The 121,896-nt window shown below is 46.0% G+C and overlaps 1 protein-coding gene across 2 annotated transcripts; it reads left to right on the top strand.

The window, feature by feature from the left end:
• The first annotated feature begins 12,061 nt into the window (after positions 1-12,061).
• Positions 12,062-121,074, top strand: DENND10 (DENN domain containing 10). Of its 2 annotated transcripts, XM_078643911.1 has the most exons (9): positions 12,062-12,383; positions 44,703-44,899; positions 76,072-76,151; positions 76,303-76,451; positions 76,671-76,782; positions 77,263-77,363; positions 80,214-80,321; positions 96,054-96,148; positions 120,667-121,074. In XM_078643911.1, exons 1-9 carry the CDS (start codon positions 12,335-12,337, stop codon positions 120,841-120,843), a joined length of 1,068 nt encoding a protein of 355 aa, XP_078500037.1. In that variant the 5' UTR covers positions 12,062-12,334; the 3' UTR covers positions 120,844-121,074. The 2 variants fall into 2 exon arrangements, with proteins under 2 accessions (XP_078500037.1, XP_078500038.1); XM_078643912.1 differs by lacking the exon at positions 44,703-44,899 and having other exon boundaries at positions 12,076-12,383.
• The last annotated feature ends 822 nt before the right edge of the window (positions 121,075-121,896 follow it).

The following is a 121,896-nucleotide window of genomic DNA, read 5'->3' on the forward strand; positions in this document are numbered from 1 at the left end:
ATTTGTGTAGTTGCGTACCTGCGGCGGCATCCGCGGCGGCCCATTTGATGGTAGTGCTGTAGCAGGTACATCACCGGATGCATATGTAGAGCTGGGTCCATGGCGTTCATGACCGGGTGGAGAGGACCAGGTCTCTGCTATGGCGCTCTGCTGTCAAGTTTCTGCCGTCTCTGGTTGGGCGGTGTCTCCACTGCGGTGCGTCTGCCTGTTTGGGCCATCCTAATTTGTGGAGTGGGGTGGACATCATTCCACACGGCGGTGAGTCTCCACTGGCTCTCAGCGCCGCGGTGGCGGGCGCACTTTGATGGCGGTGCGCGGTGCTCTGTGGCGAACGGGAAATGACCTATGTTTTGCTATACTAATATGGCGGACGTGAGTACCACTGCTCGTGGGCGGAAAAAGGCATTTTTCCAACATCCTAATGGACCCCTTAGTCTGTTGGTCTCCGAGTATTGAGATGTGATGTCAAGCAAACGTTTTTAGTCCTATAGGTGTCCGGCTGATGAGTACCAAGTCATCTGCATATAGGAGATTGGATAGCTGACGGCCTCCTAGCTTCAGGGCATGCGAGCTGCTTCCATTGAGTTGGACTGAAAGCTCGGCCATGAAGAGATTAAAAGGTATAGGGTCAAGCACACAGCCTTGTTTTAATCATGAGGTTGTGTTTATCTTTTTCGTTAGATGGTCTCCTGCCCCCAACTTTACTTGTACCCAGGTGTTACTGTGCAAAATAATTAGTTGTAGAAGCAATGGTGGAATTCCTAGCATTTTTTGTTTTTGCCACAGAATATTTCTATTTATATGGTCAAACTCCAAGCTATAATCGATGAAGCACCAGTACAGGGGCTATTTAATTACAAGTGCAGCATCTATCCTTAGTGAAAGGGTGGAGATGTTAGTGGCAGTGCTCATGTCTCTACAGAAACCGGTTTGGTTGTAAACTATTGCTTTGATTTCTGTGGCCCATGTTGTTAATTCTTGGAGGAGTACACCAGCATAATATTTGGTTTCATTGTCCAAAAGAGCTACCAACCGATAGCTCTTTGGGTCACTCCTATTGCCTTTTTTGTAGATGGGAGAAATTATCGAGCCCCTACTCGATGATGGTACAGTTGACATTTGCAGAATTGTGTCAAAGATTGGTTTTAGAACTGAAGCCCAAAATTCTGGATTTTATTTAAATAGTATGGGCGGGCTCCCTCACGTCTGCCTTTCAAGATTCTTTTACAAACTTGTGTGTTCGTGATTATTAGGTCCCAGTTCTGCATTGGAGTTTAACTGGGGTGATTTGGTTTCCAGGATAGACGCAAGGTTAGTTAAGCAAATTTGGGGAGTCTGTTCTTTATTAATGTGTAATTCCAGGTAAGTTATCCAAGGCTCTTCTGTGACATTGGAGTTAATGCACTGGCCTTGCGGGTTGGACAGAGCGTTAATCTTCTTCCAAAATTGTGCGCTATTGTTGGTTTTAATGTCTTACAGGAGTCTAGCCCAAAGGGATTCTTTGACTTCCTTTTTATTTTGCCAAATTAGTTTTTTAGCCGCCTCAGTTCTTGCAATGCTGTGGGGTCTTTCTTCAGCCTCCGTAGTGTGTAATTTTTCAATGCTTTTCGCTTTTTTAGTTTGGCGTTATTACATAGGTTGTTGCCTGACCTTTGGTTTTGGGGGCAAGTTGTTCTCCTATTTCAAAAGCGTCCCTTTGTGTCTCTGTAGCTGTTCCGTAGGCTTTTGTAAACGCCTCCCAGCCTCCTATTATATCGGCGTTGGCTGCTTCCGCTTCTTCCAGGAGTTGTTTCGCAAAGGAAAGGAGGCCCTCGGGATCGTTGGTTCTGCATTTTACTCTTTTCTCATTATTGGTAAATTCTGAACAGAGTGTGTTTGCTGGGGCAATTTGCATGTTGATGGCTCTTCTACCGAGATTTTCTGGGGTAAGTGATCGCTAAAATCCATGCTCCCAATGCGATAGTCTTTTACTTTTTTGAACATACAGCGAGAGCAGAAAGTGTAGTCAATTGTGGACCTTGCTACTGCGTTGTTAAATGTTGTTGTCTGTGGGCGATCTCCAGGAAATCTGCTTTTTAGTGCTCAAGAACCCAGTTGCTCTAAAAACGCCAGTAGCTTTTTCAAGGCTTTTGTAGGTCTTCCATCTGTGTTGTTATCTTGAGGCGTTTCCTCCCAAGCAAATGGATCCTCTTCTGAACAGATGTCATCACCTCTTTTGCTGAGCATGTTTAGATTAAAGTCCCCTGTGATTATCCAGCTGTTTGCTTTCTCTTCTGTTATTATTTTGACCAGTTCTTCCTTCAATTGTTGACTCCCTCTGATTTTATTGCGTGGGTGCAGATAAAGGTTTACGAGTATTGTATACTCTTTATTTATCTTCCCCTGTAAGGTAATTCGAATTACTTGCATTGCATCGGTTGGAACTAGGTTGTATGACAATGATTCTGCTGCATAAATGCTACTTATGGAGCTGTATGTCGTTAGGCCTCTCTTAGTGTGGCCAAATTTAGCTCTTCTTGTTGCCGGTAGATAGAGCAAGTTAAAACCATGCAGTGCAGTTGGTGCTCCACTCCATGTTTCTTGGAGTGAAATGATGTCAAATTTCTACAGATAAGATTGCAGTTCCGGATCCGGGGTCTTATCTCCCAGGCCATTGATGTTCCAGGAACAGATTTTCAGGGAATTCTTACATGAGGATGCATTACGCTTGGAGTGTCATGGTCTTTCAGGTTTGATGTTTATTGTCCTGGAAACCCTGTTCCACTCTAGTGTGGCTTTACTTCTAGCAGAGTGTGCCTTTAGTTTATTATATTCTCAGTTTTCCCTGTACTCAGTGCTGTTGCTGCGTGCCCCTCGCAGTACTAAGAATAATCGTAGGCTCAGTTGTCCAGAGCTAGGGTTTCTTCTTGGCTCTTTAATTCGACCAATAAGGGATCAGGATACCTTGGTTTTGCAAATGGCTGTAGTTTAATGCCCCTGGCGTTAAATCTGGTTTGTTCCTTTAGGACTCTCTCGGCTAGGTCTGGTGTGGCCCAGACTGTTTTCGTTGACTCTGTTCCAGGTCGATCAGGTGATTCTTCAAACTCGAATGACTCCAGGTCGGTGGTTTTTATATTCTTTAACCACATCCCTGCTTGGTAGTTTCCCCTGCTGTGCTGGACAGCAACGAAAACGGGTGTGGTCATGACGAGCTGAGCTCCTCATGAGCACCTGAGAGGTATATGCCATGACGAGCTGAGCTTGTCATGAGCATGGAAGGGGTTAAGCTGTTGAGGGACCTTAGTAGTCGCAAAATGTTGCCCCGTTTAGTATATCGACCAGTCCCTTTGATGTATACTCTGGGGGATGTATGATGTTTCAACGCATGCTTTTACAACGCATACTTTTACACCGCAGGTATTACAACGCAAGTCGTTACGACTTGCGTTGGGAGGCGCTGGATAGTGAAATAGTTTAATTTTCTATTCCAACTCCAGTCCCCGTGGATAGTAGGGAAGGTGTTGGATAGAAAATTAAACTATTTCCTATCTAACAGCGCCCCCCAACGCAAGTCGTTGTAACGACTTGCGTTGTAATACCTGCGTTGTAAAGGTAGTTGCATTGTAAACGCTGTTCCCCACTCTGGGTGAAACATGATTATTGTTGTTGCACCTGAAAGCACTGTTTGTTGGTCCAAAATGTTCTCTGTCGCTATTGAGACATCTGTTAATGATGGTGGCCCCGTGGTGGTTTTGCAAGGCAGAGTAGCTGGTTGTCGCTTGCTGTGACTTTTTCGGTGCTTGAGGCTGATGTTATGATTATCTCCCCCTTTGAGCATATGCTACTCTGTAGGGCTATTTGTTTACTTGCTGAATCTGTAGCTTCTCTTGTTGATGATGTTGCTAAGCCTTGTGTGGCCATATTGAGTGCCCAGTCTGTTATAGTTGTTATTGATGGTTCCCCTGTGGAACGCCATCTTTTGTTCTCCAGTTTTGGCTCGGGCCATCAATTATGGGTTTATTGGGGGATATGCACTCTTTCTTTTCTAATATCTTTCCCTGGATTGGCCTCTTTTTTCTTTCCCGGCCTGGGTCTATCACTTCTTCCTCCCTACTAGAGGAGTTTTGTTGGTCGTCCTTTGGCGCATTCCGGGGGCTAAAGATCCATCCCTGCTATGTAGCAAAACCTGCATCGGTTTTTGATTTCGCCCCTTCCTCCTTTGTTTTCTACGTTGTTTGGAGGTTAATTGCGCACCTTCAGTCGAAGCCTGTTTTTCCGGGCATTTGCTGGAGTGGGAGGTGTTCCTCATTGGGGGTGCTGTGGCTCCTTGGCTCAGTGAGCTGTTATTTGTCCCTGATATGGGTGGGTCCGCAGCCTCCCAGGACCGCCTACCATCTGATGTCTGTGCTGCAATTGAAATTTGCTGGGCCTGTGCCTGGGTTCTTGGGTTTTTACTCAACTTTTTTGCTCGCCGTTGCTAGTATGAGCCAAGCCAAAAGCTGGTTTGACTAGCACTGCCTTCCTTATGTCGGCGAGGAGGTTATCCATTGCTGATGGTAGTGTGGCCAGCTTGTCCACAATTGTTATGCAGGTGCAGCTAGCCTGGGTGAGTTATGTCTCTGACTGTTCCCTCAGCTTATCGTTTACATTAGCAACGAAAATGGAGAGTGAGTTGAGGACTGACAACTGAAGGTCCATCTTGTCTGATTGGTATTGCATTGCGTTCACAGACATTTGCATTGTATGCAGCAAGGTGGACCAGATGTTGTCTTTGTCTTGTAATTTGTCCTTTTCGATGTTAGGTTTTGGGTAGCTGTTGTTTCTTCCTCTAGCTCACCTCCGGGGGCAGTAGAATATGACGCGACCGGTTCCTCCCATTCTTCAGGTGTGAGGTATGATGACTCTGGTTCGATTTCTTGAGACGTTAGTAATCGCGTTGGAGCCCGTTGCGTATTACTGTTGGGTTTAGCTGGGGCAATACCGCAACCATGTTGGGTTTTAAGTTGCACTGATGAGTGGAGTGTAGGTGGTACTTTTCTGGCTTCAATGTATGTTGTCATGTTGTGGGAGTGTTTGCGGTCTACTTTGCCCGCATTGGCCGTGATCGCCTCCTTATGCTCACATATCCCAAGTGTCTCAAGTATCTCGGGTGTCTCCTGGCCGAGAGTGCCCGAGGAGAAAGGATTGTCTTTGGGGCTATCTTCCACTTTGGCCTTTGGCAGAGTATTAGGTCGCTGTAAGGGTCCAGGGAGAGCTATACTAAGCTTATGTTCTTCTGAATCTTCCTCCTCTTCTCCCAATTGATGTGATGGTGTATTGTCCAACGATCCATCCTTGGCATGCCTAGGGGGGATGTGATTTTTGGTACTTTCCCTTCTTCCTTTCTTCCTTCTATTCCTTCCTCTCTAGTTGTTGCTGCGCGGCTCACAGCCACTCCAAGCGTGTCATGTCCACTCTCATTAAATGTGGCAGTGTTTTTGGGCAGGTCTATCTCCAGTTGACTCAAGTCGTTGTGTCTTAGGTCAGTGGTTCCCAAACTTTTTTGACCCGTGGCTCCCTTGACCTAATTGGCAGTTGGCCGTGGCTTCCCACCATTTTTTTACCCACGCACCGGGGTGCCACGGCGCACCTTTTGGGAACCACTGGTCTACGTGCAGAATCAAGCCTAGACGTGATGAAGGATTCAGAGAGTAGCCATCACTATCATAAAACTTTATTTGCAATCACAAAGATCTTACAAAGTACATCGCAAAGCATACAACACCATCATAGAGTAGTATAAAGCACTCCCACTAAAAGTAACCAGGCTAGAGAAAGGCTCAAGGAGCTCTGTGGCGTTACAAGAAGTTTACATGGGGTGGGCTCTGATCATGGGCGTCCGCAGAAATGTTTCCAGGGGGGGCACATTTTTAACTTCATCACCATCCCCCTTGCAGCCTTCTTCCCTCTGCCGTGCACCCTTCTCCCCTCTGCCTTGAAACCTTCTCCCATATGCCTTGCACCCTTCAACTCACTTTGCCTTGCACCCGTCTACCCCCTCTGCCTTGCATCATTCTCCCCTCTACCTTGCACCATTCTCCCCTCTGCTTTGTACCCTTCTCCCCTCTGCCTTGCACCCTTCTTCCCTCTGCCTTGCACCCTTCTCCTCTCTGCCTTGCACCCTTCTCCTCTCTGCCTTGTACCATTCTTCCCTCTGCCTTGCACCCTTCACCCCTCACCCTCTGCCTTGCACCCTTCTCCCCCTCCACCTTGCACCCTTCTCCCCCTCTGCCTTGCACCCTTCTCCCCTCTTCCTTGCACCCTTCTCCCCTCCGCCTTGCACCCTTCTCCCCTCCGCCTTGCACGGACGTACATATGTTTTCATGCCACTTTACCACGTTTGCCACTTGCGTTAAACTTAAATGCTACACAATAGCTTTCTTCTGAAAAATAAGGTGCAATCTATCAGTGTAGGAACACACCGAGTACAAGACAGGGGCACGCTCTTTTTTTTAATACAGATGATCGCTTTCAAGGCCGCTTTACTGCCAATGCTTGTTTTTCCTTCTTGTGCTCGCCATTGGGATTGTTTCATTGATAACCATGCGGCGGCTGTTAAAACATTTGTCTGGAGCAGGCTTCCCGGAGCCAGGCTCCGCTCTAAGAAGCTGGAGTGATAGTGAAGGGCAGAGGTGGAGCCACCGCATCACGGACGGGTCTCAGTCAGTCCACTTTCCTGCATCCACGGCGAAACTTCGTGGTCAAATCTAGTGCCCTTTTTTAGGAACTACAGAGAGGTAAAGTATTTTCTTCGGCTGAAGCCTTCCTGATAATGGCTGAAGAGTTATAGAGAGAAAAAAAAGAAATGCAAATGACTGGTCACTGTATGGCGCAAAAAGTCATATCTCTTTGTGGATTGTGGTCTTCCTAATGCATGAAATTTTAAGTCACAAACATGTTGGGTAGTTCAATGTGTCAATTTGGTGTACCACACCAATACATGTGTTCTAAAGTTAATTAAAAGTGTCACTAAAACCAATCTTTTGTGGTCGATGTATACAGAGATGCTGAGAGCTTTAGTTTATTTTTCTTTTACGAGTTTATGGTATTTTAAGGCAAACCTACATACGTACAGTAGGCACTGAGCAGAGGTTCAAGGCACTGATTGCTGTTCATAGTAGTCAAGTACAATGAACCGTGACAGCTCAGGTAAACATATGCACGTCAGACTCAAAGCAATGGTGACTCTCTCTTCAACTTGATATTCCAAGAGGGGCAGTGCTGTCTCCTGTGGTGTGTAGGCAACTGAATGTATGGCAGCACACTTTAGAAGAACCGTGGGCTCACATTAGTGCTGTGTATTGTGTTCCCTGAATGAAGTAGCGGTGAATTTAAATCAAAAGGCACTGTTTTCCTTAGTAAAGGATTTTGGTGCACAGAATGCTTCGAAGCGGTACAGTTGCTCCCCGTGGAACACTCACAACCCTTCCCAGGCAGGACCCCTGAACCCAGTACAGAAGCTTAAAAATAGTAAAGGTTAAATGAATGATCTCGAGTGAAGGTTGAATGAATGCATATTGAACTATGTGCTTAGATGCAATAGGTGTTAGTTTTGAGAAGGGTTTTTGCTGTCAATATGTCCAAACGACCATGCAGACTGAGGGAAATGGCCCCTGTGATAAGAGTGCCTTTCAGAATTGTCTTAACTCGCCTCTTTCAAAGTAATTGTTTGAGTTTATGAATAAATGTTCCCCTCAAGTTGCTGTTGTTTCATATATTAGCATAAATGGATGTGTAAAGAAAGTAGCCACATTACGGGTTTTAATTTCAACTCTGGGTTTCTTTGGATGTTAGGGATGTGCCTGTATGATGTGTGCACCGCCACGTGGTCTATTTCTTCATTTCAGTAAACGTTTTTATTAGCAGTTGCAGCTTGCGGTATTGCACCTAGACATGCAGTGCCGGTGCCTTGCTCACTAGGGAGCACTAGGAGCAGCTTGCGGTACTGCACGGAGACATACAATGCTCGTTCCTGGCTCACCATGCAATCATTTGCAATGCACTAGGTCTCGCATTACTGAAAGTATGAGCTATTGGCGTTGCATTATTATTTGCAACGCCAATACCTCAACCTATCAGTAATGCGAGACCTACTGCATTGCAAATGCTTGTTAGGACTTGTGCCCTGACAACAGCATTTTACCTGTGCTGAAAAGTGCAGGTGCTCTCCCTTTAAACTAAAAGAAGTGCAGGTAACTTCGTACCTCGCAATACCTACCCAGTTAAAGCACTAGCTGTATCCACGTATTTACACCATTAATACAGATCTAGAGAAATGTTGTGAAATCATATTTGATTGCGGTAACTATTATCGTGAATGGTTTCTGCCTTCGAAGGATAGCGTGTATAGTTACAATCTTAGTTACGGCACAAACGTTACTGAGTTTCACAAAACTCTAAATAGGGGTGATGCTGTACAGTAAGATTATTATCGCACCCTGAGTGTTACCATAAGTAAGTCTGTGTGTAGGCATTGCCCCCGTGTCCGGCAGCATTGATGACAATTTGGCAGTGAACCATGTAAGATATACCACGAAATGCAACATAAATAACCGCCTAACTCGTGAAATATTTAATTAAACAAGGGGCTCGGTCACTTACTGTTCAATTAACTCTGCGGGGGAAAGGGTAATCTTGCACTTTTCCTGTGTAAACGAAATTTGAATTTAAATAGAGGTGTTTAGTGCAACCCGCCTCGAAAGGAGTTCCTAAAACTTGTTGTCTTTGTTCTTTCAATCTAGTGATTTTTTCGTGAAAAAGCTCAGTTTCTCATTTTTAATTCCTAATAATAAGTATTGTGAAACAAAATGTGCATTTTTGTGTTTGTCTACTTGAATTGCTTAATTAAGCGCCACTTCGCAGCTAAGAGGAAAGAATGCATCTCGAAAATGTTTTTTTTTTTTTGCATGTATGCATACATTCTATTATTAGTATTGCATTTTTTAGGGCTCGGACTCCTCCCCACTGTAAGTGGGGGAGGAGTTTCGAGATCCTAATGTTATAAGAAAAAAAAGAAGAAGTATCCTTAGGGCCTTGGTGAGAGGAATTCCAGACATTCCTTAGCGTTTTCTGTCATCTGGCCAGTGATTCGTCTTCCTTGTGTTTTCGTTTTAATAGGCTTGAAGTGATAGGGTAAATGTAGTTTTGTTCCGCCATTTTGGGCATATTTCGTTCGTGCTCGAGCAAAGAAGTACATAAATTATAATTAGGAGCTGTCAGCGTGCCTCCGTTAGTGAATCCAGATGGCCGGGCGCGTTCACAATTCTGCAGCTCTCAGCGCGCAGCTTCCTGAGAGGACCGTGATAACATCCCCATGGTAAACTTGAGCTACATTTCCCAAGTTTGTCGTGGACTGCGAGAGGTAACTACGTCGAAACAAAAGGAGCCGAGCACCCTTGGCGCCCAGGCGTAGGCGCATGCCTCCTTAAGGCGCTAGCTGGCTCAGGATACGGAGCCCGACCCTTAGAGTGAAAACCTTGCCGGCGCTATTCCTCCAGACATGGGTCGACGTATCCCAGGCACGAGCAGACACCGTCGTGTGTGGACATGCCGGACGTCGTCTTTGATGCTGGTCGTGCTCTTCATCTTGCAAGAACTACCGGGTGCAAGAACAGGTAAGGAGATTTTTTTCTCATAACTCTCGCGCCGGCCTGAACCTATCCGTCACGAAATAAATGTAGCGATTGGAGAGGGGCCATTGGGAAAAGGAAGGAATGCGAGCAACTCTAGAAATGTCGATTTGCACCTATTGGGTGTCTACCAATAAGCGCTGTGAAGTGGCTGCTAGGTGATATAAAACATAAATATTAATACAATGTCGCAATCATATAAGGAATCCATCTGGGCTGAGCACCGGTAATAAACCTCATCCAAAGTTTGAAATCTTGGCGGGATTTGCTCAGCCTTTCATCCGTCCAACGTTGATAAAGTGTGTACCGCTGCCATGGGTATTTGGCACCTGTAGTTTACAGTGAATCGAAATACGATCTCAACAGTGACAGGCTCTGTGGAAACACCACCGTTTTACCAAGGTCCACACACGTTTCAGACACAAGTGCAAGGTCACTAACACACGAAATCACACACTTTCAGTGCCACAAACCATGCAATCTATACAAAAATATAAACAGTGCCAGCAACCGCTACATGTATACATACACACGTTCAGCGCTACCAACCCCACCATCTTCTCAGACAAATGCGCAGTGCCACCCACACTGGACGCACCTTTGTAGTTGCACCAACCGCGCAGGCTTGCCAGACACACACCAGCAGTGCAGCCAACCTTGGAGCTACCCAGAAACACGTGCAGCGCTACTGAGGCTGCGCGGCTTACACGAGCGCTGATACCAATCGTGCCAGTTACGTTTTACAGACACGTGTGCAGTGCCACTTACCTCTGCTGCGAGATTTACGTAGGCCCTCAATGGCACCTGTTCCACAAACTTAATAGGCCCACTTTAACCTCTGCACCAACTATGTCAGTTTTACAGCTCACATGTTGAGTGCCAACAGCCCTGTCTTACAGACTCACACCTGCAGTGGCACATATACACACAGTCGTGCAGTGCCATTAACCTGAAAGTTCCACAGTGCACACATTCAGTGCCTCGTAAGATTTACACACACAACCCAAGCCCAACAGTCTTTAGACGCACACGCAGTGCCTCTAACCTTGCAAGATGTACACAATTTAATTTACTCTGATTTTCTCGCGTTCACACCTGTGCAGCGCTAGTAACGCTTTGATTTTACGACGAACTCGTGCTTTATGAACGTGTCTTCATATTCACAGGGACGGGTGCGGTGCCACGTAGAACGTGAGCTATGCAGACATAAGTGCAGTGCCACCAACCTTGCAAGGTTTAAGACACACGTGCTTGCAGCGCCACAAGGCTTCAAACGTGCAGACTTTACAAATGCATACAGTCGCAGGGCCGCCATACACTTCCAGTTTTACAGACCCGCGTGCAGTACCACCACCACTAGCACTACCACTACCGGTACCACCACCAGTACTACCACTACCATTACCACCACCAGCAGTACTACCACTACCAGTACCACCACCAGTACCACCACTACCAGTACCACCACTACCAGTACTACCACCACCAGTACTACCACCACCAGTACTACCATTACCAGTACCACCACCTCCAGTACTACCAGTAACACCACCACCAGTACTACCACTACCAATACCACCACCACCACCACCACCACTACCAGTACTACCACTACCAGTACTACCAGTACCACTACCACCACCACCAGTACCACCATCACCAGTAGTACCACCACCAGTACTACCAGTACCACCACCACCACCAGTACTACCACCACCAGTACCACCACCAGTACTACCAGTACTACAGGCACCAGTACTACCACTACCACCACCACCAGTACTACCAGTACCACGACCACCAGTACTACCACTACCAGTACTACCACTACCAATACCACTACCACCACCAGTACCACCACCACCAGTACCACCACCACCAGTACTACCACTACCAGTACTACGGCCAGCAGTACCACCACCACCAATGCTACTGCTCACCACCAGCCATCAGTGCACAATTTCTACAGGCAGTCACGGCCATCAGTACATGCATCGATTGTTACACATCCACAATTAAGTATTGTAGCAATCTCAGTATGGTACACTTTAGTTTTAAACATATTCATGTAAAAACACAGCATGCCACCATTGCTACAATTATAATCTAACACACATAATTCCACTACACACCACATTAACACACTCCATAACACTTAGCAAAAATACATTACCATTTACAATGCCATTAGCTCAAACTCAAATAAATCCGAGCCCGATTGCATTTCTAATGCTTGTTTTAAAAAAGGTATGCAACTCGCGATTACAAATTACAACGAATTTTGCACTCAAGCGTTAACTTTCAACCTAATCATTTACAAGATTTAACAGGGGTTGGCAGTGGAGCGCTCCAGTCACGTTTATCCAGTATTCTGTAGCTTGTGTCTGTTCGTAATTTCCTGTGCCTCATCAATTAGGCAAGAGTGCATCTTTACAGAAGCGGGTGTGATCGGGGCCGAAGGGTAGACGCCTCCACGGTCATGTGCCTGTTCCGGGTCCAGCCGCCGCTCGCAGGGCAGAGAGGCAGCCTCGGCCGGTGCATCCAGCTCGAATCCAGGTCCTGAGAGCGCCGCTGTGAGCGGTAGGGAAGGGGCGGAGCGGTGTGCGTGTGGGAGGTGGCAGGGGAAGGCGGGAGCAGGAAACACCGAGGCTTCTCGAGGAGCAGCAGGCCTCGGGCTGTGCCGGACCATGGCTGCGGTCGCCGATACACAGCTGATGCGGACCGTTGGGCTTATCGGTAAGGACACTTGGCGCCCCTCCGGAGCAGCGTGAGCAGATAGCTCCCTGGTGAACTTTATGTCTGGGCATGTGTGCGTGTTCTCTGGAAACACTGTCTGCATTTTTATAGCATTGTTTGTTTATGGAGACAGTCTTGTGTTCTCGTGAAATTGATGACCTTACTGTCCAACTCACACCGTCCCATTGGGTGTCGCCCCTCATTTTCTCTGAGCAGAACTGTCACAGTGGGGCATTTTGTCACTAGATGTAGACGTTTAGTTTATCTGCCTACACATTAGCATACATGGCAATATTTTGAAACGAGAAAGTGAGATTTGGGAAAAAAAAATGAAGGAACTTAATTTTTCAAATTAATATACGTAGAAGCAAATGCAGTTTCGGGCGAGAGACTGGTAAATACAGCCATTTTTAGCTTACAAATATCACGAGTCTCTCGCCTCAATCGTATGCATTTGGGAATTCCTGGAGAGAGATGTGGGGAAAAATGTTTTCCCCGTTAACTTGCATTGGAATGGAGGATGACTAAGCTGGGAGAAAGCTACAATAGCACACATGTTACCTTTAAAAAATCGGAAATCTCTCTCCTAAATAGCGACTGGTGGCATGTATGCATTTGCGACTAATCACATTTTAAGTACCCAGCCTATATTGTATTCCCATTAACATAGTGTTTCTTACCCCTGAGGAGGTGATGAAACGTATTTGCAGATGAGTACCACACTACTCTGTGCTTTGGTAGGTGAACAGTGACCTTTCTTGAGGAATATGTAGTCATTGTTTTGATCTTGTGAGGATGACTTGAATTATACTCTTTTTGTGTTTTGTTGCTGCCCTAATGAATGCATTTGAAGAGAAAAGGAGACTGGGTACTTAATACTAAATGATAGTGTACTGATATATAGAAAATGTGATAAATCTAAAGAGTATTGACTGGTTTTGAAATGCGGGCCCATCATAAATATTCCTCTAGAAAATATTGGACAGTATGGCCTTTTTGAATGGTCAGGGAAATTGGTCATGTTTTAATTAAAAATGAATGTAAATTTAGAGTCTGAAAGAGCTGCAACATTAGTATAGTCATTGGCGGCATCTAGCATGATTAGGACATCTGTGTTCTTTAGCTGTACTGTAGATCTCTTCATTGCTTCACAATACTAATTTTGACTCCTATGCTATTTGTGGCTCAACCCAGTAACCTTCAGGGATTTACATCTCGATTTAGAAATTGTTATGTTATGTTATTGTGAGAAGTTGGCCTGATATATAATGTTCACTATTTTAGTGAGCACTTTGTATCAGTCCAAACAACCCTTATTGATGATTGGTTGTAAGTCAACCTTATAGACCAGCTATCCTAGTAGCATGGATACTAGCAGTCTAAGGCTAAGACTCTAGAGGGCGTGTTAAGCCAGCTGTTTTACCATCACATTACCCCTTGAACACCAAGTGAAAGGACACCACACAAGTTGTTATGAAAATAAATGTATATTTATTTCTAACAAGTCTACCCTGAACTCTTTATGAGTCAGGGAGCTAAGCACAATACAAAACTCTTAAGAAAATACTTTAAGTCGCACAATTTACAAAATGCCCGAGGGGCACGAAAAACCATATATTACAAAAGTGGAATGCGAATTACTAGCAGGTAAGTAACTATTCTCATAGACTTTAGAAACGCTAGTCCTACAATGCTAAACACTTAGATTAGTTGCAGGAGGCCTGTGGACGTCGTGTGCAGAGTGGGAACTCTCACGCGTAAGGCGGGAAAAAGTCTATGGAAGCTAGTAAAGACAAAGTTACTGTTCTCGGGCGAACCCGACTAGGTGGGTCGAAAACGGGAGTGGATCCGAACACTTAGGGTGTTGGACTATGCTGGAGCACCGGAGTACTCAGGTTACCTAGCCCAGGGGCTGCGGCTGCATAGGGTTGAAGTTGCGTCGGAAACCCACGTTGAAGATCCAGGAGCCTGAAGAAAGAGTTGCTGGCAGGCGGCCAGTGAAGAAAGTTCGTGGTGATCCAAGCCTGGATCAGGGAAGAAGAAAACCTGAAAGCAGAGGGGACCAAGTTCTGAATCACTAGCCAGTGATTAAGTGGGCACCAGGATGGCACCGGGTGAAGTCACCGCAGTCAGGTGAGTGGGCGCTGCTGGGCTCTGCAGTCTCTCGGACTAGGAGGCGTTGTCGGCGACCAGGATGGAGGTGCGAGCTGTCCCACGAAGGTTCTTGCTGTCGACGTCGCTGGACCCAGGATTGGGGCAACAAGTCTTGGCAAATGCAAGGCCCACGCGGTGGACCTAAAATGGCGTCTTGAGTGGACCAGGAGGGTCCAGGGTACTCCTCTTTTGGAGGGGAGCACGAGCTAATCTGGAGCAACCAGACCAGCAGTGTTAGTTGTCGTGGAGCGTCGTGAGGGGGCCACTAGCCAACGGGCAAGCGACCTGGACAACGCGGTGAGCAGCAAAAAGCAGAAGGGCCCCACGCCGATCTCGTGGATGCAGGGGGGCTGGACTTCGGTGCTGGAGCTGCTCAGGGTCGGGGCTTCTCTTACCCCAAGGCACTCAGTCGAGGGTCACTCAGGCGTCATGCTGGACAAGCGTCGTGCAGTTCTGAAGATGGCGGTCCCTCGAGGTCGCGTCACACCCACTGATCACAGCTGGGCTGATGATGTAGGTTGAGGTCAGAGGTGCCAGGGAAGCCGGTTCTCGTCGTGCTGGAGCAGTCTTGATCCGAAGGAGAGACTGGCAACAAACCGCGATGCTTGGTTGGTGCCTGCTGCTGCAGGGTGACTACTCCTTAGTCACAAGGGAGAAATCTTGAGAAGAGTCTTGAGTTCCTTTCGTGGAAAGTTGGTTCAGGATTCAAAGATGATCTGATTTGGAAGGGGGCCAGTTCCTACCTTTATCCTGCAAAAAGGGGCTGGCACGCGACTAAGTCCTGCCCTATGGGTGGGACTAGGAGGGGGGTGGTTACACCCCTCTCCTTTGGCGGGCTTTCCCCAGGCCAGGGGCTGGAGTGCCCCTGGAACTGGTTTCAGCCGGCCTATGCACAGTGAGCACCGGGGTGCCACTTGCAGTCACCTTCCTCTAAAGCCCTGCCTACCTAGGATACACAAAATCCTGTCTGGGACGGTGCTGGCACCGCCCCTGACAGGAAACCCTTTGTCCTTGCCTCCTGCTCTGGGAGGACTCCCAGCAGCAGGAGGGCAGACTTGTGTCTCGGTGGCAGCATCCATTTTGTGGAGCTAAGGCTGTGTCTGACTGTAACCGGGGTTACAGGTTACATACATGTCGTGTCCCTCTAGAAGGGTGGAATGCTAACCCCGTCGCCAGAATTGGCGAGGGGTTAGTATTCCAATTCGTATGACACCTTACTCGACATGTTTTGATAAAGCGATACCAGAGTTGGCATATAATCGCGAGGATTATAATGCACTTAAGAGTATATGGTATGCGATATCATGGAAACGGCTAAGGGATGGATCCCAAAAGCCGCAGACAGGCTCAGCTCATGCCAGAGCACTATCTCACACGATTCCAAGCACTCTGCCTTCAGGATTGTTAAGGCCTGCCATAGGAGTGACTGATAGGAGATCTGTGTGTCCATTTAGGTTTAGATATAGGAATACTATATCTACAACAGAGGGTGGGTACACCACTCTGCCCCAGCTGTCAAGCAGCCAGTTGTGTCTGATTTAGTTAGTCAGCCCAGGGGTGGCATAATACATGCTGCAGCCCCTGGGAGACTTCTGGGTGCACCTCAGCCCTGGGTACAGGGACTTGAGAGGGCCCAGTGCCAATTCAGTACCTGCGTACAATTTGGATTAGAGAGAACAGCTAGGCTGTGGGTCTGATTAGCAGGCCCACAGCCAGGGAAAGTCGTAAACCAGTGAAGCAAAAAGCAAAAATCTGGGTGATCATAGGATTGCAGACCCTACTCTCCTACAGTTATGTTATTTGGATTTCTTGAGCGCACAGCTGCCCCAGCTAAGGGGCGTCCCGGCGCTATATAAAAAAGGTAACATAACTAACAACGCAAAAGGAAGCAGGGGTGATTAATAAGGTAAAGGAAAGAGATGTGTCTTGACAGCTTTCCTAAAAGCAAAGAGATCGTCCAGAGAACGGACAAAGGCAGGAAGAGCATTCCATAACTTAAGAGGCCAAGACCGTAAACGATCGACCACCTTGTCTGCATTTCTGAAAATGAGGAACAAGTGCCAGGTTTTGGCCGGCAGAGCGAAGACTGCGCGAATGGGTGTACAGGGATAAAAGATGCTGAAGGATAGCAGGAGTGTCAGATCTGAGAATTTTAAAAGCAAAACAGAGGGCCTTAAACTCTATGCGCCTAATTACTGGCAGCCAGTGCAGGTCGAAGATTGTACTACGGGCAGAGCAGAAGCGCGGCAGGCCCACCAGGACCCTAGCTGCCGCATTCTGCACCCGTTGAAGCCGCAGGACCTCGGCCTGGTTGGCGCCCAAGAGTAGTGAGCTCGCGTAATCTAGCCGCGACAGAATGCTAGCTTGGATCACCATCTGACGGGTGGGGGCATCGAAGAATTTAAGGATGGGCCTCAAACCACGAAATATTCCAAAGCACATAGATGCCACCTTCTTAGTATGGAATGAAAAGGTAAGTTTGGAATCCACCCAGACGCCAAGATTTTTAAGTTCAGAGACGGGTTTTGGGGGAGGTCCCAACTCTTCAGGTCACCAGCTAGCACCCCACAGCTCAGGATGTTTCCCTAGCACCATCACCTCAGTTTTGAGGGCGTTGAGTTGTAAACAGTTGGTCGTAAGCCAACTAGCAACAGCCCTCAAACCATCCGCAAAGTTCGACGCCAGTTGGTCAGAGTCCCCATTGAGAGTTACCGCCAGCTGGGTATCATCGGCGTATGATACCATAGTGAGACCCCCATCTCTTCGCAACCTCCGCCAAAGGTTGAACATATAAGTTGAAGAGAGTGGGGCTCAACGCCGAACCCTGCGGGACACCTTGCGCGATAGCATGGGGCTTAGATGTAAACGGTGGAGCCACAACCTGAAAAGATCGTTCCGAGAGGAACGATTGAAACCAATCTAGCGCCCTGCCTGAAATACCTGCCTCACTGAGCCTTCTAATGAGAATGGTGTGAGATACAGTGTCAAAGGCGGCACTAAGGTCCAAAAGGACCAGTGCCGCCGTTTGACCTGCATCTAGTACAGAGCGGAGATGTTCAACCATATATAAAAGTGCCGTCTCTGTACTATGTCCAGATCTAAAACCATTCTGTGTAGGATCTAACAGGTGTGCGGAGGCCAGATGGTGTGTTAAGATGTTATTCACATGGGCCTCTGATCTTTGCCACCCAAGGGAGAAGGGAGATAGGTCGATAACTCTCCGGCTTCAACGGATCCAATCCAGGCTTCTTTATAATGGGCATGACACAGGCAGCCTTCCAACTAGGTGGAACTGAACCGATGGTAAGGGATTGCTCCACCAGTTGGCGAATAGGAGGGAGGCAGAAGGGCGCCGAGTCCAAAAACTGGGCAGGTCTCAAAGGGTCATCCGGAGAACCAGACTTGACCTTAGCCGCTAGGAGATTGAACTCCTGCTCCGATGGTATAGGGAGAGAGGCTAGGCACAGAGAAGTGCGCACTGTTAGAGTTGTAATGTCAAGGTCAGCTTTAGGAAAAGAGCGATAGATGGCATTTACTTTCTCCACAAAAAAGCTGGCTAACGACTCACAGTGGGCAAGAGAACAAATCTCCGTAGTGGGAAGTCTGTTCACTGTGAGCTCCTTCAAGACTTTAAAAACCAGTTTGGACGGGTTAGGGCTCGCCTGGAATTCTCGTGCATAGTAATCAGCACGGGCCCGGCAGACAGCTCTATGATATGTCTTTACCTTGGCCAGATAGCATGTCTTCAGGTCTTTATCATAGTTCTTCCTCCAAGCTCTTTCAGCCTGTCGGCAAATAGCTTTAATACTCCTGAGTGCCTCCGTGTACCAGGCATTGGGCTGAGAATGACGATTTCTACTCCAACCAGCTGGAATTAATGCGTCAAGGACTTTAACAATCCAAGCGTAAAAGGTGGTATAACCAGTTGCTACATCATCCGCAAGGACCAGGGGTGTAGTGATCAGTAAACGATGGAAATCCTCCAGTTTGAGCTTTTTCCAGGGCCGCCTGAAAGATGTTTTATCAGGCTTCCCAATAGGTTGTGTCACCAATGTGACAGAAAGCTCAATGAGATAGTGATCACTCCATCCCATGGGTCTAGGGGGTAAAACCTCGACCAGTTGAAGGTTAGTAAAAACTGGATCGAGGATATGACCTCCCTCGTGGGTAGGGTGGCGGACCAGTTGGAGTAGCTGTACTGCTTCAAGATCGTCCAGCAGACCTCTTACCGCTGGTATCTCTATGACATCAAGGTGTATATTGAGATCGCCGATGATGGTAATATTGGAGGAGAACAGAGAGAGAGAGCTTACTAGCTCAGGAAGAGCTTTCCTAAAGGCGCTATCACTCCCTGGGGGGCGATAGATCAGAAGACCTGATAGTGTTTGGTGCTGACTAAGGCCAATAGAAAAGTGGGCACACTCTGCGCCAGCCAGGTTCGTAGGCTTCCAGATACAAGTATAACAGGTTTTGAAAGCCACGGCTATGCCTCCACCTCTCCCCTTCCGATTTAATGTATGAATTGCATAGCCCGGGGGAAGGGCCAGATTAATAATAGCCGTATCTTCATCACCTAGCCAGGTCTCCGTCATAAAAAAAACATCAGGGCTTTCTAAGGAGATAAGTTCAAAAATATCTCGATGATGTTTCGACAGAGATCTGACATTATGGTGCCACAATTTAGCGGCACTAGGAGACGAAGACTCCTTCTTGCGATACAATATTGTCTGGCTAGGGGCCATCGTCGGTGCCGATAGCTCCCACCAGCCACATGGGCAGGCATGAGGGCCGCACAAGGGATGCTGAGCTGAGTGCAAACATGAGGGCAACCCTCGTCTGATCCGATGGAGAGCCTGACTGGAGTACTGATAGGTCATACTTACAGCACGATGGAGTCCTGCCACGTCCTGCGTCCTCCTTGCGCGGATGAGCGCAGACGGGCAGGACTCTGGCACGACTCCGGCACAGCGAAGGCGTCACAACTGCGCGTCCCGCTGCGCGGGAGGGGACGACTTTAAATAGGCGCTCCCCGGAAGAAGAGGAGCGTGAGGACGCTCCAAGATGGCGCCCGCCGGTCTTGCCAGAGCCCAAAGCAAGATGGCGCTGGTAATCGGACCCCGACCCTTCCAAGGGACCCAGGACCCACCAAAACGGTGGTGCTAAACTCGTTTTATGTGCGGTGAGTGGAGGGGGGAGATAGAACCCAGCCCGGTCCGCTAAAAACAGGGGAAACGCAAAAATCAAATAAACATAAATATTATAACAGGAAAGTTTAAAAAATATCAAAGCGCCAGCAGCAGCGCGCTATCAGTAATGAAATACCTGTTTCAGGTAGAAAGGGAACAGCATAACTTGCTATGCAAACGTGGCTACACTGTTTTGTTCATTTGTACCTGTTAGGATGGCCACCTCACTTCATGTCAACATTGACACTCTTTCAGTGTCTGAGCTTTCAAACTGCAATTCATTTTTATCAAGTGAGTTAGTTTAATTACTTCTTAGGTTAGGGAAGTAACACTGAATCCAAAATGCATTTGTTTGTTATACAAAAGCCTAGCCACATTGTGATGAAATGCATGTACCACCAGCCTTTTGCACATTCAAGGCAAGGAAGCCCAGTTTGTCGGTCCAACTGATGTCTGATCCCGGGTTGTTGTTTTCCCACTTTCCTTCCCTGAGCAGGACACAGCTCAGTTTTTTATTCCTTGTCAGTCGTTCTCTTTAACTTGGTATTCTTGCCTTAACGTGCGTGCGGGCGGACGGAATGCGTGCGGGCGGAATTCCGCTTGTACGCTGACTTTTGCGAAACCGCATGTTACGTGACGAGCTGGGCTCGTCATCAGCGTAGCAGGAGGCTACCTCATGACGAGCCCAGCTCGTCATCAGCGTGCAAGGGGTTACGAGCTACTCCGTGTACCCAGTATCTTGTCAGTGTATTTCAGTGCTGTGTTTTCGCTCTCCATGAGGGCATGATTGCCATCAAAATTCCTATAGTTGCTCTACGGCTAATCCAGGTATGTTGCCTTCCATCTTTTATCGAACCCCAAGGCTTTTATTCAACTCAGTAAGTCATTTGAAAAGCCCATGATGCTGGGCATTACTTTGATAACCTGATGACAATAGGATTATGATAGCTAAGGTCAGGGTGTCGGATATTCAATTATCACTCACAATAATTAATAAATGACCGCTGCACCCAAATGTCTTGTCATCCCCCCACACTCCAACCCCACTCCGTTCTACCACAGGGGACTAATTCTGATATTCGTTCAAGGATTAGCCCAGAGAAGTAGAAAATGTTTAATAAAGTGGTCTGTTGAATCTCAAGTCATTTCCAACATCTGTTATCATCTTTCGCTTTGTTGTTTGCTCAGCTTCATGAGGATATGGAATCCTAGTTGATTTATGAAGAAAACTTCCAGAGTGCCTTATGCTGCTGTGCCTGGCTCATTTAGAAGAGTCATATACGGAGTAGATGAGGCTTTGTGATTATGTTTGGAATGTGTAAAACGGGTTGATGGTCACTTTCATCATGAGGAATTAAATGAGGACATGGGCTCCTCTACGTGTCCTACATCTGCAGCCATCATCACAGCTGGTAACAGAAAAGCCACCAATTCTCCCCTCTGCCACTATCTCAGCTGTCTCTGCCACCAATCCTACTACCACCACCAAGGTAATGGCCACCACTGTTAGCGAGGTGTTCTTGTAGCAGGACAGCATTCTACCCATTATCTAGCTGCTGGATAATGGGGATGTCCTGGAATCTTCTGGCAAATCAGAGCCTGAGAATCCTGCATCACCAGTGACCCAGGCGAACACAACCGCTGCTGCACCTGTTGTATTAAGTGCATCATAGTGTAGTGAAGGATCATGTTATCTGAGGTGACTCAGGAGCTGACACAGCAGAAGATCTTCTTGGAGGCATGGCAGGTGTCTCTCGTACAGATGTAGAAACAACGTGTGTGCACAAACAACGTGAGTGCATCCCTGTAGTTAGGCACACCTTTGGGTTCTTCAAAGAAGACTCATTTTTACCATGGGATGGTTGTACGATTCTTTATTGATCAATTTAATAAATGTTCATCAACGTTTTTTATCAAAATGATTCCTATTTCATATCAACAAAAAGTTTCTTTTTCTCCACATTGTATTCAGTGAAAGTATTAGCATCGTAATTAGACAATACTCCAATGCATTTCGGGCTTCTGTGCCCTTTATCAAGGAGCTCTGTGAACAAAAGGTACAATGTCAGATATGTGAAAACTGCTATAGCCCATCATGTCATAGAGATCATAAACATCATAAATACTGCTTTAGTTGTAAAACATACATAGTGTACGTGTCAATACCTTCATCGTTTCAAGTGGTGTGATTTGCATGCATAAATGTGCCCAACGTGCGCGTTATCGTACTAACGTGCCGAGGTGAAAAGAGTGTTCATCATAACACTTTCATTAACAAAACGCTTACGTGAAAGCGGCTTCGCTGAGGCCGAATCACTGTCTGTAAAAAAAGTAAAAGGGAACCATAAAGGTTAGGGTTGTTTCTCCTGCAGGAGATGCCAGTTATATGACTTGCAGGTTATCGGCAGAAAGAAACGCCGACTTACCAGTGTAGATATTATGTCTTCTCAATGCTCTATTGGCGGTTCATGCGGATCGGGGTATCTTCACGAGGAAAATCAGCACACCCGTGGCGTGGTGTGTGAGAGATAAGCGGAAGGTGAATGCGGTGTGTATTTAACTTGAACGCGAGAGGGCTAGGCTCTGATTGGTGCGTGATGCGATCACGTGATCGCTAGTGTCGATAAAAACGGACTAAATGCAATGTGTGCATGCAATCAAATTGAAATTGAAAAAGAACTTGAGGAATCCATTCAAAGTGATGAATTATCAAAAATACTAGAGGACATTAACATACAACTTGAGAAACACACAAAGGAAATAAACGAAAGAAAGATTTGCAAGTTCAGACGTGACACCCTGGACTACAAATTAGGGGAGGTCTACACTTGGGCCGATATATACGCCCAAAGACGGCGTAACAAACCTTACAGCCAACAAACTGACACCTCCTCATCTGGAAGTGAAACCGCCAGTCAACCATCGAGAAAACCAGGAGTTGCAACCAACGTCAACAAAGGCAATAAAAACGTGCACGCAAGCCACAACGTTGAAGACAATTCATCATCAGCAGGGCCTTTTTTAGAATTAGGCCATTGCGAAACAGAAGACCCCGGAGGGGTAAGAGAAAAGGGAAAAGGTCATCCCAACACTAGGAGTTTCACAAAGAAGAACACCTAGTGATTAACATATCAGACACCATGCTAACACCACATGAGATGAAGTTGCTACAAAAAGGTACATCTTTTATCCCTACAACGTCTACTAATTTACTGGAATTGGAAATTGCCACCTTTAAACTGACACGGAAACTCCGACTACGCCACTTTTTTGATATAGTGTTACCACCTATGACTGAAAAGAAACCGGATCAACTGATGGGCTTACGCCCGCCCAGTTCATACATGCCTCCGAGCAGTCATAAATGTATCGATACGTTTGAAACTTAAGTGAAACAAGACCTCACCAAATTAAACTTCCACAAAAAAAATCAAGCAAAACATTACACAGAAGGACAAGGACACTCTAATAAAAAAATCGCGAATAACAAAGAGATAAAATGCATCAAAGCAGACAAAGGAGGGGCGCTGGTTATAATCAATACAAACATGTACATAAATAAGATCAATGAACACATTTCAGACCAGGACACATACATGCCCCTTGAATCTAATCCAACTAATCAATTCAAATTGATTCTAACTGAAATAGTAACAAAAGCTTACGATGCTAAAGTAATTGATGAAAGAACAAGAAAATTCCTTTTGATTGAACATCCCAAAAGCCCAGCAATTAAAATGTCACCCAAGATTCACAAAAGTTTAGACGACCCCCCGTTTAGACCAATAGTGTCCACTAGAGGCTCCATACATGAACCAGTGGGGAAGTTTCTGGATCAATACCTACAACCGCTTGTCAAACAATTGAAGAGTTACGTCAAGGATACGACGGAATTTCTAATAAAACTTTCTGAAATCAAAGTATTTGAAGGAGATAAACTAGTACTCTGCACGGCAGACGTCAAAAGTCTATATACATCCATCCCCCACGCAGGAGGGATAGAAGCCATCGAAAAAACCTTACTGAACAGCGACATTGAAGATCCTATGAAAGCTTTTCTCATGGAACTAATGATTTACACCCTATATCATAGCTACTTCACCTACAACAATGAGTGGTACTTGCAGCTATCAGGCATGTCTATGGGGAATTGTGCAGCGCCCACTTACGCTAATATCTACATGCAAGAATTTGAGACAATGCACATTTTCGATAACCCCATTTGGAAAAAACATTTGACAATGTTCGTGAGATACATTGACGACCTATTCTTCATTTGGCAAGACACTAAGGAAAGCCTGGAACACGCCCTTACAGAACTAAATATCAAAGGCAACAGAGTACAACTTACTTGGCAAATAGATGAGGAAACCATCACATTTCTAGATGTAAACGTCACCAAAACTGGAATGACAACCGACTTGTTTCGAAAAAATACCGGCCGCAATAACACACTACATTATTCAAGCCACCATCAGGGTTCACTAAAACGTCATCTACCATTCTCCCAAATGTTACGCATCAAACGCATAATATCACAACCAGAAACCCTTGGGAAACGCATGAAAGAAATACAATCTAGATTTTTACAAAGAGGATACCCGATGGAGATCATCAAACATGCTGAAGAACGGGTAGAAAAAATACCCAGAGAACAAGCATTAATGAGGGTAACGAAACCCAAAGACGACAGGATAGTAGTAGTATCCAAATATTCCACACAAAGTGCGGCGTACAAAAAAATCATCTTAAACCACTGGCGAATTTTAGCTTCTGAACCTGACTTCAAGGATTTATTTAAATCACCACCTATCTTTGCTCATACCAGAAGTAACAACTTCAAAGAAATCCTCTCTAAAAACCCGATTACAAAAATTGAGGCCAGAGGAACACGCCCATGTCTGAACTGTAACAGCTGCAATAACGTGATCAAAGGAAACTATATATCACACCCCATGAGGGGCAACAAAATCAAACTTAATGTGAATGCCACCTGCGATTCAAGCAACCTTATCTATTTGTTAAAGTGCCCATGTGGCAAAACATATATTGGAAAAACAGAAAGGAAGATAAAGGTACGCTTAAACGAACATAAATCGAACATTTGTATGAAAAATGAAAAATCCAGCATTGCAATGCACTTTCTTGACCAAAAACATAGCATAGCACAACTGAAATTCCTGGTACTTGAAATCATTGAGAAAAAAGAAGGCAAAGACAATCATAAGACATTACTCCAGCGAGAAACAGCCTGGATGTACCGATTACAATCCCTTAAGCCGTTTGGGCTTAATGATCGAACTGAATTAAGTTGCTTTTTGTAATCACCGTTGCGTGATTCTCTAGTGTACTACAATTTTGTGCCACCTGTGATCTTATACATAGTTGTGAAAATACATATTCAGTATGGTGTAATACATGTTTAATGCACCGGTTCACCTGTCCAATATGGCCGCTGCTTAGTATTGAATTGCATGCACACATTGCATTTAGTCCGTTTTTATCGACACTAGCGATCACGTGATCGCATCACGCACCAATCAGAGCCTAGCCCTCTCGCGTTCAAGTTAAATACACACAGCATTCACCTTCCGCTTATCTCTCACACACCACGCCACGGGTGTGTTGATTTTCCTCGTGAAGAGACCCCGATCCGCATGAACCGCCATAGAGCATTGAGAAGACATAATATCTACACTGGTAAGTCAGCGTTTCTTTCTGCCGATAACCTGCAAGTCATATAACTGGCATCTCCTGCAGGAGAAACAACCCTAACCTTTATGGTTCCCTTTTACTTTTTTTACAGACAGTGATTCGGCATCAGCAAAGGCGCTTTCACGTAAGCGTTTTGTTAATAAAAGTGTTATGATGAACACTCTTTTCACCTCGGCACGTTAGTACGATAACGCGCACATTGGGCACATTTATGCATGCAAATCACACCACTTGAAACGATGAAGGTATTGACACGTACACTATGTATGTTTTACAACTAAAGCAGTATTTATGATGTTTATGATCTCTATGACATGATGGGCTATAGCAGTTTTCACATATCTGACATTGTACCTTTTGTTCACAGAGCTCCTTGATAAAGGGCACAGAAGCCCGAAATGCATTGGAGTATTGTCTAATTACGATGCTAATACTTTCACTGAATACAATGTGGAGAAAAAGAAACTTTTTGTTGATATCAAATAGGAATCATTTTGATTAAAAACATTGATGAACATTTATTAAGTTGATCAATAAAGAATCGTACAACCATCCCATGGTAAAAATTAGTCTTCTTCGATGAACCCAAAGGTGTGCCTAACTACAGGGATGCACTCGCGTTGTTTGTGCACACACGTTGTTTCTACATTTGGACGTAAAGAGCCGGATACGTCACCTGTATGAGCACCCAAACCTTAACAAAAGCATCAAACTAATTTAATCTTGTTTTCGAATAATCAGCTGTGCACCTTGCCAACTTCATTTTCTCGTACAGATGTACCATGAGGCGATAAGCTTACTGTCTGTCCTGACTGGTGTGGGACATCCTGAGGGTGGATTCCATATCGACACAGCAGTACAGGGTTTTGGATTGGCCATCCACTAATCCATAACATGCAATTGCTGTGCTTTAGGTCTCACTTTTGTGAAAGTTAGAGCTATTGGTGTTGTAAATGATAATTTTGGTTTTGAATTTCTTTTTTGTTTGCACTGGCGGAGTAGAATTTCTCATTTGCCTGCTCAGGCAGAAGATTTTTTTTTTTAATTCAGACTGTGAACAGAGACTGCCGTATTACATTTTCTAAATGCCACCACAATGTCAAAAACCCATATGCGAGATTCTAACCTAGAGAGACCCTGGAAGAAAGAAAAAGCATCTCCATTGCTTTGTAAGGGGTGGGCATATGTCATGCATAGTAAAATCTGGTAACATTGCGATTAAGTATTTTACTTTATAGAATACTCCTTATAAAGAAGCTGCTAGATAAATTATAAGTGTGCACAGCTCAAGTCGTGAAAGCAGTCAAACGTACCTTAGTGACCAGAATCGGTCACGTGGGGTAACATCTTAGGAAGTCTTTCATAGGCTAGTAGAAGGGATTACTCCCAAAATCAAAAAATGTTAGAAAAGTTGAGTTGGGCGAGGCGTGCATAAGAAAACAAATGCATGCAGACGCCATGTTAAAGATGAAGCGTGGTGTGCTGCACTACAAACATAAAATATACAATGTTTTACTCCAGGCACTCTTACTGAGCAGCGTATTAAGGGGGGTGTCGCAATGCAATGAAAAACCAGGCCGGGTAGCAGAAGCGGGAGAGCATGTTGTGCCTCCCACAGCAACTACGTGCAAAGCATAAATTAAATAGTGGTCAGTAATAGTTAATGAAGCATGCAGAGTAAGGACACATGTAAGAGGGGCTGTCCTTATGGGAGGCTACAAATGAAGAGAAGGAGGTACTAAAGAGAGACTAGTAAACAAAAAAACCAATTAAATCAACAGAATTCCAAAATACATTGAAAGGAGCCAATAAAAGCATGGGTAGAGCTTAATGCCCATATCCTCAAATCAGCATGTCTCGAAGAGACAGCACTAGCGCTGCCTAGGCGAGATCTAAAACGTCTCATGGCATCCATCCTGACCATAAACAGTTAGATTGCAAAAGCGAAAGTATAGAAAGGGCCCATTTTCAGCCTCTTGTCCAGGCGATTAGAGACAGGCTGTCGCCCTGTCTGAGATGGTATTATTTTCAGCTTGACATCGCCACCCCTTCCTTCCTTATCCTGCCAAGTGTCCCCAGAAGGGTTGAGGTGGCAGTACAGTGCAACTCCAGGTCACAGCCTGGGGATACTTGTACAAATAAGAAAGACCAGAGTGTTGGAAGAGGGAATTATTGCATCGGGGTTGCTGATGTTTCGGTGGGTAGTTGGATAAAGCAGCCAGGGAATGGTTAGTAGGTGTTAGTGTGGGGGGTGTTGGAGAGTCAGTTTTGGTTTAGGATAGAACAGCCAAGAGATGCGCTGTTTGGGGCTGGTATAGGTGGTTGAGCTGCTCAGGAACAGGGTGTGTTGGGTAAAAGAATCACCTCTAAAAATAACATTTACAAACGACACACTTGTATGCTATGTGTTATTTATAAATATTTTGTATTTTATGTATTTTGCTTTATAAGTAATTGTCAGTGATGTTTCTGATGCCTCTGGCCTCGGCATGCTGTCGATGTTGGACCAGTCTCACATCTGTTTTCTCATCATTGTTACTTGTATTTTTTGTCTGTCCCCCATGGGCATTGGCAGATGTCACCTCACCTAAGTGTTGTGCAGCATGAAACACATTAGCACGATACAAAACAACTTATTAGGTTTCCACATGTGTGCTCCACCCTTGCAGTGCAAACACCAGAATTGTGCAGAGAATAATTTAAAAGTATGCTCAGTTGGTGTCTGTACCTTACTGTATGCTTTCCCTTGTGAAGCCTTTGGTTATAGCTGAGATGCAGTGAGCCATATCATGGGGAATATCCAGAGTTGCCTACAGTGAATGCGTTGATGCAGACAGTAAACATCGACATGGCCATACCTCGATTACTTACCGGTAATTGCATTACTCTGAGTCCTTCTCTCGCCGTGATGAATCATTAAATGAGGTACTTGTGCCTTCCTTTCACAACCTTCTCAAGAAATAAAAGTCCCCTACCCCTCCTCACTTCCTTATGAAGCCCATTCTATCATACAATTGGACTGGCCGGCAGGGGCTGATTCATCACAAGGAGAGAAGGACTTAGAGTAATGCAATTACCGGTAAGTAATCAAAGCATTACCTCCTTGTACCTCTTGCTGTGATGAATCACTAAATGTACCTAAGCCACAAACCTGACCAGAACAACTGTAATGCACATGTAGGTAAAAAACTTTAATCGGACAGAATCTGAGATGCTAATACTTTAGAACACAGATGCCAATACTTTAGAACCCAAAGATCAGGCATCTGTGGGCCCTGCACCATCCGATAGTGGGTAACAAAAGTAGACCGAACCGCCAAAGTGGCAGCCTGACAGATCTCTTGCAAAGAGGCCGCCTGAACTTCAGCCAAAGAGGTGGGCATTGCCTCTAGTTGACCTCCCCATGATCCCTAGAGGAGACGTCAAAACAAACTGCTTGTATGACAAAAGAATCACAGATCTGATCCACCTGATCAAGGTCTGTGTAGAAGGGTTGCCACCCTTACAAGCGGGACCAAAATTAACAAACAAGGCGTATGAAACCGGGAACTCCTTCACCCTCTTCAGGTAGATCAAATCTGTCCTCCGAACATCAAGGGAATGAAGCACCACCTTCTCAGGAAACTTAGGGTCCGGACAAAACTGGAAGAATCTCCTGTTGAAGATGAAAACTAGATTTAACTTTTGGGACAAACCCAGTACCCAAACGTGGAACAACCCGCTCATCAATCACCCGAACAAATGGAGGGACACAAGATGGGGAACCCAACTCCCCCAGGCAGCTAGCTTTTCAGAGTCGAAAGACACATTTCCACAGAGGACAGAAGTTCAAACTGGGGATATTCAAGGACCTGAAGCACCAACGGCAAGTCCCAAGAGGGACATGCTAGCAGCGGGATAGGATATGAATTTGAGAATCCCTTAACAATTCTGGAGACTAGCTCCTGATCATCGGCCAGACCACCAGAAGACGTGAAAAGCCTTAATGGTTGCCCACTGAACCGTAAGAGTGACCGAACTGAGGACCAAATGAAACCTATCCTGAAGGAACTCAAAGACGTGAGGAAGAGTCACAGAAAGGGATAGCTGTGGATTCCTAGCACACCACTGTTGAAAAGACTACCAGTGCCTTGCATATGAGGATCTGGTGGAAAATCTCCTGCAAGCCTATACAGAAGAAGAAACTGAGTTGGAAAGACCCAGAAAAATCAACCCCTCCCTCCCATTCAACCTCCAAGCAGTCAGCTTAATTTTTGCCAGAGACTTGACCTGGAGAACAGTAAAACTCGGAGGGGAAGGAACCAAGGAAAGTCGCCACTCCTGACCCTCCTTCACAAGAGGAAACCAGATAGAGTGGGGCTACGCCAAAATCACCATAATCACCTGAGCCCTCTCCCTTCAAACCAGAATCAGAAACTTCCGGATTAAAGGAAATAGAGGGAAAACAAATATCAGGCCAGATAGACAAGGACATGTCAGGGCTTCGACTTGGCTAACTCCTCCGACCCCGCAAAAAACTGGGGAAGATGGGCATTTCAAACACTCCTAAACAGATGCACCTGTGGGCGTCCCCACATCTGACATATCCAGGCAAACACCTGGGTAGAAAGACACAATTCCTGATAGGATGGAATCTCCCTGCTCAGGCAATTGGCCCGAGAATTCAGGACTCCGTAAATGTAAACAGCCTGGAGAGAATTCACATGAGACTGAGCCCATAAAAAAAGTGAATCCACAATTTTGACAATGACCGGGTTTTCGTCTCAACCCTGATAATTGACATTGGACTGGGCAGTGGTGTTGTCCGTATAAATGACAACGTCCTTGTCCAGAATCAGGTGAGAAAAGTGCAGGAAGACTAGATGCATCGTCTCCAGTTCCTCCAATTGGAGAACCGACAAATCTGGCTGACATCTTATAAACCCTTGACCTGAAAGGCACATTCCCTTAACCACTTTGGTTGGCATCCGTTGTGATGACCGCCGGAGCAGTCAAAGGAACTATGACTATGAAGATGTTGGAGAGAATAAGCCACCACTCCAGTTCCTGCTGGATTACCATCATTACCGGAAGACCAGAAATATCCTACACATTGGGAACCCACTGAGCCAGAATGAATCTTGGAGGATATTGAGGTGCAGTCTGGCACAAGGATCTAAAAACACAGTGGCAGCCAGATCACCCTCCTCATACAGAACCAAAATGCTTGAAAAGGAGTTGGCAACAGATCCTGCAAATGAGTGAATCTTGACCAATCTTGAGTCCGGCAGAGTGACTATGCCCAGATTCGTCCAGAACCAGGCCCTTATATGCAATATTGTGCTGGAGGCAGCTAGGATTTCTTCGCATTCACCAAAAACCAATTAGAAGACTGAAGATCCAGTACAGTTGCCACATGAGAAGAGGCCAGGAGAAGAGATTCCCCCTTGACCAGGCAGGTGTTGATGTAAAGATGGAAATCCCCTGCAGGTGGGAAACAGCCATCAAAGGAGCCAACACCTTTGTAAAGACTCGTAGGGCTGACTTCAGCCTGTGGGCAGCACCTGAAACTGAAAATGCGCTGTCCCCACAGAAACCTTTGATAACTCTAGTTGATAGGGACATGCAGGTATGCATCCGGTCGATGGTTGCCATAAAATCCCTGGGGAAATAAGATGAATGCGCTGCTTCAGTGACAACATCTTGAAAAGTATAGTAGCCACCAATTGACTGAGGCATTTCAGGTCCAACACAGGCCAAAAGTGTCCCCCAACACCTTATGGACTAGGAACAGTATGGAATACATCCCCCTGACTGACTTGATCTAGAGGCACTGGGATGGTTGCATCCTTTATCAGCAGAGCAGTGACTTTTGCCAAAAGGGCTTCCCTCTTTAAGGAATGTGTTGGAACCGGCATAGGGATGCACCCTGTATCTGGAGGAAGAGAGACAACGATAAATGATCTTCAGAACCCAAGTGTCTGTAATGGAGAGAGCCCTCACTGAAAGAAAACCTCCCATCTTTCAGCCCACAGGAGCCTGGGTCAGAAGAACCTCCATATTTAGGAAAATCACTCGTCTACATGTAATCAAGTTAGGTATTTTTATAGTGGATTTTTACTCAGTCAGAGCATTAAACGTTTTACAGCAGGAGTAGGAATGAGGGCTCTTGTATATTTTGTGTATGCTCTCTGCTGACATTAAAGCATTCCACATCAGGACCAATCCCATCTGAAATATTCCCATTCATACCACCTCTGTCTGTCTGCCCTTATATAGGCCATTTCAAGATCAGACCAGTTTGCCCATATTAATCTCCAGACAGTTAACTTCATACCTTGATCATCCACCAGTTAGACAATTCACACCCTGACTACCCACACACACTACATTCACAATATACCCCGCTACCATGACTAGGTCTCCTTCAGATCTTTCCTAGATAGGTCATTGATATCCATTCCATTGCTGTAAAATGTGAGCCAGATATGATGCGGACAACTGTACTTAAAAGTACTCCTCTTTTAAATTTGCCTGTTGAACTCCACCTGTGTCCTTTATCGCAGAGCTGCAACGAAAACACCTTATTAAAATAGAATTGTAATGGATACTGCTCACTGTAGACCTTTCTCTAGTCAGATAAACCAACCAAGATCTATCCAAGTCAGATAAATAGCCTCATAGATTTCCCTCCAGAAAGTCTAGTCCTCTAGCCACCTTCACCGAATTTTTTCTCTATGTAGATCACTCTGCTCCCAGATCATGTTTATCCATTTTATACTGCTACCACCTCTCCCCTTCCAAATCATTAGAATCCACTAGTCTGTGAAATTCCTCTCACCCCCCCCCCCCCCCCCCCCGGTTTGGCCATTTATACTATACCATTGCCCTCTCCATCACCCCACTCAACTGACATTTCTACAATGAGATCACTTTCTAGTCAAACCAATCCCTTCTAGATTATGGACCTTGGGCCAATGTTTAGGGTTAGAAAGATAGCACCAGGTATCTATCTATTTGGCGGGGTATGTATTGGGGCAGTAGTCTTTCTGTGTGATAGGCCAGGTCTTTTTCTTGATTTCCCGAAATGTTTGGACCCTGGAGTTTGGGCAGATGCTAAAATATGGGGACTTTAAAAAGTTAATTTGGTAAGTCATGATGTGTAGATCATTGAGTTGGGTGGCAAGGGATCCCTTGAATGAGAAAAGTAGTGATCATTTAACTTAATTGGACAATTGAGATGTATAGTTTACCCAAGTGTAGAACAGACACATGTCGTTCATGTGCCATGGGAAAGCAAGATATACAGTTAGACAAACACGAAAGGGATTTATTTATTTCGAATTCAGTGGACAAATATTATTACACGCTGTACCTAGATGCATAAGATCCAATGGATTAGATAGGTGTATAGTTTAAACAAGAAAAAAAGGAGCACGTTTTTCAAATGTGAGGACCAAGAAAGTAAAAAAAGCTTGGAAATCAATCCATCACATTTAAAGGTCAGTATCTTGGGCCCTAAAATAGAGAAAATATCCCACAAATCACTAATGATAGGAAGCAAGACAACAACAAGCAATTAAAAAATCTTGGCTTGATTTTTTTTAAATTAGCTTTCGTGGAAAAACTATCTGGACAAAAACCTATCAAGGGCATATGGAACAGCAAAAGGTATCATAAGGGTCACCAAAAGACATAACATTGTGGAAGCAAAAAACCCTGAAAGTCTTACAAGCCAAAGTAGGAGGCATCTTATGTTATGGTACTGAGATCTGGTGTTTCTTGGTCAACTTGTCAGCCCGATGATGATTTGAAAGAAGCAACCTCCTGCAGTCACATGAGAAACAGACCTACGATAGACCCCCATTGAAAACAGGGCTGTAAGCACTCCACTTCATTACTCCATCTTCAAAAGGAAGTTCAATACAGCCAGCTATATAAGGCAGTGGTAGGCCTGGACATGGAACACTTGATGAACCTATAAGGCAGTACTAACCTTGGGGGGGGGGGGGGGATTGTTGCTGAAATAACACTTCCCCTAAAAGTAGAAGTCGGAGAAACCAAACTCCTGATACATAAAAAAAAAAGCATTGTTTGGCTGAAAGTTTTCAGGCTCTGCACACAGAGTGGGCCAGACACCTCAGCTTGAATTTCATCCTCTTGTAGAAAATACTGATTACGATTGTTCAATCTTCTCTGCTACTCAAGTATATTGTGGCGAGGAAATATCAAATCTGTCACCAGCACATCCTTACCGTGGCTACCACCAGTAATCACTAATCCACTTTGTTCTCTAATGCAGACGCTACCACCAAGCTCATAAAATAACTATATGACCACTGGTGAACAACCGTGATCTTTTTTTTTTTTTTTATACGAAATCAATCAGCAGTGATCTACCTTCTGCCTCAGGGCTTTGAAGAAGTCATGAGTACACAAGGAGGCTTTTTAAAAAAAACCTTTTTCTACGCCTGGAGGGTAGAGAGGACTTAGGTCGGAGTAACTCCTCCCAAATGAAATCATTAAACCACAATAATTACTCCAACTGACCATATGATGGTCAATCCAAAATGCACCTAGGTGGGGGGAACTGAAGCTTGTAGTGTGTGGAGGAAGGTGTAACTTCACCACTCGGTGAGGAAGGAAAGAATTCCTTTTTGTTTAATTACCCTCACACACCCTAGTGGTGTCATGCTTCATCATCGGGTCACCCCGACGCCTAGAAGTCCCAAAATAAAGGTTTACTGGGGTAGCATCTAGGTTCTAGATCCCACTACAAAATAAATATTTCAGTGCTCCCTCCATTGAGATCATGCACATCCTGGTAATTAGTATGTTAGGATAAGATCCGATTATGAAGAATGCCACTAATACAGTGGGTCAGGGTCCTTTTTACACAAAGTGTGGGTTTGACCATGTCATCTATCAACACTCCACACCAGGTCTCTAGAGCATAGGTCTGAGATACCTTTGGGTTGGAAAAGTTAGCTGGGAGGCTGTATCTTCTCAGTCCTCTCGCTCCCCACCCCTCCAGGTGATTATATAACTTGTGTACTATCCAGCTAACCTGGCTCATCAACCTTACAAATGAACTAAAAATGACCAACTTTCTCTGGACAGAGAATGGCTCTTATGCTCCAGTCACCTTTCCTATGCATTACATAGTTATTTTTTTTAGCTGCCCCCACTCCACCCCCCAATATCTGAAACTAATCCCCATGTCTTATCAATGACACATTAGCTAGCACTTCCCACTAAGGACTTCAGTTTTTAGACACATTGCATTATGAGACTTTATGGTCTATATTTACCCTTCCTTTTAATGATTGTCTGTAAAAGGCTGGAAGCCGACCATTAACTTGATTGACCAAGCAAGATAAACACTTTCCCTAAATGTAGTGGACATGCAAGATGTGCCGTTGCATTTATCGACTAAACCGGAAACATAATCAATTCATATAGGTCACATGTTATTCAAAAATCATTTTGTCACACAGGTCTGCCAAATGCAAGGGACTTACTAGGGTCAGGCAGTAAAGTGGAGTAGGCTGCAGGAAGTGTACATAGCACAGGTAGTTAGATTTAGCATTGAACAATGATGCAGCGGTAAATCTGCCCTAGCTGTAGCTTGAGTGTGGTGTGCTGGAGATCTGACAGTAGAGGGAGAATAGTGGGCACCTTATCGTACAAGAGGGTTCATGGAAGACCTCTGCTGTTGTTTGAAGCTGGGGAATATGGAATGTGGCTCCTGGTCTTTCAAGGTCTTGACAGAAGCAAATAGAAAGTTGGATCACGCATCTCAGAGGGGCGGACAACATTGCACTACAGAACTTACCCTGGAGACCAGCACACAGAGGAATGTGGAAATCACTCGATACGTACCTAGATTTTTACGAACCCCCATGGAAACGACTCGCCCCTGAGACACACCCCCTGCTCCCCCTTTAAGTGCGGTAAGGTAAAGGCAACTGAGCGCAACTGCTATGGCCTCTCGGGTCAGTAGGTGTTACAACAGGTTTCCCTATCTCTCCACAAGCAAGCTAGCCACATGTCAAAAGACTTATGTCTTCTTGATATTCCTTCACCCCTTTCTCCCCTGCCTTTCCTTTCTTTCACCCTTTTTTTTTGTTCTCAGCAAACTACGTCATGTGGGGTTAGCTAAATACATATGCCAAAGTACCTCAAATCGCTATTGTACAAACTTCGGGTGGCTATCCCTGTAACAGAAATGCAAATGTCTTTGCTTATAAAACTATAAAAAAATACTTTGAAATAAAACAAAAAAGAACGTTGCCAAAGGGAGTTTCACCTCATCTCTTATGCCCCTTTGCTCCAAAGCCTGGGTGAGGATAACCTGAGTGCAGGCCTCATAAAGGTTTAGCAGCACAAGAAAATGTCTTTCTAATGACAGCCACACACTTGAGCATTGGCTAGTGGGCTTGGGCAAGAGAGGATCTGGAGGCATTTATTGCTTCCAGACCCATCACTGATCATTCCCACTGGTCACTCCTCAATATAGGATGTGGTAAGATGTCTTCCCCCACTGGCTCTCCTGATATGGGGCGCCCACCTCTCCCTCCCCTATAGTAATAGCACATCATTGTTAGAACACTAACAGTTACCACTTCCCAATTAATATGTATTGCATACAGTTCTCAATGAGCACAAAACATGTTTCCCACTTGGGTACCAGCCGTTTTTCTAGTCTGGATGGAAAGTTTCATGCTGGCTAGGCTCATCCATAAGTTGCTGGTGTCACTGGTGGTGAGTCCCTTGCTCACTTTGCCACTGGAGTCAAGCAAGCTCGGCTGAAGACGGCTGTAATGCCAGAAACCGGTCCTGGGAAGCTTGATTCCGGTCCAGGGAAGACATGGCTTGGCAGTTCGGGCTGGACTGTTCCCATGAGGCACAGGGTCAGACTGATTTGCATATGGCCATGTGTGCTCTGGGGTGGCGGAGTGAGCTAAAGAACGGTGATGGATTAAACCCAGATCAGTTGACTGGGGGTGAGTGTTTGTATTGTCAACGCTCCGTCCATCACCACCTTTGGTTTTTCTTTGTTCGCCCTAAGTTGGCAGGGTATGCTCAGACGTGAGTCCCTTGCTCACTTTGCCACTGGAGTCAAGCAAGCCCGGCTGAAGACGGCTGTAATGCCAGAAACCGGTCCTGGGAAGCTTGATTCCGGTCCAGGGAAGACATGGCTTGGCAGTTCGGGCTGGACTGTTCCCATGAGGCACAGGGTCAGACTGATTTGCATATGGCCATGTCTGAACTGGGGTGGCGGAGTGAGCTAAAGAACGGTGATGGATTAAACCCAGATCAGTTGACTGGGGGTGAGTGTTTGTATTGTCAACGCTCCGTCCATCGCCACCTTTGGTTTTTCACTGGTGGTGAGACACCTGCTCCTCATTGGTGTTCCATTGAGGATTTGAGGGCGTGGCTCTAAGTAGGGAAGTTTTTTGCACCCTGCTCCTTCTCATGCTCTCCGATGCTCTGAATGCTTACTTGTGTGAGGGAGGAGGTTTATGGGTTGCACGACTCCTGGCACTTTCCCTTGAATTTTTCCATCGAGAACTGCAAATATTCTTAGGGCTGGCTTGTGGGGGACCTGTCCTTCCTGAGGGCTGGAACCGGTATTGGTTATTTAAATTCAGAGTCACACCTTCTAGCTCTCTATTGGGTGGCTAATCTGGGAACTAATTATTGGATGAAAAAATGTGCCAGATGCTGGGAGCCTCTCTGAACCTTCTTCTCACCCCCCTTGCACCCAGCCACATACTTAAGGATGGACAGGCTGACTTTGGCAGGGGAGGAGCACGATAAGTGAGTCCTATGTCTTGGGTTCCCTGATAAGGCCCACCTACTGTTCCTCAGTGAATTATCTGATAGGGGATGCATGACTTTCAGATTTGCATTGCCATTGCCTTATAATCACACATTATTTCTAAGTGCGTTTTCCCAGCTTACAGCTAGCATATACAGTTCCCAGTTTACAGTAAGTGCTCCTTTCCGCTTTGCAAAAATTGCCTTTTTCTAGTAGGAAAATAAGTACCTCTTTTCATTAAGCACGCAATTGTAGGTTCCCATTAAACATGCTCATCAAGGTAATTGCCAAGCAGGCAATGATGAGTATTCCGTGGTGTGCAGTGAGAGGAATTGGCTGGAGGCCTAGTCCAGCATCCTGACGTGAGTCCAGGGAGTCTAATGATTGGAAGCACTTAAATTCTGTTCACCTGCTCCTCCCATCAGAACTTCATGGTTCATCCTACAGCTCTTCTCATTCCAGTCACACATCTGTGCATCAACAGGAGGACGTGCTGAGATACTACTAGCACCAACCACGTTCTGTATATTGCACTTTACTTGCAAGGCGTCTCATGATGTCTGCCACAAGGTTCTCCAAGCTAATTGCTTTTCTTGGCCCATTTGATGGGCTCTTGAGCTATAGGTTTGTGGATACTATTGTTTACCACTTTCACCTGAATGTCACCAATATTATTGTCCTTTATTTGAAGAATTACATTATTACCTTGCGTAACTTGACTCTCAAGTGATAACTGAAGTAGAGCAACTTTTGTGTACTCTAGGAGGTCGTATGGCTTAGGAACAGAGATAAAACATTTTATAGTAAATAACATGCATGAAACTCACTGAGTGTCCACCTGGGCTACCGGAGAAGAGTGTCTCGTTTTATTTACGTGCAAGTCAAAAAGACAGTTAAAGTGACTACTCACATCAAAAACCAGAAAATGCTAGCACATTGAGGCCCAGATACCACTCGGGTGTTTACAGCATTTACGTCTTTAACATTGGCGCTTTACTCAGTGTTAACTTCTGGGGCTGCAGTAGGGCAGAGTTTGGAAGGCATCAGGTTCTCTATTTTATCAAAAATATCTGTCGAAGAGAGGTGGCAGACAAATACAATATAGCAAATTAGCATGTGGTACAACTGGTCCTGTATGGATGGTTTCTAGCTGTCAGCACTACACTAGAAAGCTTAGTGGGCGGAATAGCAGCAGCTGAGCTTCTTGACAAATTGGAAATTCGATTCACCCAGCTGTGACGTGGCTCTTGGGCATAGGGTCAGTGAGTTGAGTAAAGTAGGCTGCAGAAAGTGTACATAGCAAAGGTAGTTGGGTTTTGTATTGAACAATGATGTAGCGGTAGATTTAATTAAGAATCAAAAGGCAAAAACAGTTTTGAAGACTCCTATCTGAAGACCCCTGCCTGACCCAGGGCTCATGTAAGTAAAGTACCTGCAACAGGCATGCATAAAACATACTTTAAAGCAGTTCTTTTTTCGGTTTGACAGAAGTTTAGTGCCCACCAGGAGCAGTAGTCTATTTTCACAGCCACATCAGTAAACTCATCTCATCTAACCATCTACATAAAACAAACACAGACCTTGATTCCACAACATTACTACATGCATCATATAATCTCAAGCACACCCAGCAAACATAAAAGTGCCTCAGGCAACATATCTAATCTCAACCTGGGCATCCAGGTAGCCCATCTGAAGCAGTTGCACACTAAATCAATTGACGTGTTGCATCCAGTCAGCTCCATGTCTTAATTTATAACACCTCAGCCCGGTTCTAGGGACCACCGTGCAAGCATTGAACCCAAACCTCATCATGTGAAATTACGTCAAGGCCAGGAGAGGTGCCCTCCGTATGAATTTTATGAACCTCTCTTGTGCCTTTGACTTAGTAGATCGGGGGAAACTATGGAAAGTGATGGAGAATGCAGGAGTGGAATCCCCTTTTTTTAACCTTATAAGGCGCCTGCACGGAGATACGACTACTAATGTTCACTACTCGCAGCACGGAGAGCATACCTGTCCCATAATGGTGACACGAGGAGTATGGTAGGTTGCCTTTTAGCCCCATTTTTGGTTTTATTTAAAATGAATGCCTTGTTTACAGCCCTGGGCTCTTGTATTAATGAGAGTCCTAGAATCGTCTCTAATCCAGTCCCAGTTTTACTTTATGTGAATGGCGTGGTTTTAAAGCCGCGATTGATTTGCAAAAGCTTTTAAATGGTTTAAATACTTTTACAACTAATTTAAATCTTTAAGTGAGTCATCAAAAATATTTCGTTTTAACTAGTGGTTCTAAAAATGCAAAAATCAAAAAGCTTTTTCATAGAGGAAACTCAAATTGCCAAGATCTCTCACTTTAACTACATAGATATATTATGTAAAGCTGATTTGACCTGGGTTAGACTAATAAATCAAAGAACTCAGATAATGGGGATAGTTTGAGACTCTATTTTTAAATTCACAAGTTAACTAGGCCACGAGCCTATAAAGGAGAAGACTCAAAGTTATAAGAGTAAAGGCTTTGCTGTAAGAACCTATGGAGCAGGTGTGTGTGATTATAAATCTCTGGAGGGACTTCAGGCAACTGAGAAACATTTTGTAGTAGTCTCTTATCTATCCCCAAATCTACCTCTAGCTTCATTTCGCACTTTGAACAAGGTGTGGGGTTCTTGGAAGATGTTATTAAAATGGCTCCCCTCTTATTGCGGGTTAAAATATGGAGCACCCCCTGAAGCTGGCTTTTCTAGGTGTGCGTTGAAAGACTGTTTACATTTAAGTAACAGTAGCTCCATCCCTTGGCTGGCCTATGTTAGGAATACTCTTTCGAATTCCTTATTAAGAACACCTTTTGATTCTCCAGACCGTTTTGGACCACAGACAAAAGCCTTACTTAATAAATGGAAAATGAATCTGGTATAGAAAGGAGGCTTGAATGGTGAGAGCTTTAGATATGGTTCAGTATTGAATTGCATATCAATCTCCACCAGTTCTTGAATGGAGCCCTATTTAAAATGGGTAGTAAATCCAGAACCTAGATTTTACCTAACAAGGTTAAGATTAAACCCAATACATTTTCTAGTCACTTTTCCTTGCCCTGGATCTTGGGTTGTAAATGTAAATTGATACTTGTATAGCGCACTACTCACCCGCAAGGGTCTCAAGGCGCTTGTACGAATACCGCTGTGGAACCCATCCTGGCTTTCCCTGTGGGGTGTCCACTCCTGGGCACCCCCAAGGTGGAGGCCAGGCATCCTTAGCGTTGTGGGGGCCGTTGTGGAGATTAAGCAAGCTATTGCCCAGAGTTGCAGAGTGGGACTCCATGATTGGAATAGGCACCGAGGCGAAAATTATCAGGTCCGTGGAAATTTGAGCCCAAGACCCGCCGAGGCAGGACTTGAACCCTGGTCCCGGGCTAGACCTCTGCATCAGGGTCTGCCGCTCTAACCATTGAGCCACACTTCTCAAGTTGCATCTTTGCCATGCATTTGAAATGAATACCTCTTCCTAGTGAACCTATTAGGCCTATAGGTGTTACCGTTGGCTTATCACCGTAACTAATTTAGGCCCTCTATATTGAGCTTAAGCTTTCCCACGAGGCAACCAGTCATAAATTACAGAAGTATGTAAAATGACAGTTGACAAAGCAAAATAATATCTCCCCATAGAGGGTCTAACAAGGATTCTCAAAGGGCAAATATTCTATACTTATGGTTTCTCAGAGTGGGTAACACCAAAACTGATGCCTACTTTGGTAATCTGTGAGATTTCATGTAACAAATTGCCTATCTGTAGGATTTAATGCAGAGTAATAACAATCGACTCTTGAATACCAATAAATAAATGACTTTAACCTTTTTTTTCTGAATACATATGTCTGGCCTACTGCCTCAATCATCACTTTTTAGGTCGAGCCTGGGCAGCGCATGCGCTGCTCTGTGAGGCATGCTGTATTCCGGTATGGACTTCAATCTCTGCCCACTTTCCGCCCATATTTTTCATTGGCTTGTGTCATTGTACTTTGTATACTGTGGCTTTTCCTTGGTTAATAGGCTTTATAGTCCCTCCTTACTACCTCCTTGTCTCAGCTTGTAACCTCCCATAAGGACTGGCCCTCTTACATGTGTTGTTACGTGGTAGGCTTTAATTACAGCCTCCAAGCACTATTGTTGCAGGCGAGACAAGCTCTCGCCTAATGCTTTATTTTTTATAGCACTACACGCCATAGTGGCGGCCGCACCTTTTGGTTTATTTGCGGCGCTGAACGCGCCCGCTTGTGTGGTTTTTTTTTGTTTTTTTTTTTTACTATTCACTTTTTGTAGTTGTTTACAAGCACCCAGTGTTGCGCTTTCACGGTAATAAAGGCCACGTCCCTTTCATTAGATGCGGCTTGTCTAAAGAAAGGGGCATGGCCTCTGTTAACGTGAAAGCAGCAATGGCACACATGTAAACAAAAAATATTTCCAATGCAATGAGGTCTCGCATTTCCAAAAATTTAAGCTATTGTCGTTTACAATGCCAATAGCTCAAACTCTCGTAAATGCGATACCTATTGCATTGCAAATGCTAGTTATAAAAACAATCAGGCCTAGAAACATTATTATTGGCTTGTCACTGTTAGAAAGTGGGTAATTAGTAGGAGCAAATGTATATCTGCCCCTGGCAATAAGGCCACTACCACAATATAAGGCTCAGTACAGGTTTTAGAAAATGATTCTCATGCTCACCCCTTGGTAGCTTGGCTGTGAGCAGGCAGGCTTAACTTAAAAGACAGGTATGTAAAGCATTTAAAAACACAAATTCAGTAAATAATTAAGACACAACACATAATAAAAATCCAACACCAATTTATAAATATAGGAAATATTTTTATCTTTAAAATGACTCCAAAACGAAAAAAAACAATGTAGAGAACAGGAGTTATGATTTTTTAAAGATTCAGCTCTATATAGCACACAGAAACTTATATCGCTTATTGGGACATGTAGTCGCGCTAGACTGGGTCAAAGTCAAAGTTCCAGGCTGGCCGCAATGAGCCCTGCATGTCTACCCTTTGCAGTAGGTCTTGGTTAAAGTTTTTACCTTCTGACTTAGAAACTTTCCTGTAGCTTTTCTTCCCGGGGTCCCTCGAAGCTCTGAGCCAATCCGGTTTCGATGAGGGTTTGCGACGAGCTCCTAATCAAATTTATCGAAGTTCGACCTCCGGAGCTTTCCAGCAGGACCAGGGTCCAGGCCAGCTTCGAGTTGAAGGTGGGCAGCTTCGCTCTCCCGGTTGGTCCGGTCACCTTTTCTACATTTGGACTTAGAAACTTTTACGTAGCTTTTTCTTCAGTGGTCCCTCGCTGCTCTTCACCAGGCCTACTTCGGTGAAGGTTCGCCTGCTTGGGTTTCTGCCTACTCCCGGTCAAACTCTGGAAGTCGGACATCCGGAACTTTTGAGCGGGACGAACCTGGATGGCAGACCGGCTCGCAGTTGAGGGTGCCGGCTTGACTGGCACAGTCAAATTGGTCTACTTATGGTCAATTTTTCCAAAGTTGCTCCAAACCTTTTTTCCTGAAGTTTCCCCAAAGTGTCCTAAACTTACTCCAAAGGTCTGGAATATCCAAGATAGCTGTTGAAAATTTGTGACTTCAGTTACCACAGTCCACTTGGACAAAACCCTTACAAATCCACAGGTAGTTCTCCAGGCTGGGGATTCTTGGTGGTGATGCTCCAGGTGAGCTCTGTTAACCTGTAGCTTTCAGGCAGTACACTCTTTAGTCCTTTTGAAGCAAGGAAGTCCACAGGGCTGTAGTTCCAGACTGTGCAACAGGTGCAATTTTGAGAGTGCAGGGCCTGGTTGGTGCAAATCAAGCTCCTAAGCAGGGACCCTTCTTCTCTCAAGTTTTCAAGCAGCAGATCTGAGAGGCTCTGTCCCTCTCAGATACTTATTCCAAGTTCTCTGGGTTAAGCAGGAGGTCACTCCTGTCCAGTGAAGTGACGGTTCAACACCCCAGGGTATGGCCACATCCTCCAAAGTGTGGCATTATTTCTCCAAGAGAGCACTATTTTTCCAAAATTCATCATGGCTGATTTTCCAGCAGAGGGAGCAGAACTAACTAAACCAGCCTACAGGAGGGCTTCATCTGCATAGGGCCACTCCCCTTACATCTGGGAATTCACATGGAGTGAAATCTGGGGGGACTGGAGGACAACAGGAGGTTGCAATAAGATCTAGGTTCTGCCTTGTCCAGTTACATGCAGTACTATGCCGAAGATGGCAGGGCAACGTGTGTCTCAGGAACTGGGGCCAAGAGGGCACGTTTTTCAACATGCTGTGGAGCTGCCCAATAAACCAACACTATAGTGAGTAAGTTGTCGCGTGCCTCATCAATGTGTGTGGGAAGCAGCATGGAGGCATCCGCAAAGTGGTGTCTCTTTAATGTCTGGGAAGTGACTGATCTTACTTGTATGGACCTGATCTGGATGACATTGGGGGTGATGGTGGCCAAACGCAATATTGGGCGTATGCGGAGGGCAGAACTAACACCACAACTGAGTGAGTGGAAGCGGGACATAGATTGGTGCATGCTGGCGGAAAGATTGGTTAATGAAAGCAGAGGCTGTCTCCAAAAAATGGGCCAAGATATGGGGGAAATTGAATGATCATCGAGGCCGGTTATATGTCGCTATAGACAGTTCTGGTTTTGATCCTGTAGCTATGAAGCGCCCAGACCCTAATGCTGTCCTGTGAATTGATGGAGGGTGGGCAGGGGGACCAGGGGATTTGAGCGGCTGATGGGGGTTCGAATTTACCAGATTGTCTTGGTGCTGCATTGTATAATGCTTGCTGTTCCTGTTAGTTTGTTTGCTTTACTTGCAATAAATAGATCTTTTAAAAAGAAAATTGCATTTAGGGAATTCAGTTTCGGTAATCCCAGCCAAGAGACTCTGGAGAGCACCTATTTGGCTGTTTAATTATTTGCTATCATGAACTTGATGTGTATTTGTTTTTTATCTCCGTCATATACTTATACATACTTTTTTGCTATGCGTTCATGTATGGTACACTTATTGTTTTCCTAAAACCATATGTAATCTTTGCTTTGTTAATAAGTATTATTGGAATGTCATTTTCTTTGTATTTTCTTTTTTCTATTGAGTGTAATGTGTTGTATCCACATAGCCACCACATGCAAACAAACCATTGTGTCTGAGGGAAGTACTTCACAGTATCCCTCTTTAATACTAATGTTGCTCTCTCCAGTGCAGAATGTTACAGTGAGGCCCCATGGCAGCGTCTCCTAGTAGGGGAATGTGTGATAAAGGCTCATGTCTGAACCTACTGGTGATAGCCAACAGATGTATTGCAAGGCTTCGTGTACACGCACCCTGGTAGACGTAGAAAGAGTTTTTGAAATGGCTCATGTCTGTGTTTCCTGGTCGAGGTCAACTGGCTTACATCCATCACTTTTCTATTCTAGAAAAAGACACAAACGGAGACATACTGTGGGTCTGGTGCTATCCCTCCATATCAGCCGAGCTCCGGGGTCTCCTGCTACGGAAGTGCTGCCTAGCCCACGAGAACAAAGGCCTGCACCCCTTCCTCTTCGGCCAGTTCAAGAGAACCTGGTTCTATATCGCTGCCATGCACGTGCCAGACCCTGCAGCACTGTCGAAGGCAAGAGGCAATTTATTGATATTTGCAGTATTTAGCGGGCTAACTCTTTGGGGAACGTTGGAGTCGAGATCTAGCGGAAGAAAAGAAAATGTTGCAATATTTGTACAGTGTGTCAGTTGGGCTGGAGAATGGGAGTTGCACTTGCAGCCAGTAGCAATGCATTATTTTTGTTTTCATGAAATGCATCCTAAGCGCAATTAAACACTTGGTGAACAACCAGTTTAGAAATAATATTAACGTAACATAAAAAGGAAATAGCGAGATCAAATAAATAAATGCAACATTTCCTAAGTTTGTTAAAGCCAATAGGCCTGGCTTTAAAAAAAATCAAAATGCTTTCTCATGGGTTGGCATTTTCTGTGCGTGATTTTGTTGAGTGGATGACTACGAATGAGTCAAGGGGGTAAATAACTCGATGGATGAGTGATTGAATACATGGATGAGTTTGAGTTAATATACAAATTGGTGAGTGGATGAATGGGTGAGTAAAAAGATGGCTGAATGTACTGATGACTGGATGGATGAATTGATAAGACAAGTAAGTGCACTGATGGCTGCAATCATGTTACTGGAGAGAGGCTATGCTCTACTTGAGAGACTATACTCTCCTCATATTGATTAAGACTCACATATTCAGCTATCCCTTTCCAGAGGCATTCTTTTGTGATGTGTCTGTCTCTCGTTCATGCTGATTCACGTCTGGCATAAACCAGTGGCATTGAAAGCCCTCAGTTAATGAAGTCATAAAACCTGAGACATGACCCCTGCATGGTCTTGGACACTGCATTTCTTTTTTTTATTTTTAAAACCGGTTTTATTTGCCATGGTTCACATAAACTGCATAGCTCCGCATCCCGATGACTACTGCACACATCAATTATGCAAAAAGATTGACATTGACATTTCTGAAAATGAATTATTTATTTATTTAGTGTATTTTATATAGCGCGCAGCTACCCCAACGGGGTGTCCCGGAGCTCCTGTGTGTTCATATGCTGGGACAGATTTTTAGAGGGAATTCTTAGCAAAAGAGGAAGGTTTTTAAAGCTTTTCGAAAGGGGAGCGATTCTTGGATCATCCGGATGGAAATGGGTAACTTGTTCCAGAGGGCAGAAGCGCACACTTGGAAGGTTTTGCCGCCGGAGCGTGAATGAACCACATTAGAACAAACGCCCATCGCCCAACCCCCCCCCCTACTTCCTCCCGATTGCGCTCATGTCACCAGAGAAAAGTACAATACCTCAGGAGCAAAACAACAAGCCCATCAGCCACCCAACACAGTCCAGAGTTCACACACTCATAAATCCGGCAAGCGAACATCCCCCTCCGGAGGCGGATCTAAATCTAGTCCCCGGTAGTCTGCCCACCTTTTCAAAATTCTATAGTGCTTGTGGGGCACCCCTGGCAATGAAGATCGGCTGCTCGAGCCCCATACAAAAATCCATCTCATTTCTCCAGGCATCCAGTGACGGGGCCCGGGGCGCCTTCGAAGCCCTGGCAATATCCCTCTTTGCCAACATGAGACCTAGTAACAAGAGGTGACACTTATACCTATTCCCCCCAACTCCCTCCAGAACATGCAGCAGGGCCAGGCGCAGCGTGTAGGGAAGCTCCCAGCCCAGTACGTCAGACATGCAGAAGAACACCCCCCTCCAGAAGCGAGACAGTGGGAGCAACTCCAGACTGTGTGCAAAAGTGCACCCTCCTGCCGACAGCGGAGACACACTCGGGTGATCCGATCATTCCTGCCCTCCACAACCGTACTCTAGTGAAATACACCCTGTGCAGGTATTTGAATTGTATCGGGCGCGTGGCTATTGCCGCCCCCGCGGGCTCGCTAAAGGCTCTGTCCAGTCCTCCTCCTCCAGTTCACCTACATCCTCCTCCCATGCAGATTCGTGGAGCAGTGAATTACCAATGTCTGGTATATGGGAGAGATCTTGCGGTCCAGGAGTTCCCCCATAAAGACCTACGCTTCTGTGGGGCTAAAATCGGGGAGAGACTCCAAACCCTCCAGACTAGGTGCCAGAGCATGTCGGAACTGCAAGTATCAGAAGAACTGGGAACGTGGCATCCCATATTTGTCCTGCAACTCCTGGAACGATTTAAGTGTCAGGTCTGTCATAACATTCCCCAGGGACGAAATACCTATAGAGTCCAATCCCCGGAAGCCCTGCAAGGCCGCCAACTAAGGCAAACGCCTGTTGCCCCAAAGAGGAGTCTCCCGGGTCAAGACATTCCACCACCCTCCCTGCCCTGGACCTGCCTCCAGATATGGAACACCACTTGCGTGGCCGGGGGCAGAAGCTTCCGAAGCGGTGCCGAATATAATAGCATGTGCAGAGAGTTGGTGCCCATAAGCTGCCGCTAAACCGCGTAGGCTGGGTCCCCCCTGTCCCCGTACCACCACTCATTGAGGACCAACAGATGTGCAGCTTGGTAATAGGAGAGAACATCCGAGGTAGCAAGACCGCTGGTGTAAGTAGATAAAAAACAGGTACGTAGGGCCACCCTAACCGCGCCCCCTTCCCACCAGAACCCTCCGAGTGCTGAGTTCACTTGCCGGAACCATCGAGGTGAAATCTGGTAGGGATGGTTCTGTAATTGATATAGGAGACGGGGTGGACACTGCATTTCTAGTACTGTTTCTGTTTATTGTGCCCTGCTAAAAACAGATTTAAATAGACAAAGTATATGCAACGGAAACAGTTTATTGCCACATGCTTAGAGATGAGGTACCACATTTCGGCCTAAGTTTAAAATATGCTACCAAAGAAACTCTTCCCAAGCATAAGAATCCTTATAATACAGGCGTATGGGATAAACTTCAATCAACAACGTATGGCTAGAGAAGACCTGCACTGGGTATAAGCAACCCCTTAGCATTTGCCATTTCTTTCTCGCTTGAAACTGCTTTTTCATGCACATCTTTTTATGATCCGTGTATGTCTTCAGTTCATGATCTTTCACTCCTGGCATGAAGAGGTGGCAACAAAATCATTCCAAAGGCGTGTGGACTCTTAAAACTCGAGACACTAATCAGTGCATGTTCACCGTGAACAGTGCCTTTCTCCTGTTCATGGTCTTTAACTCCTGGCAAGAATCGATAACAGTGGTAACTTTTCACAGGCAAACTCCTACAATATATCCACCAATAAAAGACCTTTAAGGAAATTAGCAAAGACAGAAAAGGCCATATGCACTGGACATTTGCACTTGTGACCATTATCAGATCCTTTCAATCTATATTGTAGAATGTCCTTTTTTGAGTTCTCCTTCTGTGATCATTCTCTGACTCCTGTTTATATTTATGCACTCCTGCAATCATCTTCTAGTTATCAGTGTGAGCCTCATCTTTATACTCATTTAATTCTGGCGTGAATCTATAATCACCGTTGGATTCTCTAAGGAGACCGTAGGATATGAACAAACTCCCAGATTTTTTCAACAAAGATGCTGTTACATCGATAAACATTACTAATATGTCAAGCCCAGCAATCGGTCGTAACCAAGAGCACAGAATCGGTGTGCCTTGATTAGATAGTTTTGTTGTCTGTATGTCTTGATTAAATATGCATGTTTATCTTTGCTACCCTCTGTATTCTCCCATCTCAGCACATCTAATAAGAGTTTCGAAATTTCAATAGATTCTGATCTGCAGGTTCTGAAACATTTCCCCCCAGCTCACCAGCAATATTGCTGAATGTAGGGGTTGTTCAATGCCAAGGGTTACCTAGTATTGATTCCAGCGCGTTTCTCATGTTAGCACTGTATACATCCTGTCCCTTAAACCCACTCTTGTAGGTTCTTCATTATCCCCGTTTTCCATCTGCGCCACTGCTTCTATATTTCTTTTATTCTCTGGTTCAACTTTTCATATTGAAAAATAAGCCCAGGTTCCCTAAAACAAGTGCTGGTGCCCACCACCTGCAATCATCTCTACTAATATGTGGCTCCACCACCAACTTGTGTTTCTTCCACAAAGATGCTGAAACACGTTCTTCTGAACACCACCCTCAATTATCAAGTCACTGTTACGAACGCCTTAATTTTGTAATGTGAGGTTCATGAACATTTAATCAAACGTAAATGCCTGGCACTGTACTGGCTTCAGCTGTCTGAGCTGCATCAAAGCTTTTCAAGTACGACCATATCACAGCTGCGTTTGCATTCACTACATTGAATATGTGTGAATAGATCGTGAAATCCAAGGTTTTAAAAGTCTCATGTCTACTATGCACCAAGACCTTCCTTTTTATTCAATAAGTTTACTCCATACAGGCCACCAGGCTATTTCTGTTTCTTTTGTAACACATTTTTTGTTATAACTCCCTATTACAAATTGCACTTGGGTGGCATGAACTTTTCTAGATGGCATTCTATGCCTCGGACCTTTGTGCTTTGACTCCTTCACAAGCAGTGTTCCTTGCATTTTAGAAAGGTCATAAATACCTGTATTTTCAATAAATAAGGCTGTTCATTTCTCCTAATTAGATTATGGGTTCGTTCAGACAGTACAACAGATGGCTGATTATTTTATTAGATTGTTCTGTTTTAATGTTTTGTAGAGCAATTTTTTTTATTTTTTGAGTGAAATATTTTTTGTTGTATTTTACCTTATAAACACATGTAATCTCCATACAGTGCACCAGTCGTGCACCCATAAAGAGATAGAGACATTAAGAACCAAACTACCCTCCCCCACCGGCCTCTCCTTCCCCCAGACATCGATCAGCCTGTACATAAAAAAAAAAGAAAATGAAATAGAAAAGTGAATAGCAGAGCTCCAGAGACAGGTATGACCTATACACCCATTATGACACCTACGATTGAACAATCAATGCATACTGGCTCTGTCTCGCCCTATTTCCCATTAATTCCAGTGACTAATACCTAATCCAGCCACTCCAGACCTTGTAGAATTTTCGGGGACAGCCCCTACTGGCATATGTGACTGTTTTCAACTCCATCTATATGTCCAAGCCTCATCTCCATTCCTATATCGTGGGACTTTTAATCCGCTTTTTACTTGCTACCACCAAGCCTAGGCCACAGAATAATAGTTTGGCCCGTGGAAGGTCCACGTCATTAAAGATCCCCAATAGAATGAAGTTCAGTTCAAGCCGGATATGCTCTCCAAGGATATTGCTGAGTTCCAAAGGGATCGCCACTCTGTAGTCATGGATTAGTGAGCACCCCCAGAGTGTGTGGAGGAAAGATCCAACCTCGCCCTTTGAGAGCAAGTAGTTTGGGGACATCGCCATTCCCATACTGTGTAGTCTCAGTCTATTGTAATATATTCTGTGGAAAGTCTTGAATTGAATCAATCTTAAACGTAACTTTATTGCCTCCTCTCTCAGTTGCATCAGGGCTGCTTCCCAATCTATTTCTTGCATGTCCCCCACATCACCAGTCCATTTCTCTCGAAGTCTACCTAAAGTATTTGGCATGTTGTTGTTCAGTGTTTGATATGTAACGGCGAATGCTCCTTTTCTCAGTTCTTCTGACAACAACCACCCTTCCAGGGTAGCGTATTTCGGGATGCCATTCCCAGGTATCCCCTCCGCCTGCCAAGCATGTTGTATCTGAGCAGGAATTGGGTGGCACTCATTCCATAGACCTGTTGCAGCGAGGAGAATGGCATAATATCCCCATTTTCTAACAAATCCTTTACCTTGGAGATCCTAATGAGGTCCCAGGGCCCGAACCACTGTAGCTTCTCCATCTCCTGAAGCCAGTTCCCCTCCCACCAGGGTGTTTCCCGCGTGGTCCTGCGATACCATTCTAGGCATTGCACAGCTTTGCCTCACACTGTTATGGCTATTTGGGTTGCTGGGAGCAGATGTTATATCCTCCTACCCCATTAAGTGCAACTCTGAGAACCAGTGTGAGGTGGCTCAAGTTCCCTTTCAGTGGGGGGTGGGAGGTCTCAGGAACTCTTCAAGTAGCTGTGAGGCCAGCCATGCCGATAGACTGTCTGTTGGGCAACGATTTAGAGAACTCCCCGTGGGCTCCGGTGGAGAGGAAATCTCACTTGGAAATGTTGGGCCTGTCCGAGCGGGCGTGCGCGACCACTCGGTCTATGGCAGCCATTAAGGATGTTCAGAAGGACCTGGAGCCTGAGAGTATGGCCCAGCCCCTGCCTTAAAGAGAAGGGGTAGGGGGCGCGGGAAACCGGCCCCCATGGTTCCCACAGTCCAGGAGGAAGCAGACCTTGAGGGGGATGCCCTGAAGCCTACAGGGGAACAAGTAGCCAAACTGGGGGACCAGCATGAGCTGACCCATTGGCAGCAGAAAGGAGGGTCCACCAGGGAGTAATTTTGTGAACAGCAGAGAACGTGGCCTCCTCTTGAGGGGCTGTGGCGACAGGCTGCAGCCCAGGCAGCAGGTGATCAGTCAGGGTCACATCTGATCTTTTGGGAGGATGACCTCCTTTACAGCGAGCCTAAGGTTGCTGAGCCTGGGTCAGCCTGTGTGCTGGTGGTACCCCAGTGCTTCAGAGCATTCCTACTGGGGTTGGCTCATGATGTGCCATTGGCCGGACATCTGGGGTAGATTAAGACCTTCGAGAGGCTGGTCACCAACTTTCATTGCCCCAGATGCGCAGGAGCTCACTGCAGGATATGTGAAACTTGCCAGGCAAGTGAGAAGAGTGGTGGGAAGATCAAGGCCCTTTCCAGTTGTCAGTACCCCATTCGAGCGAGTGGGCATTGACATCGTGGGGCCTCTGGACCCCAAGACAGCCATGGGCAACAGATTCATCCTGGTCTTGGTGGAACATGCTACCGGTACCCTGAAGCCATCCCACTCAGGACAGTGACGGCCCCATGGTGGGACGTGCACTGATGGGGATTTTCTCCCGTGTGGGGTTCCCCAGAGGGGTACTAACTTCATTTCCAAATATATGAAGTCCCTGGGGAGGAGGGTAGGGTAACTTACAAGTTTACGACTCCTTACCACCCCAAGGTAATGGGCTGGTTGAGAGATTCAACCGGAACCTTAAGGGCATGATTTTGGGCCTCGAGGTGCCAATGAGGTGTAAGTGGGGCGTCCTCTTGCCATGCCTGCTGTTTGCTTACCGTGAGGTGCCCCAGAAGTCCTTAGGGTTCAGTCCCTTTGAACTGCTCTATGGTCACCCGGTAAGAGGACCTCTGAGTCTGGTCAAGGAAGGCTGGGAGCAATCTCCCAGGAAACCTCCCCAGGATGTGTTTAGTTACATGCTGGCCTTCAGGAACCAGACTCTGCATTTCAGAAAACATGCTGAGGCAAATCTGGAAGCCAGCCAGGAAGAGCTGAAACGCTGGCACGATCAGAATGCCACTCTGATTGAGTTTCAGCCTGGTCAAAGGGTTTGGGTCATGGCCCCAGTGGAGGCCTGTGCGCTCCAGGATAAGTGGACTGGCCCCTTTGAGGTGGTGAGGTGGTGGAGCTCAAGAGTCCTGTTACCTACATGGTGGACTTGCGATCTCCCAGGAACCCCTTGCAGTCCTGCATGTTAACCGCCTGAAGCCCCCCTTTGAGAGGTCTGAAGTGGGCATGCTTCTGGTCACAGATGCTGGAATGGAAGAGGAGAGTGAGCCTCTTCCTCACCTCCTGTGTGCAGAGGAACAAGATGGGTCAGTGGAGGGTGTGGTCCTCTCCACCACACTGACCACTGAGCAGCAGAGCGATTTTCACCAACTGTTGGGGCAATTCAGTGATCTGTTCTCCCTGGTGCCTAGTGTCACTGATTGGTGCGTCCATGACGAGACACTGGGGACAGTCCTTCTATTAAGCACAAGGCTTACCTAGTGACTGACCGGGTCAGAGCATGCATTAAGGAGGAGGTCTCCAAAATGTTTGCTTTAGGGGTGATTGAGTCCTCTAGCAGCCCTTGGTCCAACCCCTTGGTCCTGGTACCAAAAGCTGCCATGCCTGATGCCACCCAGAACTTCGGTTCTGCTTGGACTACCGAGGTCTCAATTCAGTCACGAAGACTGACGCGCACCCCGTCCCCAGAGCTGATGAGATTATAGATCGGCTAGGGCTGCCCGGTACCGCAGCACTTTTGATTTGACATCTGGGTATTGGCAGATCGCCTTGACTGATGGGGCAAAGGAGAGGTCAGCATTCTCCACACCAGATGGGCACTACCAGCTCCGGGTGATGCCCTTTGGGATGAAGAATGCCCCTCCCACCTTTCAGCGGTTGGTCAACAGGGTGTTGGTTGGGCTGAAAGATTTCAGTGCCACCTACCTGGATGACATTGTGAACTGGACTGAAGTGGAGTGGTGTGGCTCACTGGTTAGAGGCAGCAGACCCGGAAGCAGAGAGCGGCCCGGGACCAGGGTTCAATTCCCGACGCGGCAGGGTCGCTGACCAGGGTCAGCGGACTCGATAATTCTCGCCTCGGTGCCTACTCTAACCAGGGATCACACTCGGCAACTCTGGGCATTAGCTTGCCTCATCTCTACAACAGCCCCCCACATTCGCCGGGGATGCCTGGTTTCACCTTGGAGATACCCAGTAGGGACCATCTCACAGGGATAGCCAGGACGGGCTCCCCAGCGGTCTACAGCGCCACGACGCCTCAGGGCAGCAGTGCGCTTTACAAGACACAGACATTTACAGACATTTACCTGTCAGAAAGCTTTTGACGCCCTTAAGACTGCCATGTGCCCAGCACCTGTACTTCAGGCACCCAACTTTTCAAAAGAGGTGCTTGTGGTGACGGATGTGCCATGGCAGCAAGATAGAAGAGAGAGCAGTCATAATTGGGAACAGGGAAAATACTCAGCAACTTAGAGGTTGAAATACACTTCTCCTGACCGATGACAATCTGCTTGTTGGGAACAAGTGGTGGGATTTGTTATCCCTCATTTGTCCCAGAGCTCCCATGCCCCTATGGACAATAAACCGAAGCGTGTGGAAGATAATGTCGATCGTGCCTCCACAAGGTTGTAACCATCATGAAACACCCATGAAGAGTTGTATGTTCAGGCAAAGTCATTGGGGGTGCTCCCCGTGCTTTGGGTAAGCCTTGATCATTGAAATACTGCAGGATTTATAGAGATCGTCTTGGAGGATAGAGTGGAGACCAACATCCTCAAATGCTAGTTGTGAGAAAGTGGCTCTATATATACTGGACCAGAATAAGGTACAGTGTATATAGAGTCCACAAACCCCAGAGGTATAACAGAGGTTAAAGCCAGGCGTGGCCTTACTCTCCAAAGTGGTAGCTTGGTCGAGCAGTAAGGCAGTACCAGAGGACAGTGTAAAGCATTTGTTGTACACACTCCGTCAGCAAAAGGTTTCACACACTCAAGAACTGAACTCTAGGCCAATTGTTTTTATATCCAAATATATATAGTGTTTTTATTTTTAGAACCAACCAGTATCAAAATATACTTTTCTCGATATGTGTACTCTCATGTAATTACTTTGCAAAGAGGCAATAAACTTTGTGAACACAATAGATACAATGGTTGCAGCAGGCAACACAATTCTAAACACAATTTAACATTGAGCTCAATAGGTTTTTCTACATGAATGCAGCTGATTACTTTATAGATTACTTTTGTAACTTCAGGACTGGATCCTAGATTCAGTCCTGGGGTCTAAGCTGAAAACAGTTTAGTAAAAACGTTTTAGTTATTGCAATGATTTTGAAAGAATATAAAGGTATTTTAAAAGTTGACACTTTTCTGTGAAAAACCAGCAATGTTATCCAATGGAAGGAAATTCAAAGCACAGTTACACACTATGCATAGATGGCGACCTAGTTTTGGGCCCGGATGTTTGCAGTTTGTTTTGTTGTAGAAAGTCTTTCGGAGTCACGAGATAGGCGACTCCTCCTTAGGATGATACTGCGCATAGGCATTGGCTCCATCCCCAGATAGTTTTTCGCCATTAGGGAAGTGATGGAGTGATGGAGCTGTGCAAGAAGTTGTGATGTCCATGTGATTTGTATCTAATTGAGATAATACTGGAACAGATAAAGGTAGCCGGGGAGGCGGGTGGGCATGTGTAACTCTGCAGCTCTACATGCCAAGAACAGATGCATACTGGTAAGTAGCATTTTCCGTTCGATGCATACGAGCTGCAGATTACACACTATGCATAGATTGTATAGCAGTACCCACACCTAGCGGCGACCACCCTTATCTGTTGCAGTTGTTTGAAACAGTGTTTTTAATACAGCTTGGCCCACAGTGGCTTGTTTAGTTTGCACATCTACACAATAATGCTTTGTGAATGTGTGCGGTGTAAGCCATGTAGCTGCTTTGCATATGTCATCTAAGGGGATGTTCCCTAAGAATGCCATTGAAGCCCCCATCTTTCTTGTTGAGTGGGCTTTTGGAGGAATTGTTAATGTGCCTTTTGCTTTTTGGTAACAAATTTGTATGCATTTAACTATCCATCTGGCGATCCCTGATTTTGATATAGGGTTGCCTTTATGTGGTGGTGAAAAAGGCACAAAAAGTTGTTTTGTTTTACGAAACGATTGTGTTCTTTCGATATTGTACAGCAGTACTCTTTTAACATCTAAGGTGTGTAGGGCCCTTTCTGCGACTGTTTGATGCTGCGAGAAGAATACGGGCAGCTCAACGGATTGATTTAGATGGAATGGTGAAATGACTTTAGGCAGGAATTTGGGATTAGTACGAAGAACCACTTTGTTATGATGCATTTTCAAAAAGGGTTCTTGAATGGTAAATGCTTGTAGTTCACGAACTCTTCTAAGAGAAGTAATTGCTACCAGGAAAGCTACTTTCCAAGTTAGGAATTGCAATTCACATTTATGTAGTGGTTCAAAGGGAGGACCCATTAACCTTGTAAGAACAATGTTTAGGTTCCACACTGGTGCTGGTGGCGTTCTGGGAGGAATTATTCTTTTGAGTCCTTTCATGAAAGCTTTAATAGCTGGTACTCTAAACAGAGACAGATGTTGTCTGTTTTGTAAGTATGCTGCAATAGCAGCAAGGTGTAGTCTGATAGACGTATAGGCTAAGTTAAACTTTTGAAGGTGTAAAAGATATCCTATGATGTGTTGTATAGACACGTCTAAGGGATCTGTTTGGTTATTTTGGCAGTATATGACAAAGCGTTTCCACTTAGCAGCATAGCATGCTCTGGTAGTGGGACGTCTAGCTTCTTTAATGATGTTCATCCATTCTAGAGGTAGGTTGAGGTAACCAAACTCTATGACCTCAGGAGCCAGATCGCTAGGTTGAGCTGAGCTGGGTCCGGGTGTCTGATCTCCCCATGTTTCTGCGTTAGTAGTCGATTTAGTTTTTGATGTGGCACCACAGACATTTGCAGCAGTATGGTGTACCACGGTTGTCTTGCCCAAGTTGGAGAGACTAGAATGAGTGTCAGGGAATGTTGTTTTAGTTTGCGCACCACTAAGGAAAGTAGTGGGAGAGGAGGAAAAGCGTATGCAAATAGTCTTGACCAGTTCATCCATATCGCATTGCCCTTGGACAAATGATGTGGGTATCTGGCGGGAAAGTTTTTGTGGGTGGAAAAGAGGTCCATCTGAGGTTGTCCCCACATTTGGAAGAACGGATGAAGAACTTGCGGGTGAAGCTCCCACTTGTGGATCTGCTGTGTTTGTCGACTTAGCAGATCTGCGATGGTGTTTTGTACACCTGGGACGTGTTGGGCTAAGAGGAAGATTTTTAGCGGTATAGCCCATCTCCATATCTGCTGAGCTAACTGAGAGAGCTGCAGAGAGTGTGTCCCTCCTTGTTTGTTTATGTAGTACATAGCTGTCATATTGTCTGTGCGGACTAAGACAGCCTTGCCTGACACGTGAGTTTGAAATGCTTTCAGAGCTAGAAACACGGCTAGCAACTCCAAATGATTGATATGGAGTAACTTTTGTTGCGGTGTCCACCTGCCCTGCATGGTGTGCTGCGGGAGATGGGCTCCCCAGCCGAAGAGCGATGCGTCCGCTGTCATGACTATTTGGGGAACTGGCTCTAGAAACGGTCATCCCATGGAAAGGTTTTCGGTGTTCCACCATTGCAGAGAACGATGAGTCCGACCGTCTACCAACACTAGGTCTGTTAAGTGACCTTGAGCCTGGTTCCATTGGCGTGCTAGGCACTCTTGAAGTGGACACATATGCAGTCTTGCGTGAGGTACTACAGATATGCAAGATTCCATCATTCCTATGAGTTGCATGAACACTCGAGCTGGTAGCGAGTGTTGTGGTTTGAATTTTGTTAGGAGAGTTTGTACACTTGTTATCCTGGCTGGAGGGATAAGCTAGTGTTAATTGGGTGTTTATTGTAGCGCCGAGATATTGTTGTATGTGCGAGGGGTGCAGGTGCGACTTGACTTGATTTACCGTGAATCCCAAGTCGTGAAGCAGTTGAATAGTAGCTTAAGTGTTTTGCACACACTGTTTGTGTGAGCTGGCTTTTATGAGCCAGTCGTCCAGATATGGGAAGACGTGAATGTGCTGTCGTTTTAGGTGTGCCGCTACTACTGCTAGGCATTTGGTGAACACCCTTGGCGCTGTTGTGACTCCGAATGGGAGCACTTTGAAATGGTAATGTTGTCCGTCTAGCACAAATCTGAGATATTTTCTGTGTGGATGGGAATATGAAAGTAGGCGTCCTTGAGATCTAGAGTGACAAGGAAGTCGTTTAATACCAGTAATGGGAGGACTTGTTGTAATGTGACCATATGAAAATGATCGGACTGTATGTAAATGTTTAGAGGTCTGAGGTGTAGGATGGGTCTTAGAGATCCGTCCTTCTTTGGTATTAGGAAATATAGGGAGTATACTCCTTTGTTTTTCTGATGCTCTGGAACTACTTCTATTGCATTTTTCGGCAGGAGTGATATTACCTCCTGTCTGAGCAATGTTAAATGTTCCTGTGACATTGGACGTTGCTTGGGTGGTATGTTTGGGGGGGGTAGATGTTAGTTCCAGACAATAACCTAATTGAATTATTTGGAGCACCCACCTGTCTGATGTGATGTTTCAACAGGCTGGCAGGTCCTGTTGAAGTCTTCCCCCGACAGGAGTGGAATGAGGCGGGGAAAGGGAGTTTTTGGGCAGGGGTAGAGGCAGAGCGTGAGTTGTTATTTTTGCCTCTGCCTTTGTTATTGTTACCCCTGTACCCACCCCTTTGGTAGCCTTTACTGTAGGTAGACTGTGTAGGGGCTTTGTACGAGGTGGAAGCTGTGTCTGAAGTGTATCACCTGGTGGCACCTCGATAGTTTGAGCGACGAAATGAACGCCTGGGAGCCTGCGACTGCAGGGTTCCCATGGATTTAGCGGTGTCTGTATCTTTTTTCATTTTCTCTAATGATACATCTACCTTGGGTCCAAATAGGTGTTGTTCGTCAAAGGGTTGGTTAAGAATGGCGTTTTGTACCTCGGGTTTGAACCCTGATATGCGCAGCCAGGCGTGTCTGCGTAGCAAGACGCTGGTGTTAACTGCCCTTGAGGCCGTGTCTGCTGCATCGAGGGCACACCTAATGGAGGTGTTTGTGATGTTTTTACCCTCCTGGATGAGCTTGTTTGCTCTATCCTTGTACTTGTCAGGAAGGTGCCTCATTAGTGACTCTAGCTCATCGTGCTGTGACCTGTCATATCTGGCTAGCAGTGCCTGTGTATTGGCGATACGCCACATGTTTGCTGCTTGAGACGCTGTTCTTTTGCCTGATGCGTCAAGTAGCTTAGACTCTTTATCTGGTGGTGCAGCCTCACCCGAAGTTTGTGAGTTTGCTCTCTTGCATGCGTTGGAAACTACAAGTGAGTCTAGTGGTACTGGGCCTTTAATATATGCTGGGTCTGATAGGGCAGCTATATATTTTTTCTCTATTCGAGGGTTAATGACCCGAATTCTGACTGGGTCTTTGAAGACTTCAGGAGCATGCTTAATCACTCCTTTAAGCATGGGCAAGATAGATGAAGACCTTTGTGCATTGTCGAAAGTGTCCATAGGAAGTCTTCCTCAACAGGGTCTGTATAAATGTCTACACCATGATAATGTGCAGCCCTGTGAATTAATTCGTTAAACCCTATAGTGTCTTCTGGTGGGGAAGGCCTTGAGGGGTATATGTCATCCTGAGGGACATTTGGGACATCTGGGGTAGTATAATTGTCCCACGGGTCTGGGGATCCTGTGGGCGTTGTTGGATCAGGTGTGTTACCCCCCATATCGTCAGAGCTATCATCCCTGTGTGGTGTGATAGGAGATGCTGGAGAATGCTGTGGTGGTGGTGATGGTACAGGTGAAAGAGAAGGGGAAGGCAGTCTTAAGGGAGAGGTAGCCATGTCCTTTTTCTTTGAATGCGGAGCTGGAGCTGGTGTGTCCAGTGGTCGCTTCTTTGCCAAAACCAGGTGTCCAGTGATTGGGTCCTTGGCCAGAGTCTTTTGAGCAGGGTCTGTGTAGGATAAATCCACTGCAGGGGGTTGTTCTTTTGGTGCGGAGGGAGTCTTGTGCACCGAGTTGGCTTGCTTTGGTTTTTTGGCAACATCTTTCACTGGGGAGGCAGCCGCCTTTTTCAGCTCCGAAGCTTTTTTCAGTTCCGACTGTTTTTTCGGTTCCGGTATAGTTTTTGGATCCGATGACCTTTTCGGATCCGATCTTTTCGGTTCCGGTGGCGTTTTGGAATCCGAAGCGGGCTTGCTTGGTTCCGGCCTGGGATTTGGTGCCGAAGGGGTAGTAGTGTGCTTCGGTGCCGATGACTTGAAAGTCGGGGCCGTGGTCTTTTTCGGTGCCGGTATGTGTGCGCCGGCACCGTGTGAAGGTCGACTCGAGCTCGAGTCGCCTCAAGGCTTGGTTAGCTTAGCCGGACCCGAAGGTGGGACAGTAGAAGCGGTTTGACGGTGTGCACCCGAGCTGGAGGGCGAGGGTGTGACCGGGGCCTTCTGTGTCGAGGAGGGGTCGGGGTCGACTGTCTTACTTACGACCCGCTGCGCTGGAGTGATGTCCTCGACTTCGGAATCGTCCTCTTCGGAGCTGCTGTCGACGTCGTGCTGTTCAGGGACGTTGACGCCCTCCTCGAAGATGTCATCTGGAATCGGAGCTGAAGATCTTTGAGCCATTGTTCTCCTCGCTCTTTGGTCCCGGATAGTCTTTTTGTTAATTTCAAATTTGTTTTATTGGTTTCATGAGCAACAGTATACAAAACATTGCATGAAATACGTAGCAGGCATATACGGCAATCAGGCAGAGAAATATATAATGTCCAGTAGTCACATGTGTGGTTACCTGTATTCAGTGAGGCCATAACGCAATGCTGGGAGTTAAAACACTCCATTTGGTATGGCAATGAAGTCATAAGAAGGAAAAACCCCAACTGTAGCCCCATCCCACCCCCCAACTCCCTTCCCCCCCCAACTCCCTCCCCGCCCCCCCCCCCCCCCCCCCCACCCCACCCAGTGTGTCGAACAAATGGGACAAGCAAAGTCATAGTCCTGTAGTGGTCGGGTCGATATCAGCATTCAGATGAGTTTGCGGGATCTTTCGCAGTCTCAGTGAGTCGTAAAATACGCAGGTACTTGGGGCATGTGATCTCATTGAATTCCTTGGACAGAAGGGAAAGTAGCGGGAGCCACACTTTCTGATAAGCAGCCGTGGAGTGAGTGAGTGAGCGTGGCGTGAATGCGCTCCATGCCCAGGGCAAACCATATTTTGTGTAGCCAACCCGTGTGTGGGGGTCTGGTGGTGGAACCCCACAGGGACAGGACGTGTTGTGTTGCGGCTTGCATGGCAACCCCCATCTGGCGGCCCCTCTGAGATTTTAGGGGGAAGGTGAGTGCATTGGGTAGGCCCAGGAGGGTGTACGCTGGGAATCTGGGGATTTCCGTGTCGAATGTGGAGTCGCTCTCGTCCAGGACAGCCTTCCAGTAGTCCTGGACTTCGCGGCAATCCCAGAGGAGGTGAGTCAAGGTGCCCAGTTCCGCGCATCCTCTCCAAAAGAGCGCGCTTCGTGTAGGGTTACCCTTGTGGAGCCGGACCGGTGTGAAATGCCAGTATTTGGCCAGTTTTGTCGCCGCCTCCCTAGAGGCAGTGCTGCGGGTGGTGTGGGCAGCCCTGTAGTATACAGACCGCCATTCTTGGGGTGATAAGGCCCTCCCAAGCTTCGCCTCCCACCTCCTCTGGCCCGCCGATCTGCCCGGGGGGAAAGCTGGAGTGAGCATTTTGTAAAGGTCCGTTATGAGGTGCTTGTCTGAGTCTTTCGTCACCAGCCACTTCTCAAAGGTAGTCATGGGCCTGCCAACCAGGGGTGCAACGTCGGTGTGGGTAAGCCAGTGTCGGAGCTGGAAGTACTGGAATAAATGGGGAGAAACGACATCATAGCTTTGGGTAATGTCTTTAAGGGAGAGGAAGCCCTTTAAGTCGAAGAGATGACCGGGGGAGAAGCTACGGATGTCTTGCCATTGCGGGAAGGCCCCAGGGGTGTTGCCCGGCGGGAACTCTGGGTTATCCAAGACAGGCGTTAGAGGAGCGGGGAAGGTGGTGAGTCCTCTTTTGACCGCCACCGCGTTCCAGACCTGCATGACAGTACGAGTGATGGGAGACTTCAGGAGGTAACGTGGCCGGTGTTGTCTGAGAAGGAAAGGGACTTTCCAAAGGGAGGTACCTGCCATAGCCTTATCTTGGAACAACCAGCGCTTCTCGGATTCCGGTCTAAACCACTCCACCAGATATCGAAGCTGAGCCGCCTGGAAATATTGCAAAAGATTGGGGACACCCAGTCCCCCCTCGTCTGGACTCCTGTACGATAGGTGTTTGTGTAGGCGCACCCGTTTGCCCTCCCAGATGAAATGCTGGATGGCGGCCTGCAGGGTCTGAATGGTGCCTGCAGGGGGGAACACCGGGAGAGTCTGAAAAAGATACAAAATTTTAGGCAGGGCCGTCATCTTGATCGCTGCGACACGGCCCAGCCGGGAAAGGGGTTGTTTGGCCCAGCGTGCGAGGTCTGACCGAATCCGGGAGGACAGAGTCGTATGGTTGAGGGCTAACGTGGAGGCTGTAGAAGCAGTAAGAGTGACGCCCAGGTAAGGGAGCTGTGCCGCTGACGGAATTTCTCCGCCGTAGGCTGGTGGAGTGGCGTGCGTTGGGGCGTTCTTGCCCAAGGGTAATATAAGGGATTTCCCTTTATTGATTTTGAAGCCGGAGACGGCTCCAAAAGCTTCCAGTTCCGCCAAAAAGGTGGGGATGGAGCAGTCTGGACCATCCAGAGCGGCGATGATGTCGTCGGCATAGAGACCTATCACATGGGGTTCCCGGCAAAAGGTCATCCCACGGATGTTGGGGTTGTCTCTGATTTTTTGCGCTAGGGGTTCTACATAGAGGGCAAACAAGAGGGGCGAAAGGGGACACCCCTGCCTCGTGCCCCTCTGAATTTCAAAAGGATCAGAGCGTAGACCTCCTATGCGGACACGAGCCTGTGGACGGTGGTAGCAACTCGCAATCCAGGCCTGAAAGCGGTCCCCCACCCGGAAGCGTCGCAGGACTTGCTGTAGGTAGAACCAGTCCACACGATCGAACACTTTCTCCGCGTCAATTGCCAATAACGCGGAGTCCGAGTTTTGGAAGTGGGCTTTATCAATCAGGTGTAGAATGCGTTTAGTATTGTCGCTGCATTGACGATTTGGGACAAAGCCGGACTGATCCGGCTCCAGAATTCCGGGCAGGCACGGACCCAGGCGCGCAGCTAGGATCCCCGTAAAGATCTTTAGGTCGAGGTTAAGTAGGGATATGGGGCGGAACGTGGGGCAGCTTGTAGGTTTTTTGCCCGGTTTAGGAAGCACAATGATCTCGGCTGCCAGCATGTCTGGGGGGGATAGAGCTCGGTCCTTCGAAGGAGTTGAAGAGTCGGGTGAGGACCGGGGCCAGCAGCTGGCTGAAGGTTTTGTAGAACCCGGATGAGAAGCCGTCTGGCCCTGGGGACTTAAGAGGGCGGAGGCAGGAGATGGCAGCTAAGACTTCGTCTAGGCGGATAGGGGCATCGAAGGAATCTGCATTGTCCTGAGACAGCTCTGTTACGGATAGTCTTTTTGGAGCGGAAAGAGGCACAAGCTGAACAGTCTTTCGCCTCATGCTCCGGAGAGAGACAGAGGTTACACACGTCATGCAGGTCGGTGTGGGGAAACTTCGACCCACATTGAGGACACTTTTTAAATGGTGTCCTTTCCATTAACTGGAGTTGAGGCCTAGGTAGGCCCGAAGGCCGTCGACGACGACCGGAATCGAGATCCTCGATGTTTGAAGATTAGCGTAGACTGGAAATCGTTCGAAACTAAGTTTTGAAGTTTTTGGTGAGGATTGTGCGCCGAAGGAAATCGGTTCCAACACGGAGCGCTGGAACACATCCGAGCCCGGTGGCGGAAAAAAACAAAACAAAAGCCGATGCCCATGCGCAGTATCATCCTAAGGAGGAGTCACCTATCTCGTGACTCCGAAAGACTTTCTACAACAAAACAAACTGCAAACATCCGGGCCCAACACTAGGTGGCCTTCTATGCATAGTGTGTAATCTGCAGCTTATATGCCTCGAACAGTAGGTTCTCGTTACTTTTGTAATCCAGTACGGGACTCCTAGGTTTAGCACTGGGGCCTCTACCTAAGACAGGTAAGTGATTACGTTTTAGTAGTTGGTACTATTTTCAAGGAATATTTGTACTTTTCAAAAGTAGACACCGAAGAAATTTCATAGAAAAACAGTCAATGGTTTCCTATGGCAGAAATTTAGATTACTAGCAAACACAGTTGTGATTACTTTTGCGGTTCAGTACTGGGCTACAAGGTACAGTACTGGTCACAGGTGAGTAATTCGAAATTCGTTATTCGGCTGATTTTAGATTAATATTTTAAAGTTTCAAAACTTCACACTTAGGAGAAATTTCGAGTCAAACAAGTCAATGTTATCCTACGGCAGAAAAGTGAGTCGTCGCTTTTCAGGCGAGTACTCAACTGGTGAAGTTAAGGTTCCGGGCATAGACTCAGGGGTCCCCCAGAGTCAGGTAGGTACAGTTGGTACACCCTCTGCGGCACAGGGGCGGCCGGGTGCAGAGGTAGTTGGGCCCAATGTTATCCAATGAGAGGCAGGGTGCATTCGGTTGGTGGCTGCTGGCTAGCAGGCCACACGGCTGTGGGAGCTGGGCTCCTGGTCACTTGATCAGGGCAAATGGGGAAGTAGGATAGGACAAAGGTTGCACTCCCAGGGGCATTCGGGCGGCTGGGTGCAGAGTGCTTTTGAGCCGTCGGGCGCTCAATGTTATTCAATGAGGATCTTTAAAAGGGAACAAAGGCTGCAGGCTCGGGGATGGTGGATCTTCTGGAGAGACCAACACCTCGAGGGGTAAGTTGGCATCTTGGAGGATAGATAGACACCCAGGAGTTGGGAACAGGGGGCCGTGGGGCGCCGGGTGCAGGGGTGTCTTTTGAGGTCGGGAAATCTTACCCCCTGCTGGTCGCGGTCGGAGGGGTCCTTTGTCCTGAGGCTGCAGGCGTCGTCTGAGTCGTCGAGGAGGGTCCTTGGGCACTGGATTCCAGGTCAGAATCGCCGGGGGGACGTCCTCAGGGTCTTGATTCACTCCGGCCCAGGCCAGCTTGGCGGGTGCAGAGTGTGCAGGGTTCACGGTTCCGGGTTTATGCCAGGGCTTGTTACTTGCTTTGAGCAGTACCACTACTCGTGGGAGACTGAGGTAGTCCGAGTCACAAGGCAGTCAGGTCCTCCGGGGTTTTTGAGGTTGCTGACCGCCGGAGTTTAGCAGGAGCAGGTTCGAGGGTCGACGGGCCGGTAGGGCTGGGGCCAAGTCAGTTGGTGTCTTCCTCTTTTTAGCAGCTGCATGGCAGGTCTTTGTGTTCCTTGTTCTTCTTTTTTGTTTCGGAATCTGGATCTGTGGAAAAAGTGTTCAGGATGCCCGTAAATACTAAATTTAGTGGCGGTACAGGTAGGGCAAAAGCAGGGACCAATAGGTCCCTGTCCTGGGGTGGGTACACCCCCTAGCCTGCTCCTCTCCTGTGGGAGGGGGCAGGAGCCTAGCTGTGATTAGGCAGGGCTCCCCATCTTCAAGATGGCCGGAGCCCGGGGTCGTGCTTTACCTCGTCTCCCCCACCTGAGGGGTGGGGTTGGCACAGGCTGGCACACGCCCCTTCCTGATGTAGCTTTTCCCGCCAGTCTTCCCGCCAGTCTTCCCGCCAGAGTGGGCTGGTGGGGGCCAGTGGCTGGGTACAGCAAATGGTCTGGAGTAGCTTTCAGAGGTGGCAGGCCTTTGAAGCTTCCCCCTGCCCACCCTGGGGGTGGAGACCTAGCACCTCGCCCAGGATCTGCATTGTTGCAGGCCCAGGAGAGTGACTCTCCACCCAGGGGTCCAGCAACATGTCCGCTGTGTGGCCGCCTAGGTAGCCTCTCAGTCCAGACGTGGATTGTGGTTGGGTTTCAGGGGGCATCTCTAAGATGCCCTCTGTGGTGCATTTTTCATGAAATCCCACACTAGCGTCAGTGTGGATTTAATGTGCTGAGAAGTTTGATACCAAACTTGTCAGTCTTCAGTGTAGACATTATGCTGTTGTGAAGTTCTTAATGTCGACCTCCCAGCACCATACACTCTTAATGGCATCACTACACTTACAGTGCCCAGGAATGGCCCTGGGTACTATAGGGACACAGGGCTCATGCACCTGTGCCCACACCACTGGCATAGGGCACCCAGCTAGAGGGGTAACTGATGTATGCCGGGGCAGTGCGTTTGTGGGCATGGCACACTGGGATGTGTGCCATGTCGACTCTTTGTTTAGTTCGGTACTTAGGCACTCAGCCTGCAAAGGCAGTGTGTGGGTGCCAGGGTACAGGGCCCCTAAGGGTGGCACAATAAATGCTGCAGCCCTTAGGGGTCTTCTCTGGTCACCATGCCCTGGGTACCTAGGGTACCATTTACTAGGGGCTAACAGGTGGCCAGAGATGCCAATCGGTTTTAGTTTTAACACAGTTTTAGGGCAGAAACACAGGCCCTGGGTTCCTGATTGGCAGGGACCCAGAGCACACCAAGGAAAAAGTGCATCAGGTATCAGGCAAAAAGTGGGGGGGGTACTGCAACAGAAACTCACTTTCTTACACTAGTGTAGGCGTGGGATTAGGGACGACCGTGACACCAAGTTGAGGGGTTAACGATGGCTTTATTTTTATCACCCTGGTAGGTTTAGACATTAAAGTCTTTCTGTTCCTCAGAGTCAGTCTTTCACGGGCAAACGCACTGGGGTCCGTGGCGGAGGTCTGTTTTCTCCTTTCCTTGGTCGTGGAAGGGGTTAAGGTGGTTCTGCCGTGGCTTCGGAAGATGGATGGCTCTCCGTGGCTTCAGGCTCCGGTGCATGTAAGGGAACCAACAGAAAAGGGAGCCGTTAGGGTTCAGTCCTCAATGAGGTCGCACCAGGGGGGTCCGGGGGATGTGAGGGAAACCCAGTGTACAGTGCCGCTTCACTCTACAGTGCTCTCGGTGCTCGTGAAGGGGAGGGGAAAATTAGGTAGAAGTAGGGGTGGGTAGGGATGCGCGGAAGGGGAAGGAACACAACACAGGGTAGGTACGAACTGGGGCTGTACACGATCTACACGTTCTCACTTCGCCTCCCCAACCAAGCCGCCCAACGCCGCCGTACCTGTGACAGCCACACTCCTCCCTCGGGAGCGTGGCACGGCGGTCCGCAGGGTCGTTGGCCTCCTGGCTTCTCTCCGTTCCTTCCGGGTTGGTCGTCTGGGCTGGGCTTCTTCACGCTCTTCTCCTCGCTCTTCTCCTCGCCGCCTCCGTACTCCGTTCCGCTCACTTCCGCCTTTCTCTCCTCCTCCTCCGGGGTGCTTGCACACCCGACATACAGGACTTCCCGGCTTTTCTCCAATCCCGTCGCCCTTACGTCACTCTGGGGCAGGTCCTCCTTACTCTCAGCATACGCCCAGTTAAAGGAGCCGCTGATGTTATCTTCTTCTTCCGGATAGCACCGTCCTTCGTTCCGCTGACCTGGCTGAAAAGAAGGAGTCGGTGGATGGTCAGCATTGCGAGGGTCCCACCAGTCATGTATGGCAGGCGCACCCACCACGTTACAACTAGTTACAGGGAACAGTAAAGACCGTGGTTCCATTACAGAGACAAACCTAGGCACTCCAAGAGTGTGGAGGACAATGTCAAACTACTTGAAGAGGCCTAGAGAGCTCAAACATTCTAACACTATGCGATGTCCTCCATAGTCCATTGTGAGAGCAAAATGGAGATGCTGGATAATAAGGCCAAGGTCACAAAACTACAAATTCTAGGCCTGTCCACAACAGGCGAGAGGAATGATTTTCCCAGCATTTCCTGCATGCAGATGTCTTGGGTGACACAGCTAATGGTTATGTCTCACTAGTAAGTACCCAATGGATGGCCACTAGGATATCGCAAGGTCAGCGATTTGACACAGGAACAGTGTTGGTAGAGCTGGAGGGCAGTGACAGATTGCCACTAAGGCAGCGGCGGACAAGAAAAAAGACATGCTGTTCAGAGGTTCAAAGATTTACATCTTTCTGGACCGGAGCTTGGCTATCTTGAGACCCTTGCACCCAGGCCATCAAATAGGAACTTAAGGGATAGACACCGTACTATTATATCCATTAAGACTGAGCTCTTTTGAAGGGTGCAAGGTTTTCATATTTGTGGACTCTGGAGCTGCCACATCTTACCTTGCTTTCATTCATGAATGATGTGCTGGTTCACAGTGAAACAGTGGACAACAGATGGTGGATTATGGGTGACTTGTATGGGAAGAGTGCTTGGTGATTTACCTGTTTGGTATTTAATCCCTATATGTAGGCCTGAAATTTTTTGATTATTGAGTAGTAACGTTGAGTATTTTTTCTCTTTTCTCCAACCACTGTGAATTGACCAGGAGAGCTTGCTTTACTTCTCTCTTGAGACTACAGTATTGCTAATGGTTATTGATGCATATCTGATATTGCAGTTCTCTCGATTGAGATGGGGCTTGTTCTGATCTTGAGCTATGTAAATTCTGTGGCTTTCTGAAGTAAATAAAAGTAGTTTTAAAATTAAAATACAGTCACTTCATTTCCCCAAAAAAGTGTGATTAGTGTTTTGGGCCGAATGCAGACCGTTGTGACCAAAAGGAAGCACCCAGTTGTCTGTTCCCAATTGGATTTATAAAATGATTTGAGGTACAGTATTCCCCAAGGCATCCAACTTTTGTTGCAGACTGATAGGGGTTAAATCAAAGAATACCAGGTCATCTGCTTACACTAAAGAAGGATCGTGCCCTCCATTGTTATTAAGGTGAAACCAATATGCACCTCCCAACCAAGTATAATCCAAACAAAAAAAGACAGCCAAAACGCAAGCCTGTTTGAAACCATTAGGTAGCTCTATTTGCCTATTGCGAAGCACAACAGAGAAACTCCCACAAGAGCCCAATTACCTATGTGGGGCATCCTAAGGATACCAAGCTTACTTTGTGGAATCTTACAGCTCTTCAATTTGTACCATTGCTGTTCCAGGTCTGTTAGGGCTTAAACTGCTTGGAAGTTGGCAAAGCAACACAATAACACCCCATGGGCCTGCATCGACTTCTTGTCCGTGGCCCACAAACTAATGCAGTGGCCCATAGTGGAGTGACCATCACTAAATCCCCCCCTCCTCTTCACTGGGCATCAGCTTAATACCTTGCACCCATTATGAAAGAGAGACCAAAAACAACCTGCCATATATTTTTGCAACCGCGTCCATTGGACGTATTTAATGCTAGGTAGAGAGTTTAGCAGGATCCTATCTCACCAGCCTTGTGTTTTCCTCAAAAACATAATGAAAGACACATACCATGGCATTCCGTCATCCTTCTACATCGATTGCTCTGTTAAAGTGTAATGTCATATTTTGCTTTCATCCACCACAACAGTGCCAGAGCTCTTATGCCTCCTCTTTTAAAAATATATATTTTTTATGTGTACTGAATTGTTTTTTTGGTATATCACATATGTTTGCAGAATAAAATTAATAAAACTTTGCACGCTTGAATGCTTGCCAAGACCATACCTATTTGTTCTATCACTGCTTGTTCAGAATAGGTTTAACTGTTGGCCGCTTCCAAAATGTAAGAACTGAATCTCACTTAGTAATCCAGAAGTATAAAACAGAATGTTGATTGGCCCACCGATCAATATTACTTTTAATGCTGCGGATTGATTATCAACCCAGATCTGTGACTGGGGGTGAGTGTATGAAAAGTTTCAGCGCTCCGTCCATCATCTCCTTGTGTTTGCTGTGTTCGCCCTAAGTTGGCAGGGTATGCCCAGACATGGGACCCTTGCTCACTTTGCCTCTGGATTCAAGCTAGCCTGGTTGATGAAGGGTGTTAGCAAGAACCCGGTCCAAGGATGCTTGTTTCCGGTTCAGGGAAGACCTGGCTTGGCAGTTCGGGCTGGACTGTTCCCATGAGGCACAGGGTAAAGACTCATTTGCATTTAGCTAGGTATGAACTGAGGTGGCGAAGTGAGCTAAAGAATGATGATTGATTCAACCTAGATCTGTGACTGGGGGTGAGTGTCTGAAAAGTTTCAGTGCTCCGTCCATCATCTCCTTGTGTTAGTTTTGTTCGCCCTAAGTTGGCAGGGTACGCCCAGACTTGGGTCCCTTGCTCACTTTGCCACTGGATTCAAGCTAGCCTGGCTGATGAAGGGTGTTACCCAGAAACCGGTACCAAGATGCTTGTTTCTGGTTCAGGGAAGACCTGGCTTGGCAGTTCCGGCTGGTCTGTTCCATGAGGCACAGGGTCAAGACTGATTTGGATATAGCTGGGTCTGAACTGAGGTGGCGAAGTGAGCTAAAGAAGGATGATGAATTCAACCCAGATCTGTGACTGGGGGTGAGTGTCTGAAACGTTTCAGCGCTCCGTTCATCATCTCCTTGTGTTTGATTGATTATCAAGGCCATCTGCTTGACTAATTTCATTATTGGAATCGCTTTCTTTATCCAAAGTCTCATAATCCTTTACAATTGGGTGAAAACGTTTTCCGTAATGTTTTTTGAGCAGATTCATTCTCAAACACCCTCAAAGCTACTTTTTTGTAGTGCGAGTTTTGGAAGTCTATGTCCATGTTTACTTCATCAATTATTCCTTCCAGAGATTCCTTCAGGTCTGATGTAGCTTTTAGGATTTTCTCCTGGTGCAGCGTGATGTTCTAGTGCGGTCTCCACTTTACGCAGTGTATGTGCCTCATCACCTCCTCTGGATCTCTCCGGGAGAGACTTCTCTGTTCTTGGTTTCCAGCATGCTTCCTCTTCTAAATACCATGTCAGGTGGAGATCAACAAGTGGATAATTTCACTGACTTGCAATCCACCACATGGAACAGAGATACCAGCCCCATGCGCCAGGCTAACAATCTTTACATCTGGAGAAGTGTGGCTCACCGATTAGAGCGGCAGACCCTGAGGCAGAGGTCTGGCCCGGGACCAGGGTTCAATTCCCGACGCGGCAGGGTCTTGGGCTCAATGTCCACGGACTCGATAATTCTCACCTAGGTGCCTACTCGAATCATGGGTCCCACTCTGCAACTCTGGGCAATAGTTTGCTTAATCTCCACAACGACCCCGAAAGCGCTAGGATGCCTGGCCTCACCTTGGGGGTGCCCAGTAGGGAGCATCTCACAGGGAAAGCCAGGAAGGGTTTCACAGCGGTATACAGCGCCAGGATGCCTGAAAGGTGATAGTGCGCTTTACAAGTATACATACATTTACATCTGTCCAGAGCATCTCTTGAGTGTTCTTATATCATTATCCAGTATTCAAATACAGCAGGGAGAGAGAGCTAACGAGCACCCATAAAAGTAGGCCCTATAAGTGTAAGACTACATCATACAGTGCTTTACCCTGAATCTCCTCTTATCAGGATTCCCCCGATCTGAGCTGCCCCTGGGACAGCAAGCCTCTAGAACCAGATGTTCCCTTTCACCGATCGCCAAAATCACTGAATGAAGGAACTGCGGTGGCCCATTTAATAAAGGTTATTTGATACGTTCGGAGAACTCTATGAGAACATGTGCAGTCACATCACTGGCTGGTCACAGTGCTACCACTGTAATACCATCCACACCAGGATGCTTTAAGCAAAACACACTCAACCTTTGGCACCACACACACTAGGAAATGAATCCCCAGTTGAAGCCAAATTGACTAATCGCCAAAACGTTTCGATATCCTCTGAATTAATTGCTTCACACGTTGTTCCCCAGTTGTTCTGCAAATAAAGTTTTCTTCCCTCTCAACAGGCTACATATTCCATTCAAAAAATCAAGAGATGAGCTTTATGAGCAGTGTTTCTACCTAACACCTTTAAATAATCGTTGCACTTTATATATTCTAGGTCAGTTTGAAGCATTTTTTGTCAAACTAGGCCTGAGGAAGTTTACTATGAAAAATCCATGGAGTTTTTTCTTTTCTTTATCCCTGCAAGATAATTCTCCGTGGGATCTTTAGACATGTCGCCAAAATGAACCACGTCCGGTACCTAAGCAAGATGGACAGTCAGTAGTATGTACGAACTTCAACCATTTTATTATGTTTGTATTCCAATACTAATCAAAGTTTAATCCAATGAGAGTTACCCCTGAGGAAGGGAATGGTCCCGCAATGCATTGGGTATTTCCATTTTGAAAGACACTGTTGATGGAATCAGTCTAGTTTCCGTAGGTAGGGAGTTCCAGATTCTCGGGGCAATACCTGAGAAGGATCGATTGTAGGTTTTAATTTTTTGAATTTCTTTGGTTTAAGCAACAAGGTACTGGTTTAAACCCTTAAACATTCCAAGGCAGGAGAGTAAGACCTTCTAGTTAAGTCACTCACAGTGCTCCTTTTATTATAACTAGACTCCTGAAGTGTCCAATATCTTTTTTTTTTTTTTTTTACCTAGAAGTGGGTTCTGTGAGGCTTCTAAAGTTGAATGGCACTACGTTGACACACATATTGGAAATCAGATCTATTACTTTTGAAGTTTAAGGGCCACTTTCTTTTTGTCTCACTTGGGGATGCCTATTGTCTTTTACATAAATCCTACAAAGATATTCCAGAAAAATCACCTGGCTAGGAACCAAACTCATATGGTTGCTTTAAACAGAACAAAACCTTGATAAATTTGAATCTCAATTTCAGACATCAAGTCAGTCTTTCTGCCCCAGGCCCATCAACTATTAACTTTACCAACGAAGAGCAGAACGTTGCTTTGGCTTTTTGCACAAAAACATTTACAGGACCCATTAAATCGATATCAAAAGAGTTCAACGATAAACCTGGTATTTTACAAAAGAAATCTACAATTTTGGATCAAGTCATGGGACAAATTGTATTTGCTTTTTCCCTGAAATGAATAAACATTTAAATATAGCGTCTTGAGATTCTTCTCTAGAGGCTCCCACTTTTCATTCCGGTTGCTATGTAATGTTGGATTTATTTCAGCACTAGCAGTTTCCTCATCATCTAAGATTTGTTTGTCGTTCATAGATTATTTATCGGTTTCATCAGGTTTGTCCCCATTATTACCCCTTGTGAACATATCTGTATAAGATGGTATGGAAGGACAATCATGGGCAATTGACTGAGGTTGATTTGTTAGTGAGGAATCTTGATGGTACAGCTATATTGACTTTAATCTTTTTGATACTTTTCTTTTTTTACCTTTAGGCAAAAGGCCGTAGTTTGCTTTACCCAGGTAGCTTTCAAAATATGGTTCTTAAGCCCAAATACTGGACATGCCTATAAATTACCACAGGTTGATATGGGATAAATACTGAAAGAACTGAACCTGCTGGAATCCCATCAACAGTGGTTTGCCCATCAGCCATATTAGTGTTATTATGTGATTTGATTAACTCGGTACTCAACAAGACCGATTTTGTGTTTTATAAAAGTTTACTTTGCAGATGCTGATTTTTTTACTTTTGCTGATGATTCCAGTGTACCCTGTAATGTAGCTCATATGAGGAATAGGAAATCCAATGTAGTGATTACTGAAAATTATAATTGAATCATGTATGTAACACAAAGTATTACCATTGTTAAGGGAGGGAATGCGTGACATGAGCCATTTAGGTCTTCACTTCTCACGGCAGCTGGTTATAGCTTACACTAAAAGGTGAGGGGTGTGTGTTGTAATACGGTTGGGGCTTGTTTAATATTTTCCCTAATTTTGTAACTATTGCTGAGCTGTATATAAAACGTAGTCATCCTAATGCACATGGCTTGCAGACGAATAGTGGGTAATGAATAATCATACAATGAGAACTATCAACTATCATTGTGTGTCCTTACTAATTTCAGGTTACAGGGTGCGGCTTACTGACAGTTTTGTCCGTCTCCTGTCACACTGACATTTTGGAGCATAACTCGGCGGGGGAGGGGTGGGAGACCATTGGCATTTCTCCTTTTCTCAAGAGAATTGCTATCTTTTGAGGTATAGGTCATAGTGGGGTCTACTGGATGTTTCCCCAATCATTTGTGGGTTACATAACTTCCGATTAAGAACAACTTATTCTTTATCCGAAAAGTATTTGTATTTCCAACAACAGGTAGCAAACTACCCCTCTGCAAAGTTCTGTTTGGAGGTATTCCCTTAATTCTTTTGGAATGTTCACGGCAAAGCTGTGTGCAATGCCTGCTTCTGTTTCTTTTCCACTGCTTCCTCGTCTTAGTAAGTAGGGACATGTCTTTGAATGCTTTTGAAAATGCTTTACAGATGGCAGTTTTCGAAAATATTTTTTCCCCAATTATGTATTTATTCATTTTTATCCGGACTATATACCATCTCAAGATGTCTATTTTTTTAACATGAATTGATTTTTATCACATTGTATATTGTCAAGGTTTTAACTAACCATACACAATAAAGATTATATATAGTTTTGAGAAAGAAAAAAATAAGATATGCTGTAGTGACATTCATCAAAGGAGAACTGAAATATTAGACAGGAGAAGCACTGCTAGAGTTTTTGGTCTGTGTAATCATTAGTGGTGACAAATGGATTTCCTTGAGGTGGCTTTCCCACTACCAATGACTGTGTGTTTTGTCTGTCTTGTATCAGCATTTAAGATTATCATACTAGCTCTCATTTGGTCTCTCCTGAGTTGCATAGTGTGATAAGATGATTCACTTACGGAATAATCTTGAAAACGCATACTTCACAGGCTTTTGCTAGCTCTATAGTCCTTTCTCCTGATCACTGCAGTGATGTTCCACTGTGAATCCTCCAAGCATAAGGCTCTTGTTGAGAGGACCATTTTCTTGGAAGTGTACGGCATGCTTATAAATGTATTGGGACAGCCACAATCTGTGTGAGGTTTTTTTTACTTTTAAACGTTTAGGATTTTGCAAAATTTGCACGTTTTGGAACTTTTCCACAGATTCTCTTGTTAGTTTATTTTTCATATTTCGGTACAGGAAGAATTAATTGAGTAAAGCATATGTTTTATACCATTATTTGAATTCCATATCCTATTTGTAAAGTTAATAAAATCTGTGTGAAAAGTGTACAGTAGTAAGAGCACAAATAAAACCGTATATTAGCATTAAATATTTACTGTTGTTTTAGTATAGTTATTCTGATCCCTGTAGTTTGTCAATATGAGCCACATCTATGCACACAAAAGGAAAGGAGTAGGTCTTTAAACCTGTATCTAAGTATAAATCTTTACATGCATAAATTACTGTCAGCCCATGAATAGGTCCAGTAAATCCATTTTGTTATTTAACAACAATTTTCCATCAATGCCTGTATTTCCAAATGAATAGTGTAGAAAAGGATCATGGAGTGAGGAATGGCTGGGGTCAAGAGACGCGTCACCAGAGTCTGCTTTCAACATGGGTTTGGCTGACACGGTTTGCAATTTATACTGCAGGTACACATGTGCGTAAGAGCGCACACTCTTAAGCTGTGACTGAGATAAGGTGTATGAAAAGCAGAGAAGTTTGCATGACGACACAGGAAAGCTGTGAGAAATGTTTGCAAGGGGAATTGAGATGTTGATATGAAGTTGCACAAAGGAAGCAGAGGGAGATGTGTGCAGGTGGACAGTGACGTAAATATTCAGGAATATTGACAGAAAATGACATGAGTGTTTTTTTTATTATACTTTGTTTCATTAAATGTGGCATTAAATCAAGATAAGATAATAGCTTCATGGGTTGAGATGAGGATTTGGTGCATTTCCAAGTTTGATTCCAGACTAGGAGAATACTATTGCAAGATTTCCCTTTGAAATATTGATATGCTCTGACATTCTGATTCCCTTACTGTCCAGTAAGCAATGAATTGCCCTTGAGAAATCAGTCAGAGGAAATTGTTCTATACAAACCGGTATAAAGAAAAAAATAAGAATATCTAAATATGTCATGTTTAAAAGTAATTTAAAATAAGCTGAATACTTATTGCATCATCCTTAAAAAGAAAGGTTAACCATAGTTTTGAAGACCACTTCCAAATTCCATGGTGACTGCAGTTTACTGGATTTGAGGTTAACTGTGGAAAATAATTCCTAGAGGAACAACTAGTAGAAGGGGTTCTCTTCACTGGAAAGCACCAATTGAACTTAAACAACAAATATCCATTCTAGGATGGAGGCAATTAAATAACCTCTGCATTGCATTTCTTATACTCCTTACTCACACATATGAAATCTAGTCCAAGCCATTGCATGTTATGAGTGTAAAATTAATTGATTGGTATGCGGACGTTGGGGGATCTTGTTCCCATATGGTGAACACATGGCCTTGTAAGTTGATTGTGGGCCTGAGCAAGTTTGTTAACGGACTTAATGGTCTATAGGAGTGAGTTCTTTAGAGAGTGGGCTTGGCTTGAGGATAAAGGTCCAAGGACCCACTTTGATATCACACCATTAGTTCTTACCATGCAGACAAGAAGCAGGCAGGTTGGTTGGGGCCAGGAAAATTACTTTGAAATTGCAAGATCCTGGCAAAAATATTTGCTGTCTCTAATTAGGAGGATCTCCATTGAGGTGATGTGACAATTCACTAACTCACCTCTGCATGGGGCTGACAGCTAACTATCAGAAAGTGTACTCTTTTGCATTTCTTTCGTTGTAACGCTTTTTTTGTCTTCTATTATTTACTGAATTACTTCCAGTATATTTTGAGATAACATATTGTAATATTGGATTTCTGTTTGCGGCAGGTGACTCATTTTTGGATTGTTCTGACAGCCAAAGATTTCAACCCTGAGAAATATGGAGCCTTCACCAGGATTCTGTGCAGGTCTGTAATACACAACATTGAGTAGTTGAAGTTAATCCATTGGATTCTTTCTTTGATTTTTGCAGTCAGGCTAAAAACAAGTCTTATTATAGTTGAACCTAACTGTGCCTTTACAATTCCATTTGATATTTTAGCAATTTTCCTCTTGTAGGATGTACTTGAAGCACGGAAGTCCGGTAAAGATGATGGAAAGCTATATATCTGTGCTCATAAAGGGAGCCTGTCAGAGCGAAGAAAACGGGTCCTTTCTCAGTGCCGATTATGACGCTAAAAAGGCCTACCTTGCTGGCTCCATTAAAGGTAAATACGCTGACTCTATCCTGTGCAATCTAGGGTTTCTGATTGTTGCAGTGTGTCTGCTCAAGGGGGTGCGATCTGTATTCTTTACACCAACTATGCGCAATAGAGCAAAGAAAGTAATTTCAAATGGTCTAGAATTGTTAAATAGTATGTTGACTATTTCTTGCATTGGTGGAAATAACATTTGAAGTGAGGATGACTTAAAACGCTTTATTTCAGATGTTGTTTCCCAGTTTGGCATGGAGACGGTTATATTGTATACAGCACTGATGCTGAAGAAGAGAGTGGTTGTTTACCACCCACGAATAGAAGCCCTGCAGGAGTTCACCAGGTACTGCATGCTGTTGTGTGGAGCATATTTGGGCTAGCAAGACCAATCACAAAGGCACTAGTGGTCCTTACTTTTCATTAGCCTGTCTTATGCTAAATCCAGGCTCATCAATGAGATTTGCAGACAAAGTACTAAGGGTTTTCTTTTTGGCTTGGTGGCCTTGCAGAGAACTTAAAAGAATCCCTGCTTTGTAGGAGCTGGGGACACGTGCACAATGGGAGTTCAAGGCATGGAGAAGTAGGGAAATCTAGTGAGCAATTACTAATCCAGTAATTGCAATACTGGCACAAAACATGGTTTGTTGATACCAAATATTACCTCTGCACTAAATTTGTATGCAGTGTCTGTTGCCTTTTTATTCTTACAATTTAAGTGATTGAACTTCTCTCATCTCGCCCCCTTTTGTGTAAGTACAAAACTAGCTGTGCCTTGAAGTGTGATGTGTGTAATAGGTTTGTTTTCCTATCCCTGTTTTTCAAGGGTCCTACCTGCATTAGCATGGCACCGACAGGACTGGTCCATTTTGCATCCTTATGTACATCTGACAGAAGAGGAGACGGAAGCCTTGAAGGATTGTACAGGTGAAGGGGTAATGTCTGGGACTGCAAGCTGCATTAATTGAATAATGGAGGAGGATGGGGGTGGGCTCTGTATATTTGTACTGTTTGGGGGGGTTATATGTCAGAAATTAAGGGATTTGTCCAGAATCGCAGGATGTCGAGCGTTGTTGCCGAGACTCGAACCCGGTTCTCAGCTTCGAGGTCGGCCGCTCTAGCTGTAAGGCTACATCCTCTTCCCAGATGAGCTTGTGTGTCCCTAACCTGGGAAAGCAGTTGAAAATGAGACCTGTAAGATGATGAATGCAAGCATTGAGCAGTTATTATTAGGTCAGAAAAGGATACCTGGCAAATCACCAAACTAGATTGTGAGGTGGAATACAAAAGGAAAACATGCTTATAACCTGCAGCCTGCTACCTTGAACAATTAGAAATATCATGGAATAAGTGTTAAGTTTGTAGGCGGGAACTACTAGAAAGATACAAGTACTTTTCATAAAATTATGTGTACTATATATATTTACTTACAGAGGCTTTCATTCATCCCTCTTCATCTATTAGCCTGCTGTAGTGTCATTCATGTTTTGCTTCCACCCACCTCAGTACAGAGCTTGGGACACAGGTTCAGCACACTTACACCATTAGATTACTTGACTGCGAGTGACTGCACTTTTTTATTTTCTAATTCTTTTTATTTTATAATTCTTTTTATTGAGGTTTTGCATTGAGAAAACAAAAATGTGCAGCATGCTACTGGAAAAGTGACCACATTCTTTTCTTGCCCAATGTACACATTCACACTGTTAGACCTTGCACCAGCTTAGTTTTCACTGGTTTTGGGACTCTGGGCACTTTACCACCTGACCAGAGATATAAGTGTATATGCTTTGTGTCTAAAATGTATTGGCATTTGGTTTCTCCATGATTGGCATATTTGATTTACTACTAAATCCCTAGTCCAGTGCACTATTGTGTACCCAGGACCTGTAACTCAAATGCTACAAGTGAGCATGCAGCACTGATTGTGCCACCCACATGAGTAGCCCTGCAAACATGTGTCTGGCCTGCCACTACAGAGCCTGTGTGCACAGTTGTAACTGTCATGTCGACCTGGCAAGGACACCTACTTGCCAGGCTCAAACCTTACCTTGTAGTACATGTAAGTCACCCCTAAAGTAGGTTCTATGTAGCTCCATGGGCAGGGTGCAGTGTATCTAAAATTGGTACATGTACTTTTGAATTTTACATGTCCTGTTAGTGAGAAACTGCTAAATTCGTTTTTCACTAAAGCTAGGCCTATCCCTCCCATAGGTTAGCATTGGAGCTGCCTTGTAGCATTTTACAAGTGTGTCTTCCAATTGGGAGATGATAGTTAATTGGAGTGTGGTGTCTCTGGACTCACAATTTAAAAACACATCTTTTAGTGAAGTTGGTTTTTAAATGGTAGGTCTGAAAATGCCTCTTTTAGAAAGTTACTAACAACGATAGGGGTTAAGCCCAAAGGACCGGTGCCAGGTGCCAGGTAGGGCTATTCAAAATACAACACGAACACCTGGCTCCGTACTAGCCTACACTCCTACTATTTATGGAGTAATGGGCAGACTATTCTTTTATCTGTCCGAATAGAATTTTTTTTAAAGTAGTCTTTAAACTGATCAAAAACATTTTGAAAAGACTGGAAAAAAAACACATATTTCTCAAATTGACACAGAAACCATCACATATAAATAACACAATTCACAGTCAAAAACCAAATTGAACATAAATCAAAATAAGAATTATTTGCAACAAGTTACAACAAACGACAAAATCACTAAATGAATACAAACATGAAACAAATACAGAAAACATTTAAAGCTTGCATCATCTGTGAAAAACACAAAAGTATTTATGACAAGTGTCCAATTTTATGGACTAAATTTGTTATTTCAGCAAAAATATCACAAAGTGTTGGAAATAATGAATTAATCTTTAATACATCCAACACTAAACGCTTTAGATTTAACTAAATGCCTCTCGAAATGCCAACGCGTTTCAAGACCCAGGCTGGACAGTACTGGGACTCTCGTCAGGGCTTCAAACAAATGATCGGAATATTCTGATTCTTGGAGTAGGAGCAGCTGCTCCAGTTCGTTGATTCTATATGTCAATGGGCTCGTTCTACCATAGCTTTAAAGCGCCACGTGCACACTTTTAACAGTGTGTAATTCTTGCACAAAGGCTGCGGAGCATGGACCGGAACTATTCAAATGGGGACTCCCAAATTATACGGGAGTTCGTCCGATATTAGACTCTGCAAAAGGCAGGCTTTTCTTCTGCTCAAATGCAAGCGTGCTCGCAGTCACTGGAAATGTTTTTTTTATCGACTTCATTAGACAAACTGGATTAACTCTCACACAGCATCTCATCTATCATGAGGGAACACAGTGTAAATGGAAGCCCCTTGCCTGTGGAAGTAGCCACCAAGATCTGTTTGGTGCAACAAATCACAATATGAATAGATGATGGCATCAATAAGATAACAAATAGCAGTACTAGTTTCAAAAGGAGTTCAGTTCTAAAGCAATGAGCACCGGCTAATATTCAATGTTTTATAACGACTAAACTCTGACAAAAGAGTAGCCACCCAATGAGGGAAAAGCTAGGCTGAAGAAAGGGAAGACACCATTCTAATAGATATGCTATCTTGAAACATACATATTTCGCAATGCCTATGCTGATAATCCTGTGCTTGTGTGCACCAACATGCAAGTGTTTGTGTGGGAGTTGCACCTTCTGTACTTTTTACAAAGCGTTTCAGCTATCAAAATACAGGAATGTCTACATTTATACCCTACATTCCACATTACAGTACATGTTGTTCCTTCTATGCAGGATACGTGGCAGGATTCACAGACTCCGATGTGAGTAATCGGCCGGATCTTTATGATGTGTACGTCAATCTTGTAGACAGTGAGATTACAGTTACGCAGACAGCAAAAGGTGAGTTTCTTGACACCGTTTCCTATTTCAGCGGGTCTCATTTTGATGGTTTGCTAAGACGCAGCCAATTGCCTCCAGTAGACACTGGGTTTTATGCATTGTTTGTTGTTTTAGACAAATAGACTTTGGGCTCTACCAGAACATGTAATCAACCTAAACGCTGCAGTGACTTCCTATATTGTTGGGATGGAGATATTTTACAGATGTGTGGCTCCTGTTCACTGAATGAATATGAACTGTGCTTGCTTTTGGCCAAAGTATTTTTTTTATACATGACTTACAGAACATCTCCTTGCTAGTTCTTTTTCCTGCCAATTTCCAGCACATCCTAAAACATGACTTTTAAGCAGACCTAATAAGGTTTCGTTTTTGCTATGCATGAATAACTAGTCCAAGGCAGCATCAATAGGTTATATCAGTCTGCTCTTGGGTTTCCAGGTGCACAGCATTGGATGCCCCGTTATTGTCAATGGGAAAGGGTCCTGTTGAAAAGGGGCTGCAAGTGGGGACTGGGAGGCCAGTCTGTGTGAACCCACAGGGGGCTTAGGTCTTAGGCACACAGGGACAACGTCGGTCCACTTGGGCTGGGGGGCTTAGTGCAGTGGGGCTTTGTCCGGCAGGATCACACTGTTAAAGGCTCTTGCTTATATTGGTCCCTGCAGAAAGAGGCTGCAGGCTAAACCCAAGAGTGAAATCTGCTCCTGATGGTCTCAGGTCCATGTTTGCAGGGTCACCTCCCTTGGACTCAGGCTGTGGAGTGTGGGTGCAGGGTTACTTTGAGATTTCAGGTCATGGTTGGTTAGGGGCTCTGGGTCTTGGAACTGGTGGAGAAAAGAAACAGGGCGGCAGGGCCACCCTCAGTGCTGGCCTGGTGGATCCTGACGTATCTCAGCAGTAGGTCTTTCTTTGTTTTGGAGTCCAGACTGGACCACTAACAAGCCTTGTTTGCTCAGCTGCCCCGATACCCAGGGTATTGGTGCTGGGCTGTTCCTGGAGGTTCTGGCGTCTCCAGACTTGGCAAGGAGACCTCCTGGAGCACAAAGACATTTCTTCTGTTGTGCTGCTTATTCAGTGGACCCGATGACCAGCAACACAGTGGACTGTCAAATGCTTTGCGGTGCCTGCAGACGCTGGGGAGCATCTCTTCTACTCCAGGGGAGATCTTTCCCTGTTGATGAGGGGCTGGGCAGACCTCCAAGGGTTTTGGGGAGGGTGTCCAGTGTTTGGTGAAGTCTGTCCCCGCTGTGAGTGAAGTGCAAGCAGCCTGGCAGGGTTTGGCGCCAGTCTTTGGAGCATGTCTTCAGTTCTCGCTCTCTTCAGTCCTTCTTCTTTCTTCCTTGGTTCCCAGTGTTCAAATCCTATTTCCCCGTGTCAGTGGGCCATCTAAATGCTCACTTTAGGGGCATTAACAGGAGTGATGTGAAGTAGCTAATGGGCTTCTTAGCCCTGGGGTCACCACACTCCCTAGATGACCACTTCCTGTGGGGAGTGGGCATTTCTCTGTCCCATAATTCCTAATTCCACCACACACAAGAGGGTGGAATTCTAATTTTCGTGTTCACTTCAGGCTGCACACCCTAGAGGTATGTCCAGCCTGACAGTGCAACAAGCCTCCAACATAGATAATTTCCTACCTGACCTGGTGACAAATGGGTCTCAGGGCAGGGAGTGGCATCCTCCAGGCCTGGAGGAAGCCAACCTTGCATATCAAAGGCAGTGTGCTATTTGAAGCACCCTGCTTTGACATGCTAATTTATTAGCCGTCCTGCTGGAGCAGGTGTAAACACCTGTCGGAGCTGGTAGGTTATGGGGTACCTCTAAGGTAGCCTCTGGGTGCATATAATAATACATCCATCACTGGAATCTGTGTGGGTTTATTAATATGAGGTATTTAATACCAAACACCATAGGTTTCAGTGAAACCATTATGTGTGAGAAAGTGCCCTCTATTTGCATGGTTGCCTACACTTTTTGCTAAACCGCTGATGTACTTTGACGACTGAGTGTGCCCTTGGTTCCTGCCTAACAGGTACCCAGTGCCTATGTTCAAAACCCAATCGGCACTCTTTGGCCACAGGTCAGTCCCTTGTAAATGGTACCACAGGTACCAAGGGCACTGTTTCCAGGGAAGGTATCTAAGGGCTGCAGCACTTATTGTGCCACCCTTAGAGGCCATGTACCTTTAAACACGCAGAGCGCCTGTGCAGGCTGCGTGTTTTGGTGCAGAACAAAGTGAAGAGTCGACATGGCACACATCCCTGTGTGCTATGCCCTGGCATATGTCAGCCACCCCTCTAGCTGGGTGCACTATACCAATGGTGAGGGTACAGTTGCATGAGCCCTGTACCCCTACAGTGTCTATGTCAATTCTTAGACATTGCAAGTGAAGTCATGCCATTAAGAGTATTTGGTGCTGGGAGTTTGTCATTATGAACTCCACAGTACCATAATGGCTTTACTGAAAACTGAGAAGTTTGGTATTAAACTTATCAGCACATTAAACCCACACTGATGCCAGTGTGGGATTTAATGAAAAATGCACTCAGAGGGCATCAAAGAGATGCCCCCTGAAAAACGACCTAACAGTAGTGCCTAGGCTGACATTTCTGGACCACTGGGTCGAGAGCCTGCTGCTTTCGGGGGTCTGAAACAATGCACATCCTGGGATGAGGTGCCAAGCCTCCTTCCCCAGGATGGACAGGGTCCACGAAGGGGAGGCCTCAAAGTCTTGCAGCCTTTGTGAGCTATGCCAGCCCTGTGCTGCTTCTAGCAACTTGCTCTCACTGGTTCATACCCCCACTTTGGGCAGGAGAATCAGCAGGAAAACAAAGTGAGGAAGGGAGGTGTGCCCACCTTTGCCAACCCCACCCCTCAGGTGGGGGAGACGAGGTGAAGCACAACTCTGTCTCCGCCATCTTATAGATGGGGGGACCCAGCCAACCAGAGTGGGCCATATGCCGCCTTCTCACTGGAGGGTGGCATAATAAGGAGTGTACCCACTAAGGAAGGGACCCATAGGTCCCAACCTTTACTTACCTGTAACACCCCTAAATTTAGTATTTAGGGGCAGCCCTGAACCTTATCTCCTCAGACAAGAACCGACCAAGAAGAAGAGAAGAAGTACAAAAGAGCCGTGCTGCAACAAAGAGGAGGACAACACCCACTGACTTGGCCCCAGCCCTACCGGCCTGTCCCCACCTCGAACCTGCTATAGCGAAATCCCGGTGTGTCCTGCAGCCAGCAACCTCAAGAACCCTGAGGACCAGCCCTGCCTTCCGCAAGAAAGACTTTGTCCCCGGTGACCACCGTATTTGCTCACCAACAGACTCAGACTCCAGCCAAAACCGTGAGTCTGCACCACTCTGCACCCGTCGCCTATGGCCAGAGTTCGAGTGGCCCAACACCACAAGGAGGTCTCCCTGGCGATCCTGAGATCTGGTGATTTCTGAGCTGACTCGAATCTCCAAGCCAAGCCTGAAGCCTCTTTCTGGAGGACCAACCCACCTCCCCCCCCCCCCCCCCCCCTTACCTCCCCCCGACTGTGACCGGAACTGGTAACAAAACCCAACGCCTAAAGATGCCCCTGGTCCAACCGATGATGTCCCAGCATCCCCAGGCATCCCATCTTACCTCTCCTACCGGTGGTCACCTCCAGAAGATCTTCGTCCCCGAGCCTGCAGTCATTGTTGCAACCGGAGAATCCCAATTGAAAACAACAGGGCACCCGACGCCAAAACAGCACCCTGCACCTAGCTGCTCCTGCACCGCTGTGGGTGTTTTTTGGGTGCTAACTCGGATCCCTCTTTGCCCTGAATGTAACACCAGAAGCTTTGCTCCAACAACCCTCTGGCTTGCTCATGAGCAGCCACCAACCGGAGACCCCCTAACCCCCGTTGGATAACATTGGGCCTCAACACTCTGCACCAGACCGCCCTAGTGCCGCTAAGGGTGCTTTGAGAGTGTATCCTTGACCCTGGGGGAAATCTGTTTCTAACCCCAGAATACCAACTCCCACAACCAAGTACTTACCTGTTAACTGATAACCACATTTTCTCCATAGGAATACATTGACTGTTCTTCCTTAAATTGTTTGAAGTGTGGAGTTGGTTTTGTATGAGAACTTGGAAAAAACAGTAAATAACTAAAAACTGCTTTACTTACCTTTTCTCTAGGAAATGTCCCAGTGTGATATCTAGGCATATCACAATGAGTAGAAAAGGTAATCCATAAAGTAATCAAAAGTAATCTAACTGTAATTTCCACTGTATTGAAAACATTTACAAACCTGTAACAAAGTCATTTTCATTCAGCTTGCTTGTATTGTTTAACCTGCCTTGAAAAGTACTATTTACACTTACCTGTACCAGGCTTGCTTGATTCTAGAAAGTAAATATAACAAAATAGTATTTTTATACAAATCAACTTTGTCTGAGTTCAGTCTTTGAGTGTGTGACATCATTTGCTGATTGAGTGTGTACAACAAATGCTTAACACTTTCTTCTGATAAAGCCTTTTCTGCTCGCCCACACTACCGCAAATGGAGAGTAAGGTGCTATCTACTTTTACCTCTGCGTACCTTTGGGGTTCCACTGGACTCTGTGCAGACTATACCTCATTTTGGTGTAGTATATACCGAGCCAGCTTCCTATATTATGTAGCTCGTTTTGACCAATGCCCAATAGTTACCTTAAGATGGCTTCCCTGTTCACTTGCAAGATCTAGTAACGACCTGGACGTTACAGAAGCATATCTGCTCATGCAGATGTGTCCTTGCGTACTATAATGTACCGTGCCTTAGGGCTCCAAGGCCAGCCGTAGGGGTGACTTAGATATAGCCCATTCAGTGTCTTTGGCATGGCACACAGGAGTGTGCCATGTCATGTTTTCAAACATGGTTTGCACCATGTCATGCAGCCTGCTATGGCAGTCCGTGTGGAATTTGTGTGTGGGTCCCTTAGGGGGGCATACGATATGCTTCAGCCCTTCAATCAATCAATCAATCATGACATTTGTATAGCGCGCTACTCGCCCGGAAGGGTCTCAAGGCGCTGGAGGAGGAGGAGGGGGGACGGACGTTACTGTGCGATCAGCCAGGTTTTGAGTTGCTTCCTGAAGAAAAGATGGTCCTGGGTCAGACGAAGGTGGATGGGGAGGGCGTTCCAGGTTTTGGCTGACAGGTAGGAGAAGGATCTTCCTCCGGCGGTGGCTCTGCGGATGCCTGGTACGGTGGCGAAGGCGAGGCTGGTTGATGGTAGCTGGCGGGTGGGCGTGTAGAAGGTCAGGCGGTCGTTGAGGTACTTGGGGCCCAGGTCGTGGAGAGCCTTGTGTGCGTGGGTGAGGAGCCTGAACGCGATCCTCTTGTTAACGGGGAGCCAGTGCAGGTCTCTCAGGTGGCCGGAGATGTGGCTGTGTCGGGGGATGTCCAGGATGAGTCGTGCGGAGGCGTTCTGGATGCGTTGGAGTCTTTTCTGTAGTTTGGCTGTTGGTCCGGCGTAGAGGGTGTTCCCATAGTCCAGTCGGCTGTTGACGAGTGCCTGGGTGACCGTCTTCCTGGTCTCGGTGAGGATCCAGCGGAAGATCTTGCGGAGCATGCGCAGGGTACTGAAGCACGATGAGGAGACGGCGTTGACTTGTCTGGTCATCGAGAGGGAGGAGTCCAGGATGAAGCCCAGGTTGCGTGCGTGGTCCGTTGGCTTGGGAGTGGAGCCCAGGGCAGGGGGCCACCAGGAATCGTCCCAGGCGGAGGGCGATGATCCCAGGATGAGGACTTCCGTTTTGTCTGAGTTCAGTTTCAGACGGCTGTTCTTCATCCATTCGGCGACGTCTTTCATCCCTTCGTGTAGGCTGGTTCTGGCAGTGGTGGGATCGTTGGTGAGGGAGAGGATCAGCTGCGTGTCGTCGGCATAGGAGATGATGTTGAGGTTGTGTTGGCGTGCGATGGTTGCGAGAGGGCTCATGTAGACGCTGAAGAGGGTTGGGCTGAGTGATGATCCTTGTGGTACGCCGCAGATGACTTCGGTGGCCTCGGATCTGAACGGGGGGAGGCGGACTCTCTGGGTTCTTCCGGCGAGGAACGAGATGATCCACTCCAGTGCCTTTTCTTGGATTCCGATGTTGCTGAGGCGCTGTACTAGGGTGCGGTGGCAGACAGTATCGAACGCTGCGGAGAGGTCCAGGAGGATGAGGGCTGCTGTTTCCCCGTTGTCGAGCAGGGATCTGATGTTATCGGTGGCTGCGATCAGGGCGGTCTCGGTGCTGTGGTTGGCTCGGAAGCCGGACTGCGAGAGGTCGAGGGATCCATTCGTCTCGAGGAAGGCGGTGAGCTGTCTGTTGACGGTCTTCTCGATGACTTTGGCAGGAAAAGGGAGTAGCGAGATGGGGCGGAAGTTCTTGAGGTCGGTGGGGTCCGCTGTTGGTTTCTTCAGGAGGGCGCTGAGCTCGGCGTGCTTCCAGCTCTCCGGGAAGGTGGCGGTGTGGAAGGAGGTGTTGATGATGTCCCGTAGATCGGGTGCGATGATGGAGTCAGCCTTGTTGAAGACGTGGTGGGGGCAAGGGTCGATAGGTGATCCGGAGTGGATGGTGTTCATCGTGCGGGTGGTGTCTTCTGTGCTGACCGGGGTCCAGTTGCAGAGGGTGGTGGTGGGGGGCGTTGGTTCAATGGTTGGTTGCATGGTTGGTGCGCCGAAGCTGTTGTGTATGTCGGCGATCTTGCGGTGGAAGAACGAGGCGAGTGAATCGCAGAGGTCTTGCGAAGGAGTGATGTCGTTGTTTCCGGCACTGGGGTTGGAGAGCTCTTTGACGATGCTGAAGAGTTCCTTGCTGTCGTGGGCGTTGTTGTCCAGTCGTTCTTAGAATGCGGTCTTCCTGGTGGTGCGGATCAGCTGGTGGTGCCTGCGGGTGGCATGCTTGAGGGCGGTCATGTTGTCTGTGATCTGGGCGTGGCGCCAGGCTTTCTCGAGGGTGCGGCAATTTTTCTTGGAGTCCTTGAGTTCGTCGGTGAACCTGGGGGTTTTCTTGCTGCCGGGTCTGTTCAGAGGGTTCTTTAGTGGTGCGAGGTCGTCGGCGCAGGCGGTCAGCCATTGTGTGAGGTTGCTGGCTGCTTCGTCGGGGTACGTGTGCTGGAGGGCGGGTTCTGGCTGAGGGAGGTGGTGAGCTGCTCGGCGGTGATCTTGCTCCAGCTTCGGCGAGGCGTCTGTTGTGGGTGGTGGAGGGTCGTGTTTCTCCTGAAGCTGAAGTGGACGCAGCTGTGATCGGTCCAGTGAAGTCCGGTGGAGTGGCTGAAGGAGATGTGCTTGCTGGCGGAGAAGACGGGGTCAAGCGTGTGGCTGGCGTAGTGGGTGGGGGTGTTCACCAGTTGCTAGAGTCCGAGGTTGGCGAGGTTGTCCAGCAGGCCGGCGGTGTTCCTGTCGTTGTTGTTCTCCAGGTGGAAGTTGAGGTCCCCTATGAGGATGTAGTCCGTGGAGGAGAGGGCGTGCGGGCTGATGAAGTCTGCGATGTCTTCGCTGAATTGTGTGCGTGGTCTAGGGGTCTGTAGATGAGGGTGCCTCTGAGGGTCGTCTTGGGGTCGGTGTGTATCTGGAAGTGGAGGTGTTCGGCGGCGGTGAAGTTGTCGTTGTAGTTAGTCGAGATGCGGATGGTGTTCCTGTGGACGATGGCGATGCGTCTGGTTGACGAAGTCTCTCCGGATGATCTTGTATCCGTCCGGGATGACGATGGCGATGTCGGGCACTGAGGAGGCGTTCATCCAGGTTTCTGTAAGGAAGGCGACGTCTGGTCATGTTGTGTTGAGCAGGTTCCAGAGTTCCACGGCGTGTCTGTGGACGGAGCGGGTGTTGAGCAGGATGCACTTGAGGTGGTTGCTGATGGTGCTCGGCCTGGTGGGTGCGGTGCCGGTCCGGTGGCAGGTGAACTTGCAGGGTTGGCAAGTGAAGGGTCCGTGGGTGCGTTTCGGGGTGGCTCGGTAGCAGGCGGGGTTCCGTCCGGTGTTGAGTGCGATGAGGGTGGCGGCGTCGTAGGTTCGTCGTGAGATCTGGCATCGTTGGGGGCCAGGGGTTCTGGCGCTGGGCGCAGTCCAGGCGCGGACGGGCGCAGACGGGCTTGCCTTTGGCGCACAATCGGCGCGCCCGCTGCGCGGCCTCCATACGCGGGGCTGAGGGAGGGAGGAGCAGCTGGGAGGCGGGAGCGGGGTGGCGAATGGGAATGGCGGGGGGGCAGGACCGCAGGGAGCAGTGGCGGGAAGTCGAGGGCGAGGCGGGAAGCGGGAGGGCACCGGAGGCAAGGGGGAATGAAGGAGACTAAAAACAGAGGGCACAAGTGGGGGGCGACGAGAATACAGGCACAAGTTAAAAACAGGCAATACAGAAAGGAAAAACAGTGGTTAGAGGCGGGGAGCGGGGAGGGCACAGAAGGCGGACGAGGAACGGCGAAATCACAGGCACAGGTAAAGCAGGCAATACAGAAAGGAAAAACAGCGGTTAGAGGCGGGGAGGGCACAGGAGGCGGACGAGGAACGGCAAAATCACAGGCGCAAGTTAAGACAGGAAATGCAGCAGGAAGCAACAGCCCAGCGCACAGCACGGGGGGGACCATGCGGTGGCTAGGGGGGCGACCTACCTTGTGACAGGGTCAAGGGTCGCCCTTAAGGACCCTCTTTAGTAGTCATGCCCTAGGTACGTGGAGTACCATTTTCTAGGAACTTACAGGGGTGCTGAAGTCCTTAGCCAATTGTGAAACAATCAGACATCAGTTAGTTTTAAGGAAGGAGCACTGTCACGGAGGTCAGGTTAACAGGCCTCCGTGCACTGTCAGTCAAAATCCACATTTAGTAGCTAAAAAGGGGCAGAAAGTGGGGGCACAGCTACAACAAAAACAGTTTCCTACACCTACAATCTTCACAATCAAATTGAAGGTCACACTTTCTTGGATTGCAATTCAACTGTTTACACCGGAGTCATGGAACATATACTGACAGTTGGTGTGTAGATCAACTTCTCCTGGGATTTCTGAATGAAGGCTTCCCGGCAGGGGCCTCTTGGATCTTTCAGCAATATTTGACATCATTGCACACCTTGTTCCCCTACAGAGATTCTTCTTGGGTCATTGGAAAAGAGTATAATTGGTTCACCCCCTTCTAATCCAGGCTGACCCACCTAACATCCCAGTGAGAGCTGTTATGAAGCGTCCTCCAAGGATGCTGTGTCTCTTCTCACCTCTTCAGAATTTACTTCATCTCAGTGTCTGCATTTATCAAGGACTTTGACTACATCTCCTCATGTGTGCTTATCAACCCCAATGGGTGTTTTAGGTAGTCCGCGTCTGGACTAAGCATAGCTAGTGCTCCTAAAAGGAGAGAAGACTGAAATTCTTATTGTGAATACCTGCCCATCACTTTAACTCCCATTCTTTTAGTTATTCACCATGTGCACTCCACTCCCTTGCAATCCATACCGTATCCTGCATGCTGTGATTCATCTATACCCCAACATGCATGCAAAGCAAACCTAATTACATACACAATTGCACTTTTCAGAGATATACCTTTATCTTTCTCTTGTTCCTGTTGCCCAACATTGAAAATAGCTTGTTGAGAGGCCACCATGTGGAATTTGCTTCCATTTTTGACTCTATTCTTAAACCAATACTTTTATCTTGTGCTCTTAGAAATGGTTCAAAGCTAGAAGCTGTGTGTCGGAATTCATTCATTCAGACTTGTTTGCCCACTAATAACTTCAAGAGTTGACCTATGTACACTTCTCTAATTCTGTGGCTCTTTACCTCAGTTGTAATCTTAGTAGAACCACCAGCAATCTAGAGTTGCAGTACAATGTAGACCGGGGATGCTTTTTTTTTTTTTACTGTAATGTACGACATTAACCCATCCAGTGGTATTCTATTAGCTAGTTCTGCTATTCCTAGTTCATGTATTTCATCAAGATTGACATTTAGATGGGATATTTTTTCTGAATCAGTTTACAATTTACTTTTTTTTATAGTTGGCAAGAACTAAGGTAAATTACATTTTTCTTTTTAGCCAGCTCCAATCAAGAGACAAAAACAAAACAATCAAAAAGTCCCTGAGTTATGTAACATAAAGTTCATACAAAACTATGAGTTCCCATTTCTATTACAGTAATAATTTGTGCACTGAATATTGCTGTAATTTCAACAAACCCAATTACATAGATAAATGAAAGAGATGTGCCTGATTTATTTAAATAAGTTAGGAACCCAACACATTGGGAAATGGCAGCATTTTCCCCTGCACCCCATGCAGCTCAGAGTAACAATTGTGGAGCTCAATAATACACATACTGGCATTTGAGTACCTTTGGTCCTTAGGTTATAAGTTGAGAAGTACCACAGGGATATGCCTGTATTCAGTTGCTAATGAATATGTATCTTCTGTTATCCAGCATCCTGATGTTTCTATCCACACAAGTCAAAGCCCTTGAAATGCTTAATTAGCATCAGCATAATCTGACTGAGTTGATACCTGTTGCAGAATTTGTCAATAAAAACTCAGTACATTTCGAATAGGCCCATGGATTTCGTATGGATTTCATTTGTGAAGGACTCCTTAGAACTTTTAGTAGTGTGACGTTTCTATAGAAATAAACATTCCTTTATCAAATATGCATGGCAAGAGAGACATACAGGTATATACTGAGCAAGACAAGACTATAATATCCCTGCCCTGAACTTCAAGTTAGAGATGTAGATCTTTTAGCAATTATTCACATTCTCTGCCTTTTAAATACATTTAAGAGATAGGAGCTGGTTCTTAAGCTAATGTTTTCAAACCCTGTAAAGGTATTAGTTATTGGCATTAAGATTTGATGAGTTGTAGAATAATTTTGACCCTGTTAAGTGTTTACTTTGCTGGACAGGATTCACACCTGGGTGAAACACTACTACATAGTAGCCTCCTTGAAGCAATGCTTGTTTTTCGTGTGCTCTATCTTGCGAGCCTAGGTTATTTTCCTTACAGTCTTGCTTCTTGTTGATTTTTTTTGTGGACAAATTATTTAAAATGATCCTCCATGGTTATAGGCCAGGTTATAGGCCCTTTGCACCAATAATTTGTTTTGTCATATAGTGAATTGCATTAGGATCAGGCAGGGTTCTTTGTATTATTAAAGTCCTGCTCCTGATGTTAATCCGATTAGGGTAACATCGAGATCTTGTGTGAATGTAGGTCAACTACATAGTTTGTGAACATAGGTTGGTTGCACTGCGATTGATTTAAAAATTGTATAGAGTATGCAAATACCTAAAGGTTTCCTAGAATTAAAACACAGCTGAATGCTGCAGAGAAGCCACTAACTTGCAAAGTCTTCAGGAGGTTATTGAATGTCAGTAAATAATCAGAAGTTCTTAGATAGAGACTTGGAGATCTCACTCTACCTGCCAAACACGAAGGGTCAGCTGGGAATTGCTGGATTTCAGTTGCTGCTGTGGAGAATAATGAATTCATTTGTGCCGTAAATCGAATGGGCCTTACCAGTGGTAAGCTTTGAATGTAATTCACATAGCCTTAAAGATGCTCTTGGGGAAGGGCAACCTGTGTAGCATTTTCAAAATAGCCAATGCAGAAGCAGAAGGCGGGGCACAAGACTCCAACCTGGCAGTATAATTCTGAAGTTGTTGAAGTTTATAGAGTAAATAAAGGGGAGAATCCGGAAGCAGCGCATTGTAGAAATCCACGCCATCAATAGGCAACATGACTCCGAGGGGTAAAAAAGGAAGAATCTTGCACCAGACCTTTAGCTGAAAGAAGATGATAGCTTATTTAGATGCGGAGCTTAGGAGAGGTCACAATCAAAGAAAATGGCAGATTTCTTACCACCGAAGCAGGCATGGGAGGGGGGCAAGGTGAGGAGGCCAAAGACTAGCCGGAAGACTTTCGGGACTGTTTTCCCCTGAGAAGATGATTATTTTAGTTTTGTCAGTATTCGGATCCAGGCAGGTCTTCCCCATCCAGTGAACCTCAGCAACCATGCATTCATGGAAGGCAATATTGTCATTCTGCATCTGGTTCTCAAAAGAGACAACAATTTTTGTGTCTTCCACATAACTCATGAATCTGCGAGAGGACAAACAAATGTTAAAAATGGTCGGGCTAAGGCAGGAACCATGAGCAACACCATGCATAGCCTTGAAATCAGTTTGATAAGGAAAGCGATGAACTGCTTTAGGAGCAGTTGGGCAAGTAGTTCTTAATCCAAAGCCAATTAGTATTATTAATGCCAACTTCTAAAAGACAGTTAATAAGAATACTATAGACAAAAATAATTAAACCAGAACAGAAGAATTGTCTTGGTCTGCCAGCATGCGCAAATCATCAAGTACTCAAAGCAGTGCAGTATCAGTTCTATGAGAAGGCCTGAAACCAGATTGGGTAGCGCCCAAGATGGAATTCAATTAGAAGAAATAGGAATTCTATTTTCTCAATGCTCTTTCCAGAAACTTGATGGGAAAGGTAACGGTGAGATCAGACTAACCTTTCTCAAAACCATAGCATCAGCAGTAGTTTTTTTTAAGTAGTTTTAGTACTAAAACCTTTTTACCAGATTGATGAACAAAAGAAGTGGCTATGGATTTATTGGCATTAAGCATGCTGACCAAATGAAATGTGGCCAGTCTTAGACTCCTAGGCAAAAATGGATCAACGAGGGATCCAGGTGATAAAGTGGCTGGATAATCCCCAATAAAGTCGCGCAATAGAGGTTCAGTTACCTGCCACAGTACGGAGTGCATCTGGGGGAGCTGTCATAAGAGATGGAGCAGATGATTCTAATGAATTTCAAATAAAGAAAGATTGCAGCAAACAAGCCAGTTGTAAAATCTCTTTGGTCACATTATGAGAGTGGACAATTTTGTCTACATAGTGTTCGGACCTCTCCATATATACATGTTTTTTGTAACAGCATAGATATGTCCTTGAATCCATTTTCTTAAAAAGGTATTACGCCTTCTCTCCAGCCTTCTAAAATGAGCTTGTCTTCCTTAAGTGTGTTGTTAGACCATGGAGGCAAATGGTAGAAGTAGCAGTCTTTTTTAAGGGCAAGTGTGATTGTTCGATTTTTTTTTTATTTAAACAAACAAAAAAAATCTTCAAGATCTACTTTCATTGTAGAAGTGGGCGAAAAAGATATAGAGCACCCACCTTCTGCAGGAGCATTACAATAACTCTTAGCAGGAAGTCTAGCCTATGAGCAGCTTAGCACGATTATTAACTCGCATACATCTCTCGGGTAGGAAACATCTTAACTAGATCATCAAACAATTAGTCCAAGCTAAGAATAGGTGTATCACCAAAAGGACTTTTGAAGCCTTGGTAAAAATAACAGCCAAGCAGGGCCTGGCATTATGCGTGGGGCCAGAAACATATTGAGTGAAATAGCCTGCCATTAAATCTCCAACAGCCAGAAAGATGAGTGGATTAACGATAAAGGAGATTAAAAATAAAATAGCAAATAGGTTTCCAAAGTTATAATTTATGGGGGGAGACCTATAACTAAGAATGGCAGTGATGGATACAGGAGAGAAAACAATGGGAAAACCTAAGTCCTCTGCACTAGAAAATCGATTAGTTGGAAAATTAGGGACACTAGTAAGCAAAACTTGAATTATTTTTTACCAGATATAAGCAAAATCAGGAGCAGAAGCTTCGGTAGTCCAGGACTCAGTAACACATAAAATGCCCTGTTGTATATTTAGTAAAAGATTGTAAACTTTGGCTGATTGTTTAATCAAAGCATAGGCATTTATTACAGCACAATGTAAATGAGTTAGTAGTGTACCAGAAGTTAACTTAAGTCGCTTCGTGTTCCCAACAGGTCGCCCTCTGCTAGAGTAGGAATAAAGGGGGCAAGCGTTAAAGCACATATAAGGATGTTGTAAATCTGATTCCTTAGTAGCATTTGTAGTAGCACAAAGAAAGCACATTGCCTGTGCAGCAGGTTTCATGTGAGTGGACATTGAGAGCTTACAATTTGGTGACAGGCTAAAGGCAACAATTGGAGCGTAAAATAGGCATCATGGATGGCGTTGGTCAGGACACAGATATGCACAGATTAGCTTTCCTTTGGGCCCCCGCTGCGTGTGCCTGCTCCATGAATACAGCCTTGTTCCAAACATGTGACCAGACTGGCCGCCACAGAATTCTATACTTCCCAAAGAGGATTAATGGCGGGTTGTTGTTGAGTACGTCTCAGCAGACTGAAGTCAAAACACTGGAAATCAAAGAACGTTAAGCACAATGTGCAAAGCCCCAGGAAAAGCCGAAATGTTGGAAACATTTTAAATAAGATGCTGAATTTGTTTTATTTTTTAGCTAAAACTTGTTCCTTTTTTTAATGTCTTTTTATTTACTAGTATACCTTGAAAGCCCCATTCTAACCCTAATTTAAAAAGCTTTGCTGAAATCTGTGCTAAATATTCCATTGAACCACTAGTTACCTAAAGCTACAAGTTGAGCATATTCATCACTATACACACACCCTTTCTCGGCTGGTTGCAATAGAGATCAACTGGATGGGGATTGTTTATGCTGGAATCTCACTAGGTTATGCAGATGAAAGTTGGAAGTACTAAACGTTCTTAGTGTTTCTGGGTATAGCGGGGATGGGTGCAATAGTCTCGAATGTTCCTGGCTCAGGCCTATAAATATATGCATGTTTCAGTTGGGATTTCACTTGGCTGTGTATTGGTTGTATTGGGGTCTTGCTCTATTCTGGGAAGAAAGACTATGTATGCACCATACAGAAGTAGAGTTATGTGGTTAGTACAAGGTTTTTATTGTAGTTATTGTTGTTCATACAAAGTCTTTGGAGTGTATTAGGTCTTTGTGCAGAAAAAGATGTGTTATTGTGTTTCAATTTAAGATTGTTGGTTTGTTGCATTACGCTGCTATTCAGACCAGAGTTAATTTGAATCCATGCAGATGGAATTCAAATACGTTGTTCTGGAGTCCTGCTTAGCAGTGTGGCAGTTCCATTGGTTTTCACAAATAAAGCATGGGTTTAATATATTGGAATCTGAGGGTGGCAAATTTGTTTATAATAGAATATCACTCAGTTGTATGTAATTTCCCACTGGAGTACAGGCAAGGCCGGGTCTCATGTAGCTGTACATTGATTGCTTTGCAATATCTTGCAATGATAGATTAGGTACTTTAGCAACCACTCACAACTGGGTTTGTGTATATGTGATTCCCATCCATAGGTATATTGATTGCACCAGCATATCACGCTGTACAGTAGCTGCAACGTTTTCCAGCTGGGGATTAGGTGGAATAACTTGGGATATTTTGTAGATTCAGGTTGTGTAGGGATATTACTCACCTACAGATTACTTGGATTTGGTCTCAGTTCAGGCCTGGGTGGCATATATTGGGGTACCATAGTTGTTGGTTTGAGGATATAACTTGTCTCTAGAGTACTAGACTTTGTGTGGGTGTTTTCGAAAGGCATGCATTCCTAGGTTGTTTGTATTAGGATATCACTTAGTTTTAGATTAGTCAAATTAATTTCACACTCAGTGCTGGCTTACATTTATTGAGCTCAGGAGATGTATGTTGGGTAATTATGCTGTCATGCTATAGGTGAGCTGCATTGGGTGGCCTTGTTGCAACAGTACCTGTTTTAGAATTATGGTGCAGGGACTGTATTGTTTTCTAATCTTGTTTGTGAATCTCATGATAATGTGTGTGATATTTTATCCTATCTTCAGAAGCCCTTACTCTTGGCAAACTGCACAAAGACATTGGCCAACTGATTGTACAATCTGCAGAAGATCCAGAGAAATCCGAAAACCAAGTCATCAAGGTGAGTGAGCAGTCTCATTTATGAAGTCCCACATAACAAAATGCTGGTCCTTTGAGGACTGCTATATTTTATGTTATGTTAAAAAATACTTGTAAAGCGTGCTTCCACCAAACGGTTTCTTTGTGCTAGGGAACAGTAGGGAATCCAAACCAAGCCGAACACTTATAAGGAGAGGGTAAAGTCTAGTAGACTTGCCTGAACAGCAGCGTCTTAAGTTGTTTTCTAAATTTGAAATAATCATTCTGAAGGCGTACTGTTAGAGGCAGGAAGTTAAAATCTTTCCAGCACAATCTTCTGGTGTTTTTTGGGGGAGGTTGGGTGGGTGGGGGTGGAGGCTTCTGTGACTTTTCCACTAAATGAAAGTTGATTTGCCAGGGCTAGGCCCTTAACATTCTGTCCCTACCTCTGGACCATTCTCCTTCTACCAGAACGTACTCTTCGGCTCTCTCCTCTATTCTGGAGGCAGAGGTCCTTGCCCTGCTGAACATAGAGGCCATAGTGGTGGTGCCTTTGGAAGAAAGGGGCAATCTGAAAGAAACAGGTTAGTGTTAGATTCCCTACCTTAGAATATCCCCAGGCGTCAGACTGGATCCGAGAAGTTTTCGTCAGCAGTACCCTTGCGCGTCGGTAGGCGTCGTCTGCGGCTCTGCGTCCGTCGTCGTGATCGCCGGGATGACGTCGTCTGAGTACTTAGACGCCGCCGTCGCGCGCTGACGTCAGTTCTTCTTTTTTCCGCGCCAGCTAGCACAGATCCAGGAAGAGCAGTACTCTTAGTAATTCTTTTACTATCTTTTTGATCTATTTGGATCTCTTTTTCGAGTCGACTTCAACTCCTGGTGCCATAGGGATGCCTGGCTTCAAGCCGTGCGAGGCCTGTCATCCCCTGATGTCGACCGACCCCCACCATCAGTGTCATAACTGCCTCAAGGCCGACCACGACGACAAGTCGTGCCCCGACTGCCGGGCCTTGACTTCGAAAGCTAGGCGCAGCTCAAGGTCCCGGTTGAGGAGGAGGTAGAGGGACCGGTCGCGGAGCCGCAGTCGTCGCTCGTCGAGTCATCGCCAGCACTCGTCAGGCTCCAAGTCCTCTGGTAAGTCGAGGCACTCCAAGAAGTCGCGAAGAGGCGACATCGCTCTTCAGACTCATGAGAGCCATTCAGAAAAGGGACCCAAAGTATCCTGTTGCATTACACATTGCAGAATGCCAACCTATGGAGGATGATGCCAAAGTACGTTTCTATGGTATAGATGTCATTCCACCGAATATCAGAGGTGGAAATCGCGAACTTACCTTAAGACGAAAAGAAGCAATGTGGATAATGCGTTTGCATTGCATTGAACATGGGCTTACTTATGACCCGGAGCTTCAGTTTTTCCTAGGTGATTGAAGTTCCTAGCAACGCATTAACAGGGGTGCGCATAATAGGGTTACTCTCACGGTTAGATAAACTGAAATGCAAACCATTATGTCTTTAACAACCGCAACTCATTATTCGAGATACCTGCTGTTTGATGTTGACTTTTCTAAAAATTGCGGAATTGATTCTGGATGAAATACACTGTATGTTTTTTATGATATGCCAATTCTGTTTAGGAATGTCACAATAACCTGGTGTTACTCTTAAGCATACACACAATGGACCAAAATACACTGTGTAGAGCGTAAAATATTGGTTACGGACTGTAATCTTGATATGTTTTGTCTAAACTCTCGAAGTCACTTATATTTGTGTATTTCTTGACACATTGGGTGAAGCCAAATTGTATTATCTGACTTATGATGAAGTTATCAGCCGTGCGAATATTCCCTAAACAATCGTACACACCGGAGTACTATTACAATGTTTCTCTGGAAAGTGTATTAGTCATAGAGATAAGGCTAAAATTGATTGAGCACCATCTATATACCGTGCACGTGGAAATTTACCAAAGGCACCCGTGATACTCTGTCCATAGTAATTTTCTAGTCTAAGAATGGCCACTCACATAGTTCCGGTTCACGCTCTAGTCTCTCGAAATGAAACTATATAATCCCCTTCCGGTCACGTGTCCGTATCTGGAAAACGGCGACCGGGAACCACAGGAGGAGGGATACCGCGCTTATAGTAAGTAGCTTTCCGGTCCAAAGACGGAATGACATAGTTACTATTTATCTGCCAAACAATACGTTCGGGATTGTCTTACACACCGTTCTTTTCGGCTTTTGCACCTACAGATTCTTCCGGTTGCAAGTAGCACCCACGAGAGCCGGAACCTGTTTATGTATCCCCTCCCGGTCTGAAGCTTGATGTGTACACTCATCGAGGTATTCTATTTGAATATTTAAAACTTCCCATTTCTAATTGTCGGAGACAATTCATATACTACTAAAGTTATGTTAGACGATACAATAGAAATACTCCTGTCTGTTTTTATTTTAGCATGACTACCATTGTACTTTCCAACTATTGAAGAGAAAACAAATTTGGTGATACGATCACCACGTTGAAACTTACACAATCCCACTTCGTGCACTACTCCTAATTACGGTGAGTGACGAATATTAGTTGCTAGAAACACTAGAATTCCGATAGGGGGACATTTTAAGTGAACCAAACGCTGAGAGATGGTCTCGGATACTGAGATTCCTTATTTTGCTTTCACATCTGAACTAGGAGGGCACTACTACTCCTGGATCTTCCCCAGAGGTCAGAAGCACTTTTTCTTTTCCTCTCCTACGACATCTGTATTGAAGAGAACATATAAGATTATCCAACTGTCCACGGTGAGAAGATAATTTTTAGTAGTTACAGATCTGTCCGCCTAAATTATGCCAGACGCATTGATCAGATTCCAATAGATCAATAAGGGTTGAACACAAAATGGTGTTTTCCCTTGTTCATTTCCTTTTTCATAGTCACCCCTCTTATGTAACCTTTGCCCTCTTATTTCCTCTTCTCTACCGCAGCAATCTGACTACCTAGACACATCACGCCAGACCTATAGGACACTAGGTCGTGTCTTAAGGTATGCGAGATACAGAATGTGCCAACAACTTATTTATTATTGTAGGCTAATACGGGGTCTGCATGCACTAGATCCACAAATCTTGTCACAACAATGACTATTGAAGTGCATGTCACGCCGCCACATTAGGCCTTCTGTGGTGTTCTCCTTTCTTCGTTCTTGCTATTTGGGTAGCTATTTCCTCTACCCGTGCAAACTCACAATTTTTGATTAGTAAATTAATGTTCTGTGACCAATAAGATTGAAATGGAGAATTTGATATGCATTGAATTAAGCTTTACTAGACAACATGTCTTCCTTTCTCCACATTGTCACTTTTGTCACAGATTCCGACAAGCCAAAATGATGAATTAAGGGACCTTTTACTCTGTCCCTTTTGTCTAACACTCTAATCACCATTCATACCCACTTTGCACCTTGTATAGCATACCACTAGAAATGTTTTTAATATGTGATATCTATTTCACAATAGAAGTAGTGTTCCATGTCTATACCATTTGTATTTTTTTTCCCAGCCCTGAGGAGTCGCAGTGATTTGTTCCCACGCGACGAAACGCGCGTCGGCTGGTTGTGGAACCAATAAATCTACATCTAATTTACAAAGAAGTCGAACAAGATTGCAATTGTCTTAATTGGGCTCTTGATTGAGAATTCTATTGCTGGATAAATTGTTTGAATACCTTGAATGTTGTGTGCGAGGGCATTGCAGTTTCTCATTGTCTTGTAGGTTAGGTGACTAACCCACAATTGAACGGTTAAGGGGTCTAATCCGCTCGCCCTTCCGCACTGCACCCTAAACTTATCATCCTACAACCGAACGTACACACTAGGCAGTGCGCCCATTCTTGCTGAAACACTAAAAAACCCCAACTGTTGTGTTATATCATTGTGGCTCCGGACTGGGCACGAAGATACTGGTATCCTGAGCTACTCAGCATGTCAGTCGATCCCCCGATTCGTCTGCATCTTCAGGAGGACCTTCTGTCGCAGCAGCAGGGGACGGTCCTCCACCTGTCCAGTCTCCACCTACATGCGTGGAGATTGAGCGGCGACAGTTGAGGCCATTTGACTTGCCTCCTGAAGTCTGTAATGTGATTCTGGCAGCCAGGCGTCCCTCCACAAAATCGATATAAGCCTGCAGGTTGAACAAATTTGTGGCATGGTGCACAGCAAAGGCTGTGGATCCACTCTCTGCCCCCCATTCAGAGGTTCTCCTCTTTCTTCTTTCCCTTGCCCAGCAGGGCTCTGCTCTGGGCACTATCAAAGGCTACCTCTTGCCATATCAGCCTTCTTGAGGCTTCCTGATCAGCCTTCTCTTTTGAAGTCCCCTGTTGTAAATAGATTCTTGAAAGGCATCATACACGTTTACTCCTGTTCCCTTTGTAATGCCTCAGTGCGACTTGAACCTTGTACTGACTTATCTGATGTGCGCTCCCTTTGAGCCACTTCATAACTGTCCTCTACGTCTTCTGACTCTTAAAACTGCATTTCTGGTTGCCATCACCTCTGCCAGGAGAGTGAGTGTGCTCCAGGCTCTATCTTCTAAACCTCCTTTCCTCTCTGTCCATCCGGACAAGGTTGTTTTGAGGACTCATCCTTCTTTCCTGCCCAAAGTGGTTACAGCCTTTCATCATCGGACAGTCCATCACCTTGCCCACCTTCTTTCGCCTCTGCATCCCTCGAAAGAGGAAGAGAGGCTCCACCGTCTGGACCCAAAACGTGTGCTCTCCTTCTATCCAGACCGCACACGGCAGTTACGGGTGGACGACCAGCTCTTTGTTGGTTATGTGGGCGCTGAGAAGGGACGGGCGGTGCACAAGCGGACCATCTCTCGGTGGGTCGTCTTGTGCATCAAGGTTTGCTATTCCTTGGCAAAAAAAGAGCCTCCTGTGGGGCTGCGCGCCCATTCCACTCTGGCCACGGCGGCTACTACTGCCCTGGGTCGGGGAGTCCCCTTGCAGGACATCTGTCTGGCAGCTACATGGGCCTCACTGCACACGTTTGCTAGGCACTACTGCCTGGACAGCCAAGTCCGGAGAGATGGCTTTTTCGGCCGTTCCGTTCTCCCGGACTTTCTAGTGTGATCTTGGTTCGCAGACCCACCACCGGGGTTGGTATTGCTGGGGTATCTATTCTAAGGTAAGGAATCTAACACTAACCTGTTTCTTTCAGATGCACAAGTTACTTACCTTCGGTAACAATATATCTGTAAGAAACAGTAGTTAGTGTTAGATTCCTTACCGCCCCACCCATCCTCCCCGTTCTGCGAACCGATATCTAGGGTTAAGGTATCTCCCTTTGAGGGCCCTAGTTTCATGGCACTAGTGTCGGTTTCTATCATGGCTCTGCGTTCCTGGTGCGGAAAGCTATGTATAGAACTGACGTCAGCGTGCGAGGGCTGCGTCTAAGTACTCAGACGACATCATCCCGGCGATCACGATGCCGGACGCGGAGCCGCAGACGACGCCTACCGACTCGCAAGGGTACTGCTGATGAAAACTTTCCGGATCCTGCCTGATGCCTGGGGATATTCTAAGGTAAGGAATCTAACACTAACTACTGTTTCTTACAGATATATCGTTACCGAAGGTAAGTAACTTGTGCTTCAAGTTTACTCCCTTTACTTCTTGGTCCCAAGGAAAATCTGAGGTCTGAGACCCATCCTGGCTCTGTGCCTTCTATTCAGCAGGGCAAATTCGAGATGCTGTCTCTGAGCCTGGGTATGCTAGCCCTGAACACAGGGAATTGGTTTGTGCACCTGGACCTCTCAGATGCCAGCTTTCATCTTCCAATTCCCTCTTATCACAGGTGTTAGATAAGATACATCAAGGGGTTCCCAGCACCATCATTTTGTGGTCTAGCTGCTCTGGATAATTATTGTGCCTCATGTTTTTCACTGATTTTCTGGCAGTTGTGGTGGCTTCTCCAAGATGACCATAAGTCCTTTTATTTCCATACTTGGACGACTGACTGGTGAAGGCAGAGGCACCATTGCTAGTTGAGGAATATCTTTTTTCCCCCACAATGAGACTTCTCCATAACTTGGGCTTTCCCATAAACGCCCACAAATCCAACCTCACTCTAAAGGAGAGGATCATGTTTTTTTCGTAAATGATTCCAACATTTGTGACACAAACATTTCTCCCAGTCCTATAGGTACTATGTTTGCTCAGGCTTAGCACCCTGCTGGTTCTACACTCCAGATTGTGGGTGCTGGATGAGCGCGCTCCAGTGATGGCTTTAACACCAAGGGAGCCTCTTGGCTCAGTTGCAGATCTCCAGTCTGATCAACCAGACCTGCACTGGTGAATAGACCTCTCCAATCTCGAGGTGGATCATCCAGTCAGCCCTGTGCAAGTGCAGTCTCCAGGTCACAGGCAACTCCTCACTGGGATGGTGCACCCATTTGGGTGATGTAAGGGTGTTGGACCTTGGTCATCACAGCAACATCTGCACATAAATGTGCTAGAGCTTTGGGCTTTCTGCCTTTTCTTAACAGCATTACTTCATTCAGCGTCAGTGGGTGCCATTCATTGTCGAACAACACTACTATTGGCCATTATATCAACAGAAAGGGTAGGGTAGGATCACATGTTGGGAATCATTTCGCTTGTGGCAGTGGATGCAGCACAGGGGAAGTTTCCTGGTATCAGCCTATTTGGCAGCATTTCTCTACATAGTAGTCTTTCTGTGGAGGACCACAACTACACTCGGAAGTGACTGAGGGGATTTTTTTCCAGACTGGTCTATCCCTGGAAAAATTCACCTAAGTCCAAAAGCTAAACTTGTCAAAGTGGTTCTCTGGGAGAAGCCTTGAGGTTTGGCTGGTCTCAGGGCCTGCTGTTAGCATTTCATAAATTCTGCTGAAAAGTCTAGCAGAAGGTGTGGGAGGATTAGGCACAGCTCATCCTAATTGTGCCGGATTTGCTAAGGTGGTTTTAGTATGACGATCTGTTGGCACTCCAAAAGACACACAATTGATGGACGGAATGCAGAACAAATCAAAACATTCACCCCCAGTCAAGAGATCTGGGTTAAATCCATCTTTCTTTTGCTCACCATGCCACCCCAGTTTAGACTTGGCCATATGCAAATCAGTCTTGACCCTGTGCCTCATGAGAACAGTCTAGCCCAAACTGCTAAGCCAGGTCCTCCCTGGACCAGAAACAAGCATCCTAGGACCGGTTTCGGGGTTCCACCCCTCTTCAGCCAGGATAGCTTGAATCCAATGGCACAGAGAGCCCGGTACCCACGTCTGGTCATCCCCCGGCGCACTTAGGGCGAGGAAGCAAAAGAGACACAATTGATGGATGGAATGCAGAACAAATCAAATGATTTACCCCCAGACAAGAGATCTGGGTTAATACCATCATTCTTTTACACACCATGCCACCCCAGTTTCGACCCGGCTATATGCAAAAAAGTGTTGACCCTGTGCCTCATGGGAACAGTCCAGCCCGAACTGCTAAGCCAGGTCCTCCCTGGACCGGAAAGAAGCATCCTAGGACCGGTTTCGGGTTTTTACCCCTCTTCAGCCAGGATAGCTTGAATCCAATGGCACAATGAGCCCGGCAACCACGTCCTATACCTTGCTATACCTTAAGTGGTATAAAGAACTACAAGCTACCAGCAACCGAGATACTTCTGCAGACTCTGGTCTTGTTATGTTATGTTACTGTCCATTTATAGAGCGCACGTACACCAGACAGTCTCTGTGCGCTAGGTAACTAATCGAACTTCATACCCACTTAATGGTAAGCCTGTCTGAAAAGCCATGTTTTCAGAAGTTTCCTAAATGTAACAAGATCAGAAGAGGACCTGCGGTCCAAAGGCAGGCTGTTCCATACTTTAGGGACGTTAACGGCAAGCCTATGCCCTCCGATCCTTTGTTTTTTCCTAGGGGGAATCGCCAAAAAGTGAAGGTGGCTAGATCGTAGTCCTCTAGTAGGGCAGTATTTTGTGATCCGGTACTTTACAAATGCGGGGTAATTAAGGTAAAGGGACTTAAAAACCATACAACACCTGCACCAGTGGTGCAAAGACATGGACAGTTCCATTATAGTGGAGAAATCAGTTTATGTGCACAGAGGATGTCCCGAAAAATGCACATGGGTATGGAGAAGTTGGAATACTTACCGTGGAAATATATGTGAACCCCCACTCATGGAATCCTTATCAGAAATGAGTGACTGACTGGACCACTGTGTGCGAGGTGAAATATATACCAATTGGCCACAAACTATAGTCGGCATGAACCTCACCCACTACGATGTATCCAGTGGTGAGCTAATTGTGAGAAGTTGGCCTGATATATAATGTTCACTATTCTAGTGAGCACTCTGTATCAGTCCAAACAACCCTTATTGATGATTGGTTGTAAGTCAACCTTATAGACCAGCTATCCTAGTAGCATGGATACGAGCAGTCTACGGCTAAGACTCTAGAGGGCGTGTTAAGCCAGCTGTTTTACCATCACATTACCCCTTGAACACCAAGTGAAAGGACACCACACAAGTTGTTATGAAAATAAACAGATATTAATTTATAACAAGTCTACCCTGAACTCTTTATGAGTCAGGGAGCTAAGCACACAACAAAACTCTTACGAAAATACTTTAAGTCGCACAATTTACACAAATGCCCGAGGGGCACGAAAAACCATATATTACAAAAGTGGAATGCGAATTACTAGCAGGTAAGTAACTATTCTCATAGACTTTAGAAACGCTAGGCCTACAATACTAAACCCTTAGATTAGAAGCAGGAGGCCTGTGGACGTCGTGTGCAGAGTGGGAACTCTCACGCGTAAGGCGGGAAAAAGTCTATGGAGGCTAGCAAAGACAAAGTTACTGTTCTCGGGCGAACCCGACTAGGTGGGTTGAAAACAAGAGTGGATCCGAACACTTAGAGTGTTGGACTATGCTGAAGCACCGGAGTACTTGGTTTACCTAGCCCAGGGGCTGCGGCTGCATAGGGTTCAAGTTGCGTCGGAAACCCTCGTTGAAGATCCAGGAGCCTGAAAAAAGAAGTTGCTGGCAGGCGGCCAATGAAGGAGTTCGTGGTGATCCAAGCCTGGATCAGGGAAGAAGAAACCTGTAAGCAGAGGGGACCAAGTTCTGAATCACTAGCCAGTGATTTGAGTGGGCACCAGGATGGCACCGGACGAAGTCACCTCAGCCAGGTGAGTGGGCGCTGCTGGGCTCTGCAGTCTCTCGGACCAGGAGGCGTTGTCGGCGACCAGGATGGAGGTGCGAGCTGTCCCACGAAGGTACTTGCAGTCGACGTCGCTGGACCCAGGATTGGGCAACAAGTCTTGGCAAATGCAAGGCCCAAGCGGTGGACCTAAAATGGCGTCTTGAGTGGACCAGGAGGGTCCAGGGTGCTCCTCTCTTGGAGGGGAGCAAGGGCTAGTCTGGAGCAACCAGACCAGCAGTGGTTGTCGTCGTGGAGCGTCGTGAGAGGGCCACTAGCCAACGGGCAAGCGACCTGGACAACGCGGTGAGCAGCAAAGAGCAGAAGGGCCCCACGCAGATCTCGTGGATGCAGGGGGGCTGAACTTCGGTGCTGGAGCTGCTCAGGGTCGGGGCTTCTCTTACCCCAAAGCACTCAGTCGAGGGTCACTCGGTGGTCGTGCTGGACAAGCGTCGTGCAGTTCTGAAGATGGCCGGTCCCTCGAGGTCTCGTCGCACCCACGGATCACAGCTGGGCTGATAATGTAGGTTGAGGTCAGAGGTGCCAGGGAAGCCGGTTCTCGTCGTGCTGGAGCAGTCTTGATCCGGAGGAGAGACTGGCAACAAACGGCGATGCTTGGTTGGTGCCTGCTGCTGCAGGGTGACTACTCCTTAGTCACAAGGGAGAATCTTGGGAAGAAGTCTTGAGTTCCTTTCATGGAAAGTAGTTTCAGGATTCAAAGAAGATCTAATTTGGAAGGGGGCCAGCTCCTACTTTTATCCTGCAAAAGGGGGCTGGCACGCGACTAAGTCCTGCCCTATGGGTGGGACTAGGAGGGGGGTGGTTACACCCCTCTCCTTTGGCGGGCTTTCCCCAGATCAGGGGCTGGAGTGCCCCTGGAACTGGTTCAAGCCGGCCTATGCACAGTGAGCACCGGGGTGCCACTTGCAGTCACCTTCCTCTAAAGCCCTGCCTACCGAGGATACACAAAATCCTGTCTGGGACGGTGCTGGCACCGCCCCTGGAAGGAAACCCTTTGTCCTTGCCTCCTGGGCTGGGAGGACTCCCAGCAGCAGGAGGGCAGACTTGTGTCTCGGTGGCAGCATCCATTTTGTGGAGCTAAGGCTCTGTCTGACTTTAACCGGGGTTACAGGTTACATACATGTCGTGTCCCTCTAGAAGGGTGGAATGCTAACTCCGTCGCCAGAATTGGCGAGGGGTTAGTATTCCAATTCGTATGACACCTTACTCGACATGTTTTGATAAAGCGATACCAGAGTTGGCACTTAACCGCGAGGATTATAATGCACTTAAGAGTATATGGTATGCGATATCATGGAAACGGCTAAGGGATGGATCCCGAAAGCCGCAGACAGGCTCAGCTCATGCCAGAGCACTATCTCACACGATTCCAAGCACTCTGCCTTCAGGATTGTCAAGGCCTGCCATAGGAGTGACTGATAGGAGATCTGTGTGCCCATTTTAGGGTTAGATATAGGAATACTATATCTAAAGCAAAGGGTGATTACACCACCTTGCCCCAGCTGTCGTGCAGCCAGTTGTGTCAGATTTGGATGGCTAGCCAGGGGTGGCATAATACATTCTGCAGCCCCTGGTAGGCCCTGGGTACACCTATGCTCTGGGCACCTAAGGTACTCTGTACAGGGACTGATAAGGTGACTAAGTATCCAATTAGATATGTACCTAAGGTACATGGAATCCATTTTACAGAGAGCAGTAGGCCTGGGGTCCTGAATAGCAGGGCCCCAGGTCAACTAAGTCAGAAAACCAGCAAAACACCAGGCAAAAAGTTGGGGGCAACCATAGTCCGGGATCTACCTTCCTACATAACCCCCCCCCCCAAACGAAAGGAGATAAGGCTATCCTTGACAGGTAAGCCTATATTGCCTAAGTGGCCATATAAGGAAGTACCAGCACTGGCATGGTTACCCCCTATCTTATGGTCCACTAAGCAATCCCTCACCCTAAGGGTGTCTGAGGGTCTCCACCATAGGGAGTCTCTACCTGTGGTGTGTTTCGGCAAAGTAAAAGGCTGGTGCTGAGATGGAGTACTGAAGTGAGGCTCCACTAATTTTGGGCTCAGCTTCCTCCAATCATTATCCACCATAGAGGCCTTTCTTTCCAAGACTGAGTTGTGTTGAGCTCTCAGGGTCAACCTCTAGCTACCTAAAGCTGGAGGCTGAGTCCCTCTGTTTGGCTTACTGGGGGGACAGGTCAGGTTTGGGGCCCTCAGGTCCCAGGTTTGGCTGTGCCCAACAGTGTCCATCTGTGGGAGTTCCCTAACTAGGTTTAAGGGGGATCCCTCAGGAGTTTGTTTTATTTTCACTTGGCTAGAACTACTAGCTTCAGTGCCCTTAATCTGCTGATTGGGGAATTCTTTTGGACAGGGGCCCCTTTGGGGTCCACCACTGGCCTCCCTGACCTCTACAGCCCTGGGCTGACTGAGGCAGGGTAGAGAGGGGCAGGTTACCTGCTCCAGACTGGGTCCCACCTTGGAAGGGTCCACTGACATCAGGGGTTCTGCCAGGCTAGGCCTGACTACCTCTGTGGCAGTTTCTTCACAAGGGGTCAGATCAGTTCCCTGAGGAGGCTGACCCTTTCCTAAAGTCTGGTGGGAGGGAGATTTCTCTTCCTCCTCAATGCTCTCTGTCTGAGTGGAGTGATCCATAGTTTCAGGCTTCACAACACTATCATCTGTCTGAGTTTGAGCTGTGGCCATCACAACTCTCCCAACCTTTTCAGGAGGGGGCTCTGTTTGGGTGTGGGCTGTGACCATCACAGCCTTTACAACCTGTTCTGGGAAGGAAGTTGTCTGAGATTGGGCTGTGACTGGCACAGCCCTCCTGACCTGTTCAGGGAGGACATCTTGGACTGGGGCTGTGGCTATCACTGCCCCACTAACCTTACCATGGAAGTTTACCATTTTAGAATGGGTTTCTTGCTCTACTTCAGCCCAGGCTGAGAGCTCTAAATCATTCCCCAGTAGGCAATCTACAGGTAAGTTTGGTGACACTGCCACTCTCTTGTGGCCAGTGACGCCTCCCCAGCTGAGATTGACCACCGCCATGGGATGATCTCTCTGTACTCCATCAATATTGGTCACCTGGTATGTGGCACCAGGTAAAAGTTGCCTTGAGGGGACTAGACTCTCAGTCACCATGGTGATGCTAGCCCCTGTATCTCTATAGGCCTCAACTTTCATTCCATTGATGAGGGGCTCCTGTCGGTACTTGCCCAAAGTGTTGGGACAAGTTGTGAAGTTGGCAAACCCCATGCCAGTCTCACAGACTAGAGTATCTGAGTTTGGGGACCTGGTTAGGCCAGAGTCCCCAGGAACTCCCAAAGTAAATGCACCCAAATTCTTGGGGGCACTCCCACCACCTGGGGGATTACTACTAGTAGTAACAGGAGGTTTGGGAATGTTACTTGGGGGTATGTTCTCCTTATTGTTGTTCTTTGGGCAACTGCTGTCAGTTTTTAAATGACCCACCTGTTTACAGGGATAACAATAAGGTTTCTTCTGGTTATTAGAAGGATTCTGGGACCCACCCCCCTCAGAGGATTTTTGGGGCCCTGATGTGGTTTGATCTGGAGATTTATTCCCACCCTTCTCTTGAGGCTTGGTTGATTCCTTTTTCTGGTCACCACCTTGGTTCTTGGGCCTAATCCTGGTTCTGACCCATTTGTCTGCCCTCTTACCCAATTCTTGTGGAGAGGTCAGATCAGAGTCTACCAGGTGCTGGTGTAATAACTGGTTCTGACAATTATTTAAGACTTGCTCTCTCATAATAAGATTATACAATCCTGTGAAGTCAGTAACCTTGCTACCCAGTAGCCAGCCTTCCAAAGCCTTAGTGGCACAATCAACAAAGTCAGACCAGTCCTGAGACTGAGTTTTCTGGATGTCTCTGAACAGCAACCTGTACTGCTCAGTGGTTAAACCAAACCCATCAACCAGTGTATTCTTCAGGACCTGGTAATTGTTAGCATCCTCCACTCTTGTAGTGAGGAGCTTATCTCTACCTTTGCCATCAAAGGAGAGCCACAGTATAGCTGCCCACTGACTCTGGGGAATGCCCTGCACAGTGCAGGCCCTCTCCAAAGCAGCCATCCATTTCTGGATGTCATCCCCTTGTTTAAAGGGGGGCACTATCTTTGTCAGGTGTTTAGTATCTAAACCCTTCTCTCTATCTCTTGGGAGATTGCTGCCACCAGTGGGAACTACCCCACTCATCTGCTGCTCTCTAGCAAAGGCAAGCTTTTCTTTGGCCAGGGCAAGTTCTTCCCTTTCAATCCTCAGAGCAGCCTGTCTCATTCTGGCTTCATGCTCTATTCTCTGAGGGGAAGTCAATCTCCTCTGGGGAGAGTTCCTTCTCCTCTGAGAAGAGGCATTAGAGTGCAGAGATCTATTGGAGTCCCTAGAAGGAGATCTATCTCTCCTAACTCCAAGGTTAGGCCTACTTAGGGTCAGTACGGGGGGTCCCCCAGATCCTAACCCAAGCAAGTCTAAGTTGGCCCTAGTTAGCCTTCTGACTACCTCAAGACCCTTGTCTGCCTCATCCCCAGAGAGTTCCTCAGGATCCTCCTCCCCAACTGTATTTACAGTGTTGTGGAGGTCTGGATCCCCAGTGGTACCCTCTAAGGCTGGCATATTCCCATCTAGCTGAGAAATTTTTCTCGCATCATATGTCTCTAAGAGACCTATCAGAAAGGGAATGGTGGGGTTAGACCCCTGTTTCAGTTTCCTGGAGGTACACACTTGTCTCATCTCCTGGAAACTGAGAGCTGCATATCTTGATTTGACCTGTGGGGGGTCAAGATCCACAAGGGGAGTCTCAGTAGACTCTCCATGGGTAGACATGCTTTTCTAGTGAGGTGTAAGTGGTGGACTTACCTACACTATTTGTTTACCTACTGATCCCTTGCTAGAGTTGTAGTTTAGGGTGTGCTAGGCCCTAGGAGCTACAACAGCTGGTTCAGTAGAACTCAGAGTATTCTAAGCTAAGTTATATGTACCTTAGTACTTATGTGATCTTTCAAATGATATTCTTAGGATATGTGTGGTAAAACAACAGCAAGCTCAAATCCCAACTGCTGCTCACCAATGTGAGAAGTTGGCCTGATATATAATGTTCACTATTCTAGTGAGCACTCTGTATCAGTCCAAACAACCCTTATTGATGATTGGTTGTAAGTCAACCTTATAGACCAGCTATCCTAGTAGCATGGATACGAGCAGTCTAAGGCTAAGACTCTAGAGGGCGTGTTAAGCCAGCTGTTTTACCATCACATTACCCCTTGAACACCAAGTGAAAGGACACCACACAAGTTGTTATGAAAATAAACAGATATTTATTTATAACAAGTCTACCCTGAACTCTTTGAGTCAGGGAGCTAAGCACACAACAAAACTCTTACGAAAATACTTTAAGTCGCACAATTTACACAAATGCCCGAGGGGCACGAAAAACCATATATTACAAAAGTGGAATGCGAATTACTAGCAGGTAAGTAACTATTCTCATAGACTTTAGAAACGCTAGGCCTACAATACTAAACCCTTAGATTAGAAGCAGGAGGCCTGTGGACGTCGTGTGCAGAGTGGGAACTCTCACGCGTAAGGCGGGAAAAAGTCTATGGAGGCTAGCAAAGACAAAGTTACTGTTCTCGGGCGAACCCGACTAGGTGGGTCGAAAACAAGAGTGGATCCGAACACTTAGAGTGTTGGACTATGCTGAAGCACCGGAGTACTTGGTTTACCTAGCCCAGGGGCTGCGGCTGCATAGGGTTCAAGTTGCGTCGGAAACCCTCGTTGAAGATCCAGGAGCCTGAAAAAAGAAGTTGCTGGCAGGCGGCCAGTGAAGGAGTTCGTGGTGATCCAAGCCTGGATCAGGGAAGAAGAAACCTGTAAGCAGAGGGGACCAAGTTCTGAATCACTAGCCAGTGATTTGAGTGGGCACCAGGATGGCACCGGACGAAGTCACCTCAGCCAGGTGAGTGGGCGCTGCTGGGCTCTGCAGTCTCTCGGACCAGAAGGCGTTGTCGGCGACCAGGATGGAGGTGCGAGCTGTCCCACGAAGGTACTTGCTGTCGACGTCGCTGGACCCAGGATTGGGCAACAAGTCTTGGCAAATGCAAGGCCCACGCGGTGGACCTAAAATGGCGTCTTGAGTGGACCAGGAGGGTCCAGGGTGCTCCTCTCTTGGAGGGGAGCAAGGGCTAGTTTGGAGCAACCAGACCAGCAGTGGTTGTCGTCGTGGAGCGTCGTGAGAGGGCCACTAGCCAACGGGCAAGCGACCTGGACAACGCGGTGAGCAGCGAAGAGCAGAAGGGCCCCACGCAGATCTCGTGGATGCAGGGGGGCTGAACTTCGGTGCTGGAGCTGCTCAGGGTCGGGGCTTCTCTTACCCCAAAGCACTCAGTCGAGGGTCACTCGGTGGTCGTGCTGGACAAGCGTCGTGCAGTTCTGAAGATGGCCGGTCCCTCGAGGTCTCGTCGCACCCACGGATCACAGCTGGGCTGATGATGTAGGTTGAGGTCAGAGGTGCCAGGGAAGCCGGTTCTCGTTGTGCTGGAGCAGTCTTGATCCGGAGGAGAGACTGGCAACAAACGGCGATGCTTGGTTGGTGCCTGCTGCTGCAGGGTGACTACTCCTTAGTCACAAGGGAGAAACTTGGGAAGAAGTCTTGAGTTCCTTTCGTGGAAAGTAGTTTCAGGATTCAAAGATGATCTAATTTGGAAGGGGGCCAGCTCCTACCTTTATCCTGCAAAAGGGGGCTGGCACGCGACTAAGTCCTGCCCTATGGGTGGGACTAGGAGGGGGGTGGTTACACCCCTCTCCTTTGGCGGGCTTTCCCCAGATCAGGGGCTGGAGTGCCCCTGGAACTGGTTCAAGCCGGCCTATGCACAGTGAGCACCGGGGTGCCACTTGCAGTCACCTTCCTCTAAAGCCCTGCCTACCTAGGATACACAAAATCCTGTCTGGGACGGTGCTGGCACCGCCCCTGGCAGGAAACCCTTTGTCCTTGCCTCCTGGGCTGGGAGGAGGGCAGACTTGTGTCTCGGTGGCAGCATCCATTTTGTGGAGCTAAGGCTCTGTCTGACTTTAACCGGGGTTACAGGTTACATACATGTCGTGTCCCTCTAGAAGGGTGGAATGCTAACCCCGTCGCCAGAATTGGCGAGGGGTTAGTATTCCAATTCGTATGACACCTTACTCGACATGTTTTGATAAAGCGATACCAGAGTTGGCACATAACCGCGAGGATTATAATGCACTTAAGAGTATATGGTATGCGATATCATGGAAACGGCTAAGGGATGGATCCCGAAAGCCGCAGACAGGCTCAGCTCATGCCAGAGCACTATCTCACACGATTCCAAGCACTCTGCCTTCAGGATTGTCAAGGCCTGCCATAGGAGTGACTGATAGGATATCTGTGTGCCCATTTTAGGGTTAGATATAGGAATACTATATCTAAAGCAAAGGGTGATTACACCACCTTGCCCCAGCTGTCGTGCAGCCAGTTGTGTCAGATTTGGATGGCCAGCCAGGGGTGGCATAATACATGCTGCAGCCCCTGGTAGGCCCTGGGTACACCTATGCCCTGGGCACCTAAGGTACTCTGTACAGGGACTGATAAGGTGACTCAGTATCCAATTAGATATGTACCTAAGGTACATGGAATCCATTTTACAGAGAGAGCAGTAGGCCTGGGGTCCTGAATAGCAGGGCCCCAGGTCAACTAAGTCAGAAAACCAGCAAAACACCAGGCAAAAAGTTGGGGGCAACCATAGTCAGGGATCTACCTTCCTACACTAATGTATACCCTATTGTGTCAATGTGTATGTACCATTGAATATTGCTGGAAAGTATTTAATTGTTCCCTGAATCAAAATGTCTATAAAACATTAAAAAAAATAAACAAACAACAAGCTTTAAACATTGATCTCTGTATGACTGGCAGCCAATGAAGGTCCATATTTGCCAGGGAGATGTGGCTCTGTTTGGGCAGAGTCTATATCAGTCGAGCAGCCTGGTTTTGAATTAGCTGGAGCCTGTGCAGAAGGATTTTGGGAAGACCCAGGTAAATCAAATTGGCGTAATCTATTCTAGACATAACTAGAGCAATTATTACTTGGCTCAAATCTTCCCTAGTAAGGAATTTTTATCTTTTTTATGCGTCATAGCTGGTAAAAGCTACTTGAAGTCACGTTTCCTACCTGCTGCTTGGAGGAGAGTTCCTCAACGATTATAACACCCAAGCTTTTTACCCCCTTTTTGTGTGATGGAGGAGAGCCCATCTTGCTAGGCCAGAACGATGGGGACTGATAATTCATCTTACTTTTTTGTCATAATTATCTCAGTTTTATCGGGATTCAACTTCAGATGATTGCCGTTCATCTAGTCTCGGATGAACAGCATAGTATCCTGAAATAGCTGTTGAGACGTCTTGTTTCTCCTCCTGCCCGTCACTGAAAAAAAGCAAACTACTAGACCTGCAACTCCCTACTATGAAGGTGAAGATTAATATTCTGTCGGAGGTACTCGACCCTTGTAAAGAACCTACAGAACTTCTATTGCCATTTAATTAAGGCCTCATGTATACCCCCTTGGGCAAAACTTTTTTCTGGATCGCCAGCCAATAAGTACGTTGATTGGTGCCATCGACCAGCACCAGGCATACCTGACTTCCTTAATCAACATCCCACAACAGAAAGTTTGGTGGTGCAGGTTTTCACTAGTAGGGTTAATCCGAATGCCTTTCCACCACGCATCCTGATCGGGAGTCTGAAAGTATAGAGACCTATTACAAGTGCATCTTCTCATCCATGAGCTTTGCTCTGCAGTCTATAAATGCCTGCTATCTCTTAGGCTCTATGAGGCATGGTAGCCCACGTTTTACCGGCAGTCTTTGACAACCTCATGGCGTCCCTGACTCTAGGTATCCAGGACTATCGAGATACAAGTACATTTGTGATTTGGTCTGGCTAGGACATAACCAGCTTCTTAGGTCAAGCAATGGTTAAGAGTGTAACACTTCGGCACTAGACCTGCATATGGTCTACACGCTTCTCTGGGGATGTCCAGGCCACCTTAATGGATATTTCATTCGATGGCTTTCACCTTTTTGGCAACAGAACCGATTCAACCCTGGAATGATTTAAGGAGAGGAGGGCCACAAAACATTCCTTGGGTCTTTATGCAATACTAGACAATTCCACCAGTAGTTTCACCTTCTCTGTGTCCGTGGCATGGGGTTTTCATTTGATCCAACGCCAGACCCCTCTGCCAGCCCAACAGTCCCTCCAGCCTTTTAATGGGGAGGTTGGGACTTGCAAACACAAGTTCCAGGGCATCAAGCACACCCTGCAGCTGTTCCCTCGCCCCTTCACAAACCATAAAACCGATTTAGTGTGTCTTTTCTGGCACACAGCCACTCTATTGGAAGCAGATTCTGATATTTCCTCCAAAGGTGGCAAACTATTACCTCAAACAAGTGGGTCCTCCAAATTGTACATTGAGGCTACACCTTATTTCTTTCTACCCTGCTGTACCTTCCATCAACTTCAGGGTGGCTAATGGAGGACAACCTGTCCGAATTGCATTAGAAAGAGCAGGCAAAAGGGGTCATAGAGATGATTCTCACATCGTAAGGAGGAGCTGGGTGTTAATCCTGCTACTTCCTGGTGCTGAAGGAGGCCCAAAGGCCTTTTTACCTATTTTTGATCTGCATCCTCTTAATGCTTTCCTGCGGAAAGACAAATTCAGTATGTTCATGCTAGCCCAGATGTTGTATCTCCTAGACTCCGGAGATTGGATGGTGGTGTTGGACATGCAGGACGCTTAATCCATATCCCTGTCCTGCAGGAGCATTTCTAGTTTCCAGTTTGCTCCCTTTCCCTTGCATGTGTCCCTCGGATGCTCCAGAAATTGATGGCAGTGGTTGCCCCACAGTGGTTGTCCAACATCTTCTGAGGTTGGGGGTACCAGTCTTTTCCTACCTCAACGACTGGCTGTTGAAGGTGAGCTTGTTCCATGCTATCATCATCAATCACCTCTAGACAATAGTGAAACACCTCATATTGCTTGGTTCTACTATCAATGTTCTAAAGTCACAAATTACTCTTTTGCAGATGCTTCCTTTCATCTGAACCTTTCTGGATACAGTATGGGTTTATGCCTTTCCCTCCAGGCAGAGTCCAGAACATTTGGGTTATGATCCCGATGTTTCTGTCTCTGTCGTGTATCTCAGTGTGGATTACTTTGAAGCTGCTGGGATTCTCGGCCTCCTGGATTCTGCCAGTGACACATGCCTGATGGTTTAATCAGGCTCTGCAGTGGCACCAGAAGTCCAGCACTGAGGGAAATGTGTCAGACCATGGAGGAGACCGCAAAAGACCTGCAGTTGTGGCTGCTGGAACGAGATTGGGTCCATGGCAAACCCCTGTCCTTACCCCACACAGACTTGACAGATGCATCACTTCTGGGTTGAGGGCAATCTGGGAAAGGTGAAGATCAGAGGTCTCTGGTCCCGGCAGAGGCCCTGCTCCACAACAGTCTGTTTTGCTTTGCGCTGAAGGCGTTCCTCTTTGAGACCCTCACTACTGCTAAACGAGGATCTCAATATTTATCAATGCTCAAAGGAGTGCTACATCATGCAGATGACATTTTTAAAGACCTCGTAAAATCACAAATAATCACACCAAGGGTGAGCAAAAACATAAGGCAGCACCATCTGATTCTATATATATTAAATGACAGTTAACTGACTCCTTGGCAGTAGCCATTGCAAGGAAAAGAGCTAACTCGCAAACAACTGGGGACGCACCTCCCACAGACAAGGAGTCCAAACTCATTGACTTCTCCGGGAAATAGTTGCAGCCCAATCTGCAAATCATTCGCGAATAGCCATCAACCAAGCCCTTTGGGCACTCTGACAGGACCCACAGCGATAAAATGGAGGAGCTCTTCCAACACCTCCCAGAGGAATACAAAAAGGGATTATGCAATAGTTAATGAGGGGAAGTTATTCACTAATAACTTCATCAAGTATGTGCTAAATTCCGCAGGTACTGCAGCAAGAAACATCAATACCATCCTTCTCTGTGTCTCGGGTTTTAAACCTGAAGTACAGCAAGCGATACTTAATCTTCCCTTTGAACAAAGAACACCTCTTCAGGCCAGAAGCAGCTACCGCCTTTTAAAAGATGATAAAAGACACAGAGGTAGAAAACTCTATAGGGGCCCCTGAATCCTCTTACCATACTCTCACCAGTGGGGATTTCTGTAAATAGACTTGTTCGCAATCCCAGAAAATGCAACATATCTAAACTTTGCATCCAGGTTTCCACCCCCCACTATCCAAGGGCAATGCTCTATGGATTAACTGGTCAGGGATATTTGCCTGCTCTTTTCCACCTCTCCCACTACTTAAGTTTGTGGTCAGAAAGCTCAGGCAGACCTCCCTCACCACAATACTCATAGCTCCAACTTGGGCTCGTCAACCATGGTTCACCATACTACTGGAACACTCATAATTTCCTCACGAGAAACTTCCCCTCAACCAGTACCTTCTCACACAGTACTATGGTGAAATCAGTCATTCCAATCCCAAGGAAATGAACCTTGCTATTTGGCTCCTGAAGTCATAGAATTCGGGTATCTTAATCTACCACAACAATATATGGATATTCGTAAAGACGTTTGTAGGCCTACTACTAGAAAATGCTATGCTGTCAAATGGAAAAGATTTGTTCTATTTTGCCAACATCAAAAAGTAACCCCTTAGATGCACAGGTGCAAACAATTATTTGTTATCTGCTGCATCTTCAAACCTCGGGTTTAGCCAACACGTCCATACCCCTACAAAACAGACAACATGTATCTTTATGCAAAATACCAGTCATTAAAGCATACATGGAGGGACTTAAAAGAGTAATTCCCCATACACTTCCGCCCGCTCCAGCATGGAATCTCAACATTGTACTAACAAGGCTCATGGGGCCTCCATTTGAACCACTACATTCCTGCCAACTCTAGTACTTATCTTGGGAAGTAGCTTTTCTAATAGTGATCACTACACTCACGTGTAGGTGAGATCCAGGCACTTACCTTAGAAGAACCATTCTTCCTACTCCACCGAGACAAAGTGGTGCTCAGAACAAACCTCAAGTTTCTTCCCAAAGTAGTCTATCATTTCCATATTAAACAATCAATAGAATTGCCTATATTCTTTTGCAGAAAGAGCTCTTCATACCCTTGACTTTAAAAGAGCTTTAATATATTATATTGACAAAACAAAAGCATTCAAGAAAACTACGTAAATATTTGTTGCTTTCTCACCTCCTCTCACTGAGAACCTAATTTCAAAAAAGGTCATTTCTAGGTGGATACTCAAACGCATTCAAACTTGTGATGCTAAAGCTAAAGGATTTTTACCTACCCCCCCCCCCCCCTAGGGCTCACTCAACCTGTAAAATAGGAGCCTCTGTGGCATTTTTAGGGAACATTCCCATTGCTGACATTTGCAAAGCAGCAACATGGTCCACACTACACACCTTCACAAAACATTACTATGTGGATGTTTCAGCACTTCAACACTCCAATGTTGGTCAAGCAGTAGTTTGTAATCTCTTTCAAACAACTGTAACCCCCACACAGTAAGCAGCTGTTCTTTGCATGTAGTGCTTTAGATTCATAGGCGCCCACCCTCCTCCCCAGATACCTGTGTAGGGCACAGTTTACTGCTTTGTTTTACCTTAATTCACATTACTAGCATGGATATCATATTGCTGATACTCACTCTAACTCCATTATCACCGGCCTGCTGCAAAACAATCTAACAATGGAGCCAATGCCCATGCGCAGTATCACCAAAAGGAAGAGTCACAGCCTTGTGACTCGAAAAACGTTCTTCAAACAAAAACAACATTAGATGGCGGACTTATGTATAGCATATGAATCTACAGCACTGCATGTCAAGAACAGATGCTTAATGAGGAAGTAACATAATCCTGCTTGTGGATAGCTCAGTGGGTTACTACTTTTATCACAAAGATCCTTTTGTTATGTGCAGTTCATAAGTTACAATCCTAATATGGCACAGTGACCTATAAACTGTCATCAAAGAGCTGCATGAAAACTGCATGGTATAGGTTAGAACAATATATATTGTTTCCTAGTCTTTCCTTAATCCAATGTTGCTAAAATGTGTCTGTTTGGGAAGAAATACATTCATGTTAGTAAAGCCAACCAGTATGGTTCATTTTAAATACTGAGTTTCTGTTTCCCCAGACCAAACACTCCAAAAATATACTGCATACTAGTATGCATGACGTGATTCCAACACCTTGTTATCCTCGTTGTCTTATGCAACTTTTCCTATAGACTGGTTTACATATGAACAATTGTTTCTCTGTATAATGTTTGTGTGATGTAAAGTGCTCTGACATCCAACACTTGCATATGTCCTTCATTCAAGTTACTGATTCGTGAGAATCTTCTATCGCAGCAAGGGGTCCGAGTGCTGCAACTGGGCCTGTGAAATCTGCTTGTCCATGTTTGGAAATAAAGAGGTGGCAGTTTACCTCATTTGGTGTGCCTCCTGAAGTCCTTGATGTCATCTTGACCGCAAGGCGTTCCTCTACAAAATCTCTGTATGCCAGTTGTTGAACAAATTTGTGATTTTCTATAAGCCCGACAAATTGATCCACTGCAAGCCAAGTTGTCTGACTTTTTGTTTTTGTCCCTGGTCCAGCAAGGCTTTGCTGTGGGCAATGTTAAAGGCTATTTGTCAGCTTTTTCTACTTTTTTGCAGTTGCCATATCAGCTGGCTTTACTTGAATCACCTGTTGTGGTGAGAAAGGTCAGCAACACTTGTATTGAGTTCTCACCTTTTTTTATGGGCACCCCTTTTGAGCCACTGCCCTGTTGTTCCATTAAATCTTCCTACATTGAAAACGGTCTTTCTCATCGCTATAACATTGGCTAGGTGTGTAAGTGAGCTGCAGACTCTGTCTACCCATCTTACACAGCATTCTTTGCAGATAAATTCATGTTGATGACCTGAGCTTCCTTTCTGCCAAAAGTGGTCACTCCATTTCATTTTGGGCATATTATCACCTTTCCGGCATTCTTTGCTCCACCTCATCCCTCTATAGAGGAAGAGAGACTTCCAGAGCCAAATCTGCTACCACTTCCATAGTATTCGGAGTGCCTGCCAAGGATATTTGCCAATCGGTTACTTGGGCGTCGGTGCATATGTTCACAAAGCACTACTGCCTTGAAAGTCAGGCCTGTTGAGAGGGGCATTTTGCCTACTCTGTCCTATAGGTCTTTTTAGTCTGAACCAGTTCTCCTACCCAGCACCTGGAGAGGTACCGATATGGTACCTATTCCAAGGTGAAGACTCTGCAATTCGAAATATCCATCAGAAGAAAGTAAATTTCCTTCGGTAACAGTCTTTCTAATGTGTATGCTAACCACAGATTCCTCACCAACCCTCCCACCTCCCTGTTCTATAAACTGGACTCTTTTCTATTTTAAAAGGTCCCAAATGAAAGATCTACACACTAGTCATGCCAATCTGCTGATAGGCTCTGAAGTTGCAGACAGCCTAAGAAACAATCGACATCAGTACACATTGGTGGCGCTTGTACAATGCTCCACTTGTCACTTCTGTATCGAAACAACATCGGCGCAAAGCAGCACAATGCCATCCGCCGGCACATAGGAGAACTCCTTTAGAGTTTCTGGATCCAGTCTGACGCCTGAGGAATATTGACAAGGGGAGGACTCTGAGGGTAGATAGGCTATACACCTGAAAGATCAATAAGTAACTTGTTCTTTGGAGTTTCAAACTATTTAAAATTCTCTTTCTTCATACATGCAACATACTATGTCAAGAACAACATAACCTTAAGATGGTGGATATTTTGTGGAGCACTGTAGTCGTTTGGACTCTGATTATTGGCAGCACCCAAAAAGTTTAATTTCTTTCAACAGTATGCTTTTCCAAGTCCAACCACTACATTGTGAAATATTGCACAGAATCTAGTTCAAGACTTGCCTTTTGTTTTTGAATTTCTCTTGTGAGATTTTGGATATATAACACAAAGGTAGCACAGCTCCAGTTACAATCATTAAAGTTCAAGAATAGCCTTAAGAAGCAAAGTTGTTGTTACCGTTAAGTAACTTTTTCTTTTCTACTACCCAGACTAATTTAAAGAATCCCATTAATTTCTCATGTGACTGCGCCTTTGAATGTGGAATTCTGAGTTAATAGGTGGGTAACTTTTCTTTTTTACTCTTTCCCCAGGATATTTCCTCAAAAACTAGAGAGATTCTGACAACTCTGGCATCGTTTGCCAATGCTTCTGCTGAGAGGGAAAAGCCAACCGTCAACTTTGAGGCACTGAAGCAAAAGAGGTTAGCTCCAGCAACTGAAAACTTCCTCTATCACCTGGCAGCGGCTGAGCAAATGCTGGAGACATGACGATGCTTTTATAAAGCAAAGCACTGGACCAATAGCAAATGTGACACATTCTCAAAAGCAATACCATGTTGTGATTTGTGCCCGGAAAGCGCAACACATTACAGCAAAGTGTTCTCAAACGACTACCTTCCAGGCATTAGGACACTGATCAAAAAAATAATTTCTTTTTTTGGCCTTTGTTTCAACAGGACATTGTGTGCCTTTTCTTGTTAATAAATACTTTAGATTCTTTCCTCTCATTTACCATTTTTTTTTCTTCTAAAAATTAGGAACACAGTCCAGATAACTTGTAATTCAATATTGTGTGCTATACCTCTCTTCAATAGACCGGTGGGATATGATATGCTACTAAGGTTGCTTCCGCCTGAACACCTTAGTTACGCCAACTTAGCAGTCATCATCATCATGGCATTTAACACTTATAAATGACCATCTCTTACACCCATACACTGAAACGTGTGAACATTTCACAGAACAGCACTGGTTGGTAGAGTTTTTTCTGTTGAGTGTTCTACGCTGGGGAAAGTTTTGTTCCCCGTTGTCTAAACAAAATGAAACTCTCCTTTAATTCTACAAACATTTCAATACCTGCCTCCACCCTAAAAATCTCATATGGGACTACCATCAGGTATTTTATTCTTTATTTACAATTTTTTATGAACCATTTGTTGTGTGTGTGTGTGTATGTGACCGTATGTAACACAGTATAAGAACAGGAATCACTAGTAATCAACAATACAGAACAGAAAACTACTGAGTAGGATGGTTTTGAAGAAAGGAATTATTCAGATAGATAAGGATGTTGGAGAAACAAGAGCAGTTTCATGCTAACGAGGATTGTTGGAGTACAAAGGGAAGTGAGAGAGAATGAAAGAAGACTACCACAAATTGAACAGGCTGGTAGGCGTTGGTGAGGATGAGAGAACACTACTGTTGCTTGAGGGTTGTTAAAATAGGAAGGAATAGCATACGTTAAGTTTGGGAGTATGCGCTGTAATTTAAATGGCTTTCTTTATTTTTCTGAAGTTGTGTCTTTATATAAAAATATTGGGC

This window comes from Lissotriton helveticus, chromosome 5_1 (genome assembly GCF_964261635.1).
Source record: "Lissotriton helveticus chromosome 5_1, aLisHel1.1, whole genome shotgun sequence".
Lineage (NCBI taxonomy): Eukaryota > Metazoa > Chordata > Amphibia > Caudata > Salamandridae > Lissotriton > Lissotriton helveticus.

What these genes read in the sequence shown, in the direction of transcription:
- DENND10 (XM_078643911.1), top strand. Translation starts at nt 12,335, where the DNA reads ATGGCTGCGGTCGCCGATACACAGCTGATGCGGACCGTTGGGCTTATC. An exon ending in GCGGACCGTTGGGCTTATCG is followed by an intron (nt 12,384 to 44,702) that starts GTAAGGACACTT and finishes TTTCTATTCTAG; the next exon opens with AAAAAGACACAAACGGAGAC. An exon ending in TTCACCAGGATTCTGTGCAG is followed by an intron (nt 76,152 to 76,302) that starts GTCTGTAATACA and finishes TTCCTCTTGTAG; the next exon opens with GATGTACTTGAAGCACGGAA.